Source organism: Elaeis guineensis, chromosome 10 (genome assembly GCF_000442705.2).
Source record: "Elaeis guineensis isolate ETL-2024a chromosome 10, EG11, whole genome shotgun sequence".
Classification (NCBI taxonomy): domain Eukaryota; kingdom Viridiplantae; phylum Streptophyta; class Magnoliopsida; order Arecales; family Arecaceae; genus Elaeis; species Elaeis guineensis.
This window is the reverse complement of record NC_026002.2, coordinates 12345058-12469460: the sequence shown is the minus strand read 5'-3', so window position 1 is coordinate 12469460 and position 124403 is coordinate 12345058. Positions and strand designations below refer to the sequence as shown.

Genomic DNA, 124403 nt, shown 5'->3' with positions numbered 1-124403 from the left:
TGGATTTCATCAATCGGCCAAGCTTCTAAAAATTTTCAGACTAAATTTTGAAACAACTCCTCATGGAGGAAAGATTGACTAGGTTCTTACAACCATCATTAACCTAATACAACTCCGAGAATTTGCCCTCAATTCTTGGTCCTTACAGACATTAGGATGAAACCAAGACCTCCAATTAACAAGCAAGGAGAGCTGCCTTTCTTAAAGTTCAGGCAACATGAAAGCATCCTACAAACTTCCAAGCTTACATGACCATACATGAAGAAGGAAATTGGCAAGTTTTGATAGAAAAAACTGCATTCATCTCTAAGTCACAGCTTATTAGAAGCCAAGAGTCAATCTAAAACACAGCTCCCGCCCGCTTTCTCTTCCTTCGGTCACTGTCTAGACCAAAATAATATATAACCCATCTTTAATAGCCTCAAATCAGCAATTCACCCCCAACAATCTACAAGAATCAATCCTTCTATCATCGAAATCTAAACTCCGCTGACATAATTCCGAGATATCACAAGTCAAAAAAAAAAAAAAAAATCACTTCATAACGATTACTTATAACTGAAAAGCACCGAGTGAAGGCAAGAACTGAAGGGGGAGTGAGTACCTTTGGGCCTTGGATAAGTCTGGGAGTGGGGTGGCCATGGCTGGTGGCGGGAGGCTCGGGTAAAAGGCCGGAAGGTTCTGGAGGAAGTGATCATGGTGAGGGCGTCCAAGAAGGGCATGGATTTGGGCCGGCGGGGGGAGAACCAATGCGGATTTTTAATGTGTTGTCCTTCTCGGTTCCAGGTCTTTTCCTTTTGGTGCGAGATGGCCACCAAGGGGAAGCGGGTGGCGGCGGAGATTCTAACGCGGTCGTGGGCATCCATTTTCTTGATTTTGCCTCCCTCCCTCCTCATCCTTCGCTACGATTACAATGCTGAAGAACCATAGCATCAAAAAGGTTCTCAAGAAAACTAAGGCAGCGAGGTCGGTTCCAACTAAGTCCATGAGTTCCTACCTTTACCCATCATCTTCCATTTCCCGGACTCTGAAAGAGAGAGAAGGGGAGCTGAAAGCTTGATGAGTAACTAATAATCATAACCAAAAGGATTAAGCAATTACAAAAAGTGGATTATGAATAACTCATGAACATATGATATTAGATAACTTATTAAACAAAGATAATATTTTTATAATCAAAATTATATATAATTCTCGGAAGTTGTATATAAATCATTTTCCAATCAGTGATCCACATAAGATTCCCAAAAGTATTCTATAAGTGATTATCAAAAATAAAACTTCTTATGCAAATAATTTCAATAAGTAATCTACAATAATTTTTGAAAACAATTTCACAACTCATCAATCTACATAATTATGGCCATATAATCTCTATGATACGGCCAAAATACTGCATTTAATCTTAGTGAAGATCCAAAATATACACAGTTAATCACTATGGAATAGGTCCAAAGTATCATTTTTAATCATTGTATGGTATGTTCAATACACCTTATTTAAACCCTCCAGTCCAGGGTGATCAAAGTTCCAGAACAATCAAAATGCCAATTTATAACATCCTTTGTAGGGTCCACAATGTAGCTAGATTAAGAGTTTATAGAAATACATAAAATTCAATTGTTTACCAATGCCCTTTCATCATATTTTCAAATTTACAAAATACAAAAGGTATTAGCAGGAATAAAAGTCAATAATTTTTTCTTGCAAAAATTCCTTGATGCAAACGAGGTTTTTGAATTTTGGTATACCAGTTATGTTGGCAAGTAGCAATGATTAAGATGAACCAATAGGCCCAATACACTAAATATTAGATTGAGGCCTATATTTAAATATAGATTTTGATATGTATTAACTAAAAAGATAATTAAAGGAAGTAAATATTTGTTTAAAAAATATCATTCCATATCAACGTATCCTTGGGGTCAAAATCTTGGATTTTATCGGTTTATATCGGTCAAGAAAATATTGCCAAGAATTTTGCATATGTCATGTGGGATGTCCAATATTTATACAAATCAAGATCTTAACTGAAATAAAAACGTCAGATGTAAATTAATAACTTTGATGACAAGGGAGCGACTATACCAATAATTGGAAATTATCGTGTTTCATATGGATCGCAGAGAGGGAAACTCAGATGACAATTTTTCCTTTTTTTTTTCAAAAAAAAAAAATCCCTATAGCTGGGCATTCGGCTCACATCCAACAACCCCTGGTGTTTTCCGGGAAAACTGAAAAATTAAAAGGAAAGGAAAAAGGCCAACCGAAAAAACCAGCGAAAGACAATGGAGACGGTTGCCTAAACAGTGCCAAGACCCTATGCGACAGTTGAAAACAGCTATTTAATTGGCAATTATCTGGATGCAGTCTTTATGAGCATAATCGAAAAGAGTGAAAGGTATTGCACTGGAAGCTCAAGGATTTGGAGTACAAGTAGGAGCATTCACTCATCATGTAGAACCTGTGTACATGGCCACCGAGCTTGGTGACAATTATCAGGTGAATGAAACTAAGAAAAGAAACTTACGTGGAATGGAGGGATGGAAAGTTGGAGGGATCATGAGAAATCCACAAATCTCATCGTCCAAGGATGGACATTACCTTCGTAAATGGATTTCAGTATCTAAAAAAATTGCCTGCACTGCAGAAACTGTGGTTTAGGAAACCTATCAGGGATATGGTGGTTGGGCGTCCAATTTAGCCTGTAAGAAATACCGTGGAGTGCAAGTAGTAGCCATAAAGATCATGTCATGCTATGGCTTTGACGCTATTGAGTGATCAATGCATTCATAATTATGAGCAACTGCATCCACATCAAAATAGTTCTTCCAGAGAAGCATCATTGCCTTAACAGAACCTAAACGAAGCCTTCTTGGATCTGCTTCTATATACAAAAGCAATGGAGCAAAAAGGATAACTTGAAATCAACACAAATGCAACATGGGCGAATATCACGTGTCCTCCTCTGAATTATGATGATATTCACAACTTCGGGTTAAAAGGAAACCATCACACTTAAAATTACAAATATATAGGGGAAAAAAAATAAAGGCCTTTCAACCTATTCAACAACCAAACAAGCATCGTCCTATCAAAGCGGCCGTGCCATAAGGTTAGCCAACTTTCATCATCACTTCCACTACATTACATCAAGTCATGTCAGATGCAGACGGACTCTCTCCGATTTTTGCTTCCCCAAATTGGATGATCACAGGTTCACTGATGCTGGGTTTTTGACTATCAAATCAACGAACGAAGAAAAAAAGTAGAAGGAAACAAGGTAGAAGGAAATAAAGAGAGACATGGATCTATTTGAGAATCCTGAGCTGCTTTTCAATTCAAGTTCGTTGTCATTGAAGGTTCCGCATCGTCCCACCTCGCAGCACATTTCTGTACATGAAATAACAAATTTCTTTTACCACAAAAAGTAGCATGTCATCAAGAAAATAAGTATTATGTCTATTAGGGTAGAAAAGGAAAATTAATTCAGTTTAAATGGTGAAATTGGTTTTGATCTCTTGGATTCTAGCCATTCAGAATAACCATCAGGGTTTGAAAGATTTTCTGCTAATTATTACACTGTATAGAGCATTTCGGGATTACAACTTCACAGGACTTTTTCGTCGCTTAATTTCTTTTGACCATAGCAGCAAGACAGCTGTAATTTTCAGGTGGAAACATAAGTGGTTTAGTTGCATGAGGAACAAGGAGATATGGTAATAGGATTGATAACATGAGTCCGACAAGATGGGGATGAGGGAGAGAACAGAAGAAAATGATGGGCCAGGAGAAGGAGAGGGGGCCGAGAGGGGAGAGAGAGGAAGAGAGGGAGAGGGACGGAGGGATCTATTAACAGAAGATAAGCTCATCTTAGCAATTGCATTGTTTAGCTTCATACAACAAGAGAGCCAGTCCAAAATTTTTCTAGACCTGAAATGCATATATGAAGAGAGAAGAAGGCACTGGCTGACATAGAGAACTACATCAACCTCAAAAGGCACAGATCAAGGGGCCTGAGGAGAGGAGAAGGGTTCAGAGATTATGGCCAAAGGGAGTAACAGCATGCCGGAAGAGAGAAAGGGGATGAGGACTGACATTGAACAACAAGGGACTGCTTTACCTATGAAGACTACAGCAGCAATGAAATGTTTGGAGCCTGAGATAGCCGTAACAGCAACTGATGAACGGTATTAGGGCGAAGATGTGACTATGAGCTCGTCAGGGAGGCGAGTGGATATATGATATAATAAGGCGAAACAAAGAGGGGGGCCTTGTTTGAAACTTGAGAGGAGAGGATCAGGTTTGGATCTTTGTTTATGACCCAAGGCCTTTTAATCCATCCGATGGCTGAACTTAATAAATGTCTCATCTGTCACCTAACATCCAATAAAATTTCCACTATATGCCTAGCCATTTATGTAATACATAAAATACAGATATCAATATTTTTTTGATAAAAATATATTATAATTGGCAAGATTTGTTCATTTTTCATTTATATAATGGCGCTTAATTAACCCAAGCATGACAGCTAATATCGAGCTTGTTTAAATTTTGAGCTTAAAAACCTAGCTCAAGATCAGCTCATTTATTAGTCAAACGAGTTGATGGTGAGCTGAGTTTCAAACCAAAAGTTACTAATGAATAAACAGTTCATTTGATGGCCTTAGATTTGATGACACAAGGCTTAAACAGGGCTCATCACCTAATCTAGCTGAAGCTGGAGATTTGTATCTAAAGGAGAGAAGCCAATGTCAATATCATTTAGATAGAATATGCCATCAGTCCTAACCAATTGCAGAAAAGATTATATTCCCCCATTCTTTCCACAATTGTAAAATCTCCTCCCCATTTAACTGAGGATTGTGGACACATTCGAGGTTAGGCTCAAAGGGCTCTACATCCATAAATGTTGACTGGCCATCGTAAAAACAACCAGAGATGAACTGTATTTTAAATTCTCCTATCCTCTTTATAAGTTGAGTGTATTATAGTGGATTTTCTTCCTAAATAGATGAAGCATACACTACATAGATGCTACATCAAAAATTCACAAGGATTCTCCCCAGGACTCTTTCATTATTGGCTCTCAAAAGCCAAAAGTAGGCTTCATCAAACTGGCTTTCCCAATGAAATTTTCGTTGTTTGTTCAATCTTAGTGGTTCCCATGAATCGTCCTTCTATTGGAAAGAATAATATGCTCCTTTAGTTAAGATGCTAGATCATTTCTAATAAATTGCTTACTTCAAGCCCATGTTGCTGTGTTTCCCATCTTGAGATAATGCAACCATTTCATGCCATTTCGCTGAGCTGATATTCATGTCCTATGCCCATCATCACATAGATGAAAATGCACATATCCACATTACAATAAGCATAATAGCATATCATTGTTTTGTAAGTTGATTTTTCATGAACAAGATCTTAGATTTATTTTTCTGTAACAAATTTCAAAGTGTAGATTGAAGAGATAGAAGGAATTAAATCGACTATTATAAGTGCAAGTCCTTGAGCCAATTATATAAATGCATCTACACAACTATGAATAAGCAAAAGAAAAGAAAAAAGAAAAAAGCAAATTTCTTGCACCCAATCCTCTCTTTTCCAATACACACTCTGCTATCTTTTCCACTTTTTTTCCCTTGAGTGGCCAAACAAACCATTCTGTTGGAAAAGTTATCTCCAGACTTTCTAATTTTTCCCCTGAAGGATGGTCAGAAACCATTGTTTCTTTCCTTTTTCTTAGTCAAGAGTGCTCAAGAAACAGTTGAAACCTCGTATTCCTCATATCAGATTATCAGCCAACCACCCTGATTTGCATACAAAATTGAATAAGAAAGAAATTAGATAACAAGATAGAGTTAGACCTAATTGCCATCCTAACTTTATCTACAATAGATTTAGACCTAATTTCCATCCTAACTTTATCTACAATACCTTCTCATCTAAGCTCTTTGAGAAGTGCTTAAAAAGGACTCACTAACCACAAAAAAGAAATAAAATGGCAGAAAGAATCATTTGGATTCCAATATTGTCAAATTTGCTTAGCAAAAGAATTTCATGATCTATGAGAAGATGAGTCGTCCAACTCACACAACTTAGATCCTTATAAGTTAAAGGGGCAAACTAAATGGATCAAAGTTTTCCACCTAACGATCTAAAACCCAAGCATTGACAGGCAGACAATATAAAAAGGAGGAATAATGAGAAGTAAATCTGAAGACCTGATTTACATTAGATTAAAAGTCTGTTTATAGATCAGATCTAAGCTTAAGAATTGACAAGAAAAGCATTAGAGATTTGTTCAAGTCTAAATAGTGAGATAATAAGCATGGGTAGCCAACACAGGATGACCAACATTTGATGGTGCACATCTGAGGTTCCAGCTAATGAAGGAAATAGCTTTTCAATTACCTGGATTTGATCATAATTATTATAAAAACACATCACCTGCATGTGGGGTACAAGTTGGCAATTTCTAGCCCAGACAAAACAACCTGCCTGAACCTGCCTAAGATGAGTTTGGGAGAAGAGTTTTTAGAATCAGGTTGAGTTTGGATCACTGAGACTACCTTAATTGTAAATGAGTTGGATTCATGTTTGGCATCTAGACCCATGGGTGACCAGGGAATAGTCAGATCCTTAAAGACATACCTAGGCCCTTAGGATAGTGGTGATCTTGCAGTGGGCCATGCCCTATTCAAGACAGTCATGATAAGGAAGGTCATACATTTCATCATTCAGAGAAAGAACATAAAGATAGTGTAAAGAAAAGTCATGCAAGTAGCATGTTCAGGATTTAACACGTTTTATTCTCTATTTTACCTTTCTCTCACTTCATGTGGATGCCCAATCCTAGATCTTTCTTTCTCTCACTTCAATTTGTTAATGTACATAATTGAGAAGCCATAATTGAGTTTGTGGGTTCGTGAATCCATATAAGATAATTGGGTTGGACATGGTTTTATTTTTTTCAACTCGGTCATAAATGGATCAAGTATAATTTGAAGGCTTTTTTTATCTGACCCGTACCCACTGCCACCCCTACTTCTAGATCTTTAGAAATCTCTTTCCAAAAGCATCAGAAGCTGAATCTACAGCATTCAGTTCTTTTTAACTGCCTTTTCAATTTGATTAATTTGACTGGCAAGTAAAGTGTCAATAAAACATTTATGCCAACATAACTTATCTAGCCAATATAAACAGGCCTTAGACCCAGGCTACCATAACTCCAATAAAAAGAGACCAAAGCATCTCTTCTTTTTGTATCCTAAAAGCAATGCTACTATTATTTGCTCTAGCAGACCTGATTTTTATCAGGTAAAATCTGATTCCAGATCAGATAAAAAAGATGAGAGAAGAGAGGTTAGGGGTTTTAATCAAGTTTATAATCAATAAGACAATTCCTTCAGAAAAACCAGATATTTTTGTTAAAAAATAACACTTTAACTTGATAGTATAAATTTTTTTCTAAAAAAAATCTATACCAAATAATGACCTTTCAAAGGAGCCATAGCCAACTATGTAATTCATATCATTCTAGATTTACCTAGATGACCTTGCACCAAAGAAAAGTGGTCTAATTACAATTTTAAACTTGAAGAAACCATTTTCTAGACAGTGACTTGAGGCTGACCAAAATATGAATATATTTCTAGACTGATGTAGTTTTTAGTTTTCAACTGCCTCCAACTTGACCCTTCTCTCACCTTTTAAATTTGACTCATTCAAATTTCAAATGCATGTTTGATCGTGTCAAATCTCTTCAAGTTTGCTGATGCGGAGAATACCCTCCTTGCCATCCAGTATTTACAAAGTATTCTTCTTGCTTTCCTCTTCCTTCAGTAACTACGTCCATCTGTCCGTATGCTCGCTGTCTGCATTGCATAATTTGCCCATAGGTAATCAGGAATGCTTTGAAACATGCGAGGGATGTTCACAAGCCAAGGAAGCAGTAGGTTGCTGTCATCTAGTTTGAAAATCAGTCATGCAATGGTCCATAACATTTAGTAAAATCTTCCAATATATGACCTATAGATCTTACGATCCAGATCAAATTGCCCTCCACAATTTGGATCCCATTCTTGGATTACAGTCAGTTTGGATCATGAAATCTAAAGCTATATTATGAATCATGCAATCCCTTGGATCATATTATCCGACCTGATCATGTTAGTTATATATTAAAATCATGTGGAAGTTGATTTTTATATATTTTAATGGACCATATGGCTTTTAGAATTACTTGCTTATCCTTAATAAGTTCAACCATAAAATACTAGCACTTATTATGATTTTTGACTTCTAAAGAGTAAAAAAATAACAAAAATTTGAAGTTTACATAATTAAGATCAAGAGGTAGAATTTTCACATTTAGAACAATTTGTTGAAATTTAATTCTTTTTTCCCAACAATATTCTACCTAAAAGGATAATTGACTTAACAGATTGTATACAAATATCTTGAACAACTAGACATGACACTTGTCGCATTATATAGGTTTATGATGGTGGAAACTAGACTTATTACATATTTGACTTTTTATTTTTCATTTATCTACTATATGATTAACTAATTTTTCTACTTTTACATTTTTATATATTTAAATTTTTTGAATAAAAAAAAAAAAACTTGTGATCTATGATCAAATCCATGATCCAATCCAACTAATCCCCTTAATGATTTATAACTCAACCCTGATCCTTACAATGTTGGTCCGTAATTCTTTATATGCTGATTGGAGGGCAGGCAAACTTGATTGGGCAGATTTGATAGCCTCATTTCTCCTAAAAGTGATGAGGACAAAATTATCTTTTTCTTTTTTTCTTCGATATTGCTGAAAATCATTAAACCTTGCTCGCTAATCATCCATTGACTTCTCCAAGCTGATGATATTGTCATGTCGCTGGAGCTTGTTGCGCCTCTAGTCCTGATCGATGTGGATCACCATCTTGAAGTGAAAATTCGTACTCCTGATATCATATTCTGGACACTCTAGCACCACTACAAGGTGGATTTGAGATCGTCAATTGAATCCTAAATCCAAGTTTACAAGTTCCAAACTAACTCTAAACTACAGATTTCTATATTTTCTCAAAATCAGCGAGGTAGGTTGAATCCACAACCTGCAAGGCAATTCCTAAATTCAAATATCAAATGAGAGACACTTCAATTGATTTATGAAAAGAATATAGGAATTTATTTTTGTAAATGGGTCTTAATTGCAGTAGCCTCTCCCCAATTTAGACCATAGACAACCTCCATTTACTTGACTACCACTACTGGCAAAAGAGTCTTGCAGATTTTTCCAAATAAGGAAGAAGATAAATAACAATATACTTCGAGAATAGAGGGTCTCACGGGCAAGAGAAGATGATAGGATGGAGGGAATGGTTGGCAAGAGACTTTGCCCCTGACAGCACTTCAAAAATGCTGCCCCTCTGCATTCCCTTTTGACAGATGGGCGCCCACTTATTAGAATTTGCTACAGAAGGGCCTATACTTGTTAGTTTGCAGTCCCCGCAACTAAGAACCTGTTTGGATGTCTGGACCCAAAATCCCACCGGATTCGTGGGTTGGGCAGAGACAACCAGCTAAATCAGGCTGGATTAGGCCTATACTTATAAGTACCTAGAGAACCATTGGAGTGAACTGGCCCAAATCCTATAGGAAGAAGAAAAAGACCTCAGCAGGTGTTTTTTTTCTCCCTATGGGATTCGGGTGGGCCCATTCTAATGGTTCTTTGGATATTTACAAAGATAGGTCTAGACCAGTCTAATTTAGTTGGTTGTATCGGCCCAACCCATGAATCCCATGGGATTTTGAGCGCAAACATCCAAACAGGCCCTAAAACTTGACAGAGAATATAAAGATCATTATAGCCTCTAATCTCATCCCTCCTCATCTAAACATCTGCAACTCCTAAAACTTCTAAAATCAACCATGAATCCCTACCAACTAAAGATTCAAACAAATAGTTTGCAAATGACAAGTCTATTAAACCCATACCTCCCACTTGTAGCCATCGACAGTTGGTGTCCTCCCCGATTACATCAGTGTTCCCCAGCATTTTGTTGACAAATAGAAATTTAAAGAGGATTAGAGGCATCGGCAATAATGATCAATCATACATGATATTGGATCTTTGAATAAACATATCTGTCATCATCAGTTATTGCTGAATCTCTGACTGGTCCTAGATGTCAAACCTTAAGCATACACAATCATAAATGTGTATCTTTTTGGCAATAATGGTTGAATATCTGACTGATCCTAGATCAAATCTTAAGCATTCTACACATACATATACATACATACATACATACATACATACATACATACATACATACATACATACATATATAATATAACAATCATAACAGTGTAGCATTTGTGCAACTATGTGAATTTTGTGAAGACCTCAGAAGTCAGATAAGTTCATGGCTCATCTGAGGGGTACATCTCACTGTCCGTATGGTGAACACCAATTTCAGAAACTATGATACACAGGGTTAAGTTATGCAGTGTAAAGTTTGTATAGTATCAGTTTCAATGTGATGAGAACAATTCAATGAATAAACAGTCAGTAAAATTTGCAGCAAGATCATCAACGAAGGCCTAGAAAAATGTTATCATTTAAAGAGATTGTGTCTTGCATGCGATTTTTTCCGCTGTTTGCTGAGACGGGGTCACATGGCATGGAAGGAACAGGGCAAGGATGGAGGATACATGTCATGTTCCTTACTTTCTTTCCTCCATTTTTTCCCATTAGTGCAGGCTGCACAGGAGAAAGGAGGCTTCAGGGTCTGGAGGAAACCAGCCTCCACACTTTCCCATTATAGATAGGAAGAGTTAAGGTGTGACCAAATCTTAAAAACCAATACAGGACTCCAGTACAATACACTTGTGGCAATACAATAGGTTATAGGATATACCTTCCAGGAAGCATCTGAGAAGTATTTACAGGACCTTTGGAACTACCAAGCCTCTTAGCCCTGTTGTCTTGCTCCTTCTCCACCCGCATAGCAGCCACCTCTTTCTCCATGGCAGCCATTTCTCTCCTCATTTTCTTAGCCTCCACTTCCATTGCTTTGGTCAAAGTGTCTACTTTCTTTGCCAACATCTTCACAAAAATAAGAAAGATTCAAGAACTTAGTTGGCTCTTGAAAAGCTTGACGCTTAAATGTTGAAATGCCAAAGGAGTATGTACCTCAATTGCATCATCCTTGTCCTTCAGGCTTTGATCTTTCTCATGGCATGCTTTCCTCAAGGTGATTACCTCCTTTTGCAACATGTCGTATAACAGCCCAGAGACACTATCATTTGAATCGGCATTAGTTAACTCAACAGGCTTCTCATCTTGATTCTCCTTCCAACTGTTATTTGTCTCATTGTCTCTAATAGCATCAGAAGATCTATTCAGTGAATCACCTATTCCATATGCAATGACTTTGCCACGGTCAAGTGACCTGGTGCCTCCATCAAATGACTTTGATGTTCCTTTTGCATGTTTCAGCACTGCACTGGTGCTACTAGAGAGATTGGATCTCAACTGAAAGGATGGTAATCTCCTAAGTAGCAAGCCATTGGGAGATGACTTGGATACATTCTCAGCTCCACCAAGGGACTGGCGACGTGAAGGACCATTACTTGCACTCTTCCCTTCTACATTGGTGCGGTTGGATCCACTAGAAGACATTCTCAATCCCTCTTCTAATACTCTGAGGCGCAACTGGAACTTCTCCTGAAAAGTCAAAAGGATAACAGTGCAATTTGTTTTTGTATTGGTTAAGCAAAATCTGATTAGCACCAAAGGTATGGTAGCAAGTTTTACTTTTAATTGAGCTTCAGATCTTGCAGTACGCTCTGCTATAGCAAGCTTATCTCGAAGTTGCTGCATTTCTCCCTGCAGTAAACATTCCAAAGTAGAATAACTTCATTATTCGCAAACAAGTACTCAGTTGGACTGCAAGAAAATAGTAAAACTATATAGCCAGGAAATATAACTGTGACAGAAAGAACTGTCTAAAAGAATCAGATCGATAAGAGACAAAGAGCGGCAGGCTGCTTACTTGCATGAATCTTCTCTCTTCAAGCCACTGTCTAACAGGCATAACTTTGTCATTAGCATCTTTCCATTCATTTGCCACTACAACTGCAACTCTGTTTGCTGTAATTTTTGCACGGGCAAGCTCACGGTCAAGGATTTTTCTCTCTTCCTAAGTAAATAATGCATATTCAAGAACATAGTAAGTAAATGTGAATGAGAAAGATCACTACGAACAGTTCTTGAATCCTGACAGAAGACTAAAATGGTAACATTAAAGAATTATGTCCAATTCCAAAATATGTAAAAAAAGAAAAGGGATTACATTCATCTCCTGAAATTTCCGCTGGTAATCTCTAACAGCATTTGCAGCTGCACCTCCAGCAAGAATAGCCTCTTCTAGCTCTCGCACAGTCTGGGTAAGCTTTTCAACCTCTGCAACCTTTTGACGGTGTAATTTGTCCAAGATCTTGTTTTCTTCCTAAAAATGCAAAAAAAAAACAAAAGGACAAATAGAAGACAATGATACCTGGCATATAATAAAAAAAATCTCTGTGTTCCTTTCATGATACAGAAGGTAACATGTATGTCCCTTGATACCTGGCATATTTCAATTTGTTTCATTAACTCTTGATTCTTGTTTTGTAGATCGTCTACCATAGAAGCCTTTGCCAAAGCAACTTGTACAGTCCTTTCTGCTTCTAGTAACGCTGCCTCCTTTGATTTGGTTAGACGATCCAATGCCCTGTTGTCATCCTGCAGCTTCGCAATCTGCCAAAGAGTAGTTGCTGTAGTGAATTGGGCTGTCTTTTCCTTTTTATTACCGTATCAATAGATCTGGGAACAAGCACCAGTGGTCCTCCCAAATATATATTTTATTCTGTGGGAGTGATGTCATATATGAAATCAGGGCAATTTAAATTATCTTCCTTGCTATTTGCCATTATTTTTAACAGAACATTTAATATTATATCAGATGAACAATGAAACACAAATGGGGTCTTGTGTAAATTTGTAGTAAGGAAATAAAAGCAGCAATTAAAACATGGTGCTAGAATTCACTATACAGCTTGGAGCGGGTGACACTTATAAGTCGGAAGATTCAGTAGCAAGGTTAGAAATATTAAAACAAAATAAAATGCAAAAAAAAGGATACTGATATGTACATTAGGAGGGAAAAGAAAAAGTAGTATTCAGCATAACATTTAAAAATTTGCAAGCAATTCTTGGATGACCCACATAATTTTAGAAACCAAGAGCACTTACTTCAGTATGTCACAATAACTCAATAAGATGACAAAATAGCTCCTATAAAGAGTTCAACCATTATATTAGAATTTCTGAACCCAGATGATTATGAGAGTAGAAAGCTTTGAGGTACAGTATTGAGGCGTGTAATACCTCTTGGTGGGCAAGCTTTAATTCTGCCTCAACCGGTGCTAGAATGGCTTCAATAGGAGGCATGTCATCATCCTTTTGAGCAGCATGAACTCTTCTAAGAGTAGCTTCTGCAGCAAACTGGGCAGCCATGGATGCTTTCTTCTCATCATTTATTTTCTTGATTTCCAGATTCTGTGAAAAGCATTGTTTTCTCAACCTCAGTCTCAATTTGAGAGCCAAAAAAAGAGTTAAGGAAAATAAGACATCCTGTAGGTACTTTGTTTTCTAGAAGAGATTCTGTTAACTTGAGCTTCTCCTCCACCTTTGCCAATTCCTCTGTAAGCTGGCATGAGAAAAGCAGCACAATCACTATGCATCCAATAATAATACGCATAACTCAGTTTTCTGTAACTTTTTTTATAGTAAGGTTTACAATAACGAACCAAAGCCAAGTTTGCTAAAAGAGATGCCAACCACATAAAAAATAGTAATTTTAGGGAAATAGGAGAAACTAGAAACATGAACAAAAAGAAGCCTTCGATACCAATTTAATAACTTGCATCAAGTTAATAATTCATGGAATTCATCAGTAAAGCATGTGTTCAGAGACGACTTCCCTACTGAGTTGTTGAGATTAAATAAAATTTCGTGGAACTACAGAGAGTTCTTAAAATAGACCCTATCGAGTTCTTAAAATATGCACCAACTATATCCATTGAGGAACCAGATCACAAAGCAAATCGACTTGATCCAATACATCCAAATGAAAATTTTGATGATAAAGTGTTAGGCAATAAAACTGATTTATATACAAAAAATAGCAGAAAGTGTCATGATTTAGATTTTTTTTGTTTTTTTTCAAATTGAGCTCAATCTACATAAAAATAGGGACAGAAGGAACTTCTAACAATGCTGACTGAGAAAAAGGCCTAAACTAATCATAATTCAGATAATATTCGCAAAAATAACAGATGAAAGAAGCTGCCTCGAAGATGAGGTAATAACAGGAAAAGGAAAAAAAAAAAAAAAAGGTATTCGGTAAAGGAGATGCGCATTTGAATGACCAATAAGGAGAGAGGAAAATTACCTCTTCTACAGCTCTCTCTCTGGCTCGCTCCGACAATCTCAGCGCCTTAATCTCCGCGTGAGCCTCCCCCAATTCACGTTCCTTATCTGAAATTTAAAAAAAAAAAAAAAAAAATCAAACAGCAAAAATCCAAATAGTTCGGAGCCTCGAAGGCGAAGAAAATAAAAGGAAATAATCAAAATCCACGCCGATCGAACCACATTCCCACCTCTGACTTCGTTCTCGAGCCGATTGAGCTCGACCTTGACCGGATCCGATCCATGAAGTAGATTTATGAACTCCTCAGCGTCCAAGCTCGCCCGAATCGGCGCCCGCCGCCGAGGCGCCCCCGCCAACCTCCCCTCCCCCTTGAACGACCCCGATGCCGTCTGCAGCGGCACCACATTGCCCACCACCGCCTCCACCATGAACCCCTCCCCGCTGCCGCTCGGATCCGCCATCCGGATCTTACTCACTCACAGACATCAAAAATTTGGAAAATAAAAAAATAAAAGCTGGAAAGAGCTCAAGAATGGAGTAAAATCGACACCGTCTCGGCTCCGGTTCGACGAGTTTAGGGTTTACTCTGGCCGGATTCGAGGGTACTCTTCTTCTAGGTTTTTGATTCGTCGATCGAGGAGAAAAAGGGAGCGAAGTGAGCCCTAAGTTTCTCTTCCGTTTCTCCTTGTCTTCTTCTTCCCCACTGTTTAAATCCACAGACAGAGAGAGAGAGAGAGAGAGAGAGAGAGCGAGCTATGAACAGTGGAGTGAGTGGGAAAAGGGCGGTCTTTTATATTATTTTATTCATATAAACTATTTTTTATGGTTGAGATGTTAAAGGAAGCGACGTTGAGGTGCCGTACTCCTGGACTGTGATAACGGTAGATGGCTGTTATTTTGTTATCACGGGAGCAGTTATAACTGTTCCCAAGTCCTCTGCAGTCAAAATGAAGCAGCATTTTTTTTTTTCGGTAGAACAAAATGAAGCAGCATTTGATGGTCGGCCGTATGTCTCCAAAAATTATTGTCGTTTGGAGGGGTTCAGACTGTATCTTTCGTGCAAAAGAATGTTTCAAACTTTTTTTTTCTTTTGCAGCATCAGCCGTTGGATCATACAGTAATTATTTTGAAATCCATACAGGTGACATAAAAAGATTGAAATGCTTTGACAATTATGCAGTACATGATCTAATTGACACTGCAAAAAAAAATATCGATCGTTCTTTTACTCAAAAGATACAATCTAAATCTTATTTACGGTATTGATTGAATAAGCTAGAAATTTTATGGGGCTAAAAAGGTTATTTTTTATTTTTATAAATATATTATATCTTATGGAGTTAGAAATGCCATCGGGATTTCAAAAGCCACCGCAATTGATATTCATATAACCTCCCATGTTTTTCTCAATCAATTGAATTGGCAAGATATCTTTTGAGATTTTTTTCAAATTCTTCAAGGGCCCGCTAAAATACCTCCAATAGTACTACAATCCATTCTATGTATAATAATATGTTAGATTATTACAAAAAAATCTATGCGTGAGGTATTCTGTAGGTGATGTGCATACAACAGTACGTATAATTCCTTTGTAGGCTTCATAATAGTATATTATATATTCTATCACTTTACGTAAAATTATCGTGAATGGATAAATCAATCATTTATCCTTATAGGTCTAATATTAATCCTCCCATATCTACTAATTTGTGTACCCAATATGTATTTCCTCCAGCTCCCAAAAGGATATTAGATGGATGTGATATTGTGGTTTGGAAATAGATAAAAGTATAAGGACAGGACTCTTCAATCAAGACCATGTAGAGACTAGAGATGTAAGGTCAAAGTTTCAGCAAGAAAAAGGAGACGTGAGGATTCTAGTTATTCTTTAGTTTAGCTTCTAGTTCTTAAATATGTTAATATTTGGTTTTTTTTTTTTTTCCTGCCAATTGACTTCTTTGATCTTGTATCGAATGTGGTGTTTCTCTATCTTGGTTATGTACATAGCATTCATCTTCATGATCTTCTTTTTGAAGTTAGGTATCTCAATGATATATACAATATGGCAACCTGCTAAAAGAGCAAGTAGGGTCAACATTGCTGCCATTTGAGGCTTGGAAATACCACTAAGAGAACACGTGCAGTTGTAAGAATATCACAACATTTACATATGAAAGAGAGACAATTTGTTTTTTATTTTTTTTTTTTTGTTCCTTTTGATAGAATTAGGTGCTCTCTGAGTCTTGATCCCCATTGGACATTTTGCACCTCAAATAACAAAGAATGATCCATCCTTGGATAGTAACCACATCACCCGTCTCAAAAACAAAGAGCACTCATTCATCCAAGAAAAGAAGTGCACCATATTAAGATGCCAAACATGCAAGTAGATGATTTATGTGATAACTTTTTATTTTCAAGATGAGTCATATGGTGGCTATCTAAGCATGCAAAAAAAAAATTTTCTATTGTATGAGATACTCGAATGATATAGGTACACCTAATATAATGAAGATCGATCTAGTTTGGGTCAAAGATATTTGTATAATGCATCTTAACCGACGAGAATTATGGAGCTCAACGAGCCGTCGCCTTTGAATGGCCTAACTCACATGATGAAAAAATCATTCAAAGATATAAAGATCACTCGCCTATGAGTTGACAATGCTAGATTCCTGAACCTATGATAAATCTCTAAAAAATCCGTACATTTTATTATTTAAATAAGTATAGATGGCTTAGGTGCATGAACATGGAGGATTCGCTACTAACTTGGAACAATAGACATTGATATTACACGAGCATGTGATCGCTGTCAAGGTAAGACAAATCGTAAGAAAGTTTAGGTTATTTGTAAAATTTTAAATAGTACAGGAATTCAGTTGTCCAGATCATTACAAGGTACATATAATCATAGATAAATCTTCATTTACTTAAAACATCAGTTCACACTGCATACTAGCCATATTATTTTAATAAGTATATCTATTCATAGGCTAATATAGAGAAGTATTGCCTATACTACAACTTTGGCTAAGATTCTGGTAACTTTTTGGTTGATCTATTATATCTCATATTATTTATTGTGGTATCGAGCTTTACTTCTTATACTATTCATCTACAAAAGTATATATAAAGTCATGGAATTTACATTTGTTCATATATTAATATTTTGCTGTTATTTTCTCCTCAATATTTTTTTAATAATAAAAACAATTTTGCACAATACTTAATCAAGTGTAAACTAGTTATGAAAATCCTAGAAAAATAGCCAAGACATAGTTTTGTGAAACCAGGTCATATTGTCATAAGTATCAGTTTCTTCTACTAATGGATGCAGAACTTTTTAGTTTTACCTTTTATATATATATATCATCACAATTCAAGATGATAGTTAACCATGAATACGGTGAAACTATGTCTTGGTTATTTTTAAGCATAAATAAAACATTGCAGCTTTAAGAGTGAATTGTATATCCTAGCTTTTAGGGAGCTTGATGCTTATATATTTTTTAAATTCATATTAATTATTTAAGTTGGAGCTACAGCTTAAACAACTCAGGATCTTATCCAAGATTAATCAGAAGATATTATTTAGATTCTCTAACCTTATATAAGTACCAAAGATCTTCTCAATGAATAACTGATATAAGGCTAAATATACGTCCTCATGGGACCTTACATATAAGACTATGATTAGTCTCAAGTCAACCCTAATGAATCCATATTGTAGTTTTTCCTAATCTATACAGACTATGGGCTAGATTGACTCTAATATCATTTCTAATGATCCAAAATATCATCTAAAAAAATTAGCCTAAAATATTATGTAGATTCCCTAATCGTGTATAAATATTCAAGATCTTCAATACAAATAATTAATATGAAACTAAATACATGCCCGCATCGATCCTCACATAGTACAAATAACTTTGACATCAATAAGTAACAAGAAAGTAGTCTCGTAAACAGAGAACATTTCTCCGGGAATTTTGGAGTTTATTGTTCTATGTTCAATGTGAACAGCTGATGCGGTCTGTATCCCAACTACTACTTAGATCTCGGCAGGTCATTTAATACAAATCCATGCATTAAATTCATGAACAAGAAGAAATGGAATTGTCTCCATCCCCATCCTGGAGACTTCTTTTTTGATGGAACTTGAGACTTATTTTTACTTGGAGGGTGGTGGCGTTTGGCGAACGTTGCTGTTAAAGAGAACTATAGAGGACAGTATAGTGTTACCCTACTAAACATTGCTCTCTCTTGAAGAATCTACATAGTTTTGAGAGAGAGAGAGCATGGCTTGACGGAGGGAGAAAGTTCAAAGATGAAAGTTACAAGAGCTCAAAACGGGGGACATATAGTAGTGCACATCACAATGATGATACAAGTCCATTTCACCAAACTCTACAATGCAACTTGAGCACTTTTTCCCGCTGTGGAGTACAATAAAAATCTCCATCTCACCTAGTTGTTCCTGACTCTCTGAACAAACATCCCACAAGCCCATCACTTGCTCGGGAATCCAATGTTGTGGGATGACCCCCCACCAAAAACTTTAAAAGAAAAGTGGGGCATGGAGGGGTCTCTCTCAATCCCCACAAGCATATAAGCACATGCAAGTCTCTGTCTTAGAGTCTAATGAAATTTGTATCCCATCTCATAGCAAGTATTAATGAGGGTTTTTGTCAATTGGAGGCTACTCATGACAAGTAATCCTTTCAGCCAGGGAGTGTCAATGCAGTGGATTATGAAAAGGAGGCACAAAGTTCCAAAGAGATTACGGGATTAGGTTACACATATATTTTGGAAAATGACATTATCATGATTAAGATGGGCTAGTAGTTTGCCAATCTTTACATGCTCTATTTGCTTTGTCGTAGGGCTCAATCTAATTCGGTTAATATGGACATATGAAACTTTAAGAGAAAATAAGGTTGACCATATGCAGCAAGATTTGCAAATAAAGCAAAGGGTTGTTTGGAAAATAAGTATCATGCCTCCAATCCGAGTTTGCGAGCCTAGAATTGCAGTAACCATCATATATTTATGAAAAATTCTCTCCACAAGTATGTGAGACATTCTCATACAATATCAAATACATTACAATGAAGATAATTTAATTAACTAAAATCTAAAATCTAATTAATTAAGAAATCCAACTGATAAATAGAATTTAAAAGTCTTACATCAAAATCTAAATCTAAATTATATTAATACCGTCAAATCTCGCTTTTAATTTCACTATTAAAGCAATACCTACATCCACAACAAAGTATCTAAATTTGAAAATGAAAGAAAAGATAATGAACTTGATAGCCCAGTAAATAATGATTATTTTAACTAAATAATTCATTTTCATGACATAAGTCCAATAATTCTAATATCTCTTTTTTTTTTTTTTGATAAGCAAAGGAGCATAGAGCTTTCATTAATAAGATAGTTAACAAAGATACAAACCTACACACATCAGTCGATACAAAATGAAACAGATATATAAAAGCATAAAGGTAATCAACCAACCCAACAAACCCAAGTCAAGGCAGCAAGCAAAGTAAAAATAATAACTTCAACTAGGCAAAGTAGAAAGCCACAAATAGCAAAGCATGTCTCTGCAAAAGGAAGTTCGTTGGGCAAATAACTTTAGAGAGCACCAAAACGTAGGGCACTAGTAGAGCCAAAATTCCACTCTCCTTTTCCACAACAAAACTTTGCATCATCCTGCACAATAAGGAGAAGTTTTTCATGAATAGGATCACCAGGATCCCAAGTAAAAGGGCCATTTAAAGCAGACATGATGATAAAATCTATAGCTTTGTTTACATTTCTTCGAACATGGGATAAAGTAAAACTCCGACAATTGGATTTTCAATAAAGAATATCTTGAAGAACAAGAACATTAGAAGGCTCATGTAAAAAAGTGTTGGTTATAGTTGTAATAATTACTAGTGCATCACCTTCCAACCAAATTGAGGAAGCATTTAGCTCTGGGCAAGCAACATGTAAACCCAACCAAGCTGCTAATAATTCTGCAAAGAAGACAGTTGAAGTATAGAGAGCCTTACCACCAGCTTTAATGATTTTACCCCCACAATATCTGTTTATGTAACCAGCAGCAGCTTTATTTTTTGAGAGAACAGCATCAAAGTTTACTTTCAATACTCCTATGGGAGGGGGCAACCAAGAGCAAAAGTGAGTTTAAAAGCTGTCCTCACTTGACAGCATACAATTGCCCCAATACCTGGATGGAGGATTGAAAAACACGGCTATGCTAGTTATATGTTGAGGAATAAGGTAATAGGGAGCTCTTCTAATTAACTGGATTGGGGAAGAAGTAGCAGATTGAAAAATTCTTTCATTTCAGACAGTCCATATCAGCCAAGCCACTATAGCAATAAGAGCCCGATGATTATTAACAAATTCTTTAGTAGAGATGTAGCTTAGCAAATCAGACAGAAAAAAAGGAATATAAGGAATAGCAGTGTAAGTGGTTAGATGTTGCCAACAGCTGGTAGTAGAAAGGCAGCCAACCAAAACATAATCATATATCTCTTTCAAAATATTCACATACAAAATCATAAATCTAATTCAAAACTAAACATATTTAATAATTTCATTTAAAATAAACTCTATTCAACTCATTAGCCTTTAACTATGATCATATTTATACTATGTAGCTAGACTAGAATAGAATGACACTTATACTCTACACAATGGGTAGGAATACCATACTTATAACTTGTAGCAGGGCCAAAATACCATGCTATATCCTATGGTGGGGTTAAAAACATAATCATGAGCTTAATAATAATTAAAATACCATCCATAGCCCCCAATTAGCATAATCCAAAATATAGTTAAAATCCAAATTTAATTCATATCAAAATTTTTTTCACAGAGTAACATATATTCCATAATCCAATCAAAAAATATATGTACGATATTAGATTAGTAAACAATTATAGTAATAGTCCAAAAAATATCACTTCAAAATTTCATATCAATTTTTCATTAAAAATATAATTTTATAAAATTAATAAATCACATATAAATCAATTAACAATATATTTGATATTAAAAAATAATATTATATAAATAAAAAAAATCTATCAAAGATATATCATTTCTTATCTCAAATGAATAACATGTAGATAAATCCAACCAATCTTGAGATTCTCTTTCACAACATAATACCCAAAATCATACTTTTATCAAAATTTGATCATGATCATTTTCAGCGTCCTCAGAGACCGGTCAAGTGGTAGTGCCCCACATCTCGATCAATCTAATCAGGATGAGTCTATCTGATTATAATTCTATATGATTATGATTAGACTAAAATACAAGTGGGTGTCAATAAAAATTAAGAGGACCTCCAACAATTCGATAAAAGTCAATATGAGGATCGACATACTTCCTGGTGATCATAGATTAGAGCCTCTTCATCAAGATCGATCAAAATTATTAGAAATATCATTTTGCTGAATCCAACAATATCCTAGAGAGAGAAATCCATAAAAAGAGAAAGAAAAAGAAAAACAATCTAGATAGAGGAAGTAATAGAGAAAGAAACTTGGAGAAAGAGAGAAAGAGAAGAGAGAGAAAATTTCTCTCATTTTCTTCTCTTCTTTTTTCTTCCTCCTCTTTATTTCTTTCCTTCCTCTTTTTCTTGATAGAATAGAGACTTATTGTTCTTCTCAAAATAGGGGAGACTCAAACAACCACCAGTGGCTATCACCGGGGATGTGGGCTATGGTGGTGCAACCCAAAATTCTGAAATCGATAGTCAATGGCAACGATCGACGCCAGAAATCAAAGAAAATAGTAGAAAAATCGGAGAATTATGAAACTTATTTTTCTCAAAAATTTTCCCATGATAGCTAATCAGAAACTAGGCTTTATGGGCTGAAGAGGATGACAAACTAGATAAACTTAAAAATTAGAGGGTCCTTCCCTCTTTTTCCCGCAGTATTTGGCCGCAATTGTGATGGGTGATGTCCAACAAAAGCAATTGAAAATGCGAGCAATTTCCTCAACTTGAGAGAGCTGTGATCTCTTGTGGGAAAGATGTGAAAGCCCTCTTCCCTTTAAATAGAGCCGGAGGGGAGGAATTGGACTCCTCCTCGGCTTCAATTTTTATCAAGATTTTGGAAGGAAGAAAATTCTTGAAGGGAGTCATTTTTATCAATTTTTTTATGCTTTAAGAATTTATACTTTTTTGGGCTGTTTTCTTGTGGCTGGGACGGTCAAGTGGACCAAGCCCAGTTCTCCAATAGCTGGGATATCACAACAAGACTATAAGGTAAGCATGCAGCAACTATTCCACATAGCATAAATGCCATAAAAGCTTTGGAGCTGTACATTGGATGCTACAATACCATACTAGTGTGACATCTCTCATATGCCATTTCGTATCAATAGTAGTGCACAAAAAATAGGAACTCATTATATGCAGACCAAGCCATTAATATGAGTTTACTGAACCAATGCACATAGACCTTCTCTTTCATATGTAAATGATGGCAAACGCAAAGCTCCAACAAGAAAAAGTACAAGATTTTTGCATCCAAAACACCATCAAAAGAAAAAAAATCACATGACTAAGTCTAGATCAACTATCCAGTATCTTCGAAATAAAATTATAAGAAAGATATCTGGACTGCCTAATAAGGTATTTAGAGAATTTTGTTCTTAAAAAGTTAATAGCAGGTTACCTACTTCCCTGCTCTTCTTTTTCTAAAAAATAATGTTTTATTACTGGCCTCAATATTTTATTTTCTAAAAGCAAAATAATTTTAATATTTCTTTTGTCTCATGGTAAGCAATGCCCGTGGAGAAGGAGAGGAGGAGTGCCGCAAGGGGTGGTGGGGAGCGGGCTAAAAGTCGGGGTGAGGTCGGGGACCGACCTTGGAAATCACAAGGAGCCAATCATCGAAAAGAGTGATGGTGCCGTTATCGCCCTCTTCCTCCTCCTTGTATCTCAACACCGTTGTCGCTCCCTCCTCCCCTGCATCAGCCACCATGTATCCACAGCCCCTTGGAGAGCGAGGGGACTTTAATCTCGACATCCTCTGCCTCTCTTTCCACACCATTAGCTTATTCCCCGATCCTTCTTCTCTGAGCTTCTTTCCTCTGATCATTTCTATCGGGACTAAAGTGCCCTCGCCTTCACCACCACCACCACTGCCCATTGGGCATCGAGCATCAAGATTGTTGGGGAAGAAGGGCTTTTGAAAAAAAGCTCATGTATTTTCATATAATTACTTGACATGCCATCCTATTTGGTATAAACGTGATATTGGATTTGAGATATGTAATGCATCAGCCATGCACAAAATCAGCTAGAATCAGTTGCCTGTAGACAAATCCGACCGTTCCACGTTGAATTTAGATAGCCAAGAACAAAGCGGCAGTGAGAAAGGACCAAAAAAAATGCCCCCTGGAGCAAAATAGCAAAACCTGAAACCTTCAATATATATATATATCAACATCTTTCCTCTTTACGTAGTCCCAGAGGATGCCAACGTCAGGGGGAACAATATCTTGGATCACAAACTCTGGAGGACAAACTAGAGACTAACACCATCAAGAGATAGAAAATTCTCTGTGCACCGTAGACGGCATAAAAAACTCAGCATAACGCATATTATTTTGTTCGATTAATTTATATAGTCATTATTTTTTAATATATATTTAATATTTATAATTTTATTTTTTTGATTAAAATTTTAAATGATGAAAATATCTATATTTTTTAGACATCCTATGTCCACATCTTGCATTCAAAAAATCATAATTTTTGTCCACAAAATATCAAATATAATGCAGAACGTCATAATTTTTTCAAAAAATATGGATATTTTCGTCATTCAAAATTTTTAAATGAAAAAATAAATTGCAGGCATTAAGTGCGCGTTGAAAAGTGGTTAGACAAAATTGCTTCTTTCATATTATGATATCCTGAGCCATATTATGACATCTTGCATGCAGTAAATCATAATTTGATGCAGGATATCATAATATGTATAAGATGTCATAATTTTCTGAGTTATATTATGATATCATGCATATAGAAAGCCATAATATGTCACAAGATATCATAATTTTTTTTTAAAAATAAAAATATTTTTATCATATAAAATTTTTAAATGAAAAAATAGAACTACAGACATTGAATGTACATTGAAAAGCAGTGGCTACGTGAACCAATCACATAAAGTACTACACTCTATATTGAATTTTCTATACTACTCGCGATGCACAAAGAATTTTGCATCAAAAGATTATGATAACTCTTAGCATATACAAAGGATTCTTCGGCATATAAAGATGGATTTCAACAAACAAGGTTTTGGAGTGAACGCAGTTATATGGAGCTCTCTAGATCATTTGAAAACATTGATTTAAAGATACCAAGAACCAGGACCATGACTTGTGGATATAGCTTCATAAGTTTAAGGGGTGTTTGGTTTACGATCGAAATCGGAATCAAAATGAGAATCGGAATGGATTGGAATCGGAATCGAAATTGCCTAATCTTCCGAAGCATTTGGTTCGTGACTAAAATTGGAATCGGAATAGATGATTTCCATTGTTGTTGCTTGGTTTATACAAAGATAAGAATCGAAATCAACTCAAATTTGTATTTTTATTCTTAACTAAAATTTTTAAAAATTAATTATTTTAAAAATTAATATTAACTAAAAATTAAATATAATAATAAGAAATAAAATATTTTATGAAATAAAATATAAAATATAAATAATTTTATAAAAAATAGAAAAGAAAGTGAAAGAAAAAAATAAAAAAAAAATGAAAGAAATAAAAAAGAAGAGAGGTGAAGGAAGGAAGGCATCCCCCCTGCGTTTCTTCTTCTCCGCCATGGACCCCCTCCTCCCGCGACCATGCCGCCCCCGCCGCAGCTCCGTCCCATTGTCGTTCGCGCCGCACCCACCGTCTGCACCGCATTCGGCTCCGTGCGATCGCCAAACACCCTCCCCTCTCCTCTCCCAGCTCCAGCACCACCAAACCCCCTCCCCTAGCTTCGGTGCCACCAACCTCCCTCGCCTCCCCTCCCCGACCTCAGGCACCTCTCGCATCTCCCCCACCCCCTCCACTGTCGCTTCTTCTCCATCCAACTTCTAAAATCTCATCCAAAATCTTAGCCCCGAGCAACCTCTCCCCAACCTTCCACTCTGTCACCGCCTTCGCCCTTGCTACCATCGCCAACCTCGGCCCCGACTTGGACTTTCTCGATTGCACCATCGACGGTGTCGGTGACATCATCACTGTCGCGGTCGACCCCATCATCCCTATCGAAATCCTCTTCATCTCCTCCATCTTCGACATCGCTGCCTCCGCCGTCAAGCTCAACCGTGACCCCCTCTGGAACTATGTCGGCATTGCTAGCATAGCTATCATGCGAGCCCTCGATGTCCGCTCCGTCGGTCTCTCCTTCCACCTCAAGAAGGGTCTCCCTCTTGGCAGCGGCCTCAGCTCCAGCATTGTCAATGCAGTCGCAGTCGCCGTGGCCATCAATGGCCACTTCAATGGCAGCCTCTCCCCTGGCAAGCTCGTTCTTGGCGGGCTCCACCCCTCCCTCGATCCCGTTGCAGGTCCCACCACCGACTTCCGTCTCCTCATCGCGGTCCAAAAGGGCGATCTTGTTGTCATGAGGTTTGTCACCGTGATTTTTTTTTTATATATATCATTATATTAGAATGAGCTCGACTCCATTAGGATAAGTCTGGATTCGATTACAAAAAGAATGGATCATTCCTATTTCTCTCTGGAATGAGAATCGGAATGAAATTCCTTCTAACTAAATAGTTAAAATAAAAATTATCCATTCCAATTCTCATTTCAGATCTTAATTATCCCAACCAAACACCCTAAGTGTTACCTATAGATTGTTATACATGTTCCCGCATGGTAAGAGGCAATTTGGAGAATGCCAAGGGTTTAAATCCTAGTCGAGTTCCTGGACTTCATGGCTTACAGGACCATGGCTGCACTTCCATGAGAAAAATCTAGTAATTTGCATCCCCCAGCAAAATTTAACGGAACATAATGCCAAATTATATCTGAATAACTGGAACACAGTGAGATTGAATAGTTTGATTGCAAAGTGAATTGTAATGCCAGGTGGGGTAAAGGATCCTAAAACAAACACAAAAATTGAACTAAAAATTACCAGATGTTGATCATTGCAAAATATTATGAACAAGGAGAAAAGATCAACATGATACCAGCCCAAACAAAATTTATAGCCGCATCTACACATCATAAAACAACCATTTTAGCCCTTCATATATTAATCAGTGCCCTATTAAAACATCGAGACAAATATATATAACTATCAAATATAAAGGCTCTCATCATCAACTTATAGAAACAAACACAGTATAATACAACATACTACTCTCCCAGTTTCTCCCATTCGAATACTGACATGAGTGTACTCGAGTCAACACATTAGACAGAAACCTCAGTAAGACAATCATAATCAATGATGATCTTTCTCAATTTCACAAAAAGAAATAAAAACTCTTGTTGAACTAAACAGCAGTGGTCTGATATTTCAAATCCTTGAGAGCCAAATAAAAGCTACTTGAGATGGAACTAGGATGCCGATCCGCATCCTCGTTCATCAAAACCCGATTACTGATTGTTTTCGCCACTCAATTTGGAAAATGATGCTATAGAACTTTGATTGTAGGACTTCTCCCAGCTGGTCCCATCAAAATACCTGATTTCGACATGTCTGAGTGTACCAGAGTCCACACAGTTAACTGTCACAGCAACACCATCAGGATTTGATCTTGGGAAGTAGAAAGAGGTTATGCCACAGACTTTGCAGAAAGTATGCTTGGCTGTGTGTGTGCCAAAGGTATAGGTGGTGAGGAACTTCTCGGAATCTCCAATTAGCTTGAACTTGGCAGATGGTACAATAAAGTGAGTGTTGGCCCTCATGGAACAGCTAGAGCAGTTGCAATGCCACGCAACAACACTTGGTGATGCCTCAACTTGCCACCTGACATGCCTGCAATGGCATCCACCACTATGAACTACAGTTTCAGCACTCATGAGAATTTTAGGTATGAGTTCGCTCCTCTATCCCTGAACTTCTTGGTTGTTGCAGTAGCAGTGATTCTTCTGGAACGACGGAATGCATAATGTCATTAAACGAAAATAGAAGTTCATCATACAATTATCTAGTCAAAATTGAATAATCGTCAGCAACACAGCAGTTAAAAGAAGAGTCCCATTATACATAACTTTGTTCCATGTTTTCAGGTTCGTTGCAACCATACACAGGAACTATTTTAATAAGGTATACGAATGCCTAATTATATACGATCAGCTTCAATAGGTGATACTGTTTATCATAAAACCAACTAAGGTTGGTATGCATGAGAATTCATTTATATTTTTGCATTCACTGTCATGAGTTGAATTCATCAATTGTGATGAGCCTCAATTGCCCTAATAATAAGCAACTTGTCATGTTATGCCATTAATCCACCACTAGATTCTCCTTGTTCTTTTTCTTTTAATAGAAGCATATTCTGTATTCTGCCGAACTAACTATAAACTAACAAAGGTTGTGAGAATTTTTGGCACATCCTAAGAGGATGCAAAAGATAAATTCCTTCACACAGTTATCAACATAAATATCATTTAGCATTATTGTAATTCTGTACAGTTAAATTTGTTAGCCAGAAATACACAACACACATATATACATACATACACACAAATAGACATGTAAACAGACATACACACTTACAGACATAACCACATACACACAGCATATATATCTTTGTCAAGTTCCATACATACACATACATACATACATACATATGTTTGTCAAGTTTTATAGCCACTGTTCCATAGCCATTCTACACACATATACACACACAGAGGCGCACACCCGCACACACACGCATGCGCACGTACACATACACGCATGCATACATATGTTTGTCAAGTTCCATAGCCACTCTACTCTTCTCTATCTCCCCTTCCCTTTGCTTGTAATTCAAATACTCAAGCTTCTGATCCAACAACTTGAGGTTCCCATTATTAGGTTCCAAGCGTTGGTAAGAAATTTTCAAGTTTTTTCCTTGGCAAAGCAACAAAGTATTTGCAGGAGAAACTAGAAAAGCAGCAAGGTCGAACTATCCAAACAACTCCAGGTACCTATAACAAAACAATATTTGATCATTTGCAATGAGAAAAATGAAGATTGCAAACCCTAGTTTCTTAGATGCATGAATTGAATCCTTTATATTAAAAATTCACTGTTACATCTTGCATGACTTAAAAAAAAAAAAAATTGATGCAAATCCAACTCATTTCCATTCTCGTTCCTCTAGATTTATGGTACGAATCCACTACTGTACATTAGCACAAATGATCAGAACTCTCTCTCTCGGCCGTGTATGCGTGTTTGCATGCCCTTCCACTCTCCTTGCTCCCAAATAGCGCTAGACTCTAACTCCCTCCCTCTTTTTCCTCCCTCCCCTCCCCTGTTTCCCAACCAAAAGAATAAAACCGTGATCATTATAAATCACCTTCCTTCTCTCGCTCTCTCTCTCTTCTGGTGTTCTCGATCATAAAGGACATCGAACAGCCCCCAAAATCGGTGAACTTAGCCTCCGGTCGTTAGGGCCATCAGGCCTCGGCGGCGGCAAGGCACTTGAGATAGAGATAGAGAGAGAGAGCAGGGATGGACGGCGGTCGTACCTTGACCGGTAGGCGTAAAGGCGAGAATCGGGAGGTGCCGGCCGAGCTCCGAGCCAGGCTGCGGTTTGGAACCTTGGAGAAAGGGATGGACGCTCGCACTCCCTCGGAGGAACGAGGGTGCTGACAAGAAAACAAAATCCGCCGCCCTTATCAGACTGACAACACGGACTTATATGTTTTTTTTTTTTACTTTTTCTTTTGGGTGTTACTCAAGTGGGTGGGGCTGGGTTATATTTAGGTTGGGTCATCCGGAGTTGCTGGAGTATTTTAGGCTGGTTTCATTATGTAAAAAAATATATTTTTTAAAATTTAAATTTTATTTTCAATTTTATTTATTATAATAATAATATTTAATTTTTAAATTAATTTAATTTAAATTTTGACAGTAATCTTTTTTGATCTCTTGTGACAAAGTCATTGTGTAATGTCATGTAAATCATTTTAATAATTTTTTTTTATATTTTAAAATTTTATTATACAATAATTTTATTACGATAGGTAAATAAAAATTATAATTATAATTTAAATTAAATCAATTTGAAACTAAGTGATCTCATTGTCTTAAATAAATATTCATAATAAAATTAAAAATCTCAAAAAATTTAAATTTTTAAATTCAATATTATAAAAATATTGGATTTGATCAGAAAAAAAAGATTATTATTTTTTAAATAGAGAAAAAAATTGATATTTGATGAGCGTGATCCTCTCAATGCAAATTATTTATATCCTTTTGTGGATGAAGGATTTAGTTGTGATGCTAATGGGAGAATGGATAGAAGGCTATATGAGGTGTAGGTGGCAACCATATAATTGCAACATCTCAAGTTACCTAGATTCTTTTGTTTTCTTTTTTTTACCTTTCCAAACTTTAGCTTCTAAAATTTGATCTCTATAATTAATACCTGATTGGAGTGGGATATGGGGTTGTTGGATTATGTTTAGATTCTAAGAGTTTTCACTGAAGAACATCAAAATGCAAGAGTTGAAGATTGATTTTTTCCTCGGTGGGAATTACTTTCTTTTAATAAGTCAAAGATTTTGGACTCAATGGTTTAAGTTGGAATGCAGTATATGGTAGGCCATTCATAACTAGTATCGTTATCTTGCACCGAAGCCCAACCCCACCATCGGCATTAAAAAGGAAAAAAAAAATCCAAAACCTTGCACCGAACCTCGTTACCATCATTGATAGAAAAGAAAAAAAAAAACAAATAAAAAGTTCGGGATGCGGTATGGCTTAAGTAGAGGTTGAGATGGATACAGAGAAGAAACAAGGGGGATCCTCTGGGATGAGAGTTACCTCTAATTTTTTCGGAAATAAAACAGTCCGATGGAGTATGAAAATACTTAATTTTTAAAATAATTATAGGATATTTCATACTCCAAAACACCTTCCCGATGGACTCTTTAAAACATACTTTCTTACAGTAAAAAATTATTGAAATATTTTCAAATACTCTGGTACCATAACCCATCCAATCAAGTCCTTTTCTCTCCCCCCTCTTTCCGGCTTTCTCTTCTCTCACTCCCATACCTACCCCACTTCTATTAATTTAATATATTATGATTATTTATTCAATTAAATATATTATTTTAATAAATAACTAGTTTAGAATCCGATGTGATGCATGGAACGGGAACTTTTCAAAAGCAAAATGTGCCATAAGCGATGAAATCATGTCCATTAATTAAATAGCACTCCTATATTCAACAAATACAATTTCTTTTACAACTCTTTTAATATATTAATAAAAAATATCTTACTTCATTTTATATCAAAATTTTTTTTAAAAAAAAATTTACAAAAATAACATAATTTTTTGACAAGAGGATGTAACGCAGATTCGTTGCTGGATGGGGGGAAGAAAAAAACTTTCCACATCCTCTCCATACGTACATCTCCCTATTGATAGATTTTATTTTTGATTAATCAAGAATCCGATAGAGCACTTGCCACTGGCATCTGTGCGAGATCTTTCTAAGAATCACCCTCCAAACTCTACTCTACTCCCTCGACTCCTTCAATGGCATCTCCCTCCGATGGACCTTCTGTGCTATCGAGAACCCTTCCTCCTCCTCCTTCCCCCATCACTTTCCCTCCGAACACCACTTCCTCAAGCTCTCTTTCAACCTCCACCACCTAAACATTGTTCATTTCTGGTATATTTCTAACACTGTCGATGAGGCCTCCTGCCTTCGCCTCAAATTTGTGAGCATTGTGCCAACCTCCTCAAGTACGATGTAGATGATCTGAAGCTGACTATCGTGAACTCCAACTTCTAGTTCCTCTGTCTTCTCGTCTCCACCAATCGAAAAAAAATCACCCCCAAACCCAAACATTTTTTTTTTACACGTGGTAGACGGAGCTTTGTTTTTTTATATGCGGAGGCCTTGTCAATACAGAGGCCACCGGTGGGGCAAGGAGCGGCAATGGTGGTAGGGGGTAAGGAGAAGCCCGCAGGGATGCCTCCGTTGCTGGAGCTTTATTTTTTTTATATACGGAGGCCTGACCAATACAGAGGCCACCGACGAGGCAAGGGACGGCAATGATGGTGGGGGTGAGGAGAACCTCGCGGCACCGTCGAATCTCGAAGGTGAGCGTTATCAGATTGACCCATAGATTCCTTTAGGTTTATTTGTTTTTACCGAAGCTACAGAAAAATAGGAGGTGGAAAAAAAAAAGATGGGTTACGCTTCTGGGCAATACTTCTCCGCGTAAAGAAAACGTGTTTTTAGTTACGCATCATATAATTTTTTAGCCACACGTCAAACGAAGACGCTTCAATGCAGTTGCTCTATTTTAATATATATATATATATATGTATATATATTTATGCATGTATGTAAAATAATACTTTGTGAAGGAGTATTGGAGTATTACCAACTCAATTTTTCAAATAAATTTTATTGTGCTACTTCGAAAGGATATTTTTTACATTAAATTATATTATTAATGTATGATATTATTATATTTTTATAATTAAAATTTATTTATATAAATAATTGAAAAAAATAAAATGATCCTAAAATGAATATTATTTTATTATTTATATACATATATTTTTAATTTAATTAACAAAAATTATTTTTATACATCTGACTTCATACAACGTGCAGATGTCCGACTATTTTGATAATAATTTAATAATATTTATATATTTATTATATTATATTTTTAATAAAATTTATTTTTTATTTACATCGGACCGGGTTCAAATAAGATGCCCCTCCCTGCATGGATTTTTTATTCCTTTCATTGGAAGCCGCCGCTTCTACCGGGCCTTCCCTTCCTCGCCGCTGCTCTCATCTCTACTCCGTCGCTGATTTCTCTCTCTGCCTGGGCCCGCCGGCGTTTTTCCTCCACCCCGACAACGATACGATCATACAAACCAGTATCTCCCATTCCCTTCATCCATCCTTCCTTCCACAACCTTTGCGGTCCATCATGGCGATTGAATGCCTCGTCTTAGGTACGAAATCCCATCTAATCCCCATCCCATCCCCCTTCAATCTTCGCTTCCACTACTTTTCTTTCTATCTTTCTTACTTTCTTTGCGAGATTTTACAAAGTATCGGAAGCTGAATTACTTTCAGGTGCGGGGCAAGAGGTGGGAAAGAGCTGCGTCGTGGTCTCCATCGGGGGAAAGAGGATCATGTTCGACTGCGGGATGCACATGGGCTATCTTGACCACCGCCGGTATCCCGACTTCTCTCGCATATCCGAGACTGGTGATTTCAACTCTGCTCTCACCTGCATCATCATCACTCACTTGTAAGAAGTTCTTATCATTACATTCTTTGATATCATTTTTATTTTTAAAGAGTTAATTTTAACGTGCTGCAATCGAACAATTTTGTTCTAGAAGGCCCTGAGCATTGTAAATTAGAGAATTAATGAAAATAAAAGAAGAACATGATTGCTAGAACTTTTGGATTGTGGTCTTAATGAGATCATTTGAAGGTATAGGAAGGAATTTTATTTAAATTATTTCCAGGAACATGCTGCTGAAATGTTGATTAGACAAACTACGACTTAGCAAAAGTTGATTATGGGTCTACATCATCTTCTCATTGAACTGCATTGGGAGTTAGGGGTATTATTTCCAGTCTAATGTTTAGATTATTGAGTGCAATTTGTCAAGTTGCAGGTCGTTGTAGCATTTCTGTCCTGGAGTGCAAGTCATTCACATGAATGTCAGTAAGAGTCTATTGTTAAATATACTGTAAACTCATAATTATGTCATAGTAATCTATACTGTTATGTACTAATTCAATCTTCGTATGGACCCCTCCATGGATTTTATTAGTGAAAAAAATTTAATATTGGTTTTATATACTTGCTTCGATTTTCCTCTTTTGTTTATTAGGTGGAGACCTTCGTAACCATGAAATTTTGACAGGACTTGGTGCAAAAATTACTTCTTCAGTTTTGTGTTGCTAGAGAAATTTGACCTTTATGGAAGCTATGGAGAGCTGTTAGCACCCAAAGTCTTGCTTACAGTTGAGACCAGAATTCTGGAGCTCAAGTCCTATCCCTATGATTAAGATACCAATCTATGGGCATGCTGACATCATGCTTAAGTCATCCCCCCTTTTTTTTTTTCAAATGTACGTTTTTTTCTGACCCCTCTTTGTGATTGTCCTTCCTCATTTCTTTTCTAAGGTTTTACTACTCTTCGGTCTCTACCACAGATACTCCCCATCTGAACTCAAACTATTTCAGCTCATGCCTCCTTGTTGGGTGGCGATGGGAGGTGGGGGTGCATACTTATGAAGTTACACGAAAATCTACTCTACTATTAAAGCCAACTCTGCAGGGGCTTGTGAGGCTCTACTTGGGGGTTCTTTTATCTCTCACACCATGTGCATTGCACATGTTAAAGTGTGGTAGAAAAATCTTTAAATGGGCCATGGATCATGATACCTTCTTTTAATTTTAGGTGGGGCACAAGCATTGAGTGCCATTCAGTTTCTTCCCAATGTCATTGATGTTGCCGGCCTTTGATTGAGTGGTGGCAACAATGTCATGATAACAAAAATTGATGGTGGGTCATGCATCCCTGCATGCATTCTTAAATAGCACTATTTGTGGATCATAGACATCCATGCTTCCTTTTTAATGCATTGGGTGTGCCCAATGCCAGTGGTGTAAAGATGGAAGTGGTCTGCCTTTAGCTTCTGTTATTTATAGGGGAAATAGAGATCAAGAATACCCAATTCTTCTGCATCAGAGTTAGAAGTGTGGATCAAAGAAAGGCTATCAAATATAGGAGATTGGAGAACTGAACTGAATACCAAACCACAACAAAAAATAGCTATGACTAAGAAGAAAAGAAAATGTAATCATGCGGCTTCGGGGATTAAATCTATAAACCCTAGTTTGTTGTAAGGTATTTATAAAAGAACAATGGCAAGCTTCCCATTCGACTTTCTGTTCTGATGAATGACTTTCTGTTCAAAAATCTTCAGCTTTATAATTTATTTTTTGTCAGTGTTATTAGATCGCATCATAAACTTACATATGCGATTATAATGCTTCCACACATGTGATTCTAACTCTTTTACCCCCTTGAATTAGGTAATTAGATTATATTGAATTTACCTTTTGAAAACTTATATTTTTCAGCCATTTGGATCATGTTGGAGCCCTTCCTTACTTTACAGAGGTCTGTGGGTATCAGGGGCCTATTTTCATGACAGTAAGTTCACAAACTCTCTGATTGGCTTTTTTTTTCTTCTAAATTGTTTTTTCTATGGACATATAGGAATTTTCTATGAAGAACAATTCTGATTTTGCGAAATGGTTCATCATATGCAAGTCGATGTTTTCTCATAGACATTTTTTAGAACTTAAAAGTAAGCAGATGTTACCATAAATCTCTTTCCATGTAAAGTCTTTTGCTACCATTGCATGGTCACCTACATATAAATCCATTTTATAGAACTGAAAGACAATGATGTAGAAGTAAATGAAGAGAAAAAGTAAATAGTCCCTTTTCTTTCTCCTTTTACATACAAAAGTAATATTATATATTTTTTTTTGATTTATGTTTGGGACTTGTTATATCTTCTCATTAACTTTTCAAAACTATATTTGTTCATGTATTTCATTATCATCATAAGTAGATTTATGTTCTTTTTAGAATTTCCTAAATGATTGTATATTTTACCTGATCATCTTTGTTGTGACCATTGATATTTACTCGGGAATCATTCAAATAAAAAAAGAGATAAGATCTGTCTAAGACAAGATATAATTCATTATCTATAAAACTACAAGCCCTGTTTGTTTATATGAGTAAATCTTCTATGATAGTTTATTTAATTAGTTTAGGGGTGGATAGATTTGACAATGTACAAAAGCACAACTCTAATGAGAAAAAAATCTTTAACGCAATTTTCATCAACATAATATGTCGTTTTAGTAGATAACTTTTGTCTTGGAAGTATGTATATGTTGCCCCCCTGAAGGGTAAATTTCTGGTCCTGCCCCTGACCATCATTGTATTTGGTTTATAAAGTTCTCCTTTTGCATCCTTTGCATGTCATGGAAGTCACCTATATATGTATTTCTGTATATAAATATATTAAGGAAAATGCTTGTATCCCCCAAAACCTCCCTGAAACATATTGAGCTCCTTTTTCACTGTGGAGGGCATAGTTGGCACTTTGGCCTGATCCTCCATGTATGGAGCAGCGTCTAAATTCTTAACTTAGACTGGACATAGTTTGTCATTTCCTCTAAGAGGCTAAGGAATGAGAAGCTTAAGTTACAATGAAAATGATATTGTTTAGTTAGAAGTTAGAAAGAAGACTCACTTGGGTTACAAACATTTTTAACTAAAATTATTTGATACTATTTTTTCCTTGTATAATTACGTGCATTCGGTATTTTTGTTCGAATCCTTTCAACATCAGATAATATGTCTTAAAAGTGGATTTGCTAAAATAATTTTTTGATAACTATGATTAGGAAAGCCTTACTCTTTTTTTTCTTTTTTTTTTTTTCTATTTTTTTGACATGGAATGCTAAAATATTATGAGGCAATGTGCATTTTATTGTTTTTGTTTGTCCTCATTATGCAGTATCCTACAAAGGCTTTGGCCCCATTGATGTTAGAAGATTACCGTAAAGTTATGGTAGAGCGAAGAGGAGAGGAAGAGCAATTTAGTTATGATCATATTGTGGATTGCATGAAGAAAGGTATGTGTAGTTTCTTGTAGTTAGTAATTCTTGAAGGATTTATTAAGTATCATGGATGAAGAATTGGACTCAAGTTTAGTAATTTATCATTGTGATCCTCTTACCAGGTTTATCACCCTTTCGCTTTCTTGCTAATTGCTCCACACTTGCCATATGGTCCTTTGAATCAAAACCTCCTTGTATCTTTTCTTCCAAGCATGTATATGATACCATATCGAACCTTCCAATTTCATCAGTATCATATCGTACTGACCATGAACTAGAACAATTCATGGTCTCTGTATGATATGTGGCCTGAACCAGAATAAACTAGTCCTTATCGGCTCAAACCGCACGGAATCACTTGGTTTTAGGCTTGGCAATGGGTCGGATCGGATGCGGGTTTGGGTCGACCCAAATCTGACATGATATCCCAGTATTTTGACTCGAATCCGACCCGTGTTCTGGTGGGTCAACATTTTTTTACCCATACCTGATCCGATTGGGTATCGGGTTCCAATCGGATATCCATCCCGCTTAAATGAGATTTTCTAGATAAAAATAGAAATATTGAATAATAGCCCACTACCCCTCTTCAGCCCTTGAGGCTTTAACCAAGCCCAAAGGCCATTAGACCCATATTTCATACAACCAGCCCATATTTGAACAATATATACACATAAGATCTGGTCGGGTCGAAACCCGTTTGGGTCGGGTGTAATTGCCAAGTCTACTTGGTTTTGAGTGGTTTAGTCCATTAAGGGCCTTATACCAGTTTGGGCCTCAAAATTGGGGGAGAAAGTGCATTTTTCTCCCTTTATTTCAAGGTAAGAGAGGAGAAAGAGAGGAAAAAGGGATCTCAAGGAGAGGAGAGAGTGGAAGGGTAAGTAGGTATGGGGACATTGATGCTCGACTTGGAGTTGAACAAATGCATGTGTGCTGCATTTCCAGTTTTATCATACAAGGATTTTACATTTTAGAGTGATACTCTGTTAATTTAACATTTATTATATTGTCATACCATACTTTACATTAAAAAATTAAAGTGCATTGTATTTAACCATTAAAATGAACTTGCAAAACCCTACTATCCACTCAAACCTAAATACATGAAGCTTAAAAGCCTGGAAAAAAAAAATCTTGGGTACCAATACCAAAGCAAACCAGTTTGGTTTTGTGCCATACCAGTCTCCTACTGATACACATTCCAATGCAAGTACCGCAAATCTTGCTTCCAAGGTAGAGTTTTGGTTGTTGAATAGGTCTATTTCATTCTTTTGTTGTTTGATCTTGTGTGTTTAATTAATATAATCATGATAAAATTTATTTTTCCATATTTTGACGACTTTTTTTTAACTATCAGTTTTGATTGAGCTATATACACTATTGTTGTTGAGTTTTTTCTGAAGTTTCAATTTTCTTATTGCGAACTAGTTATAATTAACATGCTCGAGCACATGTTACAAATAAAAATAACTTAAAGTACTAAAAAATATAATCGATGTAGGTTATAAATTATGTAGATTATTAATGCAGTGGATTTCCTTCATTTAAGCTGTCTTCACCTGTCCTACTACTTCCACCTTTCTGGTTTGGCATGGTTTTACCCCAAAATAAACAAAATGGGGTTCCTGTGAAAAGAGATGATGGATACAAAAGAGTTAATATCTACTATTATGATTGGAACTTGGGGCCACTCGTCTCCACCTCTTGACTTTCACTGCACCACTGGAACCACACATTATTTGTCTTCATCATATTCTTTTCCCTATTTAATTTTTTTCAAGCAATGCCAACATCCATATCTTTTTCGTAGTGACCCAGCTCAGGTTTCTCTTCCACTCTTACCTTTCCATGTCACTTGCATCTTGTATGTAAGATTCATGATGAAAAAGATGATGACTAAAGAGAGTTGATACAGAGATCAAAGGGACATGGATAATACTTAGGCATGAGAGATGTTAGAGTGAGTTGAAACTGAGATGATCTAAAGGGGTCAGATCAGATCCCTCAAGAGCATAGGCAAGATGCATGTGCTTGAGATTCCACAAGGTAATAACAGTTAGAGAGGAACATTAGTAGGATTGGCCAATTGAATGGAAAATCCTTTTTCATGGCAGAACTAAGATAGATATCAGACAGCTGTTATATGTTGGGTGAGACGTTCTCAAGTTGCTGGAATCTATGAGTGGATAGGAATTTGATGCTAGCTAAGGTGTACTTAAATCATTAAAATTCATGAGAGGGCAAAACCAAAATTCATCATATGGTGGGCCATAATATTAGTTAAATTTTATTCTTTAAGCATCGCTACAATCATGCTTGTTTATTAGAATATTATCGAATTATTAAATAATAGCTCAAATAATGTTATGATATCCTTTATTTCAATTTCAACCCTTCTCATTATGTTAATGTGTGTAAGCATGCACAATAATGGTGTTTAATTTACTTTTCACTATTTTTCCTATTAAAGTAAACTTGAATAACTAATGTTGTTTGTATCTTTAGTGCCATAATGGGATATTTGTTGTGATGACCATTGATTCTCTAGAAAATCGATCAATTTGATTAGGTATATAACAATCAAGGTTCACCGACTCCGTATTGGATCCTGTGCCAGTCGGCCGGTGGTATGGGTCGGTACACCCCTGTACTAGGCCCGAACCAACATAGAAATGAATGTAGGAGAGAGAAAATTGGAGAGGAAGAGAAAGAGGGGGGAGGGAAGGAAAGGGAGGCGGGCAGAGACGCCGATGGTGGCCACTGGAGGGTTGGTGGCCCCTATTTCAACCCCACGGATGTCGTGGGGTCCTTTCTTGCCATTCGGAGCCTCCCCACCGACTTCTCCTTGGTCTATTCCTCTCCCTCTCTCTCTCTCTCTATTCTTCTATTGCAAAGGAGGGCGGAGCCCCATAAGCCTCGACTGGCCACTACTGGTCTTTTCCTCTCCTTTCCTCCCCTCTCTCTCTTCCTCTCTTTCTCCCTCGCTCCATTTTTGCTGGAGTTCCAAATCGAATGCCCAAACTGCATCAGTAGGCTGCAGGTATGGTTCAGCATGTCTTGAACCGCTCAGTTCAAGGTGGTTCAGTATTCCATGATAACAACTATTATTTTAACTATAATGGTATAATAGTTTAGTAGAGACCCTATTATTTTGGATATTGCCACTATCTACTTTACAAACAATTTCTAAAATAACCAGCTTTTAAAGCCCTGATAAAGGAAGTGAATTAGTGGCTCAACATCGATGAATTCTATTATCTTTAAGATCTTGTTGATCTTAAGAAAACCTTCTGGATCCTATGAAGGCCCTTTTGATGAGGGTATTGGTCGATATTTCTTTGTTAGAATTCATTTATTGAAAAATACTAACGAAGAAAAATCATTACAGATTAGAGAGTTTCAAAAAAACAAAATGCTCAATTTAATGGGTTCTTGTGGTAAGTATTCTTGTTGGGAGTCTGTGCACCACTGGCCTTGAGTGGGTGGCACTAGGGATTGGGGTGGTATGGGAATAATTACAAACAATATAAAAATCGGAACTTTGGTGGGGAAGTGCATTCAGACTGCAGAGTATTTAGGTGTGTAAATTGTTCCGTTTTGGGACATACAGGGCTATTTTTTGAGGCAATCTGAGTATTGCTGTTTTAGATTTCTGAGGAACTTCTATTCAGAGTGTTGTTTTGCATTATTTCCAACTTAAGGGTATCTTCAGATTGCAAAAATATTCACACTGGAAGAAATATTAATACTTTATATAGGTTTGAGACCAAGGATTTGGTGCTACTTTTGTGGTTTTGCTCAGCACACTTATAGATTTAATGAACACAAGATTGGCTATAGCACTTTTGAAAATGATGAAAGAATGACTAATTATCTGCTTCATAGAATTGCATGTTTGGATATGATTTAGTGATAAACATGTATGTCTGCCAAAGTATTTAAAATAAAAGAATATAGAATTGTATGTTACTTGAAGTGTCCTATATGGTTTCATCTACAGATGAGACGCTGTAAATTTTCACTTTTGACTTTCTGCATCAACAACATTGCAGCTCTACTATGAAGTATGTGCTCTACATGCTGGTTTATATTGTGTTCTGCCAGTGATATCTCCAATCCTTCATTGGAGCAGCTTATTTTTCCAGTTAAATATTTAAGGTTGATGGGAGTGAGATGCATGTACCATCTAATTTAATGTTCTCTTATTTCTGCTAAATTGGACTTTGTATGCTTGTAGGGTCAGTAGCATGATTGCTTAATATGTTTCTCCATCTTTCTTGTAGTTACAACATTGGACTTGAAGCAGACTGTCCAAGTTGATAAAGATCTTCAGATCCGTGCTTATTATGCTGGGCATGTATGTTAGTTGTGCTTACAGTTTTCTGGCATGACTCTTTCTTGTCCTTTTCTAAGTCATGTTATTAAAGCTTTGCCTGTTAAATCTTTTGTATCTTCAACATTCTTGCACTGCACAATATAATTTCTCTTCCCATTACTTTCTCCATATCTTATTCATTCTTCCTGAAGGTGATTTTGATTTGTCACAATCATCAATAGAAGAGAATAGTTTTTCAGAGACATTCATGATTTCTTGATGCAACGCCCTACGGAGAAAGTGTCGCACAATGAGCAAGTGTAGATGAAGTAATGAGGTAGAAACAATTCTAAAAGAAAGCCAAAGATTTGCTCTCCTGCAGTAGAAAGTGGACAGATTTAAATTCATTTTGAATTTAACAAGAAGGAAAGCAATAGAGGCTGTGCTAGAGTTTCTAGTTTGGCTACAAAGATTGAGGAATATCAATAAATGAAATGCATATATTTTTATTTTGAGAGGAAAAGGAGAGAATGAAGAAATAAAGGACTCTTATTGTCTGAATTTGGTATTCAGATTGAAAGGGGTTTTGGATATGAAAATAATTGAAAAAGAGATCATTCCAGATCAGGCCAGCTCCAACTTTCTGCACAATTTGCTTAGTTGCCAAGAGAATCAACAGTTAAGCAGTATATCAGCAGTATCTGCAAAGCAAGAAAATTGATTGTTTTTCAACCCATAACAATAACAGATGTATTAGATTAGATCCATAGATCAAAAAGAAAGTTAGCAGAGTCTTAAGTGAAGAAATCTGACACAAAATTTAAAGAGTAAGGGGATGGAATAAAGGAAGAACGGAGAGAATACAGAGATGAAGGGAAGAGCCCTGCAAAATAAACCTTGCAACTGACTCCTACAGCTGGCCAATATACTTGACCTTATAACCTGGCTTGTGCTGTTTTCATTACCTAATGTGAGTTCATTTAGGAATAGTACTACAGAGTACAGACAAAGAAACTGAATTTCTACAGTGAGCCCAAACAACTAATTGGGTCCAAAACATTGTAAACAATAAGCAATATAAAAGAAAACAGCATCCTATGAGCTGGGTTTCCAACATCCCTTGAAACCCTCGTATAATTCCTAACATAATTTAAACTCCATTTAGTTGTCATGAACAATGAAACTCTTGAGCCATAAATTTCTCATTTATTTTCCACTTGTTTTAAAGCTTGGACAGGGACATAATGCCAGGTTTATATGAGATTGGAAAAATGTGTCTTTATTAGCTGATCCACTTGATAACAATGTTCTTTCAATACTAATGCTGCTCTTTTTCATTCAGTTTGTTGGCCTTGGTTTTGTAACTCACTTCAAGGATACCAGGTCATATCTCTGGTTTTCAATCATTATAAGATCATTCTCTCTCTCTCTCTCCCCCCGCCCCGCCCCCCCCCCCCCCCCCCAAAAAAAAAATGAGGGATTGTTCTCCATTCATACTTTCTATCAGCTGGTACAAAACTTTATAGGAGTATCTCAGCTATATCTGCATAATGTGTACTCCAATATCTACTGATGGCCTATGTTTCTTCGAGTTAATGAAAGCTTGCTTCTTTACTTTTCTAGATGAAAGCATTGATTTGTAGGCTGCTGTGGAGATAGGAGTACAGTCTAATACAATAGTTTTGAGAATTTTTACAGGTGTGCATTAATCCCACATTTGGTGCGCATTGCCATGGTCTTGGGTACTGAGCAGGGCCAAGGACCAAAATTAATAACCTTCCGGTTATCCCTTTTTGGGTGAGGTACTGGGTCTCTGCAGCAGTATGTGATATATAGGCTGACCATATCATTGTTGCTTTATATGATGCTAGCCCATTTCTTCATTCTTATGTTTGTGTGATGTATAGCGTAAAACTGTATATCATATCATTCTTTTGGTTAAACATTTTTTGCCAAAACTTCTCTTATACTATAGGTTCTTTAGATTAAATTGCTTGCTTTCTTTTTCTTTTCTTATATGTTTGTGTATGTGTGCCCCTTTTAAGTGTTGCTGAGTTTAATTTAGTGAAATAATGTTTAAGGTTCTTGGAGCTGTGATGATTTATGCAAAGGTTGGAGACACTGCTATGGTGTACACTGGGGATTACAATATGACACCGGATAGACATCTTGGAGCAGCTCAAATTGATCGCTTGCAGCTGGACCTTCTTATCACAGAGTACAACCAAACTTTCTCTATACCGAAATTGCAAAAACTGTTACATGTCTGGAATATGTGAACCTAAAACTTATCTGAAATTTTGTCAGTATGGATCTTTGTTGTTGTTGAGAATTGACACAATTCCAGTGGTGCCCACTAGGTTGTTCACAAGTCTTAAATGAATTACTTATTTTTCTTTTAATTTTTAAAAATATACCTCAATTTTCAAAGAAACAACTGGAAGACTGAATTTGTAACTTAAATATATACTTATATTGGGCATGGGAAAGATGTGCTTTTATGGTACTTTGTTATATGCTTTTTGAAAAGCATGTTCAGATCTCTTAATATAGCAAAAGGCTTAAGAGCTTATCCCTTCCAGCAGTGCATTCAAAAATCAAAAGTCATGGGTTAGATATCCATTTGTGTAGGTATTAAATCTGGTCTCTTCATTGCATTCCTATTTTGAGGGAGATCTATTTTTGAAGTGGCTTTAAGTGGAACTTACTTACATGAATCTAATTTGTTAACATTATGGATTTATTTTCTTGATCCTCACCCTGCTCAGTGCTGAGTTTCTACTTTCTAGCATGTTGCTGCTGCAAGATCCAAAAATTAGACTCTTACACACCAGGGGAATTGGTTATTGGTGTAAAATGTATCTATGAATCAGCATGCTTAAATTCATCACCTACTCAGTAATATGGATCTTTACCCGTAAGTTGTAGGCTAGGAGTTATGGATCCAGGTGCCAGTGACCAAAAACAAAAAAACAAAAAGAAAAAGAGGAAAAGGAAATAATAGATGCCTGAAAATGACATGTTGAAGTATATTGGTTAAAAATATAATATTCTGTGGAAAATGAGGAATTCAAACACAGGAACAACACCAAATATTATGTGGCTTTCATAGATTGCAAAGTGTGTTAGGTATTTGCTGGAAAAGTTCTGGGAGAATATATAAGTTAGGCAGACACAAAGGTACTTGGTAGTAGAATTGGGGATATTAGAAGGTGATCATGGAGAAAAGGGTCATGCTTGAGAGAAGGTAGAAGCCATATAATGTTGAGAACATTTTCTGGTAAAATAACATTGAGAATATTGGGGAGGCATAAAAATTGAAGGATGTAGATATAATGTACATGTTTGTTTACATCCATTGGCGCGCCGTGCGCACACACAGATATATATATATATATATATACACACTATTTAAAAATTCAAGTTTTATTTCAGATAATATGCTACTTGCTATGTTGTCTTGATTTCATCTGTCATTTTTTCTACTGAAGGTGCCCTTCCATTTTTCCTAGACTGTGTAACTAACTCTTATTTAAGTAATCCTGATTGATTAAGGAGAACAGAAAAAGGAAGTCCTATGTCTAAAAGAAAAAAAAAAAAGAAAGGAGAAGTTAATTGAATTCTGATCCTATTTCATAGGGAGGTGAGTTTTTGAAGCCTTCCCTTCCTCTTTAATCCAGAGTTCGATTCTAGTCCCTTTTTCAAGTGTAGCAAGAAGGAAAAATATGCAAAAGAGATCCCACTATTTCTCTACAATTTATATGTAGTAGAACCTAAAATTTTATGTTTATTATTTTCTTGAATGTGCATTGTGACTTTCCTATTGCTAGTGTGCGTGTATGTATTTGTGTCTAAAATATGTGGTGATTAAGTTAGGGATGGTTTGACCTATGTTGGAAAACCTGTTGTTACATCTTGATATTCTAAACAATATAGTCTTTGCTGAAATCTATGGTTTCTTTCAGAAGTAACCTTTTCATGTCACTTGAATTTGAGTTCTATTTTGTGTTTTGGAAGCTTGTGTCTTCTCTTGAATAGTTGATCCAAAACCTACATGGTTTTAAAATGATGAAAGCCCAATCAGTTTAAAAAAATGGGTCCTTAAATTTTTTTTCCTGACCTTTCAGTTTATTTCAAGTTTACTTGATGCTTTGAAGTTCTAAATCTCAGCTTATTTTTTGTAATTAGTGCTTCCTTTAAAATTTTGGATGCTACATTTGGCTTCAGTTTTAGCCTTTGAATGCTATGGTTACCCATAAAGATCCTGATTCATTCTTTTAGGAAGTTTGGATTCTGTTAGTCTGAAATGAGGTTTCAATTTCTGTTCAGAAAAATTATTAAATTATGTGAGTCAAATTATCATTTCTGAACTTTATGTATTCCAACTTAAATTCTTCTCTTGCTATTAGCTTTTCTACATCTATTTTCATGGGAATGCTTTTGTGGTTGGAGCTTTCTGTGACGGCATCTGTGAAGTTCTATAAAGTAGCACTGTCTGTCGTCTTTCATTTAGTGTATTCAAGCCTGTATATTGTTATACTCTTGAATACAAAAATAATTTTGTTTTTGAACATTTTTAGCTATGTCCCTTTTACTAGGTTATATGATCATTCATTTTCTTTATTTTCTTTGTTTCTGTAGATCCACGTATGCAACAACTATACGTGATTCCAAATATGCTCGAGAGAGGGAGTTCTTAAAGGCTGTATGTTGACCTTTTTCATGCGTTACATTTATACAATTATCTGATTAAATCTGAGAGCATCATTAGAACACCCTTGAGTGTTCATAGAATGCCATGCTTCAATCTTGTGATTGCTAGTAAAGTGCTTGGTATCTGCCTCCAAAATCATCCCATCCTTGGCACTGACTGGTAAAGCAGGCTGACATATTGCACCGTAGTTGATCCTCAGCCACCCAAGCAAGGGTTCATATCTGGGTTATTGGCTATTTGATTTGGGCATGGTTCTAATGTTTGCTCTGGGACACTGTTAACAAAAATCATCATGAAGTCCTAAACAGAAGAGATAATCACTAAAATTACCCAAAAGCTGCAGGTAGAGAATGAACCAAAAAATATTCTGGATATGTCATATATATCAGAATGTTTAATAAAATTTTAGTGTCATATAATAATGATGAACAATACATGATTAAAGTGATAATTTAAGGATTTAATAAACTGTTAAAGTCATTTGGAAGTTAAGCTAGAAATAAGGTTATAAATCAAAGGTTGTTACTAACAAAACCTCAATGATTTCTCCATGTAGTACTTTGACAAGGTAGAAAGTTGTCCAGACTAGCAGGGGCAATGGTTCTTTTTGCATAGCTTATTGTGCCCTTGCTTGCAACCATCACCTTCTTGTTCTGCTTAATTGACAAAAATCACAGGCGTTGGTCTGTTACTTAGTGATCTGGCTGAAAAGATTTGTGATGCTTGTGGGACCCATTTTCCACTTCATGAGGTCCGTAACCTTCCCTTGCTTTAACATTGCTTAGAGGTGACTGTCAATGCCAAAGAGTTACCCATCCATGTTTAGAAATGTGAGCCATATTCAAGGTTTCTGGAAAAATCAACACTTCCACCAACCAGATAATGAAACAATCTCAACATAAATCATATGCATGTCTAAGCAATGAAATTAGTGAGGAAGTTGCACAGGCCATTTAAACTTTAAAGCATCCTCAAAGTTGAACTTGTGGTGGGCATATGTGATGAATTTAATGATGATGGACTTGTTAAGTTTGATATAGGACTGACTTTATCCAAATGCACTAGTCTTAAGATCGATGACTAAGTAGAATAATTGTAAGGAGAGAAAGATTGGAGAAAATAAGAATAGATAGAGAGAGTATAATATATAAGAAAGAGAGAAGGTTCCCATCAAACCTTGGTTTGCTTTGTTTTTCTTCAACTAAAGTACCTGGCAATTATTTAAAACTGTTAATCTACAAGTGTGTCATTTCTTAGGCTATTAAAACCATGGGGGTTTAATATTACAGGTCTGGTGGTTTAACCACTAGACCTAAAATCTCAATCTTGGAAATCGGAAAATCTTGGGAAAGACAAAATCATGATGTTGAAATTAAAAGCCTCCAAACACAGGGAAACAACAAATTTGTCCTAGATTTGACTACCATGCCCTACAGCCTGCTCTCATCCTAAATGCATGATCTTGAACAAAGATACCTTTCTAAAGTTTTCAATGGATAATTACGTTAGAAGATGCCAAGATGGGTTTAATGATCTACTCCTCCATGGACACAAGTTTGATGAAGTGATTAGCAAATCCTTATTACATGGAAACTTTAGGAGAAAATGTTGGAATACATGTGATTACGTAACAATTTACTATTGAGGGGTACTCCTACAATATGTACACTTACAGATATGTTATCTCTCTAATGTAGTCTATGGACAACTAATAACTAAGTCATGTAATTGCATATGGAATGCTACAAATTCTAGACCTTACACCTATTCTCTACCATCTTTGTCACCATCTTTTTTCACTCAAGTAATACAGATTGCATGTTGACCTGACCATTCTAGTGATGGATATCTTGTTTAATATAGTAATACATCCTGTTCTTAGGTCCATAAATGCATTAGTGGAGGAGGTAAAGTTCTAATACCAACATTTGCTTTGGGGAGAGCCCAGGTACTTAATACTCAAAGCTATTTTTGTTTCCTTTGGTTTTCATGTTTTCTTGTTTAACAAGCTTTTTGTCATTTTTGGCTTGCTCTTTAAAATGGATTAAATACATGAGTACTATATGTTGCTATCTTCTATAAGAGAGAAAAAATTGATTATTGAATGTCTGTTATCATGTGTTTTGTCTTTTCTTTACATTCTGTATCTTTCTTCCTTTCCAATATTATATCCTGTCTTTTCTCTGTTCTAAAAAAAATATATAAAATCTTATCAATTCTGATGACAATCATTTCATGAATAGAACTTTCATACCAAGTGTGTACAAGTCAAAAAGTTTAGAACATGGAATTTCGTATCGGTTCGAATTGGCCAATATTCTATACCGAGCTGGATTGGCGAAGAATCGGGACAATTTGGTCGAGGAAAACGGTACACTGGAGGAGGGAGAGGAAGAGAGAGAAAGGAAGAGAGGGAGAGAGAGCACGACGTCGCTAGAGATCGGCAGTGGCCCACTATAGCAATCGGAGGGCCGCAGAAGCCTCCATGGCTTGGTGTCACCCGATAGGACTTTTAAATAAGCGATAAAGAGAGAGAGAGGGAGAGTGATCATACTGGAGAGAGGAGCAGACAGCAGAGGAGCTGTAGGAGGATGCTGGACCAGGATTGCCACCACGGCCATCGGACGACAGAAAATATGCGGACAGAGCTGCAGCCGCGGAATAGGGGCTACCGTCCCTATTCACTCGTTGGTTTTTTTTTAAAAAGTATATTTAAATAGATACCCTGCCAACTTGCTTGGTTTCTATATTGGCCCAGCACTGTAGGGCCAATTGGCACATATTGACATGGTTGGCACTTAAAACTATGTTAGGAAGAAAGGCAAGATACGTTATTCACAGGTCAAAAGGGGCATGCACGGATAAAATTAGTAAATGAAGGTTACGTTGAAGCCAAAGGGAGCAAGGACATAAGAGGCTAGAAACTCTCAAAGATGAAAATAATTTATGATAAGTTTTCAGATGGAATGGAGGTAACAATAAACCAAAAGAGTGAAAGAAAAGGTAATCTGAGCATGTTCAAGTCATTCTCATCCTAAAGAAAAAAAGTAGGTTTTGGTTGATACGAATAAAGATAGAGTAATATGGAGCATGAAAGGAGGTCCAAAAAAAAAAATGTTTAAAAGAATAAACCAGAATCCAGCACAATGTGCAGGTGGATGAAAAACAGTTCTGAATTAAATTTTTTGAAAAAGATCTCTTCCAGAAAAGGAGGTTGGAGCTGGTTCTAGCACGTAAAAGACCAGAAATGATATGGGTTCCATTGGCAACATATTTGGAGATCAATAATGGCTGAAGGAGATCGTGAAGAAAACAAGTGAGTTGCTTCTATATATTCTTGACACTTGTACTGTTGGACCCCAGTGACACTTCAGAAATTAAGTGATATCTGAATTTCATTGGAATATTGGCATAATCCGGAACAATGAAATGGACATCAGTGTAGGCCGCTGGATCATAACAATGAGCACCTTGATGCTATGTTGGGGCACTAAACACATCGACTTGCTAGGTAGTTGGCCTCCAACATTGGTGAAATACCTGACAAAGAATATTAAGACACATTATGGACCTCTATGCTGCTGCTAGTTTTTCACTTTGAACACATGTCAGTTTTGTTGGACCAGAACAATGTCTATTGCATAAGCTTAGATTTTATTCTAAAATGATTTCTACAATCTGATTCGATAGTTCTTTTTCCAAACTTGAGATTCATTGTTATTAATTCAACTATACTTTTAATATGCTATTTTGACATCCACTGAATGTCCATTAGGAACTTTGTATATTGTTGGACGATTATTGGGAGCGCATGAATTTAAAGATTCCTATCTACTTCTCAGCTGGTATGTTCTAGTTGTATTTGTCTCTTTTTCTTTTTATTTAGCTCATAAATTTTGAATCGACTACCCAGGTTGTGGATATTACATTTCATTTGTGGATAGTTTGCTTTAGTTATGTTGCGTGCATTACCGGCTTAGAAGTTAGGTAGGAAAGTGATGTTGTAACATGATCTCTTTGACATGTTTCCATATACGATCTATTTAATGTCCAACCCCTCGATTTGGAGGCAGCCCAACCCTAAGAGAGAGAAACACCTCATGGGAGATCTTTGCGTTGTAGTTCTCATATGCTTGAGATCTAAAATTCCTTCTCCTGAAAAATCACCTCATGGAATCACTTCTTATGTAGGATACAATCTATAGTCCCGACACTTCAGAATTCCTCCTAATCAATTTGAGTGTTAGATCACTGTGGATTATGCTGTTTGATAGTGGATTTTCAAGCATCATGACATAACTTCATTATCATAACCTGTACCATCCCGAACCATAATGTCTCTATTTGAAAAGTTACAGGCAGAGGCATGTAATACTCTGAAATTGGTCTAGAATTTATGATGTAAATATTTAGATATAAAAAAAGGATGGATGATCTAGATCTCCAACAAAATTTAAGACGTAATACTCCAGAAATCTTGGATTCTAAATATGGAAGTAAAAAATTTCTAGCTGAGTAAAAACTAAAAAATTCAATGTTCTTGAATGGAGAAATATTTCATATTTCTAGCTGAGTAATTGAAAGTCAAAGCTTAGTAGCGATAATCTTCAATTTTGGGGTCAAATCTGCTTTGGAATCTCTTTGAAATCTCATTCTATTACCTCTCTCTAGGTGCTTCCATACTCTAGTTAAACCTTTTTGAGAGCTCCACTTTCCCGCTCCTCTACCTGAATCTGCTGTTGCTTGCTAACGGTAAGAGGGAATGCATTAATTATCATAACCATTTAGCCTTCTGCTAGATGTTTGCCTCTTATTGATGAACTTTCTGTGCCATTTTTGACCACATGCATCATTTTCCTTTTGTCTTCAACTTCTTTTACTAGAAGCTTCCTCCCATGTCCATGTTCACTTGCAAGAGGTTGTCTTTAGCAACTATGACATTGATAAAAACATACCATTTGATGATCAATTTGTTCCACTTAACTGTATTTGCTCCTAAGTCCTAACCATCCTCTTTATACAGATATTAAGTTGTCGCTTGGTTCATTACTATCTTACGGTGCACCAAAATTACACTTTAATATTTTAAGGCGGTATTGATTTACTTAGTAGACTCGAGTTAGATGAGTCATTGGGTTTAAAGTGGAGTTTTTAATTTTTCCAATTGTCAAATTTGATTTGGGCAATAGTTTTTCAAGAATGTAAGTTGAGACCATTCTATATGATTTTCGGATGTGCAGAACTGTTAATGATATATATATTTGCGGATGTGCGGAACTGTTAACGATGTGTGTGTGATGTACCGGATGCAACTACTGGCTCATTTTGGCCAAGATATCAATTACCTTCTAGCGCTATGCTGAAATAAAAGCATAATAGGTTTCTTAGGAGTTAAGATAATATAGTATTATGGCTTACATATTGCTGCGAATGGCCATCCACAGGATACCAAAATGAATTAATGAAATCTAGACTTCTTTCTTCTTTATAAAAATCTAACTTTAATTTCACATCTTTGTTAATATCGTGGATCAGAATAATTCTAGACTCTATAGTTCTGCATATTAGAGCTTCCCTATCTTTCGAATCATGTTTGGTCCTTTGATGAACATGGAGTCTTATTATTTCCTCTAAGTGTCCTGTTTAGGTACAATTTATTTTGATTTAATCTCGCTAATCTGTGAAAATTGAATTCTTTAAGAAAATTGAAGTGCCTTTCCATTCCATCCATCTTCTAGAGCTATTATGCTTTGGTTTGTGTGTAATAGATATTTATTATCTATTTATGCCATGAAAAAGGCAAACCAAAAAAAACTCCATCCATATTTGTTAAACCTTCCATATGTCAACTACTTTTAATTTGTTTTGTGGTGGCATGTGATGTATATTTTGCAGTTTTGCATCCATAGTGATGTATAATTTCAATATGTATTGCATTTGTGATCTTGACTACTTTTCTAACGGTGCTGTTTAGGTTTGACAATTCAAGCCAATATGTATTATAAAATGTTTATTGGATGGACCAGCCAAAAGATCAAAGACACTTATGCAATACGCAATACATTCGACTTCAAACATGGTACATTTTTGACTGAACTATTTCTGTATGATATTTGTATCAACATCATGGTATTTCGTACCGGCCCAAACCGATTGGTACACCCTGTACCGTACCGTACCGGCGGGAAACCAGTTCGGTTCAGGCTGGTTTTCGAAAAATGGCATGAACCGGACCGAACCGATCGGTTTGGTACGGTACCGGTTCGGTCCGGTTCGGCTTGGTTTTCTTTCTTTTTTTTTTTAGCCGTTGGGTGAGATTTTTTGAATTTTTTATTGTCAGTACGGTCCGATACGGTATGGTATAGTACCATACCATACTGTACCGTACCAGCCGGCAATCAGGACGGGTTTCGGTATCGAGTCTGTGAACCTTGATCAACATAAATATTTCATTCGGAAACAGGAAACATGTAATTGTTTTTAGGCTAAGTTGCTTTAACTTAAGGAAAGAATGAGAATACTTTCTTATTAACACCTTTCTTTTTCCTTTTTTTTGCCAAGCCATTCACAATCATGATCATGATCTATTTGAGACACATTTTATGAGAAATGACATTGATAATATTCTATATTGTAGCATACCTTGTTGTACAGCACATTCAATGTCATGACTTCAGCAACATGATATCAATAACCATAACTAAAGAGCAGCTGCATCTATTAAGTCTCAACCTAGAGCTGGTTGGTGACCGGTGCATTTTGATTTATAACTATAGTTAGAAAAGCCAATCAGAGTCACCTGATTCTCACTGATTCTTGGCAGTAATCTTACCATCCAAACTAATTCTATGAATAATCTGCTTCCTGCTGAACCAAGTTTCAAGGATCTTTCATAGCCTTCTGACGCTTAAGTTTTGTGTGCAATATATATTGCTTGAATTTGTCACCTAGAATTTAGATGATGAAACAACTAAATATCATAGATGCAATTTACTGTAAGATAAGTTGTTATGAACTGTTATTTTATCAAAACCAAGAGTAAGATAAGTTGCTTTTGTTTTGTCATGTTACGTAGGATCTGATATTTCATGCAATTTATTGTATATAAGTGCTTGTATCTTCTTTGCCGATCAAATAGAAAAAAAAAAAAAAACTCAGCTCCATTTTTTTTTTTCCTGACTTGTTTGTATATTCTATCTTAACCTTAAGTTTTGCTTACGGTTTGCAATGCTACAGTATGCCCCTTTGACCGCTCTCTTATAAATGCTTCTGGGCCATGTGTTCTTTTTGCAACACCTGGGATGATTAGTGGAGGATTTTCGCTTGAGGTGTTCAAGCAATGGGCTCCGTCTGAAAAGAATCTTGTTACACTTCCTGGGTACTCTCTTGTCATTTTTCATGTAGTACTTTAAGTTTTTTCAGTTTGATAAAGCTGTGATATTTGTTGCGTAAAGCTTGTTAGATGTATAATTTAGTGATGTTGAATGTGTAAAACATAGTCTACACTTGGTTTTGTTCTGGTTGGTAAATGAGGAGTTAGAAGTAGCCTTGTTTGAGAAACAGAGTTATTAGTGGCCTTAAATAAGAATGCCTGGTGATGAGAGTCCATAAAGCTGATCCTATTTAGGTGCAAATGGCTATGGTTATATGGCATGTATTTACTTGCTTAAGGTCCATCAAGAACAAGTGACAAAATTTAGCAGTAATTTTTTGTTGCTTGATAAAGAGTTACTGGGAGTGGCTAGGTAGCTTAATGTTTTCAAGTGACTCTTCTCTTATACATCAATGTTGTATGATAATGCTCATCCATTTCATCTCACATCCTTCTGTTATGTTGCTTAATAAAGAGTTACTGGGAGCAGCTAGGTAGCTTGATGTCTTCAAGTGACTCTTCATACATCAATGTTGTATGATAATGCTCATCCATTTCTTCTAACATCCTTACTTCTGTTCTGTTGTATGATTATCTATATTCTTGTTCTCTCATGGCCATTATAAAATGGCTAGGAAGTTTAGTGAAATAAAATGGGAATTATTAGTCAAGTGACTCAGCAGGCATTCTCTCAGTTTTATTAGAATTCTTCTGTTGAGTTTTTACACTGACTGAACAATGTTTCCTCAGTTTGGAGCAAAGCAACAGCTCCGTGCATGATGTTCAGTAAAGATGTAGGCACATCTCTCATATCAGGAGGTCTAGATCTAGGTGTGCTGGTCATTGGGTGGGTCTCAACTTTCCAGAGACTGGGAGTATAGAAGCCATTGGTTGAAATATGGTGTGCCAGCATGGTAATGGGATGATACATATTGTGTGCTTTTCCATGCTAGTGCTTGGCGTGCACTTGGAGACTAGCAAGTAAATTAGGGACATGCAGTATATGCTTTCTTGTAATGCACTTCCATGGTATGTGTCACGGTCCCATTAGCTGGCTTTTTGGGATGGCACGGGTTGATGCCTTTACCGTGCCAATCCCAAGTGGGCAGAGGCTTGGCGGAGCTCTGCAAGGAAAATGTATGGTCTGGTGTCCGTATGGCCAGGCCAAAGCATTGGCACCAGCAGACGGGTGCCAAGATGCAGCAGCGCGCGGCACCATGGATGGGCGCGCGCTGGGGTGCGCATGGGCAGCGCACTGGCGCCATGTTAGAGCGCGCCGCGCAGCAGGGTGTGCGCGGCAAGTACTGGGCGCACGCAGCAGGAGGATGCGCAGAGGGATGCGCACAGTGCCAGAGGCGTGCGGCACAGGGCGCGCGCGGCAACAGGATGCGCACAGTGCCGGAGGCGTGCGGCACAGGGTGCGCGCGGCAACAGGATGCGCACAGTGCCGGAGGCGTGCGGCACAGGGCGCGCACGGCAACAGGATGCGCACAGTGCCGGAGGCGTGCGGCACAGAGCACGCGCGGCAGCAGGACGCGCAAGGCAACGGCACAGTAGAGCGTGTGGCATCAGCCCGCGCATGGGCGCGCACGGTCGGATGCGTGCGCGCATGAGTTCGCAAGGGTGCATAGGGTGGCACTCGAGCCTGGCCTTGGGCGCGTGCAGCCTGGGCCTTGGCATGCAGTTGGACGGGATTTTGAGTTGGCCCGACAGTTGCCTTCGGTTGCCTTGGTCAGTTGCTGTCCAGCAGCAGTTTAGGGGAGTTGACAGCAGTTGACTCCCAACTCCTTGGAACAGTTGCCTTCCAAACAGATGGGGACGGTTCTGAGTTGGTTCCCAGCGGTTGGGGGAAATTGTCCACCGCCTATGTATGCCCTGCTTGCTGGCTTGTAGAGGCAGGAGTGGGTAAGCGTGAGATATTCGGAGAGACTGTGGGCGGGTCTCTATTATCCAGTGTATAGTGGAAATTGGAATAAAGGAAATCTTTGATATTTCCCTTATGTGCCTTGATATCATGTCTCTTATGGGAGGGGAGTGCTGAGAGGCTAAACTAGACGTGGGTCTAGTGCCGCACAAGGCTTGAATTCTTGCAAAAATTCTGGACGAGAATCAGTCCTGTGACAGTTGGTATCAGAGCATGTTTGCTCTAGAGAGGGGATTTTGGCCATTTGAGAGCCAAAACATTGAGCGTGGGGGTGGCGCTCATGCGAACGGGTGGTAACATGGAAGCTATCCGTGAAAGATTATCCCGGTTGGAAGCAATGCTCGGTGTGCCTCAAACGAAAGCCGCTGAACCTTTGTGGTCGCAAGTGGAGCACTCGCTGGCCACATTGGTTCCGCTGCAAGAAGCCTTGGCAATGGCGCAGCAACAATTGGAGGAGATGCAATTTGATGTTAGACTCCTCAAGACGGTGCTGCAAAACCCTTCGCGGGGAGATGCGCCCGTCAAGATGAAGGTCCCTGATCCAAAGCCTTTCAATGGCATGCGGAGTGCCAAAGATCTGGAGAATTTCTTGTGGGACATGGAGCAATACTTCAAGGCTGCGCATGCTCTTGAAGAGGAGAAAGTCTCTATCACCAGTATGTACTTGGTGGGGGATGCCAAACTTTGGTGGAGAATCAGAATGGAAGATGTTGCCAGGCCACAGATTGCTACTTGGGAGGTGTTGAAACAGGAATTGAAGGAGCAATTCCTCCCTTGCAATACATCATGGGTTGCAAGGGACTCCCTAAAAAAGTTGAGACAGACCGGCTCGGTAAGGGAGTATGTGAAGGAGTACAGCTCTCTTATGTTGGACATAAGGGATATGTCCGAGGCAGACAGGTTATTCAACTTCCTGTCTGGTCTCCAACCTTGGGCGCAATTGGAGTTGCGACGGCAAGGCATCAAGGACTTGCCCGCCGCATTGGCTGCCGCTGATGCCTTGGTGGATTTGCGAATCAGTAAGCCCAGCAATGGGTTTGCCACAAACAAACCTAAGTTTGCTGAGAAGAATCACAGGAAGAGGCCAAACGATGTTGGTGAGAAGCGGATCAAGGATATTGACAAAGGGAAGGCTAAGGTGGAGGGTTCCCACCAAAGGAGGGATCATGCCAATCCTCATCCTGGTTGCTTCATCTGCACTGGTCCTCATCTTGCTCAATGTTTTGACTCTCAAATGGCCAAAATCCCCTTTACATGCCAACCTCTTACCCCTTAAGAAGTTGCCTTGCAAAAATCTGAGGGAATCTGCCCGGCAGCCTATCGATTTGCCCGCAATCAGTAGGAAATGCTGGAAGAGGCATAGGACAGTCTCCATAAGGCAGCGAGGAGGATGAAGAAATATGCAGACAAAGGGCGCAGGCCTTTGGAATTTAATGTGGGGGATAAAGTTCTGCTGAAACTGACTCCTCAAATCTGGAAAAAGATCAACAGTAAGAAGGTACATCGAGATCTTATTCCAAGGTATGATGGGCCCTTTGAAGTGGTGAAGAAGGTGGGACATGTCACCTATCGATTGCATCTGCCGGAAAGGTTAAAGGTACATCCAACCTTTCATGTGAGTTATCTAAGGTCCTTTCATGAAGATGCAGATCCTTCAAGGATTCAGGTGCAACGAGCCCCACCAACAATAAAGTAACAATTTGACAAGGAGGTGGAGAGAGTTCTTGACCACCGGACTTTGGGACACAGCAAGAAAAATAGAAGGATCGAATATTTGGTCCAATGGAAAGGGGAACCAGAGAACGAGGCTAGTTGGGAAAAGGAGACTTCTTTGTGGCAGTTTGGAGAGGCGATCCAAACTTGTCACACCTCCCTCCGAGGACGTCGGGATCTTCGGGTGGCGGAGGTTTGTCACGGTCCCTTTAGCTGGCTTTCTGGGATGGTACGGATTGATGCCTTTACCATGCCAATCCCAAGTGGGCAGAGGCTTGGCGGAGCTCTGCAAGGAAAATGTATGGTCTGGTGTCCGTATGGCCAGGCCAAAGCATTGGCACCAGCAGACGGGTGCCAAGATGCAGCAGCGCGCGGCACCATGGACGGGCGCGCGCTGGGGTGCGCATGGGCAGCACACTGGCGTCATGTTAGAGCGCGCCGCGCAGCAGGGTGTGCGCGGCAAGTACTGGACGCACGCGGCAGGAGGATGCGCAGAGGGATGCGCACAGTGCCGGAGGCGTGCGGCATAGGGCGGGTGCGGCAACAGGACGCGTAGAGGGATGCGCACAGTGCCGGAGGCGTACGGCACAGGGCGCGCGCGGCAACAGGATGCGCACAGTGCCGGAGGCGTGCGGCATAGAGCGCGTGCGGCAGCAGGACGCGCAAGGCAACGGCACAGCAGAGCGTGTGGCATCAGCCCGTGCATGGGCGCGCACAGCCGGACGCGTGCACGCATGAGTTCGCAAGGGTGCACAGGGTGGCACCCGAGCCTGGCCTTGAGCACGTGCAGCCTGGGCCTTGGCATGCAGTTGGACGGGATTTTGAGTTGGCCCGATAGTTGCCTTCGGTTGCCTTGGTCAGTTGCTGTCCAGCAGCAGTTTAGGGGAGTTGACAGCAGTTGTCTCCCAACTCCTTGGAACAGTTGCCTTCCAAACAGATGGGGACGGTTCTGAGTTGGTTCCCAGCGGTTGGGGAAAGTTGTCTACCGCCTATGTATGTCCTGCTTGCTGGCTTGTAGAGGCAGGAGTGGGTAAGCGTGGGATATTCGGAGAGACTGTTGGCGGGTCTCTATTATCCAGTGTATAGTGGGAATTCGAATAAAGAAAATCTGTGATATTTTCCTTATGTGCCTTTGTATTATGTCCCTTATGGGAGGGGAGTGCTGAGAGGCTGAACTAGACGTGGGTCTAGTGCCGCACAAGGCTTGAATTCTTGCAAAAATTCTGGGCGGAATCAGTCCTGTGACATCCAGTCGCCAACTCAAAAGGATTGAATCCTGTTGCAGAAGATCGATGAAGATTATAGCAAAATTGAGCAGTGTCTAACAGCTTCAACCAATTCGTTTGGCTGGCTGTCACATAGTGTCTCAGATACTCCTCCAGCAGTGCATTCACCCTCTCCGTCTGACCATCAGTTTGAGGATGATTTGCTGTGGAGAATTTGAGTTCCGAACCCATCAATTGGAAGAGATAGGTTCAAAACCTTCCCGTGAACCGAGCATCTCTATCACTGATGATATCTGAAGGCAACCCGAAATGTTTCACCACATTTCGGTAGAACAAGTCCGCAGCAGTCTCCGCTGGACATGCTTCCGGTACTGGGACAAAAATAGCATACTTGGAGAAGCGGTCAACAACCACCATGATAGAAGTCATACCTTCCATCTTCGGAAAGCCACTGATGAAGTCCATGGATACCGAAACCCATGGCTTTTCTGCAATTGGCAAAGGTTGTAGGAGACCCGCCTCCTTGCGCCTCTCCACTTTGTCTTGTTGGCACACCAAGCAAGACCGGACATAAGCCTCGATGTCCTCTTCCATCTTTGCCCATACAAATGTACGGGACAAGAGAGCCATCATGCGCTCCCTTTCTGGGTGTCCCGCCCATTGGGAATTATGGGACTCCCTCATTAGTTGTCTCCTCAGTCTCCCACCATCAGGGACATATAGTCTATTGCTTTTGCCCACCAATAGACCGTCTTCAACCCAATATCTTCGGGTCACACCATCCTGAACCTGTTGAAGCAACTTTTGGTAGCCTTTATCCAACTGCGCCACCACCCGAATCTTGTCGGTGAAGTCTGCTTCCACAGAAGAAATGGCAGCAGCCATTTCCACAATGCCTTTCCTACTCAAGGCATCAGCAACCTGGTTATGTCTCTCAGGTTTATGCTCCCATTCCAAGTCATATTCAGCCAAGAATTCCTGCCACCGAGCCTGTCTAGGAGACAGCTTTTTCTGCGTCAAGAAAAATGTGTTAGCCACATTATCAGTTTTCACCACAAATCTGGTACCCAACAGGTAGACCCATCATGTCCTCAAGCAATGCACCACAGCCAGCATCTCTTTCTCATGGACAGAATATCGCTATTCTGCCTCCTTGAGTTTCCAGCTTTCAAATGCAACCGGATGTCCCTCTTACACCAGCACACCTCCAACAGCTTTATCGGAGGCATCGGTATGCACATCGAAAGGCTTCACAAAATCAGGCAACTTAAGCACCGATTCCGACGAAACAACCACCTTCAATTCCTCGAAGGCCTCTTGGCACCTTTCGGTCCAATCCCATGGCTGATCCTTCCTCAACAGATCTGTCAATGGGGTAGCCTTCCTTGAATATCCGGCCACAAATTTGCGATAATAGTTTGCCAAACCAAGAAAACTTCTCAACTCGGCAACTTTGGTAGGTGCTGCCCAATCCAGAATGGCCTGCATCTTCTTTCGATCCATTTTCATCGTGCCATTGCCCACCACATGTCCGAGAAAATTGATTTCTTTACAGCAGAATTCACACTTTTCCTTCTTGACATATAGCTTGTGTTCCCTTAGCCGATGGAATACCAACTTTAGGTGCTTTTGATGTTCTTCCAAAGAACCACTATATATGACTATATCATCCAGATAAATAACCACAAACTGATCGATATAATCATAAAAGACATCATTCATTAAGTTGCAGAAAGTTGCAGGTGCATTTGTCAAACCAAACGGCATGACAAGGAACTCATAGGATCCATACCTCGTAACCATAGTGGTTTTGGGTTCATCCCCCTCAGCAATCCTCATTTGCCAATAATCTGATCGTAGATCCAACTTGGTGAAGTATGCAGCCTTGGATAACCGATCAAATAAATCTGATATTAGGGGCACCGGGTACTTGTTCTTAATGGTGACTTTATTCAGGCCTCTATAGTCCACACAGAGCCTAAGAGAACCATCTTTCTTTTCCTAGAACAACACAGGGGCACCGCAAGGAGCTTTAGATGGTTGTACCTTTCCCGCATCCAGCAGTTCACCCAACTGCTTCTTTAATTCAGCCAACTCCTTAGGCGACATTCTGTAGGGAGCTTTGGCAGGAGGTCTTGTGCCGGGCACAAGATCAATCTTGTGATCCACAGCACGTCGAGGCGGCAGTGCCTTTGGTAACTCTGAAGGCATTACATCATCGAATTTCCGCAGAAGTTCAGCCACCTCCTTTGGCATCGTGCTGTCTCATCAGGGCCCACATCAATGAGAGCAGCAAGGTAAGTTACTTGGCCCCGCTTCCATCCACGGGCCAATTGCATGGCAGAGACCATCTCCACCTTTGGTTCGCGAACACCAGCATACGAAAGCATGCTGCACCCTGTAACAAAACAAGGTCTTCTCTCATCATGGATCATCAGTCCATTCAAGTGTGGCAATATCGCCACTTTGGCAGCGACAAAAAAGTCATTGCCAAGGATCAAGTTGTAGTCATCCAGTGGAACCCCCATCAGGTTCATGCGACCATCCCATCCGCCAATGGTCACTTGGACGTCAAAGGCCATGCTCCTCACGGCCTGGGCTTGGGAATTGACTGCCTTGATACGGCTCGAGTGTTTCGTCACACTCAAGCCTAGAGTAGGTACTATCCTTTCAGTCACAAAACTGTGAGTGGCACCACTGTCCACCATGGCTGAAAGCTGATGTCCATTGACTTCCATCCGCACGAACGTCAGTTTGGGGCGTTCTTTGGCTTTCTCCATCTGAATTGCACCAAGTAATTGCAATGGTGCAACTTGGTGTGTAGCCTCTGAATCAGACTCATCACAGGCATCTTTGGCAATAATGGCACTTATCTTGCTCTTGTTGGGACAATTGCGAGCAAGATGAGGACCAGTGCAGATGAAGCAACCAGGATGAGGATTGGCATGATCCCTCCTTTGGTGGGAACCCTCCATCTTAGCCTTCCCTTTATCAATATCCTTGGTCCGCTTCTCACCAACATCCTTTGGCCTCTTCCTGTGATTCTTCTCAACAAACTTAGGTTTGTTTGTGGCAAACCCATTGCTGGGCTTACTGATTCACAAATCCACCAAGGCATCAGCGGCAGCCAATGCGGCGGGCAAGTCCTTGATGCCTTGCCGTCGCAACTCCAATTGCGCCCAAGGTTGGAGACCAGACAGGAAGTTGAATAATCTGTCTGCCTCGGACATATCCCTTATGTCCAACATAAGAGAGCTGTATTCCTTCACATACTCCCTTACCGAGCCGGTCTGTCTCAACTTCTTTAGGGAGTCCCTTGCAACCCATGCTGTATTGCAAGGGAGGAATTGCTCCTTCAATTCCTATTTCAACACCTCCCAAGTAGCAATCTGTGGCCTGGCAACATCTTCCATTCTGGTTCTCCACCAGAGTTTAGCATCCCCCACCAAGTACATACTGGTGATAAAGACTTTCTCCTCTTCAGGAGCATGCGCAGCCTTGAAGTATTGCTCTATGTCCCACAAGAAATTCTCCAGATCTTTGGCACTCTGCATGCCATTGAAAGGCTTTGGATCAGGGACCTTCATCTTGACGGGCGCATCTCCCTGCGAAGGGTTTTGCAGCACCGTCTTGAGGAGTCTGACATCAAATTGCATCTCTTCCAATTGTTGCTGCGCCATTGCCAAGGCTTCTTGCAGTGGAACCAATGTGGCCAGTGAGTGCTCCTAAGGTTCAGCGGCTTCCGTTTGAGGCACACCGAGCATTGCTTCCAACCGGGACAATCTTTCACAGATAGCTTCCATGTTACCACCCGTTCGCATGAGCGCCACCCCCACGCTCAATGTTTTGGCTCTCAAATGGCCAAAATCCACTCGCTAGAGCAAACCTGCTCTGATACCAATTGTCACAGGGCTGATTCTCGCCCAGAATTTTAGCAAGAATTCAAGCCTTGTGCGGCACTAGACCTACGTCTAGTTCAGCCTCTCAGCACTCCCCTCCCATAAGGGACATGATATCAAGGCACATAAGGAAAATATCAAAGATTTCTTTTATTCCAATTTTCACTATACACTGGATATTAGAGACCCGCCCACAGTCTCTCCGAATATCCCACGCTTACCCACTCCTGCCTCTACAAGCCAACAAGCAGGGCATACATAGGCGGTGGACAACTTCCCCCAACCGCTGTGAACCAACTCAGAACCGTCCCCATCTGTTTGGAAGGCAACTGTTCCAAGGAGTTGGGAGTCAACTGCTGTCAACTCCCTTAAACTGCTACAGGACAGCAATTGACCAAGGCAACCGAAGGCAACTGTCGGGCCAACTCAGAATCCCATCCAACTGCATGCCAAGGCCCAGGCTGCACGCGCCCAAGTCCAGGCTCGGGTGCCACCCTGCGCACCCTTGCGAACTCATGCGCGCACGCGTCCGGCCGTGCGCGCCCATGCGCGGGTTGATGCCACACGCTCTGCTGTGCCGTTGCCTCGCGCGTCCTGCTGCCGCGTGCGCTCTGTGCCGCACGCCTCCGGCACTGTGCGCATCCTCCTGCCGCGTGCGCCCAGTACTTGCCGCACACACCCTGCTGCGCGGCGCGCTCTAACATGGCGCCGGTGCACTGCCCATGCGCACCCCAGCGCGCGCCCGTCCGTGGTGCCGCGCGCTGCTGCATCTTGGCACCCGTCTGCTGGTGCCAATGCTTTGGCCTGGCTATACGGACACCAGACTATACCTTTTCTTTGCAGAGCTCCGCCAAGCCTCTGCCCACTTGGGATTCCCACGGTAAAGGCATCAACCCGTGCCATCTCAGAAAGCCAGCTAATGGGACCGTGACAAACGTCTTGAGGAGTCTGACATCAAATTGCATCTCCTCCAATTGTTGCTGCGCCATTACCAAGGCTTCTTGCAGCGGAACCAATGTGGCCAGCGAGTGCTCCACTTGCGACCACAAAGGTTCAGCGGCTTCCGTTTGAGGCACACCGAGCATTGCTTCCAACCGGGACAATCTTTCATGGATAGCTTCCATGTTACCACCCGTTCGCATGAGCGCCACCCCCACGCTTAATGTTTTGGCTCTCAAATGGCCAAAATCCCCTCGCTAGAGCAAACCTGCTCTGATACCAACTTGATGGTGGTTCCACTGGACGACTACAACTTGATCTTTGGCAATGACTTTTTTGTCGCTGCCAAAGTGGCGATATTGCCACACTTGAATGGACTGATGATCCATGATGAGAGGAGACCTTGTTTTGTTACAGGGTGCAGCATGCTTTCGGATGCTGGTGTTCGCGAACCAAAGGTGGAGATGGTCTCTGCCATGCAATTGGCCCGTGGATGGAAGCGGGGCCAAGTAACTTACCTTGCTGCTCTCATTGATATGGGTCCTGATGAGACAGCAACGGTGCCAAAGGAGGTGGCTGAACTTCTGCAGGAATTCGATGATGTAATGCCTTCAGAGTTGCCAAAGGGGCTGTCGCCTCGACGTGCTGTGGACCACAAGATTGATCTTGTGCCCGGCACAAGACCTTCTGCCAAAGCTCTCTACAGAATGTCGCCTAAGGAGTTGGCTGAATTAAAGAAGCAGTTGGGTGAATTGCTGGATGCGGGAAAGGTACAACCATCTAAAGCTCCTTTCGGTGCCCCTGTGTTGTTCCAGGAAAAGAAAGATGGTTCTCTTAGGCTCTGTGTGGACTACAGAGGCCTGAATAAAGTCACCATTAAGAACAAGTACCCGGTGCCCCTGATATCAGATTTATTTGATCGGTTATCCAAGGCTGCATACTTCACCAAGTTGGATCTACGATCAGGTTATTGGCAAGTGAGGATTGCTGAGGGGGATGAACCCAAAACCACTATGGTTACGAGGTATGGATCCTATGAGTTCCTTGTCATGCCGTTTGGTTTGACAAATGCACCTGCAACTTTCTGCAACTTCATGAATGATGTCTTTTATGATTATATCGATCAGTTTGTGGTTATTTATCTGGATGATATAGTCATATATAGTGGTTCTTTGGAAGAACATCAAAAGCACCTAAAGTTGGTATTCCATCGGCTAAGGGAACACAAGCTATATGTCAAGAAGGAAAAGTGTGAATTCTGCTGCAAAGAAATCAATTTCCTCGGACATGTGGTGGGCAATGGCACGGTGAAAATGGATCGGAAGAAGGTGTAGGCCATTCTGGATTGGGCAGCACCTACCAAAGTTGCCGAGTTGAGAAGTTTTCTTGGTTTGGCAAATTATTATCGCAAATTTGTGTCCGGATATTCAAGGAAGGCTACTCCATTGACAGATCTGTTGAGGAAGGATCAGTAATGGGATTGGACCGAAAGGTGCCAAGAGGCCTTCGAGGAATTGAAGGTGGCTGTTTCGTCGGAACCGATGCTTAAGTTGCCTGATTTTGTGAAGCCTTTCGAAGTGCATACCGATGCCTCCGATAAAGCTGTTGGAGGTGTGCTGGTGCAAGAGGGTCATCCGGTTGCCTTTGAAAGCTGGAAACTCAAGGAGGCAGAATAGCGATATTCTGCCCATGAGAAAGAGATGCTGGCTGTGGTGCATTGCTTAAGGACATGGCGGGTCTACCTGTTGGGTACCAGGTTTGTGGTGAAAACTGATAATGTGGCTAACACATTTTTCTTGACGCAGAAAAAGCTGTCTCCTAGACAGGCTCGGTGGCAGGAATTCTTGGCTGAATATGACTTGGAATGGGTGCATAAACCTGGGAGGCATAACCAGGTTGTTGATGCCTTGAGTAGGAAAGGCATTGTGGAAATGGCTGCTGCCATTTCTTCTGTGGAAGCAGACTTCACCGACAAGATTCGGGTGGTGGCGCAGTCGGATAAAGGCTACCAAAAGTTGCTTCAACAGGTTCGGGATGGTGTGACCCGAAGATATTGGGTTGAAGACGGTCTATTGGTGGGCAAAAGCAATAGACTATATGTCCCTGATGGCGAAAGACTGAGGAGACAACTCATGAGGGAGTCCCATGATTCCCAATGGGCGGGACACCCGGGAAGGGAGCGCATGATGGCTCTCTTGTCCCGTACGTTTGTATGGGCAAAGATGGAAGAGGACATCGAGGCTTATGTCCGGTCTTGCTTGGTGTGCCAACAAGACAAAGTGGAGAGGCGCAAGGAGGCGGGTCTCCTACAACCTTTGTCAATTGCAGAAAAGCCATGGGTTTCGGTATCCATGGACTTCATCAGTGGCTTTCCGAAGATGGAAGGTATGACTTCTATCATGGTGGTTGTTGACCGCTTCTCCAAGCATGCTGTTTTTGTCCCAGTACCGGAAGCATGTCCAGCGGAGACTGCTGCGGACTTGTTCTACCGAAATATGGTGAAACATTTCGGGTTGCCTTCAGATATCATCAGTGATAGAGATGCTCGGTTCACGGGAAGGTTTTGGACCTATCTCTTCCAATTGATGGGTTCGGAACTCAAATTTTCCACAGCAAATCATCCTCAAACTGATGGTCAGACGGAGAGGGTGAATGCACTGCTGGAGGAGTATCTGAGACACTATGTGACAGCCAGCCAAAGGAATTTGTTGAAGCTGTTAGACACTGCTCAATTTTCCTATAATCTTCATCGATCTTCTGCAACAGGATTCAATCCTTTTGATTTGGCGACTGGACGCCAACCTCTTACCCCTCAAGAAGTTGTCTTGCAAAAATCTAGGGGAATCTGCCTGGCAGCCTATCGATTTGCCCGCAATCAGCAGGAAATGCTGGAAGAGGCACAGGACAGTCTCCATAAGGCAGCGAGGAGGATGAAGAAATATGTAGACAAAGGGCGCAGGCCTTTGGAATTTAATGTGGGGGATAAAGTTCTGCTGAAACTGACTCCTCAAATCTGGAAAAAGATCAACAGTAAGAAGGTACATCGAGGTCTTATTCCAAGGTATGATGGGCCCTTTGAAGTGGTGAAGAAGGTGGAAAATGTCACCTATCGATTGCATCTGTCGGAAAGGTTAAAGGTACATCCAACCTTTCATGTGAGTTATCTAAGGCCCTTTCATGAAGATGCAGATCCTTCAAGGATTCAGGTGCAACGAGCCCCACCAACAATAAGGCAACAATTTGACAAGGAGGTGGAGAGAGTTCTTGACCACCGGACCTTGGGACACAGCAAGAAAAATAGAAGGATCGAATATTTGGTCCAATGGAAAGGGGAACTAGAGAACGAGGCTAGTTGGGAGAAGGAGACTTCTTTGTGGTAGTTTGGAGAGGCGATCCAAACTTACTTGTCACACCTCCCTCCGAGGACGTCGGGATCTTCGGGTGGCGGAGGTTTGTCACGGTCCTATTAGCTGGCTTTCTGGGATGGCACGGGTTGATGCCTTTACCGTGCCAATCCCAAGTGGGCAGAGGCTTGGCGGAGCTCTGCAAGGAAAAGGTATGGTCTGGTGTCCGTATGGCCAGGCCAAAGCATTGGCACCAACAGATGGGTGCCAAGATGCAGCAGCGCGTGGCACCATGGACGGGCGCGCGCTGGGGTGCGCATGGGCAGCACACTGGCGCCGTGTTAGAGCGCACCGTGCAGCAGGGTGTGCGCGGCAAGTACTGGGCGCACTCGGCAGGAGGATGCGCACAGTGCCTGAGGCGTGCGGCACAGGGCGCGCGCGGCAGAGGCATGCGCACAGTGCCGGAGGTGTGCGGCACAGGGCGCGTGCGGCAACAGGATGCGCAGAGGGATGCGCACAGTGCCGGAGGCATGCGGTACAGAGCGCGTGCGGCAGCAGGACGCGCGAGGCAACAGCACAGCAGAGCGTATGGCATCAACCCGCGCATGGGCGCGCACAGCCGGACGCGTGCGCGCATGAGTTCGCAAGGGTGCACAGGGTGGCACCCGAGCCTGGCCTTGGGCGCGTGCAGCCTGGGCCTTGGCATGCAGTTGGACGGGATTCTGAGTTGGCCCTTCGGTTGCCTTGGTCAGTTGCTGTCCAGCAGCAGTTTAGGGGAGTTGACAGCAGTTGACTCCCAACTTCTTGGAACAGTTGCCTTCCAAACAGATGGGGACGGTTCTGAGTTGGTTCCCAGCGGTTGGGGGAAGTTGTCCACCGCCTATGTATGCCCTGCTTGCTGGCTTGTAGAGGTAGGAGTGGGTAAGCGTGGGATATTCGGAGAGACTGTAGGCGGGTCTCTATTATCCAGTGTATAGTGGAAATTGGAATAAAGAAAATTTTTGATATTTTCCTTATGTGCCTTGATATCATGTCCCTTATGGGAGGGGAGTGCTGAGAGGCTGAACTAGATGTGGATCTAGTGCCGCACGAGGCTTGAATTCTTGCAAAAATTCTGGGCGAGAATCAGCCCTGTGACAGTATGTATCCTCCCATGTTAATCAGCACTTAGATCCATCATAGAAGCAATTTAAAATCTTTCCAGCAGCTTTCTTTTTTCTTGGTTGGCATTTTTGGTTGCCAATTCAATTTTATACCCTTACAAGACTGTATGAAGAATGCATATTTCGGTGAGCAGGTTGGTTCAAAGGAATCATTTTTTATTTTCTCAATCACCGTAGCATGGTGTCATTTAATCTGCATATACATCTTGATTACCTTAATGTTAACATAGGCAATCTTTTTTTCAATTTCTGTATTGGATATGACTTCTAATTCTCTCTTATAATATTACAAGTATATATCAAACACTGTACCTGTTGCAGGTCCTTGACTAACAAATCAACAATCTAATATGCACCATTGATATGCTAAGGAGCCAAGTTTCTTTAATGGTACTAGAATATGAACAATCATCTCCATTGCAGATGATTTTACCGAAAACTACATGATAAGGCAGAAAGAAGGCTGATAACGTTATCATCCTATTCAATCCACTCAAAATTTTGCATGTAAATGTTTAAAAAAAAAAGGTTTTAAATTTATATTAGTCACCTGATGACCTGATATATACATACATATATAACTGCATCGCAGATAAATGGAAGCATGCTCTTTGGTTTGCCTCAACAGCAAGTTCACCTCAAAGAACTAATACGTGAAGTTCTAGTGCATCTTGAATGAGTGTTATTATGTTTAAAAAATAAATTAATTGGAAACTTTAACATTCCATTCATCTTGGATCTAGTTTGCCTTCTAAATTACCTTTTCCCTCATTCCATTTTCTGTATGCTTCTTAATGGTTGATAACCCTTTCCAGGAGATGTAGTTTCACTTGTAATTGTCTTATATTAATTAGTAAATCTCTTTTCTCCTTTCAGGTATTGTGTTGCAGGGACCATAGGGCATAAGTTGATGTCAGGTAAACCCACCAGAATTGATCTAGACAAAGACACGCAAATCGACGTTCGATGCCAGGTTTTTTTTAAAAACCCTGATGTTTTAACTCTTTTAACTCTTCACCTCATGAGAGTTGATTAATATAAATTGTTGAAATCAAGGGTTAAAAAACCAGCAACGAGCCTACCAGTTTTGAACTAGAATTTTACAACATCGGTACAGTCTGGATGGACCGAAAAGGTCAGTATAGCAAGAATAAAAAGAAAAAGCAAAAAAATTGCATACCAGTCAGTCTCAACCTTCATACTGAGTCCCTATTGTTGGTACGCAATTGGTAGGTTTGGTATGGATGAGTATGGTTGGTACAGATCAGTTCAAGGAACCAGTATCTCGAGCCCATACCAATCCCATATTCCTGTCGGAATGATACAGTTATGGTAGTACCCTACTGAACCTGTGGTTTTTAAATCCTTGGTAGAAATAGAAGGACCATAAAATGCTAAGATGAAATGATATGGTCATGTGGGAATGTGCGCTGAAATTCCTATATGGATTACACAAGCCTATATTTAAATCATGTAATGTTAACTAGGAACCTCTTCACTATAGCAGAGTGATGATATAAATATTAAATCCTCCAAATGAAAATGTATCTTGAACCCCTCATGTGAAGAAGAAGAAACCAACATATATTCTTTCTCTAGACAATTAACAAGTCATTGTCTAGCAATTCTTGGTTATAACATCATCACTCATCATTTTTTTTTCTTTTCTTTTCTATAAAGCATCCTAATATTTTTTAATAGCATTAGATGGAGAAGTCACATCATGCTTTGCATTCTTTCATGTGAAGGGATTTCCTTATGGATCATGAGTATATTTGACTGTCATCAGAAAAATGATGGTCAGTAGAGTTCAATTCCAATAATATATGTCTCAATTGTGCAAGTTAAGTAGGGTTAGCATGTATCATGGATTTACATGTAGTTAAGCAAGGTAGGCATGATATGTATCATACCAATGCCTAGCACATGGCACTGGCATAGTACTGATTGCCTTCTAGTACTTGGTATGTTTCCATGCAAGTGCATGCCAAGCATTGTCATAGGTTGGCATGATATACATATTATGACACCAAGGTTTGAAAGCTCGATTTTGGTTTTGATATTGGTCGGGTCCATGGAGTTTTAGTGCAGTTTCAATGGTTTCGGAAGTTTTGCTCCGAGTTTCAGAATTCAGTCAAAAAAACCAAGACATAATTGAAACAGACTTTAAGGATAGATAAAAAATAAAATATGCCAGGAAAATTATTAGTTAGAATTTTATAGTTTTTTGTGTTATATATGTTCCTTAACTATAATGTTTATATACCTAAATTCACTATCTATGTCCTCTTTTAACTCTTCAGTCATTTTGCTGAGTTGTGTGGAAATCCTTTACATGTGTCAATTTTTGAAGCTTATTAGTTGTTCGTGGAAGTTCTCCTGATGTGCTTTTATAAGGGTCTCTGTGAAAGTCTTGGCCTATTAATGGTTATATACTTAAGTTCACTATCTATATCCTGTTTTAACTTGAGAAAAGAAAGAAAAGTCATTAAAAAAATAATATTTATTTTCCATGTATTAAAACAAATAAGCAAATGACTCTAGCTTGACTGTAAGCATCAATATAATACTCAAAACAAGCAGCTAGAGCTAGTTTCAATCACTTTTGCCCAAAACTAATTGAAACCACTGAAATTGGTAAAAAAATTAGCCAGTTTTGGCCAAAAGTGGTTGAAACACCGAAGCCGAAATTGGAGGTCACTTTCAGTTCAGTCTCAGCCGAAATTGATTGGTTTTGGCTGAAATGAATTTGTTTTGGTTCAAACTCGAAATCTCACATGGCACACATAATGCTTAATCTGTGGTGTATATTGCATGATTCTTTCCTTGGACTTAAACAATCCATCATGTATTGTCTGGAATGACACCTCGCAATAGAAGAGGTTGAATGATAAATAACATATCTGTGTCGAAGGGATTTGAACTACTTTGTTCAAATTGCATTTAAAAAGCCTTCATGAACAAGGCAAAGGATGAAGATGAGTAGAAGCCATGTTGATGTTAATCAAGACTATTTTTAACAGCTTATATGAGAAGTTTGTGTTGTTTCAACTTTGGCAAGCCTTGTTGGCAGTACTGGTGACTAGCGGATAAGTATCCAGCCTAATAGAGTATTTCAGCCATACATTGGTGCCTGTTCAATTTTATGTTGCCCTTGAAATTTGCAAACTAACTTCGTACCTTCAATTTCCCACATTATTAAGGGCTGCATGACAGCAAATAAAAAAGTTGATTGCTTTACCCTTTATTATATTTTCGCTACTTATATTTGAATAATTTTTAGAGCTAGTTCTAGGATCCTATTTTTGGTAGGACTGGTACAAGAAAATTCTTTAATATATATTTGGTTGGATAAGTCATAAGGTCATTAGGACCTTTCTTCCATTTTAGATGCCTTTCTATATAGGGTTTATGGGATCACAAATTTTGCATTTTATGACAGATCTTGGGTATCCATTTAGAGATTGGTTTTTAGTTTTCAATAAGGGTGGCAGTTGGAACCTAAAATATCTGGTGTAATCAATATTTATGTTTAAAGTCTTTAGTGGAAATGACTTTGTGAGCATCTCTCCCACCATAACCCAACATGGACTTTGTCTAACCCAATACTCTAAGTCTATAGGTGGGGTATTGGTCAAAGAAATTTGAGCTCTTGGTGGTTGAGCTGGATTTGGGTTGTATTGTTCTGACAATAATCTGTGAGAATCAAGTTTCGCTGTCTTGGTACTGTATCCTGTACCGATACCATGCTGGTGCAATGTCGGTATGCACAATATGGAGGGTGGTTCTGCATACCATGCAGGTGTGATCTCTCCTTGTCCCATCCTACTTTGATTAACTCCATCTTGATCACCTATCTTAGCTTGTTGCTACCTTCTATTTCCCCATATCTGATGTTTCCCTTCCAAAATTTCACTCTTCTATCCATTATCTAATCTTTTTCATCTAGTTTGAGTTTAGGTCCATCTTCCTATTCTACTAAAGGATTTAGGTTAGCCAAGTCTGACATGCTAGCAGGCCAGGTTGGGTGGGGTCGGCTGAGTTAGCCTTAATATTGGAGATTGTCCCGATCTTATCTTGCCAGACCTGAACCATTGCCACCCTAGTTTTAAGATAGTTGTAACATAAGTTGTGAAAAAGGTTGCAGAAGTGCTTTACGCTAGTCATCAAGATATTCTATGGTTTATTTTAAGAATAAATAAATAATTTCTTTGGCTAGGTTTGGCCCTTCTTATTCTTCTCTTTATTAATCTCTTTCTCAGTCACTTTTATTATTTCTAGTCTGTAAATTTGTTGTGCATTCCTTCACTCTTTGAAACTCATTTTTCCTATTATTTTTTCGTAAGCTAATTTCTTCATTGACTTTTTTTCCCACCAATTTATAGATTATCTTTAGAAACTTGTTTTTAAGTCCATCTCTCCTCTAAAGGGCCAAAACTGAAATTTCTTGAGCCTTTTAACAATAGCCAAAAGCACTTTCCCTACCCTGTTTCCATTAGCAAGAAAGCAAGTTGACTTCTTGACCTCAACTCTTATATGCTCCAACTAAAGCATGAGAGACATATGATCCTGCTTGAGTGCAAGTGTGTGTTAGAGACAACTTTATACGTCAAGTGGCCACTTTCGGAAGTGTAGTGGATTGATAAATAGCGATACCAAAAAGAGTACTGTCATGGGGTAACTTCAATGTAAGGCTAAAAAAGTGTACTATTAGGTTTTGTGCTCATGTCTAAAATTCTATCCAGGTTAGATGTGGATTAGGTCATGGTTGAGCCAAACCTAAGTAAAAAGCCTTACCCAATCCGATCCAGTAACTTGATGGAGTAGAGAGAAAACAAGCAACTCAACCCAATTAAAGAACAAATATGTGATCAAAGTACCTGATCTGATCCAGCAGTCATTTATATGCTTGAGATATATTTATAGGTTTATGGCAAACATCTTGCTAAATTTTCAAGTGGTTAAGAAGACCACCAGGCAACAAGGTTAAATTAGATGTTTAAAACAATAAAATAAAATAAGTCTAGATAAGGAGTTGTTTGTAAGTGTTCTAATCAACAGCATAACAAGCAGTTATTTTGATTTCCCACCATATGTTCTTGAGTACTCCTAAACCTTTTGGATTCCTATGGCGAAATTCAAACATTTTGATTCTCCGACAGGCTTCTTTAAATCCCGCATGATTGCCTGCCTGAGGAAAAACCTCCTGTTTCCCTTAATGTTGCCCACATCTTGGCCACTTTGCTAGGTAAACAAAAGCTGACTGTCAGTTCATGACCAGTTATTCTGCGTTTAAAGCTTACCTTTGATCGTATAAAAAAACTGTATTTTCCTCCTCCTTAAATAAGATGTGTAAAGGGTCTATATTTCAGACTTCAGATTTCATAATGCCACCCTCCCAGAACACACACACACACACACACCCAAAAACAAAAAAACCACATATTTGCATAATAACTGCATGAAGAAGAAAATGTATTTTTGGCTCTGTTAAATATTTATAGCTTCCGGATCTCTTTTTTCTTTTCATATATTCATCTCTGTTGAGTTTGTCTCCTGCTGAAAGATTTATTCGGATGATGCATACAAAGTATTACTTTAGGGGTTGAAGAGGTACCATTTTGTTTTTTTTTATTTTTTTTATTTTTTCCTGGACAGTTCTTGTGAAGGACAATTTGGTTCAACTTGGAAAGCTTTTAGCATGTATTAACCATTTCTACTAAAAGGACCTATTCGTAATTTATCTAGTTTGAATCCAAAAATTTAGTTACTCAACCTTTTATTTTCTTCTTATATTCTCTTCAATGCACTCATATTAGTTTTCTGTACACACCAGATCCACCAGCTGTCTTTTAGTCCCCATACGGATGCCAAAGGGATAATGGATCTTGTTGAATTTCTTTCCCCAAAACATGTTATATTAGTGCATGGGGAGAAGCCTAAAATGGCCACACTAAAGGGAAGAATTCAATCTGAATTGGGAATTCAGTGTTATGATCCAGCAAACAACGAGACAGTGCTCATTTCTACAACCCAGAATGTCAAAATTAATGCCACTAAGATGTTTATGAGAAGCTGTTCTCATGTTGACCTCCATAGTGTAACTAAGAGTGCACCTTGCCTTTCAGATTTTAGTTTTGGAGACAGTGGAGCCTCAAATTTGGTGAGAAATGAAAAGGTCGCTGAAGGCATCCTAGTGATGGAGAAAAACAAAACTGCAAAGATTCTCTGTGAAGATGAGTTTCTTCAGACATTGCATGTGAAGGAACACAACGTTCAGTTTCAATACTCTCGCCCTTTAGAAGTGTGCAGGGAACAAGTATCCTGTCAGTCAAGCAGCGGACTGCTGCCGTCTAATGGGAGCTCTCCAGAGAGGTGGTAGACTATACAGTGTTCAATAGCAAACATATCACTGAGCGACGTTCTGCTTCACTTGTTGCTGGCTAAAGGAGAAACTGTGTCAATTGCAAACATACCAGCGATGCTTCTGGCTCTCTCAAGCTAGATTATGTTCTCATTCTAATGAATATTTTCTTACATGACCAGAAAGGGGGAAAACAGTGCGGGTAGATTAGCAATATATGTTGTTTGCTGTACTTGGTTGCCACTCACCAGTTGATGAAAAGCTGATCAGACATCTCAATCATGAGACATGGATTTTAGTGTCTTGAGTTGACTCACTTGGCACATAAGCTGCATAGAAATGACTGGTCTGTGCAGTGAAACCTTTTATATGAACTTAAGCCATGTTACACAGATACTGAACGTTACCGAAAGGTGGAATAATTTATGACAGGAACTTTTACTATGCCGAGGGAATTGAGGGACAGTTCTGTTTCAGCCAATGCGATGGATGATGCCTTTTATGAATTTAATATGACTTTTAGTCATTGGAATGGCTATCAAGTGATGATGCCGAGGCTCAGTTTGTGAGGTTCCAGATTTTGTTCACTTTGTAGACTTGTGAATTCTGTGGATGGAAGTATGTGACACCCCCTTTTACCTCTCATTTGAAAACACCTATTTTGTACCTTGGCAAGTGTGGACAAACTATATAGTCAGGTTGAAATAAGAGGCACATGGACTCGATCGATATATGTATACATTTAATTATGATTAACTCTCATATAAATGCTTTAGCTGAATGATGTGCTAATTCTAATTATTTTAGTCCACTGATGTATAAAGATATGCTGTGCCCAGCAATTTTTCCAATAGTTTCTTTAGTTTCTTTCCTTTTTTGGAAAAAAAAATCTCCCCAAAGCTAAAAAACCAGCAGGAGAATTGGTTTGCGAGGGGTCATAATGGCAAAATTAGGTGTAAAAACAGACATTAAAAAGACATTAAAAAAGATGGTAGACCAGCTAACCATATTTATGACCCCCTTGTGCTAATGGTGCTAATGTGGCATCCGGCAGTCTTAATTCCCCATGCCATGGTTTTTTACAAATCTATTGTGCGGCATGTCGGCTCCCCTATTTTCTGAAGTGAAGCAGCAGACTGTTGACTCAAGGTATTAGAATGAGCAAACTTCATGCAAACGTTAGCATCATTGTTACACCTAAAAATTTGTAGAAATGATCAAGTCATATATTTTGAATTTGGAATCACAGTTGGACTCAGAGCCTGAGGTTGGCAATTTATGATTTTGAGGTACGTGAATTTTAATTTGGTATAAATGAGTTTGGAGTGTACAAAAGTAACCATTTATTAAATATGTTAAGTATAGGTTCAGAATGCTGACCTATCTAATCTATTTCAACCTGTTTAACAATTGGGTAAAATCAACAAAGTTATAAGCTGACCGGTCTAAATCTTCAAAGACTTGTTGAACTTGTAATCCCAGGCTGGACACAGTCCAACTTGTTTATTAATTGGGTTGTGCATGGCAGGTCGGATTGTATGTTTAATAAACAAGTTGGGATCAAGTTTGGATTTTTGACTGTCTAATAAATAGGCTAGATTAGGCTAACAGGCTTTTCATAATGCCTATGCCTCAACCTGACCTGAATCCAATCAAACATTAATGACAGCCACCTTCGCTCTAGCCTAGATCGCTTGCACCCAACCTCGAATGATTTATTGTCTAAATTAATTCATATATTTTGTAGATTTCTAGCTCCCATATTAAGAATGTAAAAATAAACAATGTTATTAACCTCGCATGAAAATATGTGATAAGATATATAAATTGTATATTATCATTGATCATGATTTACATATGTCAAAACATGGATAGATTTAAACATAAGGATTTTTTGACAACTAGATCATAGTGAAATATAGTATCATTTTATTGAAACTGTTCATTCTTTTCAACCAATTGATGCTTAGGTTTAGAAAAATCACCAAACCACATAGTTTTTTGATTTTAACATATTTTTCAATATATATTTTGATTAAGTATTTGGACCTTTAATTTGAATGTGCCATCATTGATTTTGAATTTTAATCTTTTGTAAAAAATTTAATATTTAATATATAGCCTATATCTCTCCCTCTCTCTCTCTCTCTCTAAATATTGCTTTTATTGTTTGATGATTTTTGTTGAGCTTCACCAGATGTTGCACCAATTATTTCATTCAACATGTGAGCAATTCCGCTTACAGAGCACAGTGAGACGTTTGTTGCAGAAATTTTTAAATTTGTTACGTAGATTATGTGAACAGCTTGTTCGATTTGTTACTGTAGTTATAGTTTTCATAAAATCAACAGGGGTTTTTAAGTCCCGGTTCAGAGATTCATTTATTCCGAAATACATGGATGGTAGTTCCCACTTAATAATGTCTTGTTTCACAACATACAGAGAGCCTGTGATACAGAATAAATTATGTCCTATATAGTATGCACCGTATGGCCATACATGCCGCCAAGTACTACCACTTGTTTTGTGGATCCCATTCATCAAGAATTCATCTTAGTAATCGCTACTGTGATTGGCAGCATATACTGCCATCTGTATACCATGTAGGATATAATGTCTCGTGATTTAGAACTACATCTCTCCAATTTGTGATGATAATATCAATTTATTTTAAAAATTTATAAATAATATCAAAATTAAATATATGAATAGAACAATTCCAAATCATCCAAAAATAGGTGCTATAAGACGATGCGACCAGTTAAAATTTTTTTTCAAAAGTTGCAACATATGTTTAATAGTTATAGTTAGACACACGCTATAACTATCAAAACCATCAAAAATAGAAAAATCCTCGTACTAGGATTTTCTAATGATGGACCCTCCAATGTTTAAGTTAAGCTTTCTGAGTTTTTGAAGAAGATGAGAGGTGGTGCTCAGTATGAAATGTAGAAAGTTAGTGTAAGGGAGTGGAAATTGAAAGATAGAAGATGCCGTGTAAAGAACGGAGATCATGAGTAGAGTCAAGAGAACTTAAAGTTTTATAAAGGGGTCATATTCCAATTCATATAGAATTAAGCTCTGAGAAAAGATATGCGAAGTAAATGTTTACCTATCTAAAGGATCTCTAAAAGTAGAATTTTATAGATGAAGACGGATACCCATCGTCTTCAAGAATGCGCGCCAAATGTCAGAGAGCAACGGCCGTGGAGACGTGCATCGATTATTAAGGAATAACAACTCATATGTTTCAATATTGTTGAGATTACATATCTTAATTGATAGAGAAGGAAATGAAGCTGTGAGCAAACAGACCGCTTGTCATTTTACAGGCAGAAGATTCTAAAACTTCTTCACTATGATCATAAAATACCAAATAACAGAGACTAAATGATTGTTCCACAACCTTCTATCAAAGACACATGTTGGACTATCATTGGATTGCCAATGCCACGGTGAATAATCCATCCTACGACGTATCAACCTCAACTGAATGTCTTAACTTCCTTTATTGCTACTTGAATCGGTGAGAATCCTTCTCTTATGCATCCAGTTTATCTATTTTTAGTAGCAGGAATTTGAGAACCTGAAATATTATTATGATTTCCTTTATTGGCTTCTCAAAGGCGGGTATTCCACTTGCTCTTATTCTAGAGACATGTATTTCGCATGCCCTAATTTTCTATTCATTAATCTTATATTTAACAAGATCCTTAAATTATCTTTTATTTTCACTGGTTCTTTTTAAACATGGATTGCGCATGCAAAGAGGCATGCTCTGCCACTTTTCTGAAGATGTAGATAAATTTATTCATGTTCCTCGGTGAGGATTGAAGGAAAATGTATTCAACAGATTTGCAAACGCGATCTCATTCCGCAGGAAATGAACTGCATACTGCACTCCATGGAAGAACACCATCAATAATTTTGCAAAGAAATACCCCACTTGTAGATGAAAAACATGCTTAATATCATTTGATTGAATAGTTGCCTCAGCTCCTTGTTGTTTGAAGAAAATCTCCCCTTCAATTGATCTTTTTTTACGAAAAACAGACATGAGATAACAAATCAAGTCTTCCCCTAAAATTTCGAATAGCTGTTCCGAATTCAAGTTGATTATGTTTCGCTTCTTCCTCGAAAAAAGACGATCAAACAATTCCCAATTATGATCCTTACGAATCGGATCATCCGTATAGGATAAAAAAAAAAACTCCAGATATTTGCTATCTTTCTCTTTGAATGAGATCTCAATTCCAGCTACGGTTTCATTAGATATCTTACAACTAGAATCCCTCTTTTTTCCGATCCGGTTCCTCCACCACCGCGAACTCCGATTAGATTCAGGCATGATACACTTTTTATTTATTGGGAGAACCCAAATACTCTCTTGCGGATCCATGAAACAACTCTCGAAAATTTTTTTCCCTTTTGGAAGATACAGGAGCGAAACGATCAACCTATTGATATTGAAACTGCATACTGCACTCCATGGAAGAACACCATCAATACTGAAAAATGGCACAAGAAAATGGAAGAGTAGCTGCAGCAGGTATTCCACTATGAATATGGCTAAACATGCTGCTAGGTTGGGCCAATGTTTCAGTTCCATCCACAAACTTTTAACTGTGCAGAAGCATGAAGTTGATGAAATTTCCTGATGTAAAAAATGAAAAAAAAAAAAAATATATATATATATATATATATATATATATATTTTTATTTTATTTTTTTTTTTTTTTTCTGATGGAATTGGGAAAATATCTGCTGAATTTGCAAGGAGAGTGGCAGTAAAATGTGAGTCAAAGAATCCTACCTCATCTGCCTTCAAAAATAGATATAGTTATAAAGTGTGATTGTTGTTGATCCAACATCATCAAAGAAGATATGTATGCAAGAAAGCATGTGCAAGTACAGATCCATAACATAAAACTGGATGTCCTTGCATGCAACAAGTATCAGCCTGTTTTGATTACTCTTCCTTCAACATTGAGAGTTAGGGACAGGATTTATATGTGAAGCAAGAAGAAGCTATAAATTAATTGGACAAGATTTTAACTTATCCAGAAAGGGCACAGGGAGAATTAATGTCCCCAGGAGAAACAACCAACATTCTCAAAGAATATCTACTGTGGTTACAAGTATGATGCCGAACCTTTCCTTTCAATGCTGCTCCAAACATTTAGGGCATTAAGGCTGTTGTAACTGAGAATAAAGTCAACGACATTTGTTCCAGAAGGCAGAGAAATGATGGGATGCATGGATGAAATGGAGACTTTGGAATATGGGCAGCTATTTGTTCAAGCTTCCTGAACGGGAAAAATGCTTTTCCATAATAATGGTCTCTTTTGGTCGAAGTGAATCAGACCACTGTACTGTTGTACTGAAGGGGAAAGTTGGTGTTGCCAAAAACCCCTGCCTCAACCCTGGTGACATCTGTGTCTTATCAGCTGTTGATGTTCCAGATCTGCACCATACGGTTGACTGTGCTGTTTGTCCACATAAAGGGGTGCAATTACACTTAGAATTTGCATTTGAAGGTTGCTTTCAACCTATGAGCCACTTTAGTCCACAACTCTCTCTTCCATATTTAGTTTGCTTCAAACTTTGGTTCTGTTGGTAGTGTAGAATTTTCTAACTTGAACTGCATATGAGTGCATGGTAACATTGATACAGATGTGTTGAGCTTTTGACTGTAAATTATGTATGGATATCTTGTGTTGAGCTGATATACCTTTCCTAGTTGCTGATTCTCATTGTTTTTTAATGCACCAAAAAATGATCCTTTCACAGTGAAATGGTCTGTGGATGTATCAAGTTAAAGAAATAATTACAAGTTTACAACTATATTGCACTCAGAAATATATGATACCAGATGGTAAATTTGCACTCTCGATCAAGGAAGCAAGAAAACCTTCCACAAATGGGCCGTACAATTCTAAATGCTTCTCATAATTGGAACTTGTGGGAACCAGGATTAAAATGCTGGAAGATTTTATTCATTTGAGAGATCCATCCAAATTCTTGCATTAACCATGGATATACTTGTGTTAAAATTCAAAGAGATGTATAGTTGTGTATGCTACCAGCATATGAAAGTGTTGATTGATGAAAAGAGGACAAAAATAAATGTTAAATTTAATGGAGAAATGCTGGGAGAATAGCAAACAAAAATATTTATAAAAAAAGTAGCTTCACGACGAAGATAAGATCCTGAAGTTAGAATGTGGGGATGCCTGTAGCCTGGAAAAGAGGTTCGATTTTTTCTTCTTGTTAACAGAGGATACTCTAATATGCTATCAAAATTTTGATGTTGGATAGTCATGTTCTAGTTCAACCTTATAGTTTCAGGATTGTTCATTACTGTATTATTGCCATGATAGACATGCCATATACATGGCTAGAAAGACAGATATTCTGTATTCAAAAGAAATAGGTTTGTTTGTGCATACCTTATGATCCTTATTGTAAAATGACTGCTGGTAGAGGGCAAATACATTGCATGCGAGAGGAAAGAAAGGAGATGCAATGTGAAATAAATGTTGGAAGACAATATAAATTGTTGTTTGGAATTTGCTAGAAGAAACAACAACCAGAAATTGATTACAAACAGTTATCTGGCATATAGATAGCTTGTAAATTTCTCATTTCAACAATAGAAAAGAAAATTCTGCATTCTTGTATTTTATGCGACAACCGCTGTGTACAAGTATAAAACATAATGACTGACTTTGTTTGTTCTCTAAAATGGCAAGTAGATTAATAAAATGGATTAAAAAAAAAAAAAAACTAGAGATGAGAACAAGTTCAAAAATATTTACTGAAACATCCCATCCATGTGATGGAAAAAAGGTAGCAACATGCTAGTAATATAGTCTGATGAAGTTTATTTTGGACAATGATTACGGTTGAAAATGTAGGCAGGCAGCAATCATAAGCTCAATATTAGCATAATCAAAATGAACAGTAGTTTTATTCAGAAATAAACAAAACTAACAACATGCTGCACCTTGTAAAATAAAAGCACCAAGTGCCCTTATTGACAATACAACACAAGGATCTCCAGCTTCAGAGAATCATCTTACTGAAGTTCATTTAATCCAGAGAAAAGCACCAATTCTAAAACCTGAAACGAATTTAAAGGAGAGATAAAACTAAATCAAACATTTCATACAGAGACAACCTAGATTTTCCACATGATCATGAGCAAATGGCCAACTTGAGATGTAGTTCATACTTTACAATTTTTCATATTTGAGGATGACATGGAAGGCATGCCATTCACTTCTTTTCCATCTTCATGTAGGTGAAGACTGCAGAAACAAATATTTACAATATATAACACTGAGAACACCAAGCAAGTCACAGAATTTAGCGAAATACAAAAAATACACAATGGATGCATATGATACCAAAATGCTTGGTAAACTCATTCTTTCTGGAACCAGTATTTATATTAATCACCATTTCAAAATTACCAATAGAAATAATCAGATATCAATCACGGGGGATGTCAACAATTCTTGGTGTAGCTAGGAAGCATATATGCCGGTGCGCGGTACCGGTACTTTATGGTACGGATACGTCAATAAGGCAAAAATTGAAAAAATCACGATACGGATACAGTGAAATATTTTATATTTTTATTAATATTTAAATATATATAATATTTCAATATTAATAAAAATATATGAAAAAATTAAATTATATATATAATATTTCAATATTAATAAAATTAAGTTATCAAATCTCAACTAAATTTATAAGCGTCATCATAAAAAACAAACAACACTTGCAATTAAAGGAAAAAAAAAACTAACAATCTAAATAAGTAGAAGAAATCAAAATAGTAAATCTTGTTAATCAAGTAATAATAGTTTCAGCTGCTTCATTCCCTGCATCATCAGCGAAAAACTTCTTCTCCACATCTGGTTCATTAAAGGACAAACTTGCAATCTCAAGAATGCAGAGATAGAAATATCAGTGCCGTATCGAAAATATACCCGCACCGAAAATGTATCCGATGCTAGTACATGCCTGAAATAGGAGTACTTGTGCTTCATAATGGTGCAGATATCTGGTTTTAACAGTGAAAATACCTATAGTTGTATATAACAAAGGCCAGATAACTTCAACCTAGAAAATTTTCAAACTAAAACATCACAATTTCTAGATCTAATAAAGTTCAAAATGTTTTATCACAATTTTCTGTGAAATTAAAATTTCCATATGGTATCTCAAATGAATTTAAGATTGATGATCAAACTTAGACTCAATAACCATGCATTTTTCAAATGAGATGGTTTCTTGCTGATACCATAGACCTCAAAGCAACCTATGCTTACACAAAAAGTCAAATACCACACAAAATACTGCACATATTAAATCTACAAAAGACCAAGTGACATAAAACTTTGATTTTCATTGGTCAAACACTTTGCACATCAATAGATCCTCTCAAATGAGTGGAGGGTTCCATCATTCCTAACTTTGATCTCCGAATTAGTGCACTTCATCAATAGTTTGTTTCACTGTATTTCATATTTCGATGACTGCCATGTCTAGTACAAAAGCATGCTCGACATTGCAGAGATGTAGATGATAATTTGCTAACTCATTCTTTTCTTAACAAAACTGTTTTATTGCACTGGCTCAAAACAATGATTTTACATAGAAAAAGTTTTTTTGGTACGCACCAGCATATGTTATCCCTCTACTCCTTTTGGTGTTAAAACTGGTAATATCCCCAAAAGTTATTTCAAAGAAGAACAAAAACATGCATACATGGTGTTTACAGTTCAATGTTCCACATATTTCATGACAGTCTAGACAACTTAAAAATTAGATAATGTTTGTCTCATAAAATGATGGCACACTCTTTATACATCACATAGTGGTAGTTCGAGGTCAGAAGTTAAGAATAATCATCCATGGAAGAGAGTTCAAAATATGCAGGGTGAATCCATTACCTTAACCTTGGGTCGCGAGTTGCAAGATTTATCCTATCAATTAGGTGCTAGCTTTATGGAAATAAGTATGATCCACATCTAAGGGTATTTTCCAATTAGTGTCAACCCTATCTACATTGCTTTCAAATTTCAAGCCAAGGTATTAGGTAAAGAAGTGGTCTGCAAGGAAATGACCAGTTAACAAGAAGAAACCTAAGTACAGGTATAAATTCTAAGCTCAAGTATTCTGAAAGAATGCTTAGTACATGAAATGAGCCTACATACATAAAAAGGAAATATATGGATCAAAGACGTTAATCAACAAATAATGATGGAGAAACAAATGCAGTCAGTCAACATCTTGATTGAATTGTTCATTCAGCAATTAAAAGATAAAAGGACTTACACAGAATCATGGACATGGCACTTGGAACTAAATGAACCAAATGGTGAGGGAAGATCACAAGAAGATGTGCCAGATGGAAGTCCAGACCGTCCAGTCTCTTATATATGGACATCACAAAAATGATAAATTGATGTCCATAAGTTACAAAGAGACTCCAATTCACATGCAATTTTCAAAGCCTTGAAGAGGTAACAAATGAAAATCTTCAAGAGTAAGAACACCTTTAAGAAGGTTAGTACCTAATGTATCCAAGGTTTTAAATCCCGTAGAATGGGGCTATTCCAATTTTCTCATGGAACGGAACACGTCGCCGTCCCGCTCCGTCCCGACACTTAGAACAGAGGAAGTCCCAAGACGTCCCGATCGGGATGCCGGGATGCTAGCGGGACGGCCTGTCCCAATATATGGGATGGTACCCCGTCCCGATGTCCCACGGGACGTCTCACTGAGACCTGAATCCCTGAATGTATCACCATGTCACTATTTATTTTGGTGGCTCCTAGGTTTTCTGACTAATTCATTGATCAATGAGGTATAAACTGCAAAATCTGAAACCATTCCCTTTTCACCCCTTAACTCCTCCTGATTCTCAACTTCTCCATGCTTGCAGTGCCCCTCTAAAAGAATATTGTAAGTGACATCGTCCGGGGTAACTCTCAGATTAAGCATCGCATTCAAGAGCATGTTAGCATTCTTCATCTGTCCAAGCTTGCAAAGCCCATTCATGATCACATTATATGTGATGACCCCTGGCTTATGACCCTTACTCTGCATCTCCTTTAACAACTTAAAACCTGTCTTAACTTCCCCCTTCTTACAAAATGCATCAATTACCATAGTATATGTCACCTCGTTGGGGACCATACCAGCCCTCACCATCTCATGTAGTGTCCTCTCTGCATCCACCACCCACCCCTCTCTACTCAACCCTGAAATAAGTGCTGTGTAGGTCACATCATCTAACTCGATCCCTTCAGCCATCATTCTCCTTTTAACCTCAATTGCCAACTCCAGATGTCCCTCCTTGCAACACCCATCAATTAGAGTAGTGTAAGTCACTTTGTCAGGCTTCAAACCTCTTCCCCTCATTTCCTCCACAACCAGCTTCGCCTCCCTCAAATCCCCAGCCTTGCAGAGGCAATTCACAAGAGCATTAAAAGTAACCAAATCCGGTTGAATACCTTTCCTACACATCTCTCTAAAAATCTCCATCCCAGCCACAACCTTGCCATCTTTACAGTGCCCATCAATCATCGTGGTGAATGTAACTGCATTGGGAACCAACCCTCTAGAGCACATTTCATCGAACAACAGGTTGGCATCCTCCAACCTGCTGGCTTTACACAACCCCCTGATCAAAACACTGTACGTAAAAACATCAGGATGGACCCCAGCTTCCATCATCCGTCTCTTCAAATCAAATCCAGCTTCCAAGTCGCCAACTTTACAGTACCCATTGATGAGAGTATTGAAGCTGACGGCACTGGGCACAGTTTTAAACCTCCGAATCTCATCCAAAATCGAATGGGCCTCCCTGACCTTACCCTCCTTGCAGAGAGAGTGCATCAGCACGTTGAAAGTTTGCAGCTTGGGAGGGAATCCGGCGGCAAGGATCTCCAAGTAGAAGGCCCAGGCGGCGGCGGGGGAGTCGGACCTCATGAGCTGGCGAAGGAGGCGAGCGGAGGAACGGAAAGGGAGGGGGAGGCGGTGCCGGAGAGCAAGGCGGAGACAGTGGATTGCGTCGGAGACGAGGCCGGCGTCGGCGTACTCGAGGGCGAGGGAGTCGAGGAGGGAAGGGTGAGGGGGGCGGGGGGCGGCGGCCTGGAGGGCGACGGAGAAGAGGGCAGGGGCGGAGTGGCGGCCGCGGCGGGCGACGAGGAGACGGAGGAGAGGGCGGGCGAGGGAGGGGAGGCGGCGGCGGTGGAGGAGGTGGGCCATGGCGAGATAGGAGAGGGGGGTGTGGCGAAAGGGGGGCGGGAGGAGAGCCAGTGGAAGAAGGAGAGGAGGGAGGAAGGGGGGAGGGAGATGGGGTTGAGGGAGAGGAGGGAGACGAAGAGGGCGGGGGTGAGGGAGGGGAGAAGGGATTTGAGGGAGGAGTCGAAGGGGGTTTTGTCGGAGTCGGCGATGGCGCGGGAGATGGTGAGGAGGAGGGGGTCGGAAGGTTGGGGAGAGGGAGGGGAGAACCATGGGGAAGGCGTGGAGGAAGAGGTGGAGAGGGGGTTCGAGTGGAGGTGGAGGAGGGAGAGCGAAGGTGGGAGGTTGGGGGTAGGCCTTCTTGCGTCAGTGTGCATGGCTTTGCCCGGGAGTTGGCCCATCTGATTTGATTTGATTTGATTAATACCATTGCACTCGCGAAAAAAAAAATTTAAAAACTAATTAAATATGCAATAGAGCAAATTATTTATATATTCTGCCAATTTTATTTTTAGTTTAATGATTCTATACGGTTCTGAGATCCATCAAGCATCCAATGTCATTAAAATGTTATCATAAAGAGCAATTTTACATTCACTTTAATGGCTTAGTTGTCGAAAAAAATGCTTGTCCATGAGTAGAGATTTGCAAAACATATTTTTCTAAAATTCATATGAATGTTGAGTTGCACTTCACGAGGAAAAATATATATATATATTGAAGTATGTAGCAAATGTAGAAGGAGCTAGCTTTAAAGGTAAACACTAAAAAGAAAAAAAAAATAAAATAAAGTTGATGCTTAAGAGATGAATCACTTCAATTGTTCGCTAATAGTAAAGATTAGAGAATGTTTGCCATGAAGATCCATGGATAAACCTTTTCATTAGTCCAAAAATTATCATTTGCTATTCATAACTTTCTAAATATTTTTAGTATGGAATAAATTAAGGAAATATCCATCCAATGCAAATTATCAAGGTTATTTGGATACTTGTGGATGCACCGCTTAAGACTTGAACTCAATATTTGCCTCCAAAAGGTCCTAGAGGTGGCAAACGGTCTATCGCACATTTCACCATCTAAAGAAAGATGATACCAACTAGCTTTTATCACGTTGACTTAAATGTAATCAATTTGTGTTATATTGTAGCCAAGCATCATAAAAAATAATATTAGATTGAAGCTCCAATACAACTTACTCTTTTACACCGATGCACTAAAAATTCTTTTCTTTCGCAAATATAAGGGCAATGTAAGTGCCAAAGTCATTGCAACTTCTATTGGTTCCTTTTATACTATCGGAATCTTCATCATGGCATCTTTGAACCCTCACATTTGTATCGTATAACTTCAAATCCAACTTAATTTGCAAACCCACCAGAGTTTCTTATCAATATGTCTCATAAATAATAAAATTTTATAAGTAAATAATGCAAAGCCCTTGGAGCACTAGAAATGTAAGTTGGTGGTAGAGAGTATTAACGTGAGCCCACTTTTTAATCATGGAATTGATAATTAAAGAACCTAAGCAACAAATTTTTGTCTCGAGGAAAAAAAACAGTCAACGTAGATCAAATACATGCAAAAGTATATTATGCCAAATTAAATTGATCTTGTTCTAAATATCCTCAATGCCATGCTTTATTGTATGTTTGTTCTGGCAGATGCTTCAAGGTGCATGGCCCTCAATTCATACTATATTAGGTATGCCTATGAGAAAATTTAAGATTAGTTAATAGATATTAAGTTTAAAGTATTTTAGCCCGGCCATGTCTATATGGCATATTTTTATATCCCATGCCATGCCGATGGCCAAGTTTCATTTATATCAAAACCAAAATGAAATGAAATGAAATGGAATAAACATCGTCAACTAGTTAGTTTTTTTTATTCAAGTTGTTTAATAAAATCAAAAATGGAAAAGAGAGAGAGAGAGAGAGAGAGATTAAAACACAATCCATGGAAAGAATAATAAAAATAGAACATAACATCATTCCTTTCCTTTTTAACTTTTTGAATAAACTGAAAGTAACATCCATTGATAATCCAATAAGAGAGGAGAATAAACAGCAAGGGATGGAGTACTTATGATTAGAAATGAGTAGCAAAAATAGAACCAAGAGGCAAGGCAGTAGATGCTTTCATGTTTGAGGGTATATTTAAAATCAAAGGAATCTCTTTGTTTGAGGCAAGACTAGCTGTTCTAGAGAATGGTCAAATGTATATGCCTACACTATGAACAAATCTAATTTATGCATCCAAATCATTAAAATTCATTTTCTATGATTTGCTGGCAATGCATGAAACACGCATTTGATGGTTATATTTTTGTATTATTTGTTCTAACCACATTCAGATCCTATTAAAAGTTTATATATCACGCATGTTTATTTTTTTGCAAGGCATGAACACATAATTACATATTATAGTTTCATATATTTGATAATGTGATCCATTTTATTCATGCTAAATGATTAAATTTAGGTTATTTATCTTGTTATATTGCCATTTAGCTCATTGGGTTTGGTGTCTAAATCATGGCTAGGTAAACTTACAATTTATACTATATGATTTTTGAACCAATATCTACCGAACAAAAAATTAGATGAACTTACAATTTATACTATATGTTTTTCGAACTAATATCTACCAAATAAAATAACAAAGTCTAGCCTAATTTATTTACTATAATTTGATCCAAGGCTTCACCCCTCAATCTGAAAATGATGGGAGGAGAGAGAAAGAAACTCAAAACTCGAAGGCAAAAGCCTTTAATTTCACAATTACTTCTCAAATTAATTTAAAATATATATATAAAAAGCTATAGAACATCCTCTAGCTTAATAAAGAAAATATTAGCAAGGGTGGAATATTTTAAATTATAAAAAATAAGCTTTAAATTTTGAAATATCTTCTTATGAATTTTATTCGTTGATTTTTTTAAAAAATATGTTTATTCACTTTTAAAATCATAAGTCTTTTTTCAAGTAGCTAGATCCTAAAGAAGGTAATATCTTTATTGAGGATAATTTCTGATTCTTGCATTTCATTGTTCTCCAATAGGAGTATATATAGATTACAAGGTCTAGCTATTGTAGCAATTACAAGAAGAAGGAATATCTCGATTACATACTAAGTAAAGAGAAACCAAATGTAGAATAGCTAAACAAGGAGAAAGACCAAATAGGAGTGCCAGCCAAATATGAATATGTGTTGACTTGCTAAACATAGAAAAGAGCTAAATAAGAGTGCAAGCCAAAATAGAATGTTGGGTTAGAATGAGTGTGTGCTGATACACCCCCTCAAGATGAAGAATCGGGAGCATGAATCTTCAGCTTGTCCCTTAGGAACCTAAAACGGGAGGTACCCAAGGATTTGGTGAGAATATCGGCAAGTTGATCTTGAGTGGAGATGAACTGAACAGATAGTTGATGTCTTGCAACACGTTCACGAACGAAATGAAAATCAATTTCGACATGCTTCGTGCGAGCATGAAAAATAAGATTGGCCGACAGATAAGTGGCCCCAATATTGTCACACCATAGAATCGGGGGACCATGTAAGGGATGGCCAAGTTCCTGAAATAATGACTCAAGCCAGATAAGTTCAGCTGATGCATCTGCTAAGGCTTTATATTCAGACTCTGTGGACGAGCGGGCTACTATTTTCTGTTTACGAGATGCCCAAAAAATGAGGTTGGGGCCGAGAAAGATTGCATAGGCCCCAGTGGAACGCCTATCAGTCCCACTACCCGTCCAATCTGCATCCGAGAAGCTTGGAGAGAGCGAGAGGTGGATCGACGAATGTGTAACCCATGATTAGCTGTAACTTGAAGGTACCGTAAGATGCGTTTGACCATAATCCAGTGATCAGTATTAGGAGACTGCATAAACTGACATACTTTATTCACTGCAAAGGAAATATCCGGACGTGTCAATGTAACATACTAAAGAGCCCTAACAATGGAGCGATACTGTGTGGGGTCCGGATAGGGAGCACCCCCTGAATCAGAATCCTTTGTCATGGCCATTGGGGTCTGAACAGGTTTACAATCAACCATGCCTGCCTTTAAAAGAAGATCTTTAATATAGCAGTTTTGAGATAATAATAATCCAGTAGAGTTCCGAACAACCTCAATTCCTAAGAAAAAATAGAGATCACCAAGATCCTTAATAAAAAATTCTTTAGCAAGCTGTTGAAGGAGAAGAGAGATCTGACTGGAGTCATTGCTGGTTACCAAAATATCATCAACATAGATGAGCACATAGAGGACATGAGACCTCATCCTTAAAATAAATAATGAAGGATCAGTTTTGCTGGCAACAAACCCTAGTCGGAGAAGAAACTGGGAGAGACGGTGAAACCAGGCACGGGGTGCTTATTTTAATCCATATAAAGATTTGTGGAGATGACAGACATAATCTGGATGGTCACGGTCCTCAAACCCTGGCGGTTGGGACATGTAGACTTCTTCTGTTAGGTTGCCATGTAAAAAGGCATTATGAACATCTAATTGCCGGATGGACCAATCTTGAGAGATTGCAATACTTAGAATAGACCGAATGGTGGTAGGTTTGATAACCAGACTGAATATCTCATTGTAGTCGAGGCCAAGTTACTGATGGAACCCTTTAGCAACTAGACGCGCTTTGTAATGCTCGAGAGACCCATCAGCTTTTCTCTTGATCCTGTACATCCATTTACACCCGATCAAATTCTTTTGATAAGATGAACGTGGAACAAGAGATCACGTACCATTACGAATTAAGGCATTAAATTCTTCAGTCATTGCAGCACTCCACTCAGAGTGTTTAGAGGCTTGAGTAAAGCAAGTAGGTTCTATGGTGAGGATAGTGGTGGTGAGGGCAGATGGCTGGTTGGAATGGGATCGAAGTATCATGAAATGTGTACGGGTGGGTTGGGCAGGTGGGTCAGGAGAGGTTTTATCTTGCTGGGAGCTAGTTGTAGGGGAAGGCATAGGAAGGAAAGGTTTTGCTGATGAGGAATTGCAATAGAGGTCAGTAAGTAATCTGGTCCGAACAGGTGCAAAGTCGTTAATGCTAAAAGGGCTTGGAGTGGGATCGGTCATAGGAGAAGGTGTTGAGGCAGATCGAGAAAAGGGGGATGCAGCCGATGATGAGTTGGACAGACGATGCAAAGGAGAATGTGGAATCGATGGAGGAACGGATGGTAGTGGGGTGGCCTCTTGTAGAGGTCGAAGTAATGTAACGCCCCAAGGTGGGGAAGAGGGAGATGATGGTGGTGGATAAGTTAATGAAGACTGAGATTGAAAAGAAAAGGTAGATTCGTCGAAGCGAACGTGCTTAGCGATATATGTACGATTTATTTTTAAATCGAGACATCGATAGGCACTATGAGAGGGACTATAGCCGAGAAACACACACGGTTGAGATCGATATTTCATTTTATGCCGAGTGTAAGGACGAAGAAGAGGATAGCAAAGACATCCAAAAATTCGTAGGAAGGCATAGGATGGTGGTTTGTTGTGAATGAGTTCGAAGGGGATACATCACTAGAGACTTTAGATGGCATCCTATTAATGAGAAAAACAGCCGTTTTAAAGGCATAGTGCCAGTATGACATGGGCACAGATCCATGAGCAAGAAGGGATAGGCCAGTTTTCGTAATATGACGGTGACGACGTTCGACAGCCCCTTGTTGCTCGTGGGTGTGAAGAGCAGCAACACGATGGGTAATGCCAATTTTACGAAAAAATTGAGGAAGAGAGCGAAATTCTCCTCCCCAGTCAGTTTGGATTGATTTAATAGTACGAGAGAAATGCCATTCAACCAAGGCTTGAAATTGTAAGAAAGTAGAGAATACATCAGATTTGCGCATTAATGGATAAAACCAAATATATTTACTTTGATCATCAACAAAAATTATGTAGTAGCGGTGTCCTAACAAAGATGGAGTAGGGAAAGGATCCCAAACATCACTATAAATAAGATCTAATGGAAACTGACTGCGACGATGGGACAGAGGTAAATGCAACTTACTAGACTTGCCTAATTGACATGAGGGACAAAGGGGACGAAGATGTGCAGACTTGCAGGGTAGATTATTGGTCTTCACCATGGAGCGAAGCAAGCGATAATGGGGATGGCCCAAACGGTTATGCCAGCCATCAAGAGTGGTGCTCTCGACTACGTGAACAGATGCAGACAACGGAGAAGGGCTAGAATGAAGAGTGTATAATCCTCCTTTACTCGGATCGGATAACACTATGGTCTTGGTAGTTCGATCCTTCACAAGAAAATGAGAGGGGTGAAATTCAAAAAAAACATTATTGTCTTTTGCAAACTGTTGTACGGAAAGTAAATTTTTAGAAATAGAAGGAACGTGTAAGATGTTAGATAACTGAAAAGAAAGAGAAGAGTAGGGAGAGGAAAAAGAACCATGACCAATATATGATATATGTAATCCCTTACCATTGCCTACATGCACCTGATCAGGACCAATGTACTCATCATAGGAGGACATAGAATGAATGTCAGGAGTGATATGGTGAGATGCTCCTGTATCTGGGTACCAAGTGAGGGCAGTGGAGGGGTGAGGGGTAGGGAGAAGTGGTGGATTAGGGTGACGTTGAGATGGATTTGGATTTGGATATGGTGAATATGAGAAATTGGCATTGGATTGTGGAGAGAAAAGGTATGGATATGGTTGCTGAGGGCGATAGAAGCAGGTGGCATTAGAGTAGTTGTTACGATTGCAAAACGAACACCATTGAGAACCACGGCCACCAGGTGGACCAAAATGACCACGACCTCGACCAAACTTGCCACGTCCTCCATGACCTCGAGTAAAACCACGCCCAATAGAGGGCCTAGGGTCATTATAAGAATGGACGAATTGTTGAGCAGTATTGACGGTAGGATTGGTAGGAGTGGCATCAGCAACAGTTAATTTTCTAAATGCCCGCATGCTTTCATGGCTAAGTAACAGCCCATGAAGTTCAGTGTATGTCGGAGGGTTGTGTCGGTTGAGAATGCCAGGGACCACATCTTGTGGATCATCACATAGAGCACGCAATACATGAAGATTAAATTCGGTTGGCTTGAGGGCATTACCAGAGGCAGCAAGTTCATCAGCCACAGCTTTGGCACGTCGGAGCAGAGAGGTGACGGTCTCATCTGATTTTTGACGTAGATTCTGCAACTCTAGATGCAGAGACATGAGCCTGGTAGGAGATGCTGAACCAAAGGCTTCATGAAGAGTGGTCCAGCACTCAAAACTAGTCTTTTTGTCAAGAAGAAGAGGAACCAAATCTTCAGATAATGAAGCAACAAGAAGGCTTACGAGTTGGGCATCTTGTTGTTGCCAAGCAGTAGCAGCAATCGGATCGGTGGGCTATGGGTGAGAGCCATCAAGGAACCCAAACAGGCCTTGACCCTTTAAGAAGGGAGTAATTTGCTTTCTCCAGATCAAAAAATTGGATGCATTTAATTTGATAGATAGAAAATGCTGTACCGATGGAAAGGTGAGAGGGGTCGTTGTGTTGGGTGGAGGAGGAGAAGAGGGATTGGAGGAGGTGGAGATAGATGAATTGGTGGCCATGAGAGAGCACAGAAGGAGAAAGAAGAAGAGATGCTCGTTGGAGCTTCAAGGCTCTAATACCATAAAGAAGGTAATATCTTTATTGAGGATAATTTCTGATTCTTGCATTTCATTGTTTTCCAATAGGAGTATATATAGATTACAAGGTCTAGCTATTGTAGCAATTACAAGAAGAAGGAATATCTCGATTACATACTAAGTAAAGAGAAACCAAATGTAGAATAGCTAAACAAGGAGAAAGACCAAATAGGAGTGCCAGCCAAATATGAATATGTGTTGACTTGCTAAACATAGAAAAGAGCCAAATAAGAGTGCAAGCCAAAATAGAATGTTGGGTTGGAATGAGTGTGTGCTGATAGATCCAATAAAAACAAAAATCCACTCCATCAACAACAACTTTTAGTTTTCCAAGACAATAAATGGAAATAAATTTATTTTTTTCTTTACTTTTCTTTCCTAATTTAATCATATGATTCCTTACCTCTTTTGATAGTAAACCAATTAAATTATTTATCATTAATTAATATTTAAAACAATGTTTTGATTGTTAAGTTATCGGTTTAGAATCTACATATCTATACATAAATGTTTATATTTTTCAAGTCTTTCTCTCTCATAATAATCAAACTTCCATCATCATATATTATTTAATAGTATATTTTATAATAATTTATATATAAAAAGATGTATTTTTCATAAAATTTAATTTAAATTTATCTTTGTATATTTTGAAATATATATAACATATGGTAAGTATTTATAAAAATGTACAATTTCAGCAATTTAAAGGTCAAATTATATATTATAATTTAGTATAGAAAATTGGAGCAACTTAAATAAATGCAAGATCATCTCTTTCATCTCAAAAAGTAAGAAAAACCTGAACTCTCTATCAATAAAAGGATATATATATATATATATATATATATATATATATATATATATATATATATAGGCAAATGGAAACAAATATATGCAAAGTCCAATATGGCAACATCTTACTTCATAAAAACTTCTAAACTTATAATTTAAAAGGAAAATATATTGGGATCAAATAGTCATATGAGAACCAAGAAAAGGTTTTAGGACGCAGAAAACAAGAGTTGGAAGGTATTTTTGATTCATGTATAAGGCTACCTGAAATAAATTTCAAATTTCATGTAAATTTAGCAATCAATTTACTGACATAAACTTTTGTCATGCATCATCCTGTGTCTACTGCATGATTTTATTTTTATGTTAATTTCAATGCCGATATTAATAAATACAGCTACCTTCCATTACACCATTAAGAAAACAAATATATGTAAGTGAATTAAAAAAGATTTTTTCCTTCTTAGTATAACGTTGCTATCAGTTTTTGTAATCCATTGTAGCTTTCAGATTCTATGACAAATTGCCGCATTTAAGTCATCACATGTTAATTCGAGGAAAGATGAAGATATTGCTGTATATGGGTATTCAAACACCAACACAGTAAGCTTTGTCACTGCAAGGTTGCTAGACTCGGGGTGGATTTTGGGGTGTAAAAAAGAGCTCATAAGAGGTTATTTTGTAATCACAATTGAACTTATCCAAAGCATGGTTAATTTATTAATAATTTTAAAATAATCATAAGAATAATTTTGTAATTTTAGAAGATGACTTAGCATCATATTTTATCATTTAATGAAGTTAAGGGAGCTAGTTGAAAATTTTTAAATTAGGGGAGGATTGGTGAAATAATTTTTTTTATATAATTTTTTTCTCTCTAGTAAACAGGTAATGAATGTTTATAGTCCAAATGTAAGAGAAACACGTGCTTTATGGAGAATATAAGGGACATGTGGACACCCTCTCAACCAATCTTTTTATATTTTCTTCTTCAAGTATCACCATTATCATCATCATTTTTTCCTTTGGATGGAATTTGACGGTCACAAATGCTACTATCTCATTTCGACAAAGTGAACTCTCTCAACCATATTTTTATGTAGGAAATATTTGTAAACTAAGAAATTATTATTTGAAATTGTAAGTGAGAGTTCATGGAAACATATCAAAGAAAATGAGAATTACTCTATTGAATACACATAATGAAGCACTAGAAACTAGCTAGGGAGTCTCTTCATTTTGTGTATTTAGCCTAAGAAGTATTGACTACAATTTTTCTTACAAATATACCAATTATTGAAAAGTATCAAGTCGATCTCTCTCCAATAAAAGCACAAATCACCAAAAATATTAAGCTCAATTGACAAGATTTTCGAGCTTCACATTTAACATATAAATAAGGAAGGTAATCAATTTGCACATCTTTCAACCAAAAATGCTTGTTGGACCACTATGCATAGAGGATACCCACTCATTTATAATAACAAACTAAAATGTTGCGTTAGGGTTCTATAGAAGTATCATTTTCTCATTAAAAGATTCTCGATTGATGTAAGTATGATCTTTTGAGAGAGAGGAGAAAAATAAATAGTAAACTACATTTTTGATAAAATAATACAAAATGATATTACACTAAATCTCCAATTCTACTTATTTTTGTTTGTCGGTGCATATTCAACAAGGTATATCACAATGACAAAGGTTAGCAGCTTCGCAAAATGCATCAACATCTTTACCATACATTTTGGTACAAAAAACTTATACAGTTCGCATTAGAGCAATCCTGGAGCTTCTCTTGTTGATAACAATAATATTGCTCATCTGCTGTTGTTAAACAACCTGTCAAAAAGTTACTAGTTAGTTTATCTTTATTTGTTCTAATTAACAAAACCATTTGATTTTTTTTTTTAATTGATAAGAACATTTGGCCTATGAATTGGTGGTGCGAACAAAGGTTGGGCGTCATTTCTTCCTCATGTAATTGATGAATGCAACTAAATTAAGCAATAAGATTCTTATTTGAAATGCTAAATGCCATACTTGACTTTTGCCTGGGTTGTGTACATTTAGAAATAGCTTACTTCATAATTAATTGATTATCCTAGTTCATGTTCTTGTGAAGGGAAAGAAGATTTTGTTGTATATATTTTGATAGGTGCATGAGGAAACATATCAATAAGCTGAGTGGAGCTTAATCTACAACAAGGTTTACAAAAAAACTTAGGATTCATAGATTTGATTCAGTTATTGGATACATATTTGAATTGTGCATCCTTGTGTCAAATCATATATTAATATTGGCCAAGCCTTTAAATAAAAAAAAACGCTAAGGTTCAATATTTTGTCACCACTGAGTTCATTGATTTCATATAAAAGACAACGAATGGCTATTGAAGACCCAAATGAGACCATGTAAGTCTACTGCACCAGTCCTTGAGTTCCCTATAGAACCAGTGAATTGAGGGGTGACTGAAAAGGGTGATATAATAGTGCTCCTTAAACCAAATATGCACCTTCCTCAAGTAATAATTTCCCTACTTATCTGCCTAAAAAATGAAATAAAAGAAATTAAGGAGCGCATGATATGGGGGGAAGGAGTTTATATTACTTAATCATATAAAATGAAAAGATAGGGAGCAAATAAAAGAGAAATTTCTTACCACTTGATATAAGAAATGCAAACAAAATGAGGAGAGCAACAGAAGATGCCTTCATGTAATGTAAATAAAAACTTTGTTTATGGTGGAAGCACCTGGGTTGGTGAATTTATAGGAATAATTCATAACAAGATATGGTAAAATATTTAAGTTTTTCTAATCTGATTGTTCTTAATGGATGGATAAGCATGGAGACCAATATTTGGCAGTTGTGCACCTTTGAGAAAGGACAGGCTATGCCTTTATATATGTTATATATTTTTTAACCACAGTCAATTATATAATAATAATAATAATAATAATAATAGTTTAATTTCTAGGCACTTTAATCTTAACACGTCGATCTCAATATCAACATGATGGCAACATAATAAGGTACAAATAAAATTAATAAACCCATTACAAAGTACTTTAGATCGCATTTATGGATCGATTTACATAAAATTTCTATTTCCCTTAAAGATATTTTATTTTTTAATTATTTTGAATATATTTATATCAAAAATTAAATGCTCTATTTTTATTGAAAAAAATAAAAAAGAGCAAAATCAATTGATGAGTAGAAGGTAAGCATTTTGCAACTGACTCTCAAGACAATCTCAAAAGGCAACAATCTCAACGAGCCAACCTCTGATATTTCTTTATATAATTATAAGTGATGGACTTAGAATTAAATTTTTATAAATATAGAAGATTTATATCCATCTGGATAAGATGAGCTAACCTCTTGTAGGTAGAAAAGTCAACCTATAGTAGATTAATGAGCTGATGTTGCACAGATCGATAAGCGGACATCACACAAATTGTAGAGCTAATCTAAATAGCTGTCTACACAAAAAGCCAATCCTTACAGCCATCAAAATAAAAAAAGTTCAATGGCCTGTATCAGTCAAGATTTGCACATTAACTACCTATAGTTGACTAATTTACTTTCTTCGTCCGTATCAGAAAAAACTGCTCAAGCTTGAAAGTGGAGGGTAAATAATATGGCCTGAATGATAATCAACATATGGCATATAATTTTAAAAAGATTTGAATGCAACATACATCTTGTAGATTGTTGGTAATATTTAATTATTCAAATTATATATTTTTAATTATTTTTAGAAGATAAAAAAATATCATAAAGTCTGAGGCTCAATCTAAAGCCTGAAGTGTAATCAAGGGCCGGGCTTGGACGGTAGGGAAAGGCCCAGAAGGCCGAGCTGGGCTACGTTTGGGTCTAAATAAATTGTTGACTTGTGGGCAAAGCTCGGCCCAAGTCCAGCCTATGAACAAGACTACCAACAAACACCTGATCGATATGTTATTAAAGTGGCGATTTATGATCTAAAATGTCAAACTGATTGACGATTAATGACCCGCTTTAAGCAGATTTGTCTTTAACATAAACGGATTAATCTGTTTAGATCCATTTATTAAATATGTTTCAGATTCAAATTTTTGATTTGTTTAATTTATTTAATGATCGGAACGCATCATTAGTTGATCCATCTAATCTATTTAAAATTATTTAATTTTTTTAATCTGATTTGATTTATTTAATGAATAAATTATATAAATTTAATTTAATTATTTATTTAATAAATAGATTGGATTCGGATATGAATTTATATTTCAGAGATTATGGCCCGGCTAACCAATTGCCACCCCTATGACTGTTAGCAAGGGGCCTGGGGCAACCGTTTCGGCTGGCTTGGCGAGCTTTCCGTCCGTGCAGTAGCCGAGTTTTTCTTTTATGTTTGCGATACCCGCTGGCCTCGTTAACATCTACCCAGCCTAACAAACCTAAGCTAATGGTTAATGACTTAATATATCCCCTATCAATCAGGAGGAGAAGAAAAACAAAAACATTATTATTATCTATGTCCACAGACCCAGCAAAAACAGAGATCCCCAACCTCTTATATACAGCAAACAACTTCTTCCACTCACCATTAAGTCCAGCTGGCATGTCTTCAGTTCATGTGGGGCCCAATAGGATCACAATTCAACAGTTCCATTGGTTGAAAAGGCTGTTCGCTGATCCCAAACGCACTGCCGAGGCTCACCGAACTGGGTAAACCAACAAGTCAAAACCCCTGAAAACATAAACGAATTAGCAACAACAAATTCTACAAACATCCTAACTTTCATATGTTGTTTAACATCAAATCCGTAACAAACGAATCCCAAACGAAACATAGAATCCGTCAACATACAATCGTCGAGATTATTACACATCCAAAATATGATCCCTAGCCCAAATCACAACTACCGTTCTTCCCGCATCCCACCAGAAAGCCAACAGAAAAACCATAATAGCAACTTCCAGAGCTCCTCTCACCAAAAAAAAAAAAAAAATAAAAAAATATTTATACGTATATATATATAAATATATAAAGAGAGAACTTTCCTTCATGGGGTTGGCTCTCTTCTTTTGTATAGGAATGTCACTAGTTTCTACCTATTAATATAGTGGGGTAAAGAAAGAAAGACCTGAGAGAGAAGAGAAAGAGAGAGGGGTATGGAAGAAGGGGCTTCGACCGCGACGGTCTCCCCGGAGCCACTGCTTCGGCCGGCCCGGGCGCCGGCTAGGCCGAGCCGGGTGGCGGCCATTCTGGGTCGGGCGGCGGGCCGGCGGGGCCCCTCGATGCTGGTGCGCGAGACCGCGGCACGGCAGTTGGAGGAGCGGCGCGCCGACTGGGCCTACTCCCGGCCGGTGGTGGCGCTCGACATCGCCTGGAACCTGGCCTTCGCCGCGGTGTCCGTTGCGGTGTTGGGGGCCACAACCCGAGAGCGGCCCAACACGCCGGTTCGGATCTGGATCGCTGGGTACGCGGTCCAGTGTGTTGTCCACGTGGCGCTGGTCTGGGCGGAGTACCGGCGGCGGAGGGCACGGCCGCGCGGGGTCGAGGAGGGGGGCGGCGGGGAGAGGGCGCGGTCGGACTCCGATGCCGGCGACAGTGAGGAGGATGGGGAGGAGGGCGGAGCGGGGAGAAGTCCGCAGTCCAGGTATGTGAGGTTCGATGTCTGACCAAAATTTGTTGAACTTTCACGAAAGTTGGGATTTTTTTTTTTTTTTTTGTTCTTTATACTTAGGGTTAGGGTTTATGTGGTTTTGTTTTAAATTTCAATGACATGAAAATTATGGTAATCTCATATTGCCAAGGTTTGCTTGATTTATGTGAAAGTCTGAGTGATTTCTCTTGAGGTTTTTCTTTTCCTTTTTTTTTTTTATTGAGATAAAGAGCTATGCTGTTAGATTTGAATTTGAGGTGGTTAAGAGGAGAAATTTTGGTACTTTGGTTCTAGTGTTGAGCCCTAACCTATTCCAAAGTAATGAAGGGCTTAAATGGGGAGGAGAGTTTAAATTTTGTGCTCTCCTGTAATGTTTATTTGTTATTTTTTAAATGATATTGTGCAGTTAACAATCTGGAGCCATGAGGACTATGTGAATCTGTAGGAGGAGAGAGGGAAAGATGGTGATATGAATGCGTCGCTTTAGAATTTTTGAATAAGCAAATTCCTTAGCAGGGATTGGGTTTTGAGGGTTGGAAATTTTGGGGACATGGTTTGACGAAATATGACGCACTAGGGGAGGTTTTTGATGGCTGGGATGTGTTCTGGAGCTGTATATAGTATAGGAGCATGTGAGGAGTTCTTCAGCAGCTCAACAGTCAGGTGCTTGATATATTAGAAAGAATGGGACTTATTTGTAGTTGCCCTTGAGTTTCTTATTGAGGAAGAGAACAATTTTGTTAGGATAGAATGTTAGTTGGCATAGGAGAGAAATAACTACATTTGGATTCAAGGACTGCAGCTTGTACCGGGACAAAGTCTTCTAGTATTGGATGAAAGTGTACCAGTTATGAATTGAATTTTGAGTTTCATTATAGTGTTATCCTATAATATAATATTTTTATTTTCATCAATAGGATGACGACTATGTGTTTTGGGAGTTCTGATATACTTTCACAAAGTGGATCCATTGCCATGGCCCAAATGTTGGGGGATGATGATAAATATATGCAAGGAATATGCAGAGGTAAGAATGAATGAAAAGGCAAGAAGATAATGTGGAGGACACTTAGCATGCCAGGGAAGTTTACTTAGCCCACGCAAGTCTGCTAAATGGAATTTCTACCTAAAGCTCAACATTTGTTTTTAATATCCATAAGTATGACTAGAAGAACCTGGAAAAATCTTGAAACTAGCAGTAGCTGGCTGAATGTAAATCAAATTTTGATCAGAAAGTAATGCCTCCAAAACTTATTATATGCTTGCAATATTGTTCAAGCTGGAATGCTGTCTGATCTTCGGCTAAATTGTGACTAATTATGCCAATTAGATTGCTCTTGTTCAGAGCTTGCGGACATGGCTGTGCAGAAGGTTGATCTCAAATGGTTGAATATTTTGTATTCCTAATTTTCTGCTCTTTTCTGTTGATTAGGATTTTACAGTGAGTTTATCCAAATCTTAGTACCTGAAGCTGAAGTATGTGGGAGCAGAGTTGGTGCAGGTGCAGGTAAGGGGATCTCTTAGGGGGAAAAAAAGGAAACACTTGAGAAGCTCATGCGGGAGTGAGTTTCTTAAGATATTACAGAGTAGCTGTGCAACCTAACTAGAAGTTTCCTGGTACATGATCCAAATGCAGGGATCCTGCTTCTGGTTTGTTAAACCAGAAAAGGCTTCCTTTATGAGAAAATGGGTACTCGAGGCTCAGTAAAGGGTAGATAAATCACACTAACAAGGTCAAGTATGAACAAATATGCATAGAATTGTGGGCCTTGCTGTCCTGAGGCAATACTTTTTTAGAGGATAATTCTATTTTAGTGGTTTGTTGTGTGAGGGGACTTTGGGTTAGGAGAAATATTGCTAATGCATGTGACCGATTTAAGAGAAATGATTGATGATGTCTCTGATCTTAAGAGCATCTATTAATGAACTCTTTAAAAGCATCTTTTTATAAATACACTCTTCTTATATATGGGCATCTACTAGCCACACAAAAACATTAAACAAAGCCAGAGCATTTGAACTATTTCTACTTCCACCATCACTACTATTAAAAATATGGAAATTTTATAAAATTATAACATAATACTAAATTTTTACTTAACAAAAAAAAAAATGTAAACATATGAACTCACTGAAACTTTTATTTTAACGAAACAAACTCAAAACTTGAACTCCTTGAACACATTCGATTCTTGTGAACAGGTATTACATAGACTCTTTCCTAAGAATGAAAGTAAGGAATTTAAAGAAGTGTCCATTAACTATCGATACGCTGCAATATGTGTTGTCACTTGATAAACTTAACATTGTCCACGTGGCATTATAATCTGAGGAGTAAAAAAATGTTTATATGTATGATGTTATAATTTCATGAATTGTTCAAATCTTTCCCTTGGAAGAGAAGGATGTACCTCTTTGTCATCTTTATCAATCAACAAAAGAATAAATCTCTTTGTAATTTCAGTCACCTATTCTCATTTCATTTGCCCCTCTTGTTTAAGCAAAATATTTTAGGTTTCATGTGTTTCAGATATGTGCTAGTTCTTTGCCTTTTAGAAATTACAATTCTAATATGCAATGGTGACTGGTGTCAGTGCTGCAAAACGATGTGAATCTCTCAATACCATGGCATCCTTTCTGTGGTGGATTATTGGCTTCTATTGGGTGATTTCTGGTGGTGAAACTCTCTTGCAAAATGCTCCAAGGCTTTACTGGTAAGCTTAATGTTCATCTTGGAAATTACTTCTTGTTTTCTTTTTGAACATACCAAGTGGGAGTATAGATTATATAGTCTGGTATATGCACTGATTACCATCAATATCTTGAGCTTTTTAGGACTTTGATTGACAACTGCTAGGACCCTAGTCCTGAGCCTTACGGCCTGATGACCGAAGATATTGCCACCTCCTGGCCACTGTTATTGAAAGAGCATGTGCTCAAGATTGTTTTACACTGCTGATTTTAGCTTATTCTATCATAAATATTGCACCTTTGCTGATATATTGAACCTTTGCCTATAGTGTGCCGAGTTTCTTAAAGGATTAAAGTTTCTCGGTGACTCTTATAAATTTTATTTGAGATGCTAATTAAGATTTTCTTTTGAATTTTTTATATGATTAGGACCTTTTTTATTCTTTTGTCAGAATGACCTGTATGGGGATCACATTTTTGATGAATTTCTGAAAACAAAGATCCAACATATTTTCTCTCTTTCAATTTATGCTGAATCTTGGATGTTGGTATGTTGATGGCATGTAGTGAATTTCCAACTGCTGAAATAAGTTATACCCACTTTTCTCACAATTCCTCCTATAATAATTCATCTGGATTGACTTGAGATTTTTAACCTTTTGCATAATAATTTAGATGCTTATAATCCCCTAAATAAAAAGGCAACTCAATACCACCGGTCAATCACTTCCAGTTCTCCCCCTGCCCCCACCCCCTTTTCTTTCAACAAACACCGCTTTCACCCCTCTTCAGTTTTAGTCAATGTATTTTCTGGCTTTTCAATGTGATCAATAGGATCTGATTGCCTGTCAAAAATTATTTGGTTTCTTTGTATGTGCAAGTACTTCCTAACAATCTATCTTTCTTTATTATGACTTTTGCAGGTTGACTGTAGTTTTCCTAGCATTTGATGTCTTCTTTGCGATCTTTTGTGTGGCTTTGGCCTGCATTATTGGGATTGCACTTTGCTGCTGCTTGCCTTGCATTATTGCAATTCTTTATGCTGTGGCAGGCCAGGTAAGAATAGTAGGAGGATTCAATAGTCAACCAAGAAAGAAGTGATTCAAAAGAGCTCACAATGTTCATTCATTTTGTTCTGAATCAACAGGAAGGTGCATCAGATGCAGATATTAGCATTCTTTCGAGATATCGATATGCTGAGCATTTTGACAATGGACAAAAGACAACCGAAGAAGGATTGATGGTTCCCATTGCAAATAATGGTGGAATGTCAACAAGTGAACGTGTTTTAGTACATGAGGATGCGGTAAGGAAATGCAAATACAAGGTTATTTGATTAATTGACTTTATTATAAATGTAATAAATGCCAATTATGTTACTATTTAATTAGATTTTAAATTAATGTACGTGTCTTCATAAGGTACCATAGCATATATGAAATCCATACCTATGTTACTTGCATAAAACATATAATTTCCATAGAGCTAGATTTACTGTTGTGATGAGACTCACCTAATGGAATTATATTTATAATTACTTATAGATATTTTCCCTATTTTTCAACTTAAGTTCTAACTGATTGTCATTTATTAGTCTGTTCATTTTATTTAGCTTAATGGTTTTACCCAAACTAGGCTTAGAGGATGTCAAAAAATAGGCAGTACCCATCTTAGAATTTTATTTTACATTGCCAGTCCAAGAAATTAATTTCATTTGGTTTCTTCAGATTTTAAGTCTGTACTTATTAATTGCTTTCTTCCACAAGGTTTGAGTAATCAAGCAAAAGATGAAGATAGATGAGGTTTCTTGCTTCTCTCTTCAAGGAACAAAACCTGTAAAAATATAATCAAGTATGTAAAGATAATTCTTCTAATCACATCGTAAGTAAAGATGGTATCCTTGCACGCCTACCAAATGCTAAACAAAGATTGACATGAGTAATTAGGGTAATGAAAACTAAGTTCGCCATGATGGCTTTTTTCTTGCTTGCTCTAGTTGTGGAATAATTAGAGAATCACTTAAAAAACTACACATCATGCATGAACAACTAAATAATTCAAACACTTAAAATAGTGAATAAAATGACGCTCATTAGCTAGTAATTAAACCTGTATCCTTCGTAAAGTTGTGAAAGCAGTATTAAATAATGACCATCACAAGTAATAATGATTATTTTAATGCCAGAGACACGAAGTTGTCAACCATGTTGGTTATCTGTATAGACAATCAACTAATGTAAAAGGTAGACGAACAGATACATGGATCTTGCGGATCTTAATATAGCAAATGAGTATCAAGATTAGGCTATAAAGAGGCTAAGTTGGGATTAATACTGGCATAACTTGGACCTTGACATTTTGTATTCAGGTTAAGAGTTTGGATGTGGACCTGTCAGATTTACTGCCCGCATCAAGTTCTGCTACCAGATGAAAAAGATCCAAATAATTCAATTTATTAAATTAAGCTCCCAGACCGCAGCCAATATTCATATTCAATTTGGGTCAGGTTAGATTAGGTTTATATTTGGGTTCAACAAGTCTTCCATATCTGATTCATAAAACATAGAATGTCGAATCTTCAAATTTTCACATATTTGTGTATGAGAATATGAGATATTAGTTAATCTACCATTAACCAATAGACATTCTTAGTTTTAATTGTTCATTTCTATTAGCTAACTCGAGTGACTATTGAAGTTTAATTATCTTTACAACTCTAAACCTTTAGTCAAGCATTTCATTTTTGAAGGCTGAAAAGCACCAATGAAGGTCAGACTTCATCTAAGAGCTTGTGGTGGCAAGGAGCCAAGTTCTGGTAGGTTCAACATGGTGTCCGGTGGGGTTAGGCCTGGGTCTGTCTTAGACTATATGGGCTTGGGTGGTCAACTCAGCCTTCGCTTAGCCATTTTGATTTGTAAATCATGTGATTAGCTTTGTAACTTTAATCCATCATTCAGATATTTCTCTTTCAGAGGCTGAAAAACACAATTAAGGTCAATTAAGATCAAGCTTGATATAAGAGCTTGTGATGGAAAAGAGCCAAAGTCCAATGTGATTGACATCGTGTCTAGCAGGATCATCTTGTAAAATGTTCATTCTGGCTAGTGAAGGTGTTGTCTTATTAGGGATTTGGGCATTTAGCTGTGATCTTGATCCTGCTGGTATCAAATCTCAAGTTTCTTGATTTCTTCTTCCATTTTAATTTTGTCCGTTGCTTATAGTTTCACTGTAAAATCTATCGAATCAGTGAAGGTGCAGATGTAGATAATGATGGACTTCCATGAATTTTTCTGTCTGGTCACTTAATTCCCATTTTGGCAATTAAACATTTCTTATTCCTTCTCCCAGAAGTTGACAATCAGAGGTTGGTTGTGAGGTGCAGATTAGATTGGAAATACAGGACATTTCGTTGCTATCATTTCTTCTGACTTTTGGCTTTCTTTATATTAATATCAAATATTAAAATTCTGAAATGAATGACTGCGAAGATAATCTGTCATAGTGACTTCTTTTTGTGGGGCAGGGTGGGTGGGGGGGGGGGGTTTGTGGGGTTCTTTATAAAGAAGCAACTCTTTCTCTATTTCTCATGGGAGAATGTGCAATGACGAAAGAATTGAAGTATCCATACCTGTGCAGTACCTTGTTAGTATGGTATAGTAGTTTGCGAAGACAGTATGCCTCTTAGTGCTGGTACAGCAAAAACAAGGTGGTGTGCAATACCAGGAGGCACTGCTACTTAAATCTTTGATTAAGAACACTAACAGTTGTGAATTGGCACTTACATAAGCTTGTCTTGTTAATATTGTAATTCATAGTATCTTGACTGATTCGTTGTGAATCTACAGTTTTCCTGTAACTCAAACCAGAATATTTATGTCCCTTCAGCAAACTTCTAGATTATTACCATTATTTGAATATTGATTATATGCCATTAATTGCCTTTCATATCTAAGTTTCTTATACTAATCTTGTTCTGCAGTTTTTATTTTACTAACCTGCCTTTTCAGTCGGTTATGTTTACTCCAAAACATTCCGAGTCTTGTCCTCTTTGGTCATTTTTTCTGGTATTGGAGCATATTTGTTGGGCTCTTGGACTTTGCATTAACTCTCTACACTGTTTCCTTGTGCATCGATAATTGCATTTTGTGCACCATTTGTTAGGACTTACATCTTACAGATAATCATGTGTGGACCATAAATCCTATAAGCTTGTGTGTCCAAATTCTACTAATTGCAATATAGCTTTGCTTGAATGAGTTTGGAACACTATCACCAGTCTGGTACAGAATGTTCCTGTCCTTTCGGTGGATGGGATGTCCTATTATTCTCGACATACTTGAAAAACAGGGTGATTTAAGGTAGATTTTTGCTGTATCTGAATTTTTCTCCTCCTTTCAGGAGTGCTGCATTTGTCTGACACCATATGAAGATGGAACTGAGCTCCATGCACTTCCATGCAACCATCATTTCCACTCCACGTGCATTGTCAGATGGCTCCGGATCAATGCAACCTGCCCTCTTTGCAAGTACAACATTCTCAAGGGCAATGATATTCTCTGAATAACTGAAATCAACACAATCTCTCTCCTCTTCTGTATATAAGAATGCAAAAAGAATGAAGAAGTGCAGTTTTTGTAGATGAAGTTGTTGGTGCCAAAATTGACTCGTTGGGACTTCACACATTATCTTAGCATGGTGAGCTGATGTTTCCTTAAAAATGCAGATGAATGTTTGGTGCAGTTGGGTTGATTCGAAGATCGAGTCTTGTATAAATGTGGCTTGGCTTTACATTTGTTGAAAAGTATCGATCTTGTAACAGCTTTTGCCTTTTTTTCCTCTTTCACAAGTGAAGATCAGAAAGATTTTCATGCAGCAACTTTTCCTGTACCGGCTTTATTTCATCGTACTGGCTAATGGAATTTTAAAGTTTCAAGCTGTTGATGAAAGTATTACTTTGGTTATGGTGAACTTCTATGCAGTTGTTTTGTTTTCTTTTTCATTTTTGTAACATTTAAGTTGTTCTGGTAGTGGCCACTGAGAAGACCACCAAATATCAGTTACAAGCCTGCACTGCTAGCTTCACTTCAGTTGTTTATAGCATGAATTTTCTCAAAAAAAAGACATCTTATTTGTTAGAAGTGGTTGCTTTGAGAATGGAACTGTTGACGATCCTTGCTATCTTGATGGATCTTCATAAACATACTAGTTGCCATGACATTCGTGAAATTTTCACTTGGCTGTTTGTGTCAGCTTCACCTATTTTGCTCTTTGGTGCACCTTGGGGTCTCCTGTGCTGCGGGCGTTAGCTGGACGGATTTCAATGGGATCTGAACCTGAGCCCTTCGTCTTGATGGATTTTGTGCTCGGTACCAACAAAATGAAGAAGCTTGTAAACTACTCTTAAATGGCAAGTGCTCAATACTTTTGATAGCGACCGTGGATCATCCACGGTGCCCGGTTTGTACAGCAGTGTTGTGCGCTACTAAATATAGATGGCCATCAAACAAGGTGGTCTTACGTGTGATATACATATACAGCATGCATGCGTTGTTTGATGGCTCCGTGCAGTATTTTGCAATACAAACAGTACATCATAGAGGATACTAGATCTTGGATAGCAGCCAAGCCACCATCCATTGACTAATTTATTTTATTATTATTCTTTTATTGAATAGAGGAGGCTAAAGCTACCTTTCCACTACCAGTCCCGCCCCTTGTAGATCTTAGTCGAAGATCCTGGGCAAATTAAGTGTATCACTTATGGAACCAAGGCTTAAAATGGGGTCAACATGCTTGTGAGATCGTACCTCTCATGGCTTCAAACCCGAAGTAACAAATCAGATGTGTGGGGTTTTCGAAGATCTACAAAAGCAACAAAAATTGCAATAAATCTCATCCAGTGGATTTTTATTTTGAGACAGAAAGAAAGTGATCACATTAGGCTCTTTATTTGTCCGAAATTGGGCATGCCACAATTGTAGATGCCGTAGTTGATTTACGAGTGTTTAAAATAACTAAGTAGATGATTGGAATTTCAAGTCTTGTAATTAGAACTGCATCCTTTAACTGAAATTACAACAAATGACGGTCATATTTCCAATTACAGGAATCATTTCAATTAGAAATGTCCCTCAAAAGCATCCTCTCATCACTCTTCAAAATTTAAGTTTAATATCTATAATTTATTCACATAAATATATTATAAATATAAGTTTATTATTATAATATTCATTATCATTACAACAACAAATACTTTTATAATATTATATTGCTAAATTATTATTATTATACTGGTAGGAATATAACTATCATTATAATGATCATAATATACTTATTTAATCACTATTGTGACATAGTGATTTTTTTTTGGGGTAATAATAGTGATTGTTCATAAAACAAAAATATTACTACATCATAATTTTTCTATTATATAATAACAAATAGTTGTTGTAGTAAACCACAATATAAGTATATTTATAAATATAATAATATATCTGATTAACACAATAATAAATTATTCTATAGTGATATAAATACTATAGCAATTATTGTCATAATATTTTAATAATAATCACAAAATGGATAATTATTAGTATACTAAATAGTAATGTATATTAATATAATAATTATTGCTTCAACAATATAAATAATCATTTAATAAAATAGATATAACTATTATGATCATAATTATACATATTGTGGATTTTGCAAAAAAAATATTTTATATTTGATTCCACAAGAAAATGTTAGATTTTTTTTTCTTTTTTTCAACAACTCAATTCATATTTAGCTTCGTAAAAACTAAATTGCCCTTGCATTGACTAATGGCATATTTTTCTAATAAGGAGCTTTAATGGTACCATCTACTCATTTTTTTTTTTGATAGGGCATAGGAGTTTTTGCTTTTGATGACATATATAGCGTGCTTTCTTTTGATTCTTTTTGTTTTTCTTCTTTAAATATATCACACGAATAAAAAAAATATTTTCATTGAAACTTTTTTTCAAATACATGTTACTAAATAATAATTAATACTCTACTGAACAAACTAAGTGTACGTGATTGATGAATAATAAAAAAATTGAATAAAATAATTATTTTTTTGGGGGGGGGAAGGGCCGGGGGCAAGAGATTCGGTATCTAATAGACAAGTTAGTAGATTTTTTATCTATTTACGATTAATTTAAAAAAATATTAAAATAATATGAATTATAAATTATTTTGAATTAAACTTATCTTGTCAAAATTTATTGAAGTCAGTTGGACATAATTTGTGACTATCTGCCGTACAGATTCTGAAAATTTTCTAAGTTAGAAAACTAACACCTATATAGAAGATTATATAAAATATATATTTTTTGAAACTAAAATCAACGATAATTGATCTTTGGATGTTAGTGAGTCACAAAATAATTTTTAATAAATTTTGAGATCCTTTAACCTATTTATTTTGAAAAAAAAAAATTTTAAAAATTTTAGTTTGAAAAAAATTTAAACTAAAATCCAAGATTTGACTGCTTAGTTTTAAAAATTTTAATTTTTATAATATTTTTATTGATTCTAAATAGAAAGGTATTTGCTTATTTATATTTATGTTTTAAAGTTAATAAAAAATAAAATAAATAAATATATTAATTTAAAATCGTCAAAGGATGATTTATAAAATCGTCCTATTAAAAGGTGACTCATTTCTCTGATCAATCTGATTCCTAGCTGGAGGTCAGATTGGTGAGATGGCAAAGAAAATTATTTTTTGAAGAGATAATTTTCTTCTTCACAGTATTTTCGTAAATAATTTGATCTCAGTATTATTTGAATAATTTTTTTAAAAATTAATAATAAATAAATAAAAAATTCAAAGACAGTACTGCTGATATCTACTGGAAATAGAAAGATATGTCTTTTTTTTTTTTTTTTTTTGCAAGTGGAGGGCTCTAGTGGGTGATTGGACTGATAAATAATTAATGATCCAAGTGGCCCAAACGACCTGTGAATGTGATCAATTCAAGTTAAAATTAACACTCCGCATTACAGACAATATGTAATCTTTCTAGGTTCCAAAACCTGGTCCAGCGGTAGTGCCCTAATCCCGTCATATCCAAATTGATCCAAAACCCCGCCAAGCCCCCCTCCAAAACCCTCTTCGCGCCTCTCTCTCTTCCGTCGCCGTAGATCACCAAAGGCTCTTCCTTCTCCCTTCTTCCCCACCATTCTCTCTCTCTCTCCGAGAGAAATCAATGGCGTGGGAGGACGAGATCGTCGAATTGGACGTGGCTTCCGCCGGCGTCGTCGTGAGCGAGCGCATCGAGAAGGAAGCTGCCGGCCAGGTCGACCTGCGAGATGCTCTCGAAGCTTCGAAACTCGCCAGCCACCCCTACTCTTCGCATCCAAAAGAGGTACTCTTCTTGCCTCCTTGCCCAATTAGAAAGAGATCCATAAGCATCGCAGCACTGGCGTTTCTTTCCTATTTCCCCAATCAGGGATGGTGGATTTTGTTGATCAGTAGGATTCACTGTTTTGGAAGAGCATAAAAGTCTCATCGAACTAGTAGATAAAACTGATGCTTTGTTTGCTTCAATGCTTGATCGAGCATCGTGTCTACTCTATTTTAATGAATATCGATAGATTAAATTGTATTTGTGAGGTGTAGTACTGTTTCTCTCTCTTTTAAACATTGCCGTGAGAGAGAGCTAAGAGGGCTTTTTGTTTAACACAGAGGAAATGTGCTTATTACCCTATAAATATCACAATCATGAGGGACGAGTTCCTATTAACCATTATGTACTAAATCTAAGCATCACGGGAATTTGATTGTAGCTATTGCTGGTAGCATAATAAAGTCCTTTAAGGCATAGTGTCACAATATCGTTTATTAGCTTTGCAAAGTTCAAAGTTCAAAGTTTTAAAGTTTTCCCCCCCTTATTTGGGAGATGGAGTTTCATATAAACCTGCGAAGTCTGGAGCCTAGAATTAAAGGGTGGTTTTATGAAAAATACCTCACAACTTTTTGACATGTCCTGTTCTTTGGGGAGAGAAAAATGGATACCGAGAGTGAGCTTTTGCTTCCACATGAGCTAAACTGGAGCAATTAACTTAAAAGGGGAATTTGAAGTAACAGTGCCAAACAATGTTTCCTTTTGGGCGAGCGGCAAGGAATCATTTGAAAGCTTAATTAGGTCATTTATCTCCATTCAAAATCTGAGATCTTGTTAAAAAGGAAGCCATGTCATTTTTCAATTTTCTCATTACACTTATGACATATGCCAATGCCACATTGACTACTCTTATTTTAAAAACTGCGATCTTCTTGGTCATCACGAATCTTAGACTCATTAGTTTGTTAAATGTAAAAGCACACATTATGCTTATTCTCTTTATGTGGGAATGTAGTTTAATGATGCTTACTACTCAGCCACATTAGCATGCTACCTCTGGGGTCGAACTATTCATTATGCTCCTAAGCTTTTGAAGCAGTTCCAAACCTGGAACTTGCATTAATATGGAGGGCAGATGAATGATAAGTCAAATCAGTAGCACTTTTTTTGCTCAAGAAATATAGCCCTCCTGACATCCTTTTTCAGTTGTCCTTTCCATTTATAGGTCTTGGGAGACACTAAGACTTTGGAGTACTGCTAGAAAACACTGTACATAACTAAACTGAAAATTTAGTGATGTAATAAAGATGACTAGTGACAAGATAAACCTTGCCAGCTTAGTTGATGAAATCTATCATTATTTTCGATAACTTGACTATAACATATTGAAAAAAAAAAGCATCTTGGATTCAATTACCAAGGTGAGGTGTCAAATAGTAAAAGATATTGATTACTTGAGTGAGCTATGGAGCCTAATAAGTGCTAAGTATTGCAGCCTGGGTAACTAAATGATTTTAGTTTTTGGAAGAACTTGTTATACATTGTTGTGTTGAATCAGAGTGTGCCTTTAATTCATTTCTTTTTCTGGTCCTTTTCTTGTGGGAGGGGGGTAGTGATGTCTATTTTTACAGTTCAATTGCTTGCATTATGATTCCTGATTTAAATTCTTGAAAATTCAAACTGCTCAATTGGACCTAAAAGGTCGGAAAATTTTGTTCTTAATTTATACGTATATAATATGTACTTTGTTATTTGGCAGCTTGTTTCCATGCTAACCAGCCTTCCCCATATTCTTTTAACTTATTTTAAATAATTGTTTGATGATTGTGCTGTAGTGGCCTCCTCATTTAGAAGTTGTAGAGACTCGGGAATTACCTCCCGTGCTCATCGAAAGATACAATGCAGCTGGTGGTGAAGGAACGGCATTATGTGGAATTTTCCCAGAGATATGCCGTGCTTGGGCTTCAGTCGACAATTCTTTGTTTCTTTGGCACTTTGATAGCTGGTGAGGTTACAGCATGAATGATGCTGATCCTATCCTATCCCATCAACTCCCTGTAATTCTCTTTCAAACTAGATTCCAGGGTGACTGCCATTTTCTGATAATAAATCAATAACTTTTATATGTTTGATTTTGCTGCAGTTTGAGAATTTCCGTGTGGTTCATTGTGATACTTTCTTTCGAAAAGCACCACTGAAAACAGTGAAATTAAATTTCCCTAAAAAATTTTGAACCTATACTTGAAAAGGCATTTTATAATCTGGAATGCAGTTTACAACCTTAGAAAAGATTTAGTAGATTCCAATTGCTTCTTAATTTTGACTGCATCATTACTCTTATCTCCTTAAAAAATGGACTGTATTATCAATTTGAATTTTTTATCAGTAAAATAGTTTAACCCTTTTGACTCAGTATCTTTGTTCATGGTCACTGACTTATATTCCAGGAATTTCATGCCAAAAGTGCTTTATCATCAGAATCTCTCTTACGCAAAGTGTCTTATCTATGTTAGGGATGGCCAATGCTGTGAATACAGTGCTGAGGATCATGCAATTTGTGCTGTAGGACTTGTCAGACCAAAGCCTGGAATTTTTTTGGAAGCAATCCAATATCTTTTAGTTCTTGCAACTCCAGTTGAGGTAAGAATGAAATAGTCTATGCTAATGTTTTTCAAATTAAATAGCTTAAAGGATAGATGAATATCTATTCAAATGTTGAGTGAAGCTTTTCTTTTCTCCGAAAACCTGGGCATTGGTTCAAGCTATTTACTTTGCACATGTCATAATACTTCAGTCTGAGTAATTATTTCTTAAATATTATTCTATTCTACAAACATCACATCCACAAGGATCAATATGATCAAACACATTATTATAAATAAAAGATCCTCTGTTTTAGTGCAATGTGTGTTAGTTTGTGTCAGAACAGATGAGGAGTGTGTAACATATTCACATTGATGTGTTAGGATCCTAAAGCAAGGTAGCAAGTTCATCCTTTTCACTATCTTCTTATTCATCTCCTTTACACTAATTTGAGTATAAGTACAAGTCTATGACCAATTAGATATATCTCCCTTCCAGCTGATCTTATGGTTTTAGTTGCAGGCCCCCTTCTTTCCTCAAGTTGCCTTAGAAATGAATAACAATAATTCTTAGAGGGGTAACATCAATTTGACAATTGATCCTAAATAACTGTGTAATCCTCATGGAACATCTATCCTTAAATCCAATGTGATGAGACAATGCCACAGGCAAAAGTGACACTTTTGTAAGACTATCTAAATTCTCTACCACATATCCAGATTGGTGCTTTAATTTATAGTTGAGTGCTGATTGTGTTGTATAAAAAAATAATATATCATATAACTCATATTTGTTTATTAAGAATTAAGATTCAAGGTTGTCAAGGTGGCCAGACAGTCCCCAAGCAGTAGGGACAGCTGACCATGACAGCACTTGGGAGCTCCTAGAGATGTGGGTGATCTATACATCAGTCCTTTTTTTTTCAAATCATATATGTAAACACCCAAATAAAGCTTTGCAGCATGATAGGAGCTAGAACTGATTGATACCAAGTCATGATTTCATCAAATATCGGTATATCAAGTCAAACAAATCCAGTTATCTGCTGATAAGAGTTAAAAAACAAAACCAAATTGTTAAAGAAAGTATAAAACAAAAGTATTTAAGCTTATAAGGTCTACTGCAATCTCTTCCAAGTGCTTTATTGTAGCATACTTGATTTGAAATGAGAATGGAAATTTTAGAGAAAGACAATAAGGACCAGTTTTTGGGGAACCAACCTACCAAAATCTGCTTTGAGGCAGATCAACTCTCCTATTTTCTCCATCGGAAGATCAAAATTAGGTATGAACTCTTTTTCCATATTCATTGATGCAAAGGTTAACTAGAATTACACAATGATGTGATGCGAACTTGTCACCATTTCACCCATGATCTGACCCACTACCAAATAAATGCCCCAACAAGCCACTTAAGTACATTGAACTAGATGAACTACATCCCCATCATCAAATGAATCTTAAACGTTATACACTTTTTGAATAAAATAAGCATGTATGGTCAGTACAGAATTAATTCTATAGCTACATCACTGGGGATCTGGGAAACAACGAACAATAATTTATGAATCATGAAGGCATTCATCGAGTTCTTGATCTCGATGGCCCAAAGTATTTTCTGATGGAGAAGGGAGGTATCAGGAGACTTAGGGATGAGTTGGTGAAAAAAGTTACTTGCGTTTTTTTTAATTACAAGCCCCTCTTTGAAGCATGCCTTAAAGCATCATAACATTGGAAAGAGCTAAGAGGACTGCAGTTCTCAATATGTGTTTCCAGCCTTAACAACCATTTTCAGGTTAATATATTTATCTACTTGGCTAATCAATTATTAGCTGACTTAAGTACTTATGTGTATGCAAGGAAACATAAAAAGGGCATATAATAATAGATGTTAGATACCAAATTGTTTTCCCAAGAAACAACCTATTGACATAGTAAAGCCTAACCCAAATGTGCTTCTCTTATGTTCAAACCTAAATAAGAATTAGATGCATAGCCAATTACTTTTAATTCTTCTCACAGTCACATGCAAACAGTTTTTTTGATCTAAAACTTTTCAACTCAATCTCTCTGCTAAAGTATCCTGATCTAGATCAAGAGTTTGTTCTTGCAACATTGCATACAAAAACCTTCAAGCTCGCACCATACTGTTGGAGAACATGATCTTCAGGAATATGCTATGGACTTAGGTTTGTGTGTTAGGTGTGGGTGCGTGTATAAGTGTTGTAACCTTTCCAAATTTAATAATTTTTTCTTGTAGAGCCATGTCTGGACATCAGGTACCTCAGACGAAATTTAAGGGTCTGAGACCCTGAGTAACAAAAAGGCTACATTCATTTTAAGTTATAATTATGATGCCCTCTGATTTCACCTATGCATCAGCTTTTTTCCTGCTGAACTTTAAAGGAGAGATAAGGATCTCAAGTCTACCCTTTCCACCTGATCTTTGTCTTATCTATCAGATCTTCCAAAAAAATGTAACCCTTTTTGCTATGCCTGGCAGCTCAGGTCCAAGCAAAAGTTTATTGAGTTTGTATAATTAGTAAATATTCTCACTGGAAGATATAGCTCCGCTTTCATCACTTCAAGCTTAGAAATTGTTCCTGCAGATATCATTACTTTCCTCATGATTTTTCAGGGCTTGTTGTTTATTAATCCATCCTATATGTTGTTAGCTGATTCTCATAGGAGTATTTTGCACTGGAAATGAGGATGGAACGGATCGATATGCTGAGCTTTCCTTACAGCCTTTACCTGAATACACAATAGCATCTGATGGCGTTATCATGACCTGCATGACATGTACAGATAGAGGTCGAATTTTTCTAGCTGGGCGTGATGGTCACATATATGAAATGCAGTATTCAACTGGTTCAGGCTGGCATAAGTGCTGTCGCAAGGTTTGCCTCACAGCAGGTTTGGGCAGTCTTGTTTCAAGGTATGTGTTGCATTTATAATATTGGATGACACTAAGAAAGTCTTGCTGCTGTTTTTCTTTCTTGCATAACATGTCCCAGCTCAATTGTTCCGTGCTGATGTCCAGATGGGTCTTGCCAAATGCTCTTAAATTTGGATCTGTTGATCCAGTTGTGGCTATGGTTGTTGATAATGAAAGGCATATTTTGTATTCTCAAACAGAAGATATGAAACTACAGGTCTTTGACTTGGGAGCAAATGGGGATGGTCCATTTAAAAGAATTGCTGAAGAGAAAAATTTGATTGATCCTCAAGAGACACAATATGGGGGTAGAAGGTCTGCAGGATCGAGAGCAAATACTCCAGCAGCAAAACCATCTATAGTTTGTGTTGCTCCTTTATCTATTATGGAATCAAAATGGCTGCACACTGTTGCTGTTTTATCAGATGGCAGAAGATTGTACCTTACTACTACAGGTGGAAATGATTGTTTAACGGGACAAAGTAGTGCTCATCAAAGGCCACGCTGCTTAAAAGTTTTAGCAAGTAGGCCATCACCTCCTTTAGGAGTTGGTGGCGGACTCACTTTTGGCACTATGTCTGCAACTAGTAGAACTCAGGCTGATGATCTTGCTCTGAAGGTGGAAACAGCTTTTTATTCAGCTGGCACACTTATACTTTCCGATTTATCAACTCCAGCCTTGTCCTCTCTTTTGATTGCTAACAGGGACTCAAGTATGCAATCGCTTGTTTCTGGTAGCTTTGGAATGACTGCAACAAGTTCTTGTGCATTACGTGAGATCGTATCATCCTTGCCTCTAGAGGGTCGAATGCTTTTTGCAGCTGATGTTTTACCCATGCCAGATGTAGCAGTAGCTGTGCAGTCATTGTACTCAGATACAGAAGGCTTCTCTTTGACGGGATCTAGCGAATCATGTGAGAAGGCATTAAGGAAACTTTGGGCTAGAGGAGACCTGTCAATTCAACATATCTTACCTCAGAGGAGGATTGTTGTGTTCGGTACCATGGGTATGATGGAGGTAGTTTTTAACAGGCCAGTGGATATTCTGAGAAGGTTGTTGGAGTCCAATTCACCAAGACCTCAGATAGAGGAATTTTTTAAGCGTTTTGGAGCCGGAGAGGCTGCATCTATGTGTTTAATGATAGCAGCCAAGTTGGTTGACAATGAACAAAATCTAATGAGCAACACAGTTGCTGAGAGAGCTGCAGAAGTATTTGAGGATCCAAGACTTATTACAATGCCACAACTTGACGGTAGCACTGCATTGTTGAACACTAGGACTTCAGTTGAAGGCTTCAGCATGGGGCAGGTTGTGCAGGAGGCTGAACCTGTGTTTTCTGGTGCACATGAAGGACTTTGCTTGTGCTCATCTAGGCTGCTCTTTCCTATATGGGAACTGCCTTTTATGATTGTCTGTAGAGAAGTAGGCTCTGATGCTCACTTTAATGAAGGGGTGATAGTATGCAGACTTTCTGTTGAGGCAATGCAAGTCCTTGAAAGCAAAATTCGTTCCTTAGAGCAGTTTATGAGGTCTAGAAGAAACCAGAGAAGAGGGCTGTATGGTTATGTTGCTGGTCTAGGAGATATAACCAATTCTATTGTTTACTCAGAATCAGGAACTAATAGTCAAAGTACAAGCAGAAATTTATTAGTACCACACTCTCAAAATGCTGAAGCAGGAGATGCTGTGGCTCCAAATAAAAGGCTGCGACTTCCTTACAGTTCTGCTGAACTGGCAGCCATGGAGGTAAATAGATATTACTTGGATCACATACATTTACTTGGTATATAAATAGCTTAACTTTTTGAGCCCATGCAGGTGAGGGCAATTGAATGTCTTAGGAGGCTGCTTCGAAGATCCAGTGAAGCATTATTCCTACTTCAACTTATTTCAAAGCACCATGTCACTCGCTTGGTGCAAAGTTTAGATGATGATCTACGCCAGAAACTTGTTCATATGACATTCCATCAGTTGGTATGTTCTCAGGAGGGAGACCAGCTTGCCATGCAGCTTATTTCAGGACTCATGGAGGTAAATATTTACATGGCCCATGGATGCATGTATTGCAACTTTTATCTCAAATTAATGGTACCCATATACATGCTCCTTCTAACATTTTAATTTAACTAGTATGGATGGTTTATATTGGTATCCACTTGATGTTCGGATGCCTATCTATATTTCGACTTTTGATCATATCCCCTTAGTCTCTCTCTCTCTCTCTCTTTCTTTTTTTTTTTGTTTAAATTTTGTTCCAGTACTACATTGGTCCAGATAGCCGGGGCACGGTAGATGAGATTAGCATGAAATTACAGGATGGTTGTCCAAGTTACTACAACGAATCTGACTATAAATATTTCCTAGCAATAGATTATCTTGAGAGAGCTGCTGCTACCACTAACTCTGAGGAGCGAGAAAATCTTGCTAGAGATGCTTTCGGCCTTTTGTGCAAAATTCCTCAATATGTGGATTTGAACACTGTATGCAAACGATTTGAAGACTTGCGGTCAGTTTCCTTCTTGGAAAATATATGTTTTTATTTTCATTATCTGCTTGCTTAGCAGTATCTAGACCTTTAATCTATCGTAATAGAAAAATATTATTCATTAAAACACAATCTATATGCTTCCTGTATTGTAGATTTTATGAAGCTTTGGTACGACTGCCTCTGCAAAAAGCTCAGGCTCTTGACCCTAAAGGTGATGCATTCAATGATAAAATCGATCCAGGCAATCGAGATTATGCACTTGCTCAACGTGAACGATGTTATAACATTATTATAAATGCCCTTGGTTCTCTGGCACAAAAAGGGACACAGACGGAGTTCAGTGCTTCTGTTAGATTTTCGGGCATGAGGTCTGTACTTGACCAGGCTTCACGGGACAAGTACATACACCAAATTATTCAGCTTAGTGTTCAATGGCCCGACACAGCCTTTCATAAGTATTTGTACAGGACACTAATTGTCTTGGGCCTTGAAAATGAGTTACTGGAGTATGGTGGTACTGATTTGGTTCTATTTCTACAGAATGCTGGCAGAAAGCCAACAGAAGAGGTTTGTTCTGATTGGAATTGAATTAGCCTGAAATTTTTTACTAGATGAAAACTTCCACTTCTATTCAATTTCAGTACATGCAATTAAATGCATGATGGATAAATAATAAGTACAGACATTTGTTTTTACTTTTTATTATTTTTAAACTTTCCACTGGTTTGCAAATTTATATTTTTTTAATTTGTATGTCATTTTATGAAAATAGAGCAAAAATTTTGATCCCTACCTTACAATGCGTCCACTGGGAAAACTATTGTTCATCTTTTTTTCACTCTTTAGGTAAATTATGTAATTCTGTAGCCTGACATCATGGAAAAATATTTGTAAAGGTGAAAATTTAAGTTAACAAGAAACTTGTTTTTTTGGGTCTGTTCTTTGAAACCTATCTTTCACAACAGCAGTAATATTTTAAAATGAGTATTCTAATACAGAGAATTTCTTTTTATTTTTTTTTGCAGATATGTAGAAAATTTCTTTGAGAATTGACATTTATTGTTAGTTTGATGAATCAGATTAGCAGCTGGGTTTGTGAGATGTAGATTATATCATCTTGTTTAACTTATTTTTGCTCTTTAGGTTCAAGCTGTCACCGCCATAACACGAATGGCTTCTGCAATGCGTGATTTGGAGGGACCGATTCCTTCTAGCCACACCAAGTATCTTGACCTTCTAGCAAAATATTATGTCTTGAAGCGGCAGCATATTCTTGCTGCTCATATACTGTACAGGTTGGCAGAAAGGCAATGCAGTGATGTAGGAGAAGCTCCTACTTTAGAGCAGAGGTTCTTAAATTACCTAGTTACATTGCATTATGGCTTTTTCTTGAAAAATGGGTTTCTGTTTCCACTGGCAAGTTGATGATTTATTCTGGCACATATCTGTTTTATTTTGGAAACAGGCATCAATATCTCAGCAATGCAGTTTTACAGGCTAAAAGTGCAATTAACAATGATAGTTTAGTAAGTACAAGAGAAACTATTGATGATGGATTGCTAGATATGCTTGAAGCAAAGCTTATGGTTCTTCAATTCCAAATGAAAATTAAAGAAGAACTCAAGGCAACAGCATTAAGGTTTGAAGATTTGCCAAGCACCAGTGTATCCCCTCCTAGTGATCCTTTACATACTAGCCTGATGGTTGACTCTAACATTGCAAAGGATGCCAAAGACAAGGCAAAAGAGTTAACGCTGGAATTAAAGAGCATCACTCAATTATACAATGAATATGCTGTTCCTTTTAAGCTTTGGGAGGTATGTCCTTTTAAATTAGCATTCTTAATGGAACTTCTCTTTGACTTTCAGAATTATAGGGATCTTGACTATCAATTGGCTCTATTCAACAAAATGCTCCTAACTTGAAATTCAACTTGATAGTGTGCATGTCATGTTTATATTTGCTAGCTTCACAATTTTGCTGCCACAAGGAATGTTGCAGTTGGCTTAGGATCAGGTCATGACACATCACAACAGTTACTCTAGATGAAACATGTAGGACCTAGGGAGGTGCATTTAACTTGTGCTTTCTTGATGTTAATAATTTGCACTTACTGTGCACAGATTTTAGTAAATTGCCCACAAATGAAGTTTTGGCCTTTAGATTCATATATTATTTTCTTTTCCAAAAAAAACACACAAGAAGATATGGAGCACATTAACATTTCTAAAGAAGGCAATGTAACTTTTGTAATTAGTTCTGGTGGTAGAGATCTGTTAGCTAGCACTGCAGTGAAAATTTTGTACAAAGCGTTTCTGAGATAAAATGGGACTATGACTTTTGAACTATTTAGCTTCAAGGCTTTTTGGGATAAGTTTTAGAAGGATCTGGTTAATTTTCTTCAAAAAATGTCCATCTCAAAAAGAACTACTGGGGGCTCAGCTCACTTGCTTCTTGACTATAATTCAAGAAGTCTGGAAAGGAATTGGACAACCCATACAAAATAGTCAACTTCTCTGGATTAAAAGCAATCAAAGTTTACCCAATTTCATCTCCTGCAGTCTCTTTTGTTATCCTCTCATTTGGCTCTCTGGAAATAGCCTTTAAGATTGGTTGGTTAGCTTTCGATGTAAATTGGTTAAAGTTCCAAAGACTAGAAGAAGTAATCGCTGAAATGGTTTTCTTTGCTTCTGTATCAGAAATTAGATTCCTGGAATGGTCCTTTGATCTAATAGTAATGCTGTCAGATGATCTGCATAAAATTGTGCATTAGATGACTGTGCTTCAGCCAATTGGGTTTCTGTTCAAACTCGCTTCTACCAAGTTATCTCTACTTTTTATAACTGCAAAATCTTTATTACTGACCAAATTTGAAGCTGGGTGAGGTGGGGAACCTATTTCTTTTTATAAAATAACCTCCCTTTATTCTATGCCTTTTTAAATCATAAATGAGAGGAAAAATAATTGTTTTAATTAAAACTGAGGTGTTATAAGTGTACTTATTAGAAACCTTCTCTTATCCTCCAAATGTGAGGCCTAAAAGTTTTGGCATTAATCTTAATCATTAATATTCTAGAGTCAAGATATCATATGCTTCTGCATTTGCCCAATGCTAGTAATTCTGCTTTTCGGTTCTCCTTTTCATTTGGCAGCTGATTGGAGTTTACACTTCAGTCACCTATAGACCATAGAACTTTGCTTTCTCCAAGTATGAAATTTTAAGTTGTCCCTCCTGTAGATAGGCATATCAGAAATATGTTGGCCAAATAATTTCAGCAAGGAGAAGAAACTTTGAATCTTTGATCAATGAACTAAGAAATTTGAATGGTTTTGTCCCTTATAGCTTTTAAGAGTCAGCTGTAATCAAGAGGCCACTATTGTCTCTAAAGCTATTTGGAAGATACTCAACGGAAGGAATTAACATATTCTTGTCTAGGAAGTACTACTAAATCTTTTCGTGATTCTTCTAAGGCCCACAGAGCCATTGTCCTTGGACCAAACTGGAGCAATTAATGTTAAAGTAATAAAACCACTGGCATCAGTGAAAGCATTGGAATCAGAAAAGACAATTCGCCTTCATTTTCTGATTAGTATCTGATGCTGTTAAGGTCATCGGAAAGTCAGAATAAGTACCTTGCCACGTTCCAGCTCAATTATTTTTTCTTCTTCCATGAGCAAAGTTGGAAAGTAGATGATAGAAGTATAGAAGCTGCAGCTCATTGTCATTGCAGTGCAATGTGCAGCCAAATGTTATGCACTCCCTTTATCTGAAGCAAGATTTTAAATCCCATGGGACAGGGCTGTCTCGGTGTCCTGCGGGATATCCCATCGGGATCTGAATTCTTGATTTGAAGAGTGGCAAAGTAGTAGGTTTTGAAAAAGACATGTCCTACCTTCAACGATATCCTTAAAATTTGCTGGGGGGTAATAACATTTCCAAAATCTATTTACAGTTAAAGTCTGAGTAATTTTATGTTTCCAAAGGCCTAACAGAGCTTTTAGAACTTTGGTGCTTTAAAAATCCCTGTCATTTAGTAGGGCCATTGAAGGGCCGAACATTCCAAACCATCAACTACATGATTAAACAAACATGTTTCTAGCATTTTATGCCCTTTTTTTTGATCTTCTTCTCTTTCTTGGAAGGCATTCTCAAGCTTATTTGAGATCTTCTGATCCTGAAGTACCCATATCCTGCAGTTCAGTACTTTAGCCTAAAGTACCACCATTTGCCATTTAAACATGGACATTTAAACTTCCCCACCACTTTGCCTTGAGGGGCTTTGAGATCTTATCGCGGATGTCTGAGTGGCCTGAATCTCTTGGATCTTGGACCTGTGTACCTGCACATTCATGGATGAAATCTTCCATAAATTTGGTCTTTTCTATCTAGAACTAGGTAATAGAATGGTCATAGTATGCATGGCCGAACAGCTAAGAGTCACCACAAAAAGTATAACTTCCAGATACAAATCATTTATACTGACTTCAACTCTTGCTCACTAGTATCGATCACTTCTATTATATGCAAACTCTTCTTTATCTCAATTTAAGTACACAACCTTGCAAATCTTAATATCTCTGCTACTGTTTAAGTTTTAGTCCATAAAATGAAGGTTCTAGAGAAACTTGCATTCTTGCATAGAGAATCAACTGAAGAATGTGAAGTTGCAGTGAAGGGTGTCTCACCCATGCTGCAGTCCAAAGGTAGTTTTACTTGAATTCCATGTCTTCATTTTTCTGAGCAAAATAATGTGCCTGTCCATTGCATGTTCCTCCATCCACTATTTTAGAAGATGTAACCACAAATTTATATACGAAGCTTTCCTTGGCATTCCACTTTTTCTTGAGAAATTTCTTTAGGAATCAAAGCCAGCGTCCTTTCAATGATATATCCCTACAAGTTTGACCCAGGCCTTTGTATCATCAGCCAGCTCCTCTAAAGTGTTAAAAGGCCATACTCTTTCCATTCCTTATCTTTAGGCTTATGAAGGGGAGCTCAGGATTTCTTTGCTTTTTATTTTTTTTAATAAGATAAAGATTTGATGGAGGCCAGTCCCATTCTTTAAGCTAATGAACAACAGTACAATGACCACTCCAGGGAGGAGGGAGAAAACAAAAACAGAATATTACACCACTTTAATTGATCTAAAATCAGGATGCAGAGCTCAATATTTCTTCTTCACCATGCCATTAGTGGAGTCCTTGACAAGGAACCTCATTTGCTTGATCACCTGAAGCACGAAACAGTTCTTATCCTTGAAGAAGCGCCTTTTTCTTTCCAATCAAAGACACCAGCAAACTAGCAGAAACAGAATTCCATCCTTTCCTCAAATCACGGTCAATAGAGTTCTTCCTCCAAGTAAGTCCAAAGTTTACAGTGAGCAAGAGGAAAGGTATTGAGGTTCATCGAAACACCAAAATAATGCCAGACCCCTTCCAAGAAATCACAGCCAAAGAGATGGTCTGGGGTCTCCTCAAGACACAAGATACAGAAAGTAGTGTTTAAAGCATCTATAGCATCCTCACTAAAGGATGGGCTCTAATTTGTCGGGTGAGCTAGGGAATGATTTCTCAGGTTTGAAGAGAGTCCTGCTAAGCCTAGAGGCTTGCAGCTTGCTAGGGACTAGTTTTCTTACTCAAACCGTCTCTAATTAAAGATACTCTACTAGCAACTGCATAATCTCTATTATTCTGCAGGATAATAGAAGTTATTAAAAAAAAAAAGAGGTTGGATGACTTAAAATCAAGGATTCAAGTCTCAGCGGGATATCCGCGGGATATCAGGATATGGTACCATCCCATGTGTTGGGATAGGGCCATTTCTAGCATCCAAGCATCCCAATCGGAACATCTCCTGTCCCAAGTATTGGAATAGGGTAGGATAGCGGCGCGTCTCATTCATGAGAAAATTGGGACAGCCTCATTCCACGAGGTTTAAAATCTTGCTTAAAATCGCTTAATTTGTGGTAGGTTTCAAACTAAAAATATACTGGGTTTAAAATGAATGTCTAGGGAATTATTGTCTAGAATAGGAAAGTTGCAACTTAGGCTTTAACATTTGTCATATTGTTAGAAACTATCTTCTAGATCTTCCTGATCTTTAGCATCTTCATGTATGTGTTATGTCTATGCTTCGGTATTGTATACTTTTTCATCACTTACAAATGTTAGTTTTGAGATGATTTCTAGTAATTTCTTCCTGTTGCTATTTTGATCAGATATGCCTAGAGATGCTTAACTTTGCAAACTATTCTGGAGATGCCGACAATAAAATTGTTAGAGAAATCTGGGCTAGACTTCTTGATCAAGCTCTTTCAAGGGGAGGCGTTGCTGAAGCCTGCTCTGTGTTGAAGAGGGTTGGGTCGAATCTTTATCCTGGAGATGGGGCTTGCTTGCCTTTAGAGACACTATGTCTTCATCTTGAGAAGGCTGCTCTGGTAATGTGGCTGTATCTCCATCATATGACTCTTTGACTTGGTTCCCAACTCTTGCATGCATATTAACTGTTTATTGATGTTTTATTGTTTCCTGAGTCTGCAAC

General features: G+C 38.0%; 6 protein-coding genes and 1 pseudogene across 14 annotated transcripts in view; 4 read left to right on the top strand and 3 right to left on the bottom strand.

Annotated features, from left to right (window-relative positions):
* Positions 1 to 2944: 2944 nt before the first annotated feature.
* LOC105053175 (microtubule-associated protein 70-2) lies at positions 2945 to 15255 on the bottom strand. Of its 4 annotated transcripts, none has more exons than XM_010934238.4 (12): positions 14725 to 15255; positions 14517 to 14602; positions 13707 to 13772; positions 13451 to 13621; positions 12650 to 12820; positions 12375 to 12530; positions 12075 to 12221; positions 11837 to 11908; positions 11213 to 11746; positions 10938 to 11125; positions 7713 to 7880; positions 2945 to 3393 (listed from the first exon to the last, which is right to left on the bottom strand). In XM_010934238.4, the coding sequence occupies exons 1-11, from the start codon at positions 14954 to 14956 to the stop codon at positions 7769 to 7771; spliced, it is 1935 nt and encodes a 644-aa protein (XP_010932540.2). In that variant the 5' UTR covers positions 14957 to 15255; the 3' UTR covers positions 2945 to 3393; positions 7713 to 7768. The 4 variants fall into 4 exon arrangements, with proteins under 4 accessions (XP_010932540.2, XP_010932543.2, XP_073100445.1 ...); XM_073244344.1 differs by lacking the exon at positions 2945 to 3393 and adding an exon at positions 3441 to 5813; XM_010934241.4 differs by lacking the exon at positions 7713 to 7880 and having other exon boundaries at positions 14725 to 15253.
* Positions 15256 to 26850: 11595 nt separating this feature from the next.
* LOC109506321 (uncharacterized) lies at positions 26851 to 29405 on the bottom strand. Of its 2 annotated transcripts, none has more exons than XM_019853168.3 (2): positions 29247 to 29405; positions 26851 to 27653 (listed from the first exon to the last, which is right to left on the bottom strand). In XM_019853168.3, exon 2 carries the CDS (start codon positions 27582 to 27584, stop codon positions 27159 to 27161), a length of 426 nt encoding a protein of 141 aa, XP_019708727.1. In that variant the 5' UTR covers positions 27585 to 27653; positions 29247 to 29405; the 3' UTR covers positions 26851 to 27158. The 2 variants fall into 2 exon arrangements, with proteins under 2 accessions (XP_019708727.1, XP_029122873.1); XM_029267040.2 differs by having other exon boundaries at positions 29075 to 29255.
* A 3092-nt stretch (positions 29406 to 32497) lies between these two features.
* On the top strand, positions 32498 to 74262 carry LOC105053331 (cleavage and polyadenylation specificity factor subunit 3-II). Its single transcript, XM_073244417.1, has 13 exons — positions 32498 to 32719; positions 32844 to 33021; positions 34876 to 34948; positions 36336 to 36453; positions 40722 to 40795; positions 42835 to 42971; positions 45395 to 45458; positions 47350 to 47415; positions 49243 to 49312; positions 51442 to 51546; positions 52704 to 52845; positions 67924 to 68020; positions 72884 to 74262. Exons 1-13 carry the CDS (start codon positions 32695 to 32697, stop codon positions 73427 to 73429), a joined length of 1695 nt encoding a protein of 564 aa, XP_073100518.1. The 5' UTR covers positions 32498 to 32694; the 3' UTR covers positions 73430 to 74262.
* A 3714-nt stretch (positions 74263 to 77976) lies between these two features.
* LOC140852168 (probable RNA-dependent RNA polymerase 1) lies at positions 77977 to 79101 on the top strand (annotated as a pseudogene).
* LOC109506361 (uncharacterized) lies at positions 78301 to 85055 on the bottom strand. The gene is given in 4 exon segments (XM_073244416.1): positions 78301 to 80534; positions 80646 to 80721; positions 82763 to 84732; positions 84735 to 85055. Coding segments are annotated over 2 exon segments (1809 nt in total). The 5' UTR covers positions 85054 to 85055; the 3' UTR covers positions 78301 to 80534; positions 80646 to 80721; positions 82763 to 83242.
* Positions 85056 to 98184: 13129 nt separating this feature from the next.
* Positions 98185 to 106439, top strand: LOC140851957 (E3 ubiquitin protein ligase RIE1-like). Of its 2 annotated transcripts, none has more exons than XM_073244419.1 (5): positions 98185 to 98781; positions 101382 to 101501; positions 102402 to 102534; positions 102626 to 102784; positions 105877 to 106439. In XM_073244419.1, the coding sequence occupies exons 1-5, from the start codon at positions 98294 to 98296 to the stop codon at positions 106036 to 106038; spliced, it is 1062 nt and encodes a 353-aa protein (XP_073100520.1). In that variant the 5' UTR covers positions 98185 to 98293; the 3' UTR covers positions 106039 to 106439. The 2 variants fall into 2 exon arrangements, with proteins under 2 accessions (XP_073100520.1, XP_073100519.1); XM_073244418.1 differs by having other exon boundaries at positions 98185 to 98790.
* Positions 106440 to 109517: 3078 nt separating this feature from the next.
* The window catches only part of LOC140852048 (nuclear pore complex protein NUP155-like), a 16155-nt gene continuing 1269 nt past the window's right edge, over positions 109518 to 124403 (top strand). The window contains exons 1-11 of one of the 4 annotated variants that reach the window (XM_073244742.1): positions 109518 to 109874; positions 111689 to 111858; positions 112367 to 112493; positions 115111 to 115373; positions 115479 to 117120; positions 117193 to 117405; positions 117633 to 117880; positions 118015 to 118429; positions 119006 to 119211; positions 119328 to 119679; positions 124081 to 124299. In XM_073244742.1, coding sequence (XP_073100843.1) covers positions 109716 to 109874; positions 111689 to 111858; positions 112367 to 112493; positions 115111 to 115373; positions 115479 to 117120; positions 117193 to 117405; positions 117633 to 117880; positions 118015 to 118429; positions 119006 to 119211; positions 119328 to 119679; positions 124081 to 124299 — 4014 coding nt within the window. In that variant the 5' untranslated portion in view covers positions 109518 to 109715. Of the gene's footprint in view, positions 109875 to 111688; positions 111859 to 112365; positions 112494 to 115110; positions 115374 to 115452; positions 117121 to 117192; positions 117406 to 117632; positions 117881 to 118014; positions 118430 to 119005; positions 119212 to 119327; positions 119680 to 124080; positions 124300 to 124403 lie in introns of those variants that run through there. The other 3 variants (XM_073244744.1, XM_073244745.1, XM_073244743.1) reach the window with 3 other exon arrangements.

What these genes read in the sequence shown, in the direction of transcription:
- LOC105053175 (XM_010934238.4), bottom strand. Translation starts at nt 14,956, where the DNA reads ATGGCGGATCCGAGCGGCAGCGGGGAGGGGTTCATGGTGGAGGCGGTG. An exon ending in GCTCGAGAACGAAGTCAGAG is followed by an intron (nt 14,603 to 14,724) that starts GTGGGAATGTGG and finishes TTTAAATTTCAG; the next exon opens with ATAAGGAACGTGAATTGGGG. An exon ending in AATCTCTTCTAGAAAACAAA is followed by an intron (nt 13,622 to 13,706) that starts GTACCTACAGGA and finishes TGCTTTTCACAG; the next exon opens with AATCTGGAAATCAAGAAAAT.
- LOC109506321 (XM_019853168.3), bottom strand. Translation starts at nt 27,584, where the DNA reads ATGAGTGCTGAAACTGTAGTTCATAGTGGTGGATGCCATTGCAGGCAT.
- LOC105053331 (XM_073244417.1), top strand. Translation starts at nt 32,695, where the DNA reads ATGGCGATTGAATGCCTCGTCTTAG. An exon ending in TTGCTTTGGGGAGAGCCCAG is followed by an intron (nt 47,416 to 49,242) that starts GTACTTAATACT and finishes AATGTCCATTAG; the next exon opens with GAACTTTGTATATTGTTGGA. An exon ending in AAATCGACGTTCGATGCCAG is followed by an intron (nt 68,021 to 72,883) that starts GTTTTTTTTAAA and finishes TGTACACACCAG; the next exon opens with ATCCACCAGCTGTCTTTTAG.
- LOC140851957 (XM_073244418.1), top strand. Translation starts at nt 98,294, where the DNA reads ATGGAAGAAGGGGCTTCGACCGCGACGGTCTCCCCGGAGCCACTGCTT. An exon ending in AATGCTCCAAGGCTTTACTG is followed by an intron (nt 101,502 to 102,401) that starts GTAAGCTTAATG and finishes TGACTTTTGCAG; the next exon opens with GTTGACTGTAGTTTTCCTAG. An exon ending in TTTTAGTACATGAGGATGCG is followed by an intron (nt 102,785 to 105,876) that starts GTAAGGAAATGC and finishes TCCTCCTTTCAG; the next exon opens with GAGTGCTGCATTTGTCTGAC.